The sequence below is a fragment of the Erythrolamprus reginae genome, chromosome 9 (genome assembly GCF_031021105.1).
Source record: "Erythrolamprus reginae isolate rEryReg1 chromosome 9, rEryReg1.hap1, whole genome shotgun sequence".
NCBI lineage: Eukaryota > Metazoa > Chordata > Lepidosauria > Squamata > Dipsadidae > Erythrolamprus > Erythrolamprus reginae.
Window position 1 is genome coordinate 40,340,122 of NC_091958.1, and position 124,496 is coordinate 40,464,617.

Here is a 124,496-nt window from a genome sequence, read left to right on the forward strand (position 1 = left end):
TACCTACCTACCTACCTATCTATCTATCTATCTATCATCTATCTATTTTCATCTATCTATCTATCTATCTATCTATCTATCCATCTATCTATCCATCCATCCATCCATCCACCCACCCACCCTTCTTTCTTTCTTTCTTTCTTTCTTTCTATCTGCCTGCCTACCTACCTACCTACCTACCTACCTGCCTGCCTACCTACCTACCTACCTACCTATCATCTATCTACCTATCTATCTATTTATCTATCCATCCATCCATCTATCATCTATCTATTTTCATCTATCTATCTATCTATCTATCTATCTATCTATCTATCTTTCTTTCTTTCTTTCTATCTATCTATCTACCTACCTACCTACCTACCTACCTACCATCTATCTATTTTCATCTATCTACCGATCTATCTATCTATCTATCTTTCTATCATCTATCTATGTTATACCATGGTTGGTAAATCCACAGTAACTGAATTTAAACATGCCTGGGATAAACATATATCCATCCTAAGATGAAATAGTATAAGAGCAGACTAGATGGACCATGAGATCTTTTTCTGCCGTCAATCTTCTACGTTTCTATGTTTCTCCTACTTCCTTGACCACTCCCACCTTACACAATATTTTTATATAATAGTCTTTGGCAGCCTTTCACGCTGTTTTGCAACTGGGAAAACACTAAGACATTAATCACTTTTATAACAACTTATTTCCCAATTTCATGTCTTTATGAGGTCACCACACGCTATCCCCACTTTCTAATTATATACACATCTAGAGACAGACACATCCTGTTTATGAAAACTAACAGCAGATTAGCACACTAAAATACACTTTTGATTACATGGTCATAAACTGATATTGCAACAGCCCTTCTTTCAGATTCATTTCTCACGGAAAGAGAAGACCAAGTTGGATAAATTCAGGAAACAATAGTAATGAGAGCACGCGTCTATGACGATTCTCCATCACCTAGGTCATAGTTGTATCAAAAGTGAGTTTTATTTTGAAAAGACTCGGTTAGAAACATAGAAGATTGACAACAGAAAAAGACCTCCTGGTCCATCTACTCTGCCCTTATACTATTTCCTGTATTTTATCTTAGGATGGATGGATGTTTATCCCAGGCATGTTTAAATTTGGTTACTGTGGATTTACCAACCACGTGTGCTGGAAGTTTGTTCCAAGCATCTACTACTTTTTCAGTAAAATAATATATTTCTGACTTTGCTTCTGATCTTTCCCCAACTAACCTCAGATTGTGCCCCTTGTTCTTGGGTTCACTTTCCTATTAAAAACAGTTCCCTCCTGAACCTTATTTAACATTTTCACATATTTAAATGTTTCGATCCTGTCCCCCCCCCCCCCCCCCTTCCCTTCTGTCCTCCAGAGTGTACAGATTGAGTTAAGTCTTTCCTGGACGATTTTATGCTTAAGACCTTCCACACGTCTTTGGACCTGTTCAATTTGATCCATATCTTTTTGTAGGTGAGGTCTCCAGAACTGAGTACAGTATTCCCAATGTGGTCTCACCAGCACTCTATACAGCGGGGTCACAATCTCCCTCTTCCTGCTTGTTAAACCCCTAACTATGCAGCCAGGCTTTTTTGAGGAAAAACAAGACATTTTGCTTCCTATCCCAGAGGTTTTACCAATTGTATTGGATGCAGTGAGAGATGGAAGGACAGTTCTTGACAGTTGATATTAGTTGGTGGGAGGGGGAATGATAGGTTCTGACAGGATGGTGTATTGGGTTGAGGGATGAAAATGGAAAGATTGTGTTTTACTTGCAGTCAGCTGGTCTTCATGCTCTCAAGGTGGACAGCTCAATGAAGATGTCAACCCAGTGCGCAGCAGCAGTAAAAAAAAAAAAAGCAAATTCCATGCTTGGCATTTATTTATTATTATTTATTAGTTGGACTTGTATGCCGCCCCTCTCCGAAGACTCGGGGCGGCTCACAACAAGTAAAACAGTCACAACAATGCAATTAATTAAAATATTTAACGATTTAAGAAAAACCCCATGTAATAGCAAACACACTCACAAGCATACCATGTATAAATTAACGTGCCCAGGGGAGATGTTTAGTTTCCCCATGCCTGACGGCAAAGGTGGGTCTTAAGGAGTTTTCGGAAGGCAGGAAGAGTAGGGGCAGTTCTAATCTCCGGGGGGAGTTGGTTCCAGAGAGCCGGTGCCGCCACAGAGAAGGCTCTTCCCCTGGGACCCGCCAACCGGCATTGTTTAGTTGACGGGACCCAGAGAAGGCCCACTCTGTGGGACCTAATCGGTCGCTGGGATTCGTGCGGCAGAAGGCGGTCTCGGAGATATTCTGGTCCGATGCCATGAAGGGCTTTAAAGGTCATAACCAACACTTTGAATTGTGACCGGAAATTGATCGGCAGCCAATGCAGACTGCGGAGTGATGGTGAGACATGGGCATACCTAGGTAAGCCCATGACTGCTCTCGCAGCTGCATTCTGCACGATCTGAAGTTTCCGAACACTTTTCAAAGGTAGCCCCATGTAGAGAGCATTACAGTAGTCGAACCTCGAGGTGATGAGGGCATGAGTGACTGTGAGCAATGAGTCCCGGTCCAGATAGGGCCGCAACTGGTGCATCAGGCGAATCTGGGCAAACGCCCCCCTCGCCACAGCTGAGAGATGGTTTTCTAATGTAAGCTGTGGGTCGAGGAGGACGCCCAAGTTGCGGACCCTCTCTGAGGGGGTCAATAATCCCCCCCCAGGGTGATGGACGGACAGATGGGATTGTCCTTGGGAGGCAGAACCCACAGCCACTCCGTCTTATCCGGGCATGATTAGGAAGGGAATCAAAAATAAGTCGGTAAGTGTTGTATTGCCTCTGTACAAATTGATGGTGAGACTACACTTGGAGTACTGTGTACAGTTTTGGTCACTGCACCTCAAGAAGATTATAATGGAACTGGAAAAGGTGCAAAAAAGGGCAACAAGAATGATCAAGGAAATGGGGACCGTCCCTTATGAAACCAGGTTGCAACGTTTTGGTCTCTTCAGCCTTGAAAGACGGCGTTTAAGGGGTGACTTGATCGAAGTGTATAAAATCATGCATGGGATAGAAAAGGTGGAGAGAGAAAATTTATTTATTTTATTTATTTTCTCTATCACACAATACTAGGAGGGGAGGGCCCCTCCCTAAAACTCATAGGTAAGAAAGGGAAATATTTCTTCACCCAGAGGGTCCTTGGTTGATGAAATTCACTTCCAGAAGAGGCCGTGAAAGCTGTCAGCCTTCATAGCTTCAAGCAGGATTAGACAGATTCATGGATGCCAAGTGTATCAGTGGTTATTGAAACATGTCCATGTGCCACCTCTACGTTGGATAAGGCAGGCAGGGTTCCCTTGAGTACCATTTGTTGGGGGTCAAGGGAAAGGGAAGGTTTTGCCTTCTTCTTCTGCTCAAGATCCCCATGGACAATTGGTGGGCCACTGTGGGACACAGAATGCTGGACTCCATGGGCTTTGGCCTGAATCAGCATGGCTGTTCTTAGGTTTTTATGTTATTATGTTCTCTCTGAGAACCACTGTGGTTACCTGGAGCTTTATCTGGGACCTCAGGGGTCACCTGAAATCAGAAGTGTGGAATCTTCTTGGAGTAGTCCAAAGCACTGCATTGTCAATTGGGGAGGGGCGCTGCCTTATACCCCCACCCCTCTGATTGAGAGAGGGCTGCTCAATTTATGGCCTCTTTTTCAGGAGAGCACATTTGGAAGGATCACCATGGAGGAAGTCTAAGAGTCAACCACAACTTGATGGCACATCATCAATTAATCAATCTACGAGACCGCCTTCTGCCGCACGAATCCCAGCGACCGGTTAGGTCACACAGAGTTGGTCTCCTCCGGGTCCCGTCAACTAAACAATGTCGTTTTGTGGGACCCAGGGGAAGAGCCTTCTCTGTGGTGGCTCCGACCCTCTGGAACCAGCTCCCTTGCCTTTCGTAAACTCCTTAAAACCCACCTCTGCCGTCAAGCGTGGGGGAACTGAAACATCTCTCCCTGCCTATGTAGTTTTTTGTGTATGATGACTGTATGTATCTTTTTATATATTGGGGTTTCTTGTTTTTTAGACTTTTTAAATGTATTATTGTTATTTGAGATTCCAACTATTAGATTTGTTATTATATATTGTTTTTATCATTGCGGTAAGCCGCCCCGAGGGGTGGCATACAAATCTAAGAAATAATAATAATAATAATAATAATAATAATAATAATAATAATAATAATAAATTTCTCCATAAACCCAAGGTGGCACAATTGCATTCCTTCTCCCAAAGGTCCTTTTCATGATGCCCTCCCTCTGAGGGCTTTCCAAGAAGCTCTTGGAGACTGCCGGACCAAGAGGTTTTCCTGGTTCTCCTTTGCGCCCTCGGGGAATCTCTGGGACTTCCCTCTAGATGTTGTTTGGAGGGTTCCCCCAGGGACCAACACAGGCTGATCTGCCAAAAGGAAAACCCCGGCTTCTGCCAAGCTGGAACGCTTCCTCTCCGCCAACTCTCCACTTGGGTCTCTGGCCTATTATTAGTCTTTGTCTTGCCTCCAGTGTTATGAAGGGCTTCTGTTGCTATGGCAATGCCGGGGTCATGAATATGAAAAAGTCAGGCTTTGTAATGTCTGAGAACTGTTGCCCCGTCCCCGGCACGTTGAGCCAAAATTCATCCAAACATAAGTAATAAGTGCTGAAAATGCAAATCTGCCATAGCTACATATTTATTTGTTTGTCTGTCTGTCTGTCTGTCTGTCTGTCTGTCTATCTATCTATCTATCTATCTATCTTTTTATTTATTTATTTATTTATTGGATTTATATGCTGCCCCTCCTCGCAGACTCGGGGCGGCTAACAACAGTGATTAAAAAACAGCATGTAACAATCCAATACTAAACAACTAAAAAAAACCTTATTATAAAACCAAACATACATATAAACATACCATGCGTAAATTGTAAAGGCCTAGGGGAAAGAATATCTCAGTTCCCCCATGTCTGACGGCAGAGGTGGGTTTTAAGAAGCTTACGAAAGGCAAGGAGGTATGATAATATGGTATGATAATATGTACCCAGAGCCTCTGTGCAAGCCAAAAATCAGCTGGCCGGCACACACAGGCATGTTGGAGCTGAGCTAGGGCAACAGCTCATGTGCCAGCAGATATGGCTCCGGGTGCCACCTGTGCCACCCATGCCATAGGTTTGCCATCACTGTCCTGGTGAAAGCCAGCATCTCCAATTTAGCCTGGAATCTTACAGACAACAAACCCTCCCACCAACACCAAGGAGTCCTCCTTCCAGATGTTTGCATCAGCTCAATTTCCAAATTGTCTCTCAGGACATCAGCTGAGCTCCTGCAATGGCCAGGTATCCAGTAGGCTCCAAGCTGCAGACCTGCTGATCAAGGGGCCTCTATCACCCACCCCAAACCCTCTTGGCTGTGAGGTTGCGCCAGGAAGCCCCCCTGGAAACAGCGGAGAGTTCACCTGCGTCTCTTTCGACCTTGCAGGCTTCAAAGGTCTAAATGTAATTCATAAAAGCATCTGCCACAATGTCCTACCTGTAAATAAAAGAATTTACTTCAGCTTCAGCCACAACAACACATGAGCTCACAATAGACTCAACCTCAATGTAAACCGCTTGGAACTTGACTGCAGAAAATATGACTTCAGCCTGGAATGCACTACCTGACTCTTATCGTTTCAGGTTAACAACTCTTGAAGCCTTTTTGGCGATGTTGTGGCAGTGGCTTTGGCACTTCGGTCATTGGATATGAGTATTCCAAGTTCTTTGACAGAGGGAGGGTCGTCTGCAAGGTCTTGTTTATTCAGCCTGTATTTGGTCTTCTGATTCTTTTTGCCAATGGAAAAATCAAAATTAAAAAAAAAGCAAAAATCAGAATGCAAAAAGAATCCGAATGCTTTCTTCCAGTGTCACCGGGAAAATCCATAAATCTCTAGGAACCGTACGGCCTTCTCTTCAAGCAACCCCTAAAAATCCAGAGTTCTTGTCTCAGGAGGCAAAGCAAAACCTCAGCAACAGCTCTGCCTTCTGTGGAGTCCAGATACAGTGGTACCTCTACCTAAGGGCACCTCTACTTACAAACATTTCTAGGTAAGAACCATGTTCGAGATTTTTTTGCATTTTCTCACGAACCATTTTCCACTTACAAACCCGAGACTCCGAAACTGTAACTGGAAAAGGCAGGGAGAAGCCTCCGTGGGGCCTCTCTAGGAATCTCCTGGGAGGAAACAGGACTGGAAAAGACAGGGAGAAGCCTCCATGGGGCCTCTCTAGGAATCTCTTGGGAGGAAAGAGGGCCAGAAAAGGTGGGGAGAAGCCTCCATGGGGCCTCTCTAGGAATCTCCTGGAAGGAAACAGGGCTGGAAAAGGCAGGGAGAAGCCTCCATGGGGCCTCTCTAGGAATCTCCTGGGGGGAAACAGGGCCACCCAACCTCCCTGTGGTTTCCCCAATCACACACATTATTTGCTTTTACATTGATTCCTATGGGAAAAATTGCTTCTTCTTACAAACGTTTCTACTTAAGAACCTGGTCATGGAACGAATGAAGTCCATAAGTAGAGGTACCACTGTATTTGATTCCTAGCCAGATGCACGTATGTTGCCATCCGTTGGAAAAGCCAGGAGAGATTCATTGCCCACACGGCTGGCTCATTAACACATCATCCCTTAGTAGCAGGAAATTTGCTGGCGAAAAGATTCCCTCATTATCCTGCGCCCGTCCAGATGCCGTCTCCATTAGACAAATTGGACTGGCACGCCCGTTGTGGGAGCACTAATGACTGCCGCCGATTACCATTTATATTAATCGCCACTCAATTTATTTTTAATCTCCAAAGTTTATCAAGATTTATATTGATAAGGAAGCCACACCGGTGCCCGTTTAACAGGCGAAGAGACAGAAGGGGAGCATTTGCAAGGCCAACGGAGAGGTGCGGCATACAAATCTAATAAATAATAATAATAATAATAATAATAATTATTATTATTATTATTATTATTATTATTATTATTATTATTATTATTATTATTATTATACTCTACTTGGTGCTTTTTTTAAAAAGAATTCTTTAATTTTTTCACCATCTTTACATAAAACATCCATACCTATACCGTAGTATCAAAACATACACAATGATACATTTCTATCCAAAATGCCATGGACAAATAACCTAAATTTGCACCTGTTGAACTTTTATCTCCCACCTGTTTTCCTTCTTTATTTCATACTACTCCCCTCCCTCTATCTCCCTCTCTTCACTCTGCTTTCTTTCTCATTCTTTCCTTCTTTCCTACTTCCCTCCTCCCTCTCTCTTTCTTCCTCTTCCTCCCTCTTGTCCTTCCCTGAGTATCTCTAATCCATTTTATAGTTACAGACGAGCAATTCTGCTGCACGAAGCCCAGCGACCGATTAGGTCTCACAGAGTGGGCCTTCTCCGGGTCCCATCAACTAAACAATGTCGGTTGGCGGGCCCCAGGGGAAGAGCCTTCTCTGTGGTGGCCCCAACTCTCTGGAACCAACTCCCCCCGGAGATTAGAACTGCCCCTACCCTCCTTGCCTTTCGTAAACTTCTCAAAACCCACCTTTGTCGTCAGGCATGGGGGAACTGAGATATTTCCCCTGGGCCTATATAATTTATGTATGGTATGTTTGTATGTATGTCTTTTTAATAATGGGGTTTTTAAATATTTTAAATTGTAAATTATTAGATTTGTCATGAACTGTTTTATTGTATTGTGAGCCGCCCCGAGTCTATGGAGAGGGGCGGCATACAAATCTAATAAATAAATAAATAAATAAAATAAATAAATAAATAAATAAATAATTCAAAACTCTAACTTCATACCAACATCAGTGCTACTCTTTTTCTCTTCTTCAACAATTATTTATTGAACACAATAAAACCCATACACAAGAAAGAATGATGTTTCTTCTACTCTCCCTATTTTTCCACCTAATCTCCCTCCCGTTCTATAGCCTTCCTCCAGTGAGACACAAGGGCGTGTATGCCGTCGGTACCCCTCCTTGTTCTGCTTAGGAACCCATTTCTGCACTGTGCAGAAATGTCACCCTCTGTGCCCAGCGACTAACCGTACTTCTGTTGATTGCAGATTCTCCATAAATGATACACAAACGTTTGTGAATGTTTCCAACAGTTTCTTTCTCTGCAGTGGGAAATTCAATGACGACAAGCTGATTGTAACATACATCACTTACAGACAACATTTCGAAACACGCTACAGCTATGCTAGCTTTCTGAAGAAACGCAAAATTTACACATGCACTCCTGACCATTCAAATAATGTACAGTGGTATCTCTACCTACAAACGCCTCTAATTACAAACTTTTCTAGATAAGAACCGGGTGTTCAAGATTTTTTTGCCTCTTTTCAAGAACCATTTTCCACTTACAAACCCAAGCCTCCGAAACTGTAACCAGAAAAGGCGGGGAGAAGCCTCTATGGGGTCTCTCTAAGAATCTCCTGGGAGGAAACAGGGCCGGAAAAAGCGGGGAGAAGCCTTCGTGGGACCTCTCTAAAAATCTCCTGGGAGGAAACAGGGCCGGAAAAGGCAGCCATTTATATATGAGCCAGCTGTGTGCAGCAGCTGCCAGAAAAGCCAACACAGTTCTAAGCTACATTAATAGAGGGAGAGAATCAAGATCATGTGAAGGGTTAATGTCACTTTATAAAGCCTTGGTAAGGCCACAATTGGAAGACTGCATTCAGTTTTGGTTGCCACAATGCAAACAGGATATAAAAAGGCAGAGAAGAGCAACAAAGAGGATCAGGGGACTGGAGGCTAAAACATACGAAGAACGGTTGCAGGAACTGGGCATGGCTAGTTTGATGAAAAGAAGGACCAGGGGAGACATGAGAGCAGTCTTCCAATATCTCAGGGGTTGCCACAAAGAAGAAGGAGTCAACTTATTCTCCAAAGCATCTGAGGGTAGATCAAGAAGCAATGGGTGGAAACTAAACAAGGAGAGAAGCAACTTAGAACTAAGGAGAAATTTCCTGACAGTCAGAACAGTTAATCAGCGGAACAGAAGTTGCCTCCAGAAGTTGTGAATGCTCTAATACTGGAAGTTTTGAAGCAGATGTTGGATAACCATCTGTTTGAAGTAGTGCAGGGTTTCCTGCCTAAGCAGGGGGTTGGACTAGAAGACCTCCAAGGCCACATCCATCCTATCCTGGGGTTCCCCAGTGGGGCTCTCACTGGGCCTTTTTCTCGACTCCTGTTCACACAATACCTGGACTCTGGGTCTTGAGTTCCAATCATGAAGGATCCAATGAAAACCCAGCCAGAATGCAGTTTTGGGGGCTTCCTGGGCAACCCAGATGCCCCGCCCAAAGGAGCCTAGGGGAAGGTGCCCCAAATGGAAAGTACCGAGGGACCCATTCCTGCAGAACCCCCACTTTGGCCTTCTCCGGGTTCCGTCAACAAAACAATGTTGTTTGGCGGGACCCAGGGGAAGAGCCTTCTTTGTGGCGGCCCCGACCCTCTGATATCAACTCCCCCTGGAGATCAGGACTGCCCCCACCCTCTTTGCCTTTCATAAACTCCTAAAAACCCACCTATGCCGCCAGGCATGGGGAAATTGATATACCCCTCGGCTGTTCCGCTTTATGTATGATTTTTTTGGATTGCTTGATTGTTTTTAATAAAGGTTTTCAATATTGTTTTTAATATTGGATTTATATACTTTATTGTTTATTATTGTTGTTGTTGTTGTTGTTGTTGATGATGTTGTTGTTATTGTTATAAAGCCCTTCATGGCATCGGACCAGAATACCTTCGGGACCGCCTTCTGCCGCACGAATCCCAGCGACCGATTAGGTCCCACAGAGTTGGCCTTCTCCACGTCCCGTCGATAAAACAATGCTGTCTGGCAGGACCCAGGGGAAGAGCCTTCTCTGTGGTGGCCCCGGCCCTCTGGAATCAACTCCCCCCAGAGATTAGGACTGCCCACACACTCCTCACCTTTCATAAACTCCTGATAACCCACCTATGTCACCAGGCATGGGAAAATTGATTCTCCTTGGCCGCTCCGTTTTATGTATGGTTTGTTTGGGCTGCATGAATGTTTTTAATCAAGGGTTATTTAACTGTTTTGCTTTTTTAATCATTGGATTTGTATTTTGTATTCCTGATGTGAGCCCCTCTGAGTCTTTGGAGAGGGGCAGTATACAAATCTAATAAATAGAATAGAATAGAATAGAATTTTATTGGCTTGGTGATTGGACACACAAGGAATTTGTCTTGGTGCAGATGCTCTCAGCGTACATAAAAGAAAAAGATACATTTGTCAAGAATCATATGGTACAACAGTTAATGATTGTCATAGGGGTCAATAAGCAATGAAGAAACAATCAATATTAATAAAAATCTTAGGATACAAGCAACAACTTGCAGTCATACTGTTAGAGTCATACAGTCATACAAATAAATAAATAAATAAATTGTGATTGTTGTCGTTATTGTTGTTTTGCTGTTTTGTTTGTTCTTTGTTCTATTATTATTATTATTATTATTATTATTATTATTATTATTATTATTATTATTATTATTATTATTATTATTATTATTATTATTATTATTATTATTATTATTATTTCCCTGACCCCTTCTGTCGATCCCTCGCCTCTTTTCAGCCTCCCATCTCCGCTGGGGGGGGGGGGGGGCTGAAGGGGGCGGGGTGGTCGGGGTAGGGGGTGAGGGCGCGCCGGCTTTCAGTGGCCCGGGGGCGGGCGGGGGCGGCTCGCCGGGCGGGGCGGGCGGAGGTGTCGCCGGACGCAGCTTCAGCATAAAACGGGCGGAGCGGCGGCGGCGGCATCCGTTGCAACGGCGGAAGTAGCGGCAGCATGCCCGAACCGGAGGCGGCGTCCGCGGAGCCCCAGGCAGCCCCCGGGCTGGAGGGCGAGGAGACCCTCGCCCGCAAAGGCGCTCTCCGGCAGAAGAACGTGCACGAGGTCAAGAGCCACCGGTTCTCCGCCCACCTCTTCAAGCAGCCCACCTTCTGCAGCCACTGCACGGACTTCATTTGGTGAGGAACCCCCCTCCCCCGTTCGCCCCCTCCGCTCCCCCCCCCCCCGTGGCTCTGAGTGCTAGCAGAGTCCAGCGAGCCCGAGTTTGCTACCTGGCCAGGTGCAGTAGCAGAATTGCGCTGGACTCTGCTAGCACTCAGAGCCACGGGGGGGGGGGGGCAGGCACACCGTTCCACCTTAGCAGCCCACCTCTGAGCCTCCCCACTAGCCCTACTGGGCTTTCCCCAGCCTGGAGCCCTGGAAAGAGGATGGACTACATGTTCCATGATCCACGGCCACCTCGCGCCTGATGGTCCAGCGGAAAATAGGGCTGATGATAATAATAATAATAATAGCAATAGTAATAATAATAACATCAACAACAAAACAACAATATAATAATAATAATAATAATAATAATAATAATAATAATAATAATAATAATAATAATTTATTAGATTTGCATGGCACCCCTCTCCGAAAACTCGGGGCGGCTCACAACATAACAGCAATACAAGATAAATATAAATCTAATGTTAAAAACTTTAAAAAACTAATTTAGAATAGAATAGAATAGACAAGACAGAAATAGAAGAGAAAAACAAAGAAAAAGAAAAGAAAAACATATAGAAACATGTAACAACACACACACGTCTATCTTGACCGCTAATCCATATATCTTTTGTATTATTTTACGATGCTTGTTACCAACGGTTTCGTTCGGCTTTATGTAAAACCTTTTTTTTAGTATTATTTATTAATTGGATTTAATTTATTAATTGGATTTATTAATTGTATGTGTGTGTATTCTTATACTTAATTTCTAGAATAGAATAGAATAGAATAGAATAGAATAGAATAGAATTCTTTATTGGCCAAGTGTGATTGGACACATAAGGAATTTGTCTGGTGCAGATGCTATCAGAGTACATAAAAGAAAAAGATACATTTGTCAAGAATCATGTGGTACAACACTTAATGATTGTCCTAGGGGTCAAATAAGCAATGCAGAAACAATCAATATTGATAAAAATCTTAGGATACAAGCAACAAGTGAAAGTCATACAATCCTAATTGGGAGGAAAAGGATGATAGGGATGATGAGAAAAACTAGTAGAAATAGAAGTGCAGATTTAGTAAAAAGTCTGACAGTGTTGAGGGAATTATTTGTTTAGTAGAGTGATGGCGTTCGGGAAAAAACTGTTCTTGTGTCTTGCTGTTGAAACAGTTTGTGTCCAGGATGCGAGGGGGGATGGAAAGCTGTTCCCGGGAGGCCCTGTCCCATTGACAGCCTGCCCCACTTTTTTGGGGGGCGGGTGCAATTTCCCCCCCCCCCATATAATAACAATAACAACAACAGAGTTGAAAGGGACCTTGGAGGTCTTCTAGTCCAGCCCCCTGCTTAGGCAAGAAATCCTACACTACTTCAGACAGATGATTATCCAACATCTGCTTAAAAACTTCCAGTGCTGGGGCATCCACAACTTCTGGAGGCAATTTGTATTCCACTGATTAATTGTTCTAACTGTCAGGAAATTTCTCTTTAGTTCTAAGTTGCTTCTCTCCTTGTTTAGTTTCCACCCGTTGCTTCTTGTTCTACCCTCAGGTGCTTTGGATAATAGCTTGACTCCCTCTTCCTTGTGACAACCCCTGAGATATTGGAAGACTGCTGTCATGTCTCCCCTGGTCCTTCTTTCCATTAAACTAGCCATGCCGGATTAACCGGATGGAGAAAACTTCTGGCGAGTAGAGGAGGGGCAAGGAAGACAGATGTTTCGGTCACCATGTATGAAAGAATATTTCTTCTTTAAGGCTGGGCCAAGTCTTCTTGGCTCACTGTGAGAAAATACACCAATGAAATCAACAGGAGTCGAAATGAACAATAAACAACATTTATTATGATTTTCCAAAAGCCCACACACACCCCGAATGGAGAATTTTGAGTTCTCCAAATCAAGAAAGACTACGACTCATGTGACTACAGTATATAAATACAAAACCATGCCTTTGGCAAATAACAACTTTACTCCTCCCATACCGGTGTTTACTCCCCTTACATAACACCTTGGCTTTCTATTCCCAGCTTGGAAACTCCCTAAAACTTGACTTTGATGATGACATCTCCCCGCTCTCTCAATCTAATGGTTAGCATGTCCATTTCTTACACTCTTGCAACACAAAACGATCCTCTCTAAGCATAAACATATCCTGTTTATGAGAACAGAGCAGCCGAAAGAAAGCTGACACGCAAAATTACATTTCGGTTATGCAATACGATATGTCATAAAGATGGTTGCATCATTGCTCCTATTACATTTCTTATTCTTACAAGAATAATGTTCCAATTCTCACCCTTACTATCATCTGCAATTTTTTTTTGGGGGGGGGGGGGAGGAGATGAAGTGAACATGACTCCCCAGTATGTGCTAAATATGTATGCTTCTCCCAGGAATTCTTGACCAGTGCAGGACCACTGATTCCCACAACCAAGTGTTGGTTCCATGCTGGACCACGCTGAAGTCTGCTAAGTTCTCCCTTCTATACAAGTATCATGGCACCGGACCAGAATATCTCCGGGACCGCCTTCTGCCGCACGAATCCCAGCGACCGGTTAGGTCCCACAGAGTTGGCCTTCTCCGGGTCCCGTCGACTAAACAATGTCGTTTGGTGGGACCCAGGAGAAGAGCCTTCTCTGTGGCGGCCCCAACCCTCTGGAACCAGCTCCCCCCAGATATCAGAGTTGCCCCCACCCTCCTTGCCTTTCGCAAGCTCCTTAAAACCCACCTCTGTCGTCAGGCATGGGGGAACTGAAATCTTTTTTTCCCTTCCCCCTAGGCTTATAGAATTTATACATGGTAGGCTTGTTGGTATGATTGGTCTCTTAAATTGGGGTTTTTAGATTACTTTTTAATATTAGATTTGTTACATTGTTTTCTTTATTGTTGTTAGCCGCCCCGAGTCTTCGGAGAGGGGCGGCATACAAATCTAATAAATAAATAAATTATGGGAAGGATCTAAAATGAAATGTGGGTTTGGGCTTTTTCTTCTTCTTTTGTTTTACTTGTTAAAGGCTCAGCTGGGAATTGCATTAAAGAGGAGCATGTGGGCACCTGGATTGATTGATTGATTATTTGTTTGTTTGTTTGTTTGTCTGTCTGTCTGTCTGTCTATCTATCTATCTATCTATCTATCTATCTATCTATCTATTTATTAGATTTGTATGCCGCCCCTCTCCGTAGACTCGGGGCGGCTCACAATAACAATGAAACAATATGCAACAAATCTAATAATTTAAAAATCACTAAAAAACCCTTATTAAAAAACAAAAACATACACACAAACATACCATGCATAAATTGTATAGGCCCGGGGAGGATGTCTCGATTCCCCCATGCCTGACGGCAGAGGTGGGTTTTAAGAAGTTTACGAAAGGCAAGAAGGGTGGGGGCAATTCTAATCTCGGGGGGAGTGGGCTGCCACAGAGAAGGCTCTTCCCCTGAGTCCCACCAGACAACATTGTTTAGTCGACGGGACCTGGAGAAGGCCAACTCTGTGGGACAAGCAGAAGGCGTTCTCAGAGATATTCTGGCCTGATGCCATGATTTATTTATTTATTTATTAGATTTGTATGCTCCCCCTCTCCATAGACTCACGCCGGCTCACAGCAATAATAAAAACAATGTACAATAACAAATCTAATAAATGAATTCTAACAAGGTTTGCCTATTTGCCGATGACTCTAAAGTGTGCAATAGGGTTGATATTCCTGGAGGCGTCTGTAATATGGTAAATGATTTAGCTTTACTAGATAAATGGTCTAAGCAATGGAAACTGCAGTTTACTGTTTCCAAATGTAAAATAATGCACTTGGGGAAAAGGAATCCTCAATCTGAGTATTGTATTGGCAGTTCAGTGTTGGCAAATACTTCAAAAGAAAAGGATTTAGGGGTAGTGATTTCTGACAGTCTCAAAATGGGTGAACAGTGCAGTCAGGCGGTAGGGAAAGCAAGTAGGATGCTTGGCTGCATAGCTAGAGGTATAACAAGCAGGAAGAGGGAGATTATGATCCCGCTATATAGAATGCTGGTGAGACCACATTTGGAATACTGTGTTCAGTTCTGGAGACCTCACCTACAAAAAGATATTGACAAAATTGAACGGGTCCAAAGACGGGCTACAAGAATGGTGGAAGGTCTTAAGCATAAAACGTATCAGGAAAGACTTAATGAACTCAATCTGTATAGTCTGGAGGACAGAAGGAAAAGGGGGGACATGATCGAAACATTTAAATATATTAAAGGGTTAAATAAGGTCCAGGAGGGAAGTGTTTTTAATAGGAAAGTGAACACAAGAACAAGGGGACACAATCTGAAGTTAGTTGGGGGAAAGATCAAAAGCAACATGAGAAAATATTATTTTACTGAAAGAGTAGTAGATCCTTGGAACAAACTTCCAGCAGATGTGGTAGATAAATCCACAGTAACTGAATTTAAACATGCCTGGGATAAACATATATCCATCCTAAGATAAAATACAGAAAATAGTATAAGGGCAGACTAGATGGACCATGAGGTCTTTTTCTGCCGTCACACTTCTATGTTTCTATGTTTCTAAGGTGTTGTATTTTTTTTCCTTTGCAGGGGAATTGGAAGGCAAGGTTTCCAGTGTCAGGGTGAGTTACAAGTTTAAGATTTTTATTTTTTGGTCTTGTGTGCAAATCCCACAGAGGGTTTAGAACAGGGATGGCGAACCTTTTTTGGTTCATGTGCCAAAAAGGGTGTTTGGGTGTATGTGCTTCCTTCCCCTCCCCCAACGCATGCACACCCCCAGCGGTGGGATACGAGCCAGAATGCTAAATTGCGCTCACCGCCGCAGCTCGTAAGTTCTTGTGGGACTAGCGCGATTTTGCTGCTGCACCTATGGAGGTGGCAAAATTGCGCCCGTGTCTCAGCGAGGTTATACCTGCAGCTCCACGTGTGGTTTTGCTACCTCCACAGGTGCAGCAGCAAAATTGCACTGGTCCCGCAAGAACATACAAGCCGCCGCAGTGAGCGCAATTTAGCATTCCAGCTTGTAGCCCACCGCCGCACACCCCTCTCATGCACAGGCCTTTCTGAAGCCTGGTTAAGTGAAAAAAAATTCCCAAACGGGCAAACCGGAAGTTCGGGAAACTGCATTTCCGGTTTGCCCATTGTGCTATTTTTGCACCCTGGAGCTTCAGGAAGCTTCCCTGAACCCTCCAGAGTGCAAAAAATAGCACAAGGGCAAAGTGGACGTGCGTTTTTCCAAACTTCTGGCTTGTCCATTAGGGGATTTTTTTTAAATCTCTGGACCTTCAGGGAAACTTCCTTGAAGCATCCAGAGGACGAAAGAAGCCTTTCACAAGGCCGAAAATCAGCCGCTGGAGCTGATGCAGGGCAAAATCTCATGTCTCTCCAATATTTTAATTGATTGATTGATTGATTGATTGATTTTGTCCATTACACAATGAGGGTTTTAGTGGGTATACACATATAGTAAAATACATAATGAAGGTTATAGAGGGTATACTCATAGTAAAATATATCTAAGAAAGAAGAGAAGAGAAGATATAGTAATAGAACATATCAATGAAAGAATAGAAGAAGAGATATAGGAATAGAAGAAAGGTATAGGAGATATAGGAGAGCAATAGGACTGGGGACGGAAGGCACTCTAGTGCACTTGTACTCACCCCTTACTGGCCACTTAGGAATCTGGAGAGGTCAACTGTGGGTAATAAGTTTAAATCTGTTGTGCGCTCTTGTGTTGCTGTGGTTGAAGCTGAAGTAATCGCTGACAGCCAGCATATAATCTTTTGGACAATACTTAGGTCATGTTTAAGGCGTCTTAGTTCTAAGCTTTCTAGGCCCAGGTTTGAAAGTCTAGTCTCGTAGGGTATTCTGTTTCGAGTGGATGAGCGAAGGGCTCTTCTGGTGAAGTATCTTTGGACATTTTCAAGAGTGTTAATGTCTGAGATGACATAGCTCTGTGTGCCACAGGTTTATCATCACGGGTTTAGAACCTATCTGTTCTCTGTACGTGGCCTAGCCACAAGGGCTGCCTCGTTTTTTTAAAGCCACGGGGGGGGGGGGTTGCTTGCTCATTTTCGACCACTTTTTCAGGCTTATGATCCCACCAGTTCTTTGCCACTGGTAGATGGTAGTTCCGGCATAGGTTCCAGTGCCACAGCATCATGTCTATGCTTGATTATTAATAATAAAATTATTATTACTAATATTAATATTTATTATTGGAGGAGAAATGGAGGGCTTGCTCCAATTGGAGAGGGGGAGCTCCAGAAAGAGGGGGGGCTACTTTGCACTTGTAAGCAAGGCTTTGGGGCCGGTGAATCGGTTGTGCCACCCCCCTACCCACCCATGGATTCCCCCTGAATCTCAGCACTTCTCTCTCCAGAAAAGGAGGCAACCTGAGGGGCCCATCTGGCACTCGGTCATCATTTAAATCGTGTTCATGTTTGAAATATGAGGTTGCAAAACTCCTCTTGTTTTATTCACATGTTGGACTGATTTGCAACTTTGTTTACTTCTTTTGAGGCTGGGGCTCTTTCCTTTTTTTGGCCGCATGCTCTGATTTGTTTGCGTATACAGTGATCCCTCGAGTTTCGCGATCTCGATCTTCGCGAAACGCTATATCGCAATTTTTTAAAAAATATTAATTAAAAAAAACCCCACTTCCGCGTTTGGCTTCGGGAGTCAGCTGGGAAGCGGCGCGGCTGTTTTAAAAGGTCGCAGCCGGCCTGGGGGGCTTCCCAGCACCCCCCCCCAAGCCCCCAACCCAGGTTCGGGGGGGTGCTGGGAAGCCCCCCAGGCCGGCTGCGACCTTTTAAAACAGCCGCTCCGCTTCCCAGCTGAGTCCTGAAGCCAAACGCGGAAGTTCGCCTTTGGCGTTTGGCTTCAGGACTCAGCTGGGAAGCGGCGCGGCTGTTTTAAAAGGTCGCAGCCGGCCTGGGGGGCTTCCCAGCACCCCCCGAACCCCCAACCTGGGTCTTCCCGGCCGCCCATGCAAAGGGGAAACCCCGGCTCCTCGCTGATGCCCGCCGCTCGCCCGCCCGCCAGCAAGAGGGGGAAGACCCAGGGAAGGTTCCTTCGGCCGCCCAGCAGCTGATCTGCTCGGTAGCGCAGCAGCAGCGAGGAGCCGAATCGGGGTTTCCCCTTTGCGTGGGCGGCGGGGAACGCAAACTCCACCATCTACGCATGCGCGGCCATAGAAAAAAAAGGGCACGCATGCGCAGATGCTGTTTTTATTTCCGCAACCCTACATCGCGAAAAATCGATTATCGCGAGGGGTCTTGGAACGGAACCCTCGCGATAATAGAGGGATCACTGTATTGTGGCTATTGTATTCCATGAGACGGTTCTGAAAGACGCCGTGAAGGGGGAAACGGGTTGGTGGTGTTTTTGGTGCTCTCTCTTGTGCAAAGAAGGCGAAAGGGGCGGAATTTCACGCAGGGGGGATTCTGGGTGCCACAGCCAGGAATGTCGTGGTTAATTCTTCCGGGGCCTGTAAACCTTCTTCCCTTGACTAAATAGTATTTACCCCCCTCCCAGGATGGATCGAATGCCGCAGGCAGGGGTGGGCTACTGCCCGGACAGGAGGGGGGACACAGTAGGGTAGTGAAAATAGAGCTCCACCCCAGAGCCCCCAATTTGCACTGAAAGATGTTGAAAGAAAATGCAGGGCGTCCTGCATAAGCCATGCGCACAGTATGGTAGTAAAAAGTTTGGTAGCCCTCCACTGGCCACGGGTCAAAGAAAAGTTAGCAGGGCCAGGATGAGAGCCTTTGAGGAGTTTGTGCTGTAGCCATTTTGCTGAGCTCCTTTGAAGGAAACATAGAGGTCATCCAGTCCAGCCCCTTGCTCAAGCAGAAGATGCCACACAAGTGTTTCTCCATCTTAGGAAGTTTAAGTGGACTTCAAGTGCCAGAATTCCCCAGCCAGCAGAACCTCAATTCTGGGAATTGAAGTCTACACACCTTCAAGCGGCCAAGACTTAGACATACTGCCCTACACTATTCCGGACCAATGGCCGTCCAGTCTTTTCTTTAAATCTCCAGGCATGGAGCACCCACAAAAACTCTGGGAGGGAAATTGATCCACTAGATCAGGCAAAGTTGGCTCCTCTATGACTTGTGGACTTCAACTCCCAGAATTCCTGAGCCAATCATACTAGTTCAGGAATTCTGGGAGTTGCCATAGAAAAGCCAATTTTGCCTACCCCTGCACTGGATCATCATAAATGCAGGATTTAGCTTAGAGAAAATCTTCATTTCTTGATAGGATTCCTCCTTGGCCAGGATCAGTTTGCTTGCAGGACGAAAGAATCCAGGATACTGTTGCAATTGGATAGTAAACATGGTGTAGCTCTTCTTTGGCTGCTTTTCCACCGAGGAGTCCAGATTGTATTACTCGAGCTCTGTTAACGCAGCCAAAGCGCCCAGGAGATGGTAGTTACAAAACCGAGTTTTATTTAAGATGCTCCACAGCTGGATTTCATGGGATCCTCAAGGACCTGAAAGGGTCATTGTGTGGGAGCAGCTCTTAATTCTGAGGCTGTTTGAGAAGCAAAGGGATATTTTGAGAAGGGAACGGATCTGACGGTTATTCTGACGTTAGAGGTGGCCCCTCTCGGTTCGCACGCAGGGGTGGGCAGCAGGCAGGACGAGGTGGAACGCAGTTCCACTGGCGGAAAGGAAGATGCGTGCGCAGCTACAGCTGATCGGCGGCCGTCACTTCCTGGATTAAAGGTCTCGGCTCAGATCTCCTTTTATTTATTTATTTATTTGATTTTTAGGCCACCCTTCTCCTTAGACTCAGGGCGGCTTATAACATGTTAGCAATAGCACTTTTAAACAGAGCCAGCCTATTGCCCCCACAATCCGGGTCCTCATTGTACCCACCTCGGACGGATGGAAGGCTGAGTCAACCTTGAGCCGGTGATGAGATTTGAACCGCTGACCTTCAGATCTATAGTCAGCTTCAGTGGCCTGCAGTACAACACTCTACCTGCTGCACCACCCCGACTCTCTTTTCCCCCTGCTGCTGTGTCTGCGCTCCTTGCTTTTTTCCTCTTTCCTCCTTCCTGGCCTCGGACGAGCTTCCCTCTCTCCTGCCCGGCTCCCCTCCAACCTCACGCGGCCACCTCCCACCCGAGGTGCAAGCAGAAGGCATGAGTGGAAGCGGCGGTGGCAGCATTTATGCTTCTGGCTACCCAGCCTGAGGCAGGGAGCGGACCCAGGAAGGAGAGCACAGGAAACGCGAAGCAAATTGTCACCCCGGCGAGCGACACTGGACTTAACAGTTCACTTGAACGATGATGATCATTCAAGCCACTCCCACCTGGTTACATAGCCGGCAAGCCATTCCTTTCCAGTCACATGACCATTTAGCCACACCCAGAAAATAAGCCACACCCAGAAAATAAGCCATACCCACAGTGTGGCAGTAAAAATTTTGGCTGCCCATTACGGGTCTACGGAAAGGGGCGGCATACAAATCTAAATAATAATAATAATAATAATAATAATAGTAATAATAATAATAATAATAATAATAATAATAATAATAATAATAATAATAATGTTCGCACGGCCTTGTTCCAAGCCTTTCTAGGGTTTCCTTGCTCTGGGTCGCTTCGATTATCCAGCCCCACCAGCAAGAGTGGAAGAGACGGGTGGAGGGTGACTTTGGAGGAGAGAGAATGAACAGGTGTCATTTCCTACTGTCTCTGGCGCGTGTGAGATTTCACCGATTTTGGGCATTTTCTGTGCGAGATCTGGCCTCCTGCAGGCACAACCACATCGGTTCTGGTGGTGATGAGGAACCCCTGCCTGATGGTGACCAAAATTGTTTGCCGTATTCCAGGTGTGGTCTTACTAGGGATTTATAAAGGGGTACTAATACTTCACGTCATCTTCATTCGATGCCTCTGTTTATACAGCCCAGGATTGTATTCACCTTTTTGGCTGCTGCCGCACATGGCTAGCTCATATTCAAGTGATCATCCGCTAGGAATCCAAGGTCCATCTCACCGTTACTGTTTTTGAGACAGGTCTCACCTAATCTGTTCTGATACCTTTGATTTTTCCTGCCTAAGTGTAAAACTTTGCCTTTCTCCACATTAAAATTCATTTTGTTGGATAGGGCCCATTGTTAGTAGTGCTTTTCAACCTCATCAGGTTGAAGATGAGAGGACTTCACTCCCAGAACTGAAGCCCACTCATTCATTCATTCATTCATTCATTCATTCATTCATTCATTCATTCATAAATAATAACAATGAAGGTAATAGAGGACACCTTCGAGGAAATAGAATCAAAGAAAGAATAGAAGAGAGAGTATAGGATAAAATAATCAATGGGAGAATAGAAGAAAGATATAGCGATAGAAGAGAAGATATTTGGGATATAGGAGATATAGGAGAGATATAGGTCTTCTCTGGGTCCCGTCAACTAAACAATGTCGCTTGGCGGGACCCAGGGGAAGAGCCTTCTCTATGGCGGCCCCGGCTCTCTGGAACCAATTCCCCCCAGAGATTAGAATTGCCCCCACCCTCCTTGCCTTTCGTAAGCTTCTTAAAACCCACCTCTGCCGCCAGGCATGGAGGAACTGAGATACTCTTTCCCCCTAGGCCTTTACAATTTTATGCATGGTATGTCTGTATGTATGTTTGGTTTTATAATAAAGGTTTTTAACTGTTTTAATATTGGATTGTTTATATGCTGTTTTTATTACTGTTGTTAGCCACCCCGAGTCTATGGAGAGGGGCGGCATACAAATCCAATAAGTAAGTAAGTAAGTAAGTAAGTAAGTAAGTAAGTAAGTAAGTAAGTAAGTAAGTAAGTAAGTAAGAAAGAAAGAAAGAAAGAAAGAAAGAAAGAAAGAAAGAAAGAAAGAAAGAAAGAAAGAAAGAAAGACGGGTCAGAAGGCACTCATTGATGTTGGCTGAGGAATTAGGGGGTTGAAGTCCACTCATCCTCACGTCGATGAGGTTTAGAAAGATGGGTGTACAGATTGTCCTTCATCCGATCTGAGTCTGATCTTTTAGCTCTTGCTCTGCTTCTGCCTGCCCTGGTCCCCAATTCAGGGGCAGCTGAGCATCTCTGGAGGAAGCCACAGCATTGAATCTTAGCATTGGTTCCAGTGGCTTTTCTCGGTCGCTTTGATGTCTCACTGCAATACATTCCCCAATTCATTCCTGAGATTAATCCTGACCAGGAGCCTCCTCGGCAGAAGGCAGAGTCCCCCTGCACAAATCTCTTTGGGCTCAGTCCCTTTAGCCATGTTCATCACTGCCAGGCTTAATTGTTGTGATCAATGGGTGGCTTTCAGAGAATTCGTTGACTAATGTTTTTATTCTGTTGACAGATAAGTGAATAATCAGCATCCGTAACTTGTAAAAATGGTTCAAAGGCCGTATTGATACAGCAGGTTTGAACTTGGTTAATGATTGAACTCATATTCTGGGTTTGTACACTATATTGAAGCATAAAGAGCCGGGGTGGCGCAGCAGGTAGAGTGCTGTACTGCAGGCCACTGAAGCTGACTGTAAATCTGAAGGTCAGTGGTTCAAATCTCATCACCGGCCCAAGGTTGACTCAGCCTTCCATCCTTCCGAGGTGGGTAAAATGAAGACCCAGATTGTGGGGGCAATAATGCTGGCTCTGTTAAAAAGTGCTACTGCTAACATGTTGTAAGCCGCCCTGAGTCTAAGGAGAAGGGCGGCATAAAAATTGAATGAATGAATGAATAAACAAACAAACAAACAAACAAACAAATAAATAAAGTACTCAAAGGAGGTAGATTTGAATAGTACCCAGTCATGTTTTGTTTACTGGTTTATTTATACAATAAATAAATTACCGACTTTCCGAGGTGGGTCGAATGAGGACCCAGATTGTTGGGGGCACTTTGCTGATTCTGTAAACCACTTAGAGAGGGCTGCAAAGCACTGTGAAGCGGTATATAAATCTAAATGCTATTGCTATTATATCCTGCCTTTGTTAATTTTTTACAAATAATTCAAGGCAGTGAAGGGTATTTCACCTTACCCAGGCTCCAAGGCTTCCCTGGAGCTGGGAGAAGGTTAAAAATGTCCTCCCCCTTCCTCCTGGAGGCTCTCTGGAAGCCAAAAACGCCCTCCCGGAGCCTCTGTGCAAGCCAAAAATCAGATGGCTGGCACAGACATGCATTCTGGAGTTGTGCTAGGGCAACGGCTCGTGTGCCAGCAGATATGGCTTCGAGTACCACCTGTGGCACCTGTGCCATAGGTTCGCCATCCCTGGTATAGACTCTTCTTTAAAACCTGCAGTGATGGAGCGCTCATGATTTCTGTTAATTATTCTAATGTGTCAGGAAGTTTCTGCTTAATTCCAGATTGCTTCTCTCCTTGGTTAGTTTCCATCCATTGCTTCTTGACCTGCCCTCGGGTGCTTTGGATAATAATAATAATAATAATAATAATAATAATAATAATAATAATAGGAAGAAGAAGTAGAAGTAGTAGTAGTAGTAGTAATAGTAATAGTAGTAGTAGTAGTTCCACTGGAACTTGTGCCAGAACTACCATTTCCCAGTGGCAAAGAACTGGTGGGATCATAAGCCCAAAAAAGTGGTCGAAAATGAGCAAGCAAAACTACTGTGGGACTTCCGACTTCAGACTGACCGAATTCTGAAGCATAACACACCGGACATCCTGATTGTTGAGAAAAAAGAAAGTATGGATCATCAACATCACAATCCCAGGAGACAGCAGAATTGAGGAGAAGCAGCTAGAGAAATTAGTGAAATACAAAGATCTAAAAATCGAGCTGCAACGACTCTGGCATAAGCCCGTGAAAGTGGTCCCAGTGGTACTTGGCACGCTGGGCACAGGGCCAAAGGATCTCAGCAGACATTTGAAAACCATTGGAATTGACAAAATCTCCATCTGTCAATTGCAAAAGGCCGCTTTACTGGGATCGGCAAACATAATTTGCCGCTACATCACGCAGTCCTAGGTGCTTGGGAAGCGCCCGACTGGTGATGAAATACGAAATCCAGCATAGTGATTTCGTTTGCTGTGTTGTATTGACATAATAATAATAATAATAATAATAATAATAATAATAATAATAATAATAATAGTAATAATAATAATAATAATAATAATAATAATAATAATAATAATAATAATTTATTAGACTTGTATGCCACCCCTCTCCGTAGACTCGGGGCAGCTCACAACAAAATAGTGAGAGTGTAACAAATTTAATATTAAAACATTCTAAAACCAACATTGGAACCATACAACACAATCGTACCATGCGTAAACTGTATAAGCCAGGGGGGTATCTCAGTTCCCCCATGCCTGGCGACATTAGTGGGTCTTTAGTAACTTATGAAAGGCAAGGAGGGTGGGGGAAGTTCTAATCTCCGGGGGAGCTGATTCCAGAGGGTGGGGGCTGCCACAGAGAAGGCTCTTCCCCTGGGGGCCCCCAGATGATATTGTTTAGTTGACGGGACCCAGAGAAGGCCAATTCTGCGGGACCTTATCGCTTGCTGGGATTCATGCAGCAGAAGACGGTCCCGGAGGTATTCTGGTCCGATGCCATGTAGGGCTTTATGTAGGGCATTACCAACACTTTGAATTGTGACCGGAAACTGATCGACAGCCAGTGCAGGCTGCGGAGAGACATGGCCGAATCTAGGTAGCCCCACGAAAGCTCTCGCGGCCGCATTCTGCACGATCTGGAGTTTCCAAACACTCTTCAAACGTAGCCCCATGTAGAGAGCATTGCAATTGTCGAACTGCAAGGTGATGAGGGCATGAGTGACTGTGAGCAGTGACTCCCTGTCCAAATAGGGCTGCAACTGGTGCACCAGGCGTATAGCTTGACTCCCTCTTCTTTGGGGCGGCCCCTGAGATATTGGAAGGCTGCTATCATGTCTTCCCAGGTTCTCTTGAAGTGGCAGAGGGTGGTTGGTTTCACATGGCACCCTAAACCCTAAAACGGAGATATTGCTCCTGTGATCACACAAGGTGCTAAGCTAAGCCAAGCCAAGCCTCTAATGGGATGGTTTCATGTGAAGGCTCTTCATACAAGATGCCAAGACTCACCTATGTGAGTTTGTACCTCCAGGGTGTGTGTGTGTAAGGAAATGTTCTCATTCTATTGACAGATAAGTGAATATCCAGCATTAGTACCTTGTAAAAATTGTTCAAAGTCCATATTTATTACAGCAGATTCAACTTGCTTGCTGATTGATCTGATATTCTGGGTTTGTACATTATACTGAACCCTGATATCATAATGATGAAAATATGATAACATGATAAAGCTGAGAGATACAGGAAGGATTGATGGCCAAGCCGTTCTCCCTCTCTTGCCCTTCTACTCATTTTTCCTCCTGGGTGGAACTCTTTAGCAACCCCCTCTTGAAAGAAACGATCATAGAGACGGTGTCTGTTTTACACCCACACTCCACATAAAGTTGAGGGATAATCTTGTTACATTTGCACAATTAAACAAATTCATCTGATTTTTTAAAAAGACAGGACAACAAATTACTTCTATCCAAATCACTACCCCTAAGTCCTTCTCTTCTGAAGTTTTTGCTAGCAGTTCTGTGCTAGCAAAAACTTCAGAAGAGAAGGATTTAGGGGTCGTGAACAGTGCGATCAGGCGGTAGGGAAAGCAAGTAGAATACTTGGCTGCATAGCTAGAGATATAACAAGCAGGAAGAGGGAGATTGTGATCCCGCTATATAGAGCGCTGGTGAGACCCCATTTGGAATAATACTGTGTTCAGTTCTGGAGACCTCACCTACAAAAAGATATGGATAAAATTGAATAGGTCCAAAGACGGGCTACAAAAAGGTGTGGAAGGTCTTAAGCATAGAACTGATTAGGAAAGACTTTGTGAACTCAATCTGTATAGTCTGGAGGACAGAAGGGAAAAGGGGGGACATGATCGAAACATTTAAATATGTGAAAGGGTTAAATAAGGTTCAGGAGGGAAGTGTTTTCAATAAGAAAATTAACACAAGAACAAGGGGGCACAATCTGAGGTTGGGGGAAAGATTAGAAGTAACGTGAGAAAATAATATTTGACTGAAAGAGTAGTAGATGCTTGGAACAAACTTCCAGCAGACGTGGTTGGTAAATCCACAGTAACTGAACTTAAACATGCCTGGGATAAACATCCATCCATCCTAAGATAAAATACAAGAAATAGTATAAGGGCAGACTAGATGGACCAGGAGGTCTTTTTCTGCTGTCAATCTTCTATGTTTCTATGCCTTACAAATCCACTCAGGATGGAGACTGCAAGAAATGCACTCTGCACTCTGGCAGGGATAACATGGGGTCCTCCAAGGATTGTCCCTCAGCCGGACTGAAGACACCTCGCCCCTTTCCACCAGCCCCCCATTAACCTGCATCCTCCCTTTTCTCCTTGCAGGTTGTTGCTTCGTTGTCCACAAGAGGTGCCATGAGTTTGTTACCTTCTCCTGCCCAGGGGCCGACAAGGGACCTGCCTCCGATGTGAGTAAACCCTGCAGAGCTGGCTGTAAGGGCGGAGGGGGATGTTGAGGGGCCGACACCAAGAAGGCTGGGTTGTGGTTGACACCGTGCAGTCCATTCCCAGGTGGGGATGCTCAGGGGATGCTTTGGGGGGGGGCCCTGGAGGGGATGCTTTGGGGGGGCCCTGGAGGGAAAGCGGGCAGGTGATTGACATGATCTAAAAGCAGAATGTACGTGGCCCCATTTGGAGACCTAAAAAAAGATCAAAATTACATGTTTTTTGTGGTTTGATTTGAGCAGGAAGAAAGTCCATTACAGACTTGAATGTTCAGTCCTTGAACAGCCTTTGCAGCTGTGTCCTTAATTCCATTAAATGCTCTGTGTGTGTGTGTATTATTTATTTATTTATTTATTAGATTTGTATGCCGCCCCTCTCCAGAGACTCGGAGCGGCTCACAACACAAAACACGGTACAAATCTAACGGCAAAAAACAATTTAAAACCCTTAATATAAAAACAATCATACATCTCTGACAAACCTTGCGTAAAACGGAAAGGGCCTGGGGGAATCAATTTCCCCATGCCTAACGGCAGAGGTGGGTTTTAAGGAGTTTGCGAAAGGCAAGGAGGGTCGGGGCGGTGCTAATCTCCTGGGGGAGTTGATTCCAGAGGATTGGGGCCACCACAGAGAAGGCTCTTCCCCTGGGTCCCGCCAGACAACATTGTTTCGTTGACGGGAGAAGACCAACTCTGTGGGACCTAACCGGTCGCTGGGATTCATGCGGCAGAAAGCGGTCCCGGAGATATTCTTGTCTGATGCCACGAAGGGCATTATAGGTCATAACCAACACTGTTTTACCATCTGCAAAAAAGAAGGGAAGGCTAAGCCTGGAGAATAGAATCGAGGCCTGTCCAGGATCAGGACAGCTGATAAATTTCAGCTCCTGCTTCCCCCAAATTAACTTAATTTACAGGGGTGTCTGCAAAGGGAGGGGCGTCCTGATGTTTAAAAGACAGGGTGTGTGTGTCTGATCACATGGTCCTGGGCAGCATTGCGATATTTTTGACCCTTTGGGCCCATTCGCAGCTTGTTGTCCCCAGATCTACTTTCAATATTCTGGATTTGGTTTTAAAAATACTGTTTGGAAAGAGCCCACCTTTCGGGCCAAAAGGAGCCGTTTTCCTGGCCCCTTCCTCCCTCTCCTGCGGAACCCACAGAGTGGGCCTTCTCCGGGTGCCGTCAACTAAACAATGTTGTTTGGTGGGGCCCAGGGGAAGAGCCTTCTCTGTGGCGGCTCTGGCCCTCTGGAGCCAACTCCCCCCGGAGATTAGAATGCCCCCACCCTCCTCGCCTTTCGTAAGCTCCTTAAAACCCACCTCTGCCGTCAGGCATGGGGGAACTGAGATTCTCTTTCCCCCTAGGCATTTACAATTTATGCATGGTATGTTTGTTTGTATGTATGATTGGTTTTAAAATAATAGTTTTTTAGTTTTTTTAGTATTGGATTTACATGCTGTTTTTTATTGTTGTTGTTAGCCGCCCCGAGTCTACGGAGAGGGGCGGCATACAAATCCAATAAGTAAGTAAGTAAGTAAGTAAGTAAGTAAGTAAGTAAGTAAGTAAGTAAGTAAATAAAAAAATAAAATAAAATAAAATAAAATAAATAAAATAAACAAATAAACAAATAAACAAACAAACAAACCCGCCATGCTTGGGAGGCGTCTGCAGAATATGGCCAAACAACTCAAGATTTATTTATGTATTATTAGAGTTGGAAGGGACCTTGCAGGTCATCTAGTCCAATCCCCTGCTCAGGCAAGAGTCCCTGTATCATTTCAGACAAATGACACTGTAATTTCCTTTTGAAAGTCTCAAGTGTTGGAGCAATCACAACCTCTATAGGCAAGCTGTTCCACTGGTTGATCACTTTCACCGTTAGAAAGTTCCTCCTTGTTTCCAGGTTGAATATCCCCCCGGTCACTTCCATCCGTTGTTCCTTGTCTGATCCTCTGGTGCTTTGGAAAACAGCCGGACCTCAAGTATTGGAAGATGCTCTCATGTCTCCCCTGGTCCTTCTCTTTGCCAGACTGGCCAGGCCCAGTTCCTGCAACCGCTCTTCATATGTGATAGTCTCCTGTCCCCTGACCCTCCTGGTTGCTCTCTTCTGCGTGATTTGCAACGGATGGTGTGATTCAGGAAATGCTCGGGGCAACCCCTCCCTGGCAGAGCAACAAAAGAGAAATCTTCAAGCTGCCAGTTGCAAACAAAACCTGTCAAAAAGGCAAATTAGACATTCCGAGTTTTGAACGTTTAGGAGGAAATGCGAAATAAGTTTGGGGCCAAACGCTCCCGTTTTCCTCCTGCCTAGTACTCCAAGCGTTGATACATATCTATAAGTGGCACCTGGAGGCCCTTTGAGCTAGAAACCCAGCAATTAATCTCACCATAAAAACACAGATTCTGCTTTCAGCAGCCTTTAGGAAACCTGGAGAGGATCCACGAACACCCCCCTCCCTCTTTGAAGGGATGTGCTGTCAGTGGGGGGGGGAGCTAATTTCAGAGGCCGCCACCGTGATTGATGGGGAGGTGCTGATGAGCCTCTGTTCTCCCTCTATTTTTAGTCTCTTTGGGGATGAGCAGATCAGAAGATTGTCCTTGCAAGCCAGCTGCCAGGCAGGTGTGGAGAAGGTCCTTAGAATGTTGACCGAGGGGCTGACTGGTCATCTGAGTGTGCCCTCGAGCCTCCACCGCTCTCTCCACCATTCTGTCGCTTTCCCACCTGGAAGTGGGGAGTTGTGGGGGGGGGGAGGAGAAACCCCCCCCCCCTGCAGTTCTCTTCCTCCCACTCCTGCTTCCTTGAACCTCCATCTTGAGCAGGTTCGGGCTCAGGAGCTCCGTGATGGATGGAGAGATGGTCCTTGAAGGAGGCATCTTGGGAATGAAGGTCCTGGCATGTTGGACTCCAGCTGAATCTGGCCTTGTACACACACACACACACACACAGTGATGGGCTGCTGCCCCCAAGGGGATGGGGGTCACAGTGGGGGTAGTAAGTTTATGCACTATTTATTCAATACTTAATAGTTTTTTTTAATTGTTCTTCCTTCTCTAGTATCTTAGTATGATCCTTAATTACTTTTAAAATAGGAAACAATTAAAGAGTATGTTTTTACCCATAAACGCTTTAATCATTTGAATTGTGACCAGAAACTGATCGGCAGCCATTTAACAGGGATGAAAAGAAAGGAGGAGACAGAGATAATGAGACAAACGTAAGTCCAGCAATGGGCTGCTTTAATCGTTTCAATCATTATCTAGAATGGAACTTTTAGAGCAATGAAAGAAAAATTGAGCTACTTGCCTCATCTGTTATCCTGCTGAACCTTGTGGGTTCAGTGCAAAACCTTCAAATGTGACTGTGCTCCTCAGCAAATGATGCTGTCTCTCATGGGTCCTTTTTGTGGCTATTCAAATGATGGGACTTCATCAACTGAAAAAGAGTCCAAGCACCTTATTGAAAACTTGTCTTGGTCGGTGAGCCACTCCCACCTGGTCACATGACCTTTAAGCCACCCCCTGGACACAAGATTGTCAAGCCACTCCCACCTGGTCCCATGGCCATCAAGCCACACCCACACAATAAGCCACGCCCACAATGTGGTAGTAAAAAAATTTGCAGCCCTTCACTGCACACACCTCCCTGCTTTCTCTTGCTCCCTCCCTCCCAGCCCAGAGACAGATGTGGCCACTCTCCCAATGTCCAGATGCTTCTGGGTCGTGAGATGATGGGTCCTCCACTGACCCGCCTCAGGCCACCTTCCATCAGAGTGCGGCATCTCTGATTCTCCATGAGACGGCTGAGCTCAGCTCCTCTGGCGAAACCGCTTCTGCTGACTCGAAGGGCTCCCTTCCCCCTGCGAGTGGGTGGACTGCAGTCCTCATTCCCAGCAGAAGAGCTTCACTCCAAAGCACCTGAGTCCGAAGCTCTTCTCCAAAGCACCCGAGGGCAGGACAAGAAGCAATGGGTGGAAACTAAACAAGGAGAGAAGCAACTTAGAACTAAGGAGGAATTTCCTGACAGTTAGAACAATTAATCCGTGGAACAGCTTGCCTCCAGAAGTTGTGAATGCTCCAACACTGGAAGATTTTAAGAAGATGCTGGATAACCATTTGTCTGAAGTAGTGTAGGTTTCCCTGCCTAAGCAGGGGGTTGGACTAAAAGACCTCCAAGGTCCCTTCCAGCTTTGTTATTCTATTCCATTCCATTCTTGTATAGTGCTATATTGCTATTGCTATATTTAGATTTGAAGAAAATGAAAGAAGAAAAAAACCATGTCATATTTATAAGTTGCACATCATGAAATAGCAGTTTCATACATATGTGAATATTTATATTTTGAATATTTCCTTGAAGGCAATATCACAGGCAAATTAAATTAAGGAAGTTACATCTGATCTAGTCAGTGGTCATCTTGGGGGTTAATGATAAATGGGTTGTTAATGTCTATTTTTTCCAGCATCAGTTGAAGAAAATACTCCTTTCAGTTTGATATGAGTTCATACAGAAATCATATCTCACGTATTCGTTTCACCATATTTCTCCTGTAATTCAGTTAATGTTACAAAAATAATTTAATATTTCTCTTGTCAGCTTGCTTTGTCCATAAACAAAGTTTTCAAATTGTTACTTCCACTTTTTTGATGAACTTTAATAACACTAATTTCATCACCTTGTGAATCCAGTTTTCACTGATTTAAAAGTCAAAACATGTCAAGGGAAGCTATCATTGTTAACCAGTCAAATTCAAGAAATCTATCTTTACTTTCAAATAGAACATCTTCCGCTGACGACGGATGTCACTCTAAGAACAAACAGCTTCAACTTTCCTTTGAAAGAGTTATTTTTAGATGTTTCCTTTTGATAGTCATCAAACCTCAGAGCTCGTGGTTCCTCCCTAATTACAGTGATACCTTGTCTTACAAACTTAATTGGTTCCGGGACGAGGTTCTTAAGGTGAAAAGTTTGTAAGACGAAACAATGTTTCCCATAGGAATCAATGGAAAAGCGATTAACGCGTGCAAGCCCAAAATTCAACCCTTTTGCCAGCCGAAGCGCCCGTTTTTGCGCTGCTGGGATTCCTTTGAGGCTCCCCTCCATGGGAAACCCCACCTCCGGACTTCCGTGTTTTTGTGATACTGCAGGGGAATCCCAGCAGGGGAATCCCAGCATCACAAAAACGAGTGCTTCGCTGGCAGCGGAAGTCCGAAGATGGGGTTTCCCATGGAGGGGAGCCTCAGGGGAATCCCAGCAGCGCAAAAATGGATGCTTCACTGGTAACAGAAGTCCGGAAGTGGGGCATCCCAGCGACGGCGGTGGGTTTGTAAGGTGAAAATAGTTTGTAAGAAGAGGCAAAATAATCTTAAACCCCGGGTTTGTATCTCGAAAAGTTTGTATGACGAGGTATCACTGTATTTGTACGAAGCAGTACAATTCCTGCCATGTAAAGATGAGATTTTGTGCAAGTCAAAACAATCGCACATTCCCGAGGAGTGGCATTGAAATGTGAGACCATATTTTTCACCACTTCCTGTAGTCACAATGTCACAAACTTCCAATAAAAGCTTCCTTTTGAAATGGCTTTCGTTTCAAGAGTTCTGCTTTCTTGAGGAGGCTGGCGAGGCAGGACCTGAGCAGGTCTTCTAATCCGATCCCCTTCTCAAGCAGGAGACCCCAGTCTAGAGTCCTCAAACTTTTTAAAGTGGGGCCAATTCACGGTCCCTCAGACTGTTGGGGGGCTGGACCCGGCTGGGTGGGTAGGTCACGTGACTAGGTGGGCATGACCAATGCACAGAAATTTATTTTTAAAAAAATATTTTTTTATTATTTTTCATACAAAGACAGACAACATTCAACATTGCTCCGCTTAGCATAGAAGTCTAACTAATACACACAAAAAATGCCTAACTATAATCAGATCGATTCAGAAATATAACACATGCACTCTATGTTCTTGTTGAATTTAACTCTGTTGTTTATAGGTTATAGTTTATATAACTTTAATTAATGCACAGAAATTAAAGTTTAGTTTGTTTTGCTCCTGGGGGTGTTTTATTTCCTTTTGTTTGCATGCTGCTCTTTTGTTTTTACCAGTTTTTAAGTTGAGTAGGAATCTTGTGGTCCATTTCAGAAAACTAAATTTTGCAGCAATTCTTCTCAGCCCCACGGAGCTTGAGAAGTCTCTCTTCTCTCTCTCTTCTCTCCCTCTTTCCCTCTTTCCCTTTCTTTCTTTCTTTCTCTCTGCCTCTGTATTTTACATAGAAAAATAGAACATTGACGGCAGAAAAAGACCTCCTGGTCCATCTAGTCTGCCCTTATACTATTTCCTGTATTTTATCTTAGGATGGATATACCCCCGGCCATGTACAATTTATGTATGGTATGTTTGTGTGTGTGCTTGTTAATATAGTGGGGTTCTTTTTAAAACTATTTTAAATACTTAAATTTATTGAATCTATTTGGATTTGTACGATTGTTTACATTTTTGTTGTGAGCCGCCCCGAGTTCGCAGAGAGGGGCGGCATACAAATCTAAATAATAAATAAATAAATAAAATAATAAATATACGTTTATCCCAGGCATGTTTAAATTCTGTTCCTGTGAATTTACCAGCCATGTCTGCTGGAAGTTTCTATCTATCTATCTATCTATCTATCTATCTATCTATCTATCTATCTATCTATCTATCTATCTATCTATCTATCTATCTATCTATCTATCTACCTACCTTCCGATGTGGGGGAGGTGAAAAACAGGCCATTTTTGCCCATTGTTTGACCACCTGGGGCATCTAGGTGCCCTCTTTTTCACCTCCCCTGCCTCCAGAAAGTTTTTTACAAGCCAAAATTCTTGGCCTTGTCATTCAGTTCCAGTCCGCGGGGGTCAAAAGCCAAATCCTGCGCTCTGCTGAAGGGTGGGTGGGGCGATATGGGCGGGGCAGCCCCATGGTCCTGCGTGGGCTGATTTAATGGGTTAGCATTAGACCAGTGCTTCTCAAATATTGGCATGGGACCCCCTGGGGGGCACAGAGCAATGCCAGGGGGGGCATTTGACTCTGGGGAACGTGCTTGTTTTTGTCACAGGGCATAGGGGTTTTTTGCACCGAACAATAGCACACCGCAGGAGATATGAAATGAAGATAACAAACCCTTAAGAGACACTATAGAAAAATATTTAGCAGGGATGAAAAGAAAGGAGGAGAGAGACAGAGATCATGAGACAAACGTAAGTCTCCCAAAAGCTAAGATGAGTAAATATGACGACGAAGCATATGTAGCTCTTGACTTCACTGTGACTACGGTGGGAGACGAGGAAAGACCGGGATGTTCACTGGGTTTAAAAATGTTGGCAGCAGACAGCATGAAGCCAAATAAATGAAGGCGTCACTTAAACACATTATAACCCAATCTTGCTGAGGGGGCCCTCACTCGACTGACCGTTCTCTCTCCCTCCAGGACCTTCGGAGCAGACACAGGTTCAAAATGCACACGTACTTCAGACCAACCTTCTGCGATCACTGCGGCTCTTTGTTGTACGGACTTATCCGCCAGGGGATGAAATGCAAAAGTAAGTCCCAGTCCTAGGGAAATACCCTGCTCTTCCCAATTCCCGATCCCGCTCACTACGGTGCGCTCGGCGTGCAGCGTTGCTTCTTCTGCGGGCGCGCAGGCACGTCCCAGTGAGATTTTGCAAAACCTTGCGAGGGGATGCGGCATGCCTGAGATTTTCAAGTCTCAAAATGGGTGAGCAGGACAGTCAGGCGGTAGAGAAAGCAAGTAGAATGCTTGGCTGCATAGCTAGAGGTATAACAAGCAGGAAGAGGGAGATTGTGATCCTGCTGGTGAGACCCCATTTGGAATACTGTGCTCAGTTCTGGAGACCTCACCTATAAAAAGAGATGGATCAAGTTGAACGGGTCCAAAGACGGGGGACAAAAATGGTGGGAGGTCTTAACGATAAAACTTATCAGGAAAGACTTAATGAACTCAATCTTTATAATCTGGAGGACAGAAGGGAAAGAGGGGACATGATCGAAACATTTAAATATGTTGAAGTGTTAAATAAGGTCCAGGAGGGAAGTGTTTTTAATAGGAAAGTGAATATAAGAACAAGGGGGCACAATCAAAGGTGAGTTGGGGGAAGGATCAGAAGCAATGTGAGAAAATATTATTTGACTGAAAGAGTAGTAGAGGCTTGGAGCAAACTTCCAGCAGACGTGGTTGGTAAATCCACAGGAACTGAATGTAAACATGCCTGGGATAAACATAGATCCATCCTAAGATAAAATACAGGATATAGTATAAGGGCAAACTACATGGACCATGAGGTCTTTTTCTGCCATCAATATTCTATGTTTCTATGTCTCCCGAGTCATGGGGGCTCCAACGCTGGAGGTCCTCAAGAAAAGATTGGACAGCCGTTTGTACAGGATGGTACAAAGACTCCTGCCTTGGAAAGAGGTCGGACTAGAAGACCTCCAACCAAGGTCCCCTTTCAATTCTCTGACTCCAAGTTAAAAACTCCCAATGTAGACAAGGTAGCAGTCACAAAGTACAGTATGAGCTTAGGGAGCCCCCTAGTGTCCACCTTATGAATCGCAGCCACCTACCTGATGCGTTGATATGCCAGAGACCAAGGAAAGAATCCAAAGTTTCCTCGAAGCTTGTTTCCTGGTAGTCTTCCTCTTCCCATTGGAGCTGAAGTTCCCGGGGAACAGGCTGGGGGGAGAGAAAGGCTGCAGCCCTGGAATCCCCCAGGCTTTGAGGAGGTCCCAGGGGCTTTAAGGGAGAAGAACAACCTTGGTGAATGTTGGCTCTGTGGAGGCTCTCAGATATCAGCCGAGTAGGGCGCAGACTACATGGGGGGGGGGGGCATGGCCTCCTATGCCCCCCCCCCCCGGTATTACTAGATGTGAATGTGATATCTAATCACATCCGAAGTGTAACTGATTCTGCACGTACGTGTTTTTGATTGGATAGTTCATTACGGGTTTTTTTTAAAATGGATCTTACTGTTCTTATTAAATAATATTTGACTTTCTTTATTGTAGGTACTATTTACTGTTGTGAGCTGCCCTGAGTCCCATTGGGATTGGGTGGCATAGAAGTCAAATTAAATTAAATTTATTATTAATAATAATAATAATAATAATAATAATAATAATAATAATAATTGCTTTGAGCCGCCTCAGGTCTGCAGAGAGGGGCGGCATACAAATCTAATAAATTATTTATTATTATTATTATTATTATTATTATTATTATTATTATTATTATTATTATTTAGATTTGTATGCCGCCCCTCTCTGAAGACTTGGATTAAATTAAATGCCTTCTTAGATCTCCCTGGGAGGGGAAACATTTTGGGAAAACAGACAGAAGGAAGTCCAAGGACAAGAAGCGCCTATTAGCCCTATGAGTGTTTTCCCAGCCTGCCAAGATAGCCTGGCAGAATCCTAGACCCCTCGTATGTCTCCTAGACAACCTAGTTGAGCCCCTGGTCTGTCCAGGACAGAAATCCTCTGACCATCCCAGTTACTCGGCTGTCCACTCTGGTCTGGAGTGGAGGGAGCCCCAGTGGCTCCAGGAGGGTTTCAGACTGCTTGCCAGCCCTTGAGAGTCGGAAAACCTTCCTTCCTTCTTTCGGATTGGGGTGGGGGCTCTTGCCAGTCTCCTCCCTGTTGGTGTCTGTCCTGCCCTCCTTATTTATTTATTCATTCATTCATTCATTCAATTTGTATGCCGCCCTTCTCCTTAGACTCAGGGCGGCTTCCAACATGTTAGCAATAGCACTTTTGAACAGAGCCAGCCTATTGCCCCCACAATCTGGGTCCTCATTTTACCCACCACAGAAGGATGGAAGGATGAGTCAATCTTGAGCCGGTGATGAGATTTGAACCGCTGACCTTCAGATCTACAGTCAGCTTCAGTGGCCTGCAGTACAGCACTCTACCTGCTGCGCCACCCCGGCTCTTCCCTGGGAGAGCCCTCCAGAGATTGGGGGAATTGCCCCCTGGCCTCTCCACCCCTGCCTTGTCTTTTCAGGAAGGAGCCGAGGGCGGCTGGTCTCCCATGTGGGGCTGACCCCCTTTCTCTCTCGCTCTCTCTCTCTCTGTGCCTCAGCCTGCATGATGAATGTGCACAAGCGCTGCGTGATGAACGTGCCCAGCCTTTGCGGGACGGACCACACCGAGCGCCGAGGCCGCATCCACATCAAGGCGGAGATTGAGAACGAGGTCCTGACGGTGATCGGTAAGTCTGGCATTGGGGGGATCCCAGGAAGGAGGGTGGATCCCGTCCTGTTGCAAGGAAGGATCTACTGCTCCTCTTGCACAGCGGCTGCACAGCCCCACAAAGGACGGCGGGTAGAAAAGGGACGACCAGGGGGTCTCAACTTATGGCCAGGGCTGAGCTGAAGCTTTCATCATTTGCTAAGTGAGTGTTGCCCCATTTCACGATTGTTGAGATTGTTCACCGGAGTTGTTCAGCTAGGAACACGGTCGTTGAGTAAATCTGGCTTCCCCATTGACTTTGCTTTCCGCAAGATCGCGAAAGGGGATCATGTGACCCTGGAACACTCCAAGCATCGCAACTATGAGTCAGTTGCTAATGTTAGCATTCTACACTGGGCTTACAGCCAGTGATGGAATATAATAATTAATAAGAATAATTTATTAGATTTGTATGCCGTCCCTCTCCGCAGACTCTGCAGTTTGAATATCAAAGCTTCAAACAGAGTACAGTCGGGTACCTCTACTTACGAACTTAATTCATTCCGTGACCAGGTTTTTAAGTAGAAAAGTTTGTAAGAAGAAGCAATTTTCCCCATAGGAATCAATGTAAAAGCAAATAATGTGTGCGATTGGGGAAACCATAGGGAAGGTGGAGGCCCTGTTTCCTCCCAGGAGATTCCTAGACAGGCCCCACAGAGGCTTCTCCCTGCCTTTTCCGGCCCTGTTCTCTCCCAGGAGATTCCTAGAGAGGCCCCACGGAGGCTTCTCCCCACCTTTTCTGGCCCTGTTTCCTCCCAGGAGATTCCTAGAGAGGCCCCACGGAGGCTTCTCCCCACCGTTTCCGGTTACAGTTCCGGAGGCTCGGGTTTGTAAGTGGAATGGTTCTTGAGAAGAGGCAAAAAAAATCTTGAACACCCCGTTCTTATCTAGAAAAGTTCATAAGTAGATGTGTTCTTAGGTAAAGGTATATGTGACGGTGGTGATTGTTCAGTCAGTAACACAGACCAGTAAAGGTATAATATTCTTTAAAGGTCCAATCTGGGTCTAAACTCTCCTGTTGTCAAATAAATGGGGGGGGGGGAGTGTTTTCCTTCCAGGCCAGTACAAGATACTGGTTTCTCTTCCCATGTATCCTGGTTGATTCAGTACCATTGCTTTGGGTGGGGCCATGGGGAGACCCGAATTACATCAGTTGGAATTCTGAAGAAACCCTCTGTTATGGTTCCAGAAAGTGGGGTGGGGTGGGAGAACTTCATGGGAAGTTTTTGAAACTGCAGATTGCTCTGTTTTGCACCAAATCCATTCTTGCCCACTTAAAATTAAACCAGGGCTGGACATCCTTTGAGATGCCATTTCGCCTTCTGCCCTTTGAAGAGGAGGCATCTGGTGGCATTATTGCCTGTGGTTGGGGAACCTTTGAAGGCTCTCAGGTTGGGCTTAAGAACAAGAATGTGGCCAGAGTCACTTCTACCTTTAACCTCCCCAAACCTTCAATGATGGCCTGTGAGACTCCCATTTTCCAACACTTATTTGGGGAAAAATAAAGAGGCACCACAAACCATAACATGCCATTTGCAAGGGACCTCTCTGTAGGGAAACTGTTTTCAGTACCTTGGAGAGCAGCCTCCCTTCTGGTGCCCACACACACAAGGAATTTTGATGTTCAGTGCAATGTGTCTCAATGCACTAAGGTGGACTTCAACTCCCAAAATTCTTGCTGTGTACAATCTGTTCTGTCGGGCTCTCTGGTAGACTCCTCCCAAAAATGCACAGATACAATTTCAGACACACACACATTTGAAAATTCAAAACAATGTTCTTTATAATGAAAATTCACTTAAACTAAGCCCTCTTTTTGTATAGCAAAGAGCACTTCTCTCCAAACAAACTGGTAATTTGTACAAGTCCCTTATCAGTTCTGAGATACTTAGCTTGCAGCTGTGAGGCAATTCACAGCCCTTCTTCTTTCACAAAGTGACACACACTTTGCTCTGGTTTAGCTTCAAAGCGGGGAAAAATCAGCACACAAAAAGTCAAAGTCAGGAAAGCAGTCACGAAACACAACGATCAGATAATCCTCCACAATGGCCAAACCCCCAGGCTGCTCTTTATAGCAGCCTCACTAATGACCACAGCCCCACCCAACCACAGGTGGCCTCATTTTCTTTGATAATCATCTCTCAGTTGTTGTTGCCTATGCATCGCTCTCCGCATGCGTGGCTGTATCATTAACTCTTGTTCCGAATCCAAGGAGGAGCTAGATAATTGATCTCCTTCTGAGCTGTCTGCCACACTCCTCCTCTCTGTAACTCATGTCTTCTTGGTCAGAGGAGCCTTCATCAGCAGATTCCACCGGGGGGCAAAACAGGCCTGCAGCATGTGGATGTCTCCCCCACATCCACAGTCCTTGGGACAGGACCTGGGCCACAGCTAACCACAACACAGTCCATTCAGATAAAGCTTTATTAAATGTAAAAAAAAATTGGTTTTGGTTTGAAGGAGAAATAAGTGGAAAAGTGGTCCATTTATTGGAAAAATATGGAAAAATATGAGGAAATTCTTTGAAGCAACAGGCAATTGAATGCTGGTGATCTCTAGGCGTTCATAAGGAGAACAAAGCTTGCTCTCCAGATGGAATCATTTTTTGAGGCTCTTTCTCTCATCCTGGTCTCTACCTCAACTGTGGTTAGTTCCCCCCTGTCTATGGTCCCTGTCCTACTCTCTCCATTTATTCGTAGCCATTTACTATGTTCATATTTATGCCGTGCAGGCTAATTGGAGAGTAGATTAACATGGTACTGAATACCCACAAACACAGCACAGAAAGTAATGACTCTCCAGTCCGTGGGTATTTATTTCTTCTGCAAATAAGCCATTTACTTTTTACTTTTGGAGGACTTAAATGGACTTCACCTGTGGCAGGAGATGCCACCACGTATTGAGTTTTCCTGCATGCAGATACATGAGAGAATGGACATTGTTTATTTATTTATTTATTCATTGATTGATTGATTGATTGATTGATTGATTGATTAGATTAGATTTGTATGCCGCCCCTCTCCGAAGACTCGGGCCAGCTAACAACAATATAAAAAGACAATGTAAACAAATCTAATATTAAAAACTATCTAAAAAACCCCAATTTAAAAAACCACTCATACATACAAACATACCATGTATAAATTCTATAAGCCTAGGGGGAAGAGAAATTTCAATTCCCCCATGCCTGACGACAGAGGTGGGTTTTAAGGAGCTTCCGAAAGGCAAGGAGAGTGGGGGCAACTCTGATATCTGGGGGGAGCTGGTTCCAGAGGGTCGGGGTCACCACAGAGAAGGCTCTTCTCCTGGGTCCTGCCAAACGACATCGCTTAGTCGACGGGACCCGGAGAAGGCCAACTCTGTGGGACCTAACCGGTCGCTGGGATTCGTGCGGCAGAATTGTTGCCCTTTTCATCAATGAGGGCCTTTTTTTCCTTTCTGTTTTAGTACGGGAGGCTAAAAATCTTGTTCCGATGGATCTCAACGGCCTGTCAGACCCATATGTGAAACTCAAACTCATGCCTGACCCCAAAAGTGAGAGCAAACAGAAGACTAAAATCATCAGAAGTTCTTTGAACCCTGAGTGGAATGAGACCTTCACCTTGTGAGTATTGATAGATGCAACATTTGAAGGTTGGGTGATTTCTGGGGCAGGGGTCTCCAACCATGGCAACTTTAAGCCTTAGCAGACTTCAACTTCCAAAATTCCCCAAGCATCAACACTTAAAACTTTGCTGGCTGGGGTATTCTGGGAGTTGAAGTCCACAAGTCTTTTTATGTGGGTATATTTTTTTTTCTCCAACATAAAAAACATACATAAAAACACATATATCACCAATGCCTAACATATAATCTTCTTATATAGATAATTTAATAAAAACATCCTAAATCCTATTTTCATCTCAGCAATATTTACTCCATCTATCTAACATGCAAACTAATAAGTATTATTATTATTATTATTATTATTATTATTATTATTATTATTATTATTATTTTAATTGGATTCGTATGACGCCCCTCTCCGTAGATGCGGGGCGGCTAACAACAGTAGTACAAAACAGCATGTAAATCCAAGACTAAAACAGTTAAAAAACCCTTATTTGTAAAACCAAACATACATAAAAACAAACATACCATGCATAAATTGTAAAGGCCTAGGGGGAAGGAATATCTCAGTTCCCCCATGCCTGACGGCAGAGGTGGGTTTTAAGGAGCTTACAAAAGGCGAGGAGGGTGGGGGCAATTCTAATCTCCGGGGGGAGTTGGTTCCAGAGGGCCGGGGCCACCCCAGAGAAGGCTCTTCCCCTAGGGCCCGCCAAACGACATTGTTTTGTTGACGGGACCCGGAAAAGGCCCACTCTGTGGGACCTAACCGGTCGCTGGGATTCGTGCGGCAGAAGGCGGTCTCGTAGATACCTTGGTCCGGTGCCATGAAGGGCTTTATAGGTGATGACCAACACTTTGAATTAAAATTTTATATTGAAAAAATAAAGATTTTACAAATCTTAAAAAATTAAGATTTTAAATTAAGATTTTACTTCAACAACTAGTTTTAATCTAATAAGAAAAAAAGGGAAAAAACCTACCAGTTATGCAAATGTTTCTTCATTTTTAATTCTAGCCTTCACGAGAATAAATCAATGAAGTGTTGGAAGTCCACAAGTCTTCAGGTTGCCAAGTTTGGAGACCCCTAGTTTAGAATGTCAGGCAGCATTAAGGGCAGAGGCTACTCTTGAAGACCACCACTTCTCAATGATGGATGATGATGGGTGAAATGCATGGGAGATTGCTGAGAGCAGCCCCTTCCTCTGAAAGAAGCATCCTAACATCTCTCCTCTCCCCTCCCCCCCTGTTTCTTCCAGCCAGTTGAAAGAGTCCGACAAGGGCAGGCGACTGTCGGTGGAGATCTGGGACTGGGATCTGACCAGCAGGAATGACTTCATGGGATCTCTCTCCTTTGGCATTTCAGAGCTGCAGAAAGCCGGAGTGGATGGCTGGTATGGTGCCTTTGTCTCTTGGGCCTTCGGTGGCTCTCTGGTTCAATAAAAATGGGGGTGGAGAAAAGAAATGGGGGGCGGAAGCTGCCTGGGGGTGTTTGGAGCTCTTTGGGGAACCCCGCTGCTGTTGGGTAGCCAATCAATAAAAGACATTTGTGAAATAGGTTAGGAATTGCCACCATTAGGGTGGAAAACTCTAAGTCTACTTAGGCTGCACATCTTGCAAGAGCCTTTCTGACCCAAGGAGGAGTTTGGGATATTCTGCTTCTGTCCTGACACGCATCAATGTCGTCTGGCGGGACCCAGGGAAAGAGCCTTCTTTGTGGCGGCCCCCACCCTCTGGAATCAGCTCCTCCCAGAGATTAGGATTGCTCCCACCCTCCTTGCCTTTCACAAACTCCTTAAAACCCACCTCTGCCATCAGGCATGGGGGGATTGAGACATCTCCCCTTGCCTTTGCAGTTTTATGTCTGGTATGTTGTATGTATGATTTTTAAACAATGGGGTTTTTTAGACTTTTAATATTAGATTTGTCATTGTATACTGTTTTTATCTCTGTTGTGAGCCACCCCGAGTCTGCGGAGAGGGGCGGCATACAAATCTAATTAATAATAATAATAATAATAATAATAATAGTAATAATAATAGTAATAATAATAATAATGTCCCCCAGGCCTATATAGTTTTATGCTTGGTATGCTTGTGTTGCATGTTCTTTTAAATAATGGGTTTTAGATATTTTTAAATATTAGAATTGTTCTCTGTACATTGTTTTATTATTGTTGTGAGCTGCCCCGAGTCTGCGGAGAGGGGCGGCATACAAATCTAATAAATAATAATAATAATCCATCACCAAGCGACATTCCCTGGCCACGGCTGGGCTTGCAAATCTAAGCTCTAAATGCCACCAAGCTCCTCATGAAGATCTGTCCTCTCCCTGATATATCCTACTCTGTAACCATTAGGAATCACTGTCCTCTGAATGCTTAGTACAACTACAGGAAGCATGTGTTGGTTTTTTTAAACCGGTGTCAGAAAACACACTATACAGTATTATCATTTGGATGAAGAAGAGCCATAAATATCTTTTCTGGAAAATTTGAAAGCACAGCAATACTTTTGATTTACCTTTCAATCTGTACAATCTGTGTAAGATTTATAAATCTTTTAGGTCAGGGTAGGTGATAGTTCGTCTGGATGATTTGTTCGTTGGTTCTGAGGATCCAACTCCACCCCTGGAACAGAATTGATCTATGCTTGATCGGTTCCACCCACGCAGCCTTTTAGGCTAAGCTGGATAAATTGGTCTCGGATCTGCCTTGCACCTCCCCAGTTTAATTACACTGGGGGGAAAAAAACATTTATTCCTCTCCTGATAAAGCTCAATGTTCAAGGATGTCCGAAAGAACAAAAAATCATTAAAAGGGGGAAAAATAATCTACGGTTCTACATTTCCATGAAGAAAATGAAAAGTAAAGATTTTGGGGGGACAGAACTCAGAGGCGGAGGAGCAATCCGTAAGGGTCATAGGAAGGTTTTACAAGATGACGAAGTTAAAGAAATTGTTCCTCCCTCTTTTCTAAAATTCTGGCTGAGTTGGGGGGGAAATGTAATTAATGAACGTCCAGAAATAATTTCATAAGTACAAGAAGACATTCCCTAAGTTGTCTTTTACGGAATAACAGAGTTGGAAGGGACCTTGGAGGTCTTCTAGTCTAACACCCTTATTAAAAGAATATTTCCAGGCAAAAAGGAAACACAGACAAACCACAAATGACCGGTCTCACTTTGAGATTCAGAGTTTTATTCATGAATAATAGAGAGCATGGAAAGAAGTTGTAACAACTTACAAGCAACACATTGCAATGTGGTCCAGAGATGATAGCTAGGTCCGGTAAGGAACAGCTAAGATCAGTGGCCCTGATGGGGGATTGGGGGACATTATTTACACCCTTTTTTTGTACAGTCCTCAGCGAGACCTATTTTTTTTACTTCACTTCCCCATTCCCACCATTCAGACTGTTAACTCTGCATCCAGACTGTCCATTCAGCATATATTTGCGTGCACATATGACGATCGCCTTTCAATTCCTCATCTCTCGGATATGTCATGTTCCTTAATTAAAAATAACTGTTAAAAGTATCTACTTGCCAATACAGTGTTCCCTCGATTTTCGCGGGGGTTGCGTTCCGAGACCGCCCGCGAAAGTCGAATTTCCGTGAAGTAGAGATGCGGAAGTAAATACACCATTTTTGGCTATGGACAGTATCACAAACCATCCCGTAACACTTTAAACCCCTAAATTACCATTTCACATTCCCTTAACAACCATTTACTCACCATTATTACTGGTACTCACCATTGAATAAGACACTTAGTGATCCTGATATTTATAAACATAATTATTTATTAACAATAATTATTTATTTTGTCATTTATTTGCAAAAATTATTAGTTTGGCGATGACATATGACGTCATCGGGTGGGAAAAACAGTGGTATAGGAAGAAGTATTTTTTAATTACTATTTTTTGAAAAACTGTGGTATAGGCTATTCGCGAAGTTCAAACCCGCGAAAATCGAGGGAACACTGTATATGTATGAAGTATTTTGCGAAAGCACAGCGGATTACAAATAGAGCTCTATTCTTGCACAACCATTTCCACTCAAATGGCTTATACACAGAGGTTTCGTACAGGGCCCATCGCCTCCTCTCAAACTTGTTGGGTATTTTGATGATTATTAATATTATTTGTATTAGCAGAGTTCAGCTGGCTTAATTTGCAGCGGAGTTAACATGGCAAGAAATAACACGTGGTTCAGAATCCCATTTGTTCGCAATGAATGACCACTCCTTCATAAAGATGAAAAAAATACAATCTTTACTTACAATTATGTTGATTCATGCAATTGATAGATTGCAGGCAGATACGTTTATATTCCAGTCCATGTTAATAACTTCTGGATGGTCCCATGTGTGAGGATGGCTTTGGATTTCATCTCATACATGTGTCCTCAGCTGAGGACAATGGAGCACACACAGAAGAAGGTAGAAGAGGTAGAAGAGAAAGAAGAAGGGGGGAGCATCTACTCTGCAGAGGTTTATATAGCCTGCAGAGCATCTGCCCCTTTTGGTCATCAAGAGGTGACACACTGGTCAGTTAATTGCGACCTGACCATAGAGATGTGTTTACAAGACAGCGCAAGCATGTAGTAGAGTAGTTAAATCCAACAAAACTGATATTCTGGGACCCTTATCGGGTGGTCTTATCACACCCTGCTCAAGCAGGAGACCGTATCCCATTCTGGACAAATGTCTATCCAGTCTCTTATTAAAATCCTCCAGTGATGGAGCACCCACAACTTCTGGGGATTGAAATCCATGAGTCTTAAACTTCGGAAACTTCAGATCGTGCAGAATGCTGCCGCGAGAGCTATTGTGGGGTTACCTAGGTTCACCCATGTCTTTCCAACACTCTGTGGCTTGCATTGGCTGCCGACCAGTTTCCGGTCACAATTCAAAGTGTTGGTAATGACCTATAAAGCCCTACATGGCATCGGACGAGAATACCTCCGGGACTGTCTTCGGCTGCACGAATCCCAGTGGCTGAGAAGGTCCCACAGAGTTGGTCTTCTCCAGATCCCGTCGGCTAAACCAGTGTTTTTCAACCAGTGTGCCGTGGCACACTAGTGTGCCGCGAGACATGGTCAGGTGTGCCGCGAAGCTCAGAGAGAGAAAGAAAGGAAGAGAGAGAGAAAGAGAGGGAGAAAGAAAGAGAGAGAGAAAGCAAGAGAAAGAGCGAGAGAGAGAGAAAGAGAACAAGAGAGAGAGAAAGCAAGAGAGAGAGAAAGAGAACAAGAAAAAGAAAAAGAAAGCAAGAGAGAAAGAAAGAGAGAGCTAGAGAGAGAGAGAAAGCGAGAGAGAGAGAAAGAGAGGGAGGGAAGGAAAGAGAGAGAGAAAGACATAGAGGGAGGTAGGGACGGAGAGAGAAAGAGAGCAAAAAAAGAACGGAAGGAAGGAAGAGAAAGAAAGAGGGATGAGAGAGAGAGAAAGAGGGAGGGACAGAGAAATAGAGCGAAAGGGAGGAAGAGAGAGAGAGAATTCTTTTGTCCAAACTTTTTTTAGCCCCCCCCCCCCCGCTCAATGTGCCCCAGGGTTTCGTAAATGTAAAAAATGTGCCGCGGCTCAAAAAAGGTTGAAAATCACTGGACTAAACAATGTCATCTGGCGGAACCCAGGGGAAGAGCCTTCTCTGTGGCAGCCCCGGCCCTCTGGAATCAACTCCCCCCGGAAATCAGAACTGCCCCCACCCTCCTTGTCTTTCGTAAATTGCTTAAGACCCACCTATGTCGCCAAGCATGGGGGAATTGAGACATCTCCCCCCAGGGCTTATATAGTTTTATATATGGTATGCTTGTGTTGTATGTTTTTTTTTTTAATTGATGGGGTTTTAGATGATTTCTTTTAAATATAAGATTTGTTACTTTATCACATTGTTATTATTATTGTTGTCTGCGGAGAGGGGCGGCATACAAATCTAATAAATTATTATTAATTATTATCATTATTAAAGTTGCCAAATTGGAGGACCCCTGACTTAAAAGGAAGAAGAGGACCCACCTCCTTTGACCACTGCTCTTTCCTCTCCCCAGGTTTAAGCTCTTGAGCCAGGAAGAGGGAGAATACTTCAACGTTCCTGTCCCCGCTGAAGGCGAAGAAGGCAATGAAGAGTTCCGGCAGAGGTTTGAGGTGAGATGCCATCCCTTGGCTCTCGGGAAGCTGACCCTTGAAGCCTCCTCTTGGGGCCCTCGCCAAGCAGCGGATACAAGAGGTTAACTCAGGTTAGCCCTGGGCTCTGGGAGATGCCCGGCCACACCAGGAGGAGCACATCAGGGACTATGTGGCCGTTGAGTCCTTGGCACTAAGAGGGCAAACATCTGAATAGTTCAGAGTGTCTATTGCCCTGGTCAGAAGGAGGGCTGGGAAAATATCTAGGGACCTCAGAAAATGGACCTCAACTATCTCTACTCCTCCCCACAGGAGGATGCTACAGGGCATTGCGGGCCAAGATAACCAGGCAGAGAGACAGCTTTTTCCCTCCTGCCCTCACTCTGGGAAACAGCTAATTCCCATAGCATTGCCTTATGTCTGGGTACCCAGCATGGCTGTAGTACAGTGGTACCTCTACTTGAGAACATAATTTGTTCTGTGACCAGGTTCTTAAGTAGAAAAGTTTGTTAGTAGAAGCATTTTTTCCCATAGGAATCAATGTAAAAGCAAATAATGTGTGCAAAACCATTAGGGAAGAAATAAAAGTTCGGAATTTGGGTGGGAGGAGGAGGAGGAAGAAGAGGAGGAGGACAGTCACTGCAGAAGGAAGAAGGGGAGGGGAACCAAAAAAAGAAGGAAGAAGGGGAGGGGAACCAAAAAAATCCAAAACTTTGAGGCTTAAAAAAAGGGACTAATCCTAACAACCCATTAAAATAAAAAATAAAACCAATACAATAATACAATAAAAGGAAGTTGAATAACAATAATAGGTAAAACCTCGTAATCCTAGCAACCCATTTAAAAAAAGCCCAAATCAATCTTACAAACATCCATACCAAACAAACATTATTTGGGCACGTCTGGTGTTAACTTCACGGCCCCCAGGCCTGTCGGCAAAGCCAGGTTTTAACAGTTTCTCGAAAAGCCAGTAGAGTGGGAGCAATGCGAACATCAGCGGGGAGTTGGCTCCATAGAGCCGGGGCGGCAACAGAAAAGGCCCTGCACTGCGGCTCCGCCAACCTACATTGTTTAGGGGCTTGGAGGAGGCCGATTCTGTGCAATCTAATAGGCCTCTGGGAGGCATGTGGCAGGAGGTGGTCTGGTAAATAGTCAGGCCCTGAGCCATGTAGGGCTTTATAGATAATAACCAGTGATGGGCTCCTACGGGAACGGCCAGGAACGCAGTTCCGCTAGCAAAATTTGGAGCTCCACCCCACAGCACCCAATTTGCACTGAAAGATGTTGAAACAAAATGCATAAGCCACGGCCACAGTGTGGTAGTAAAAATTTTGGTAGCCCATCATTGGTAATAACAAACACCTTGAATTGTGACCGGGGACTAATTTGTAGCCAATGCAGCTCGTGGATCATAGATGTTATATGAGTGTACCGAGGCACACCCATAATAACTCACGTGGCTGCATTCTGGACTATCTGCAGTCGAATAGAATAGGAATAGAATAGAATAGAATAGAATTCTTTATTAGCCAAGTGTGATTGGACACACAAGGAATTTGTCTTGGTGCAGATGCTCTCAGCGTACATAAAAGAAAAAGATACATTTGTCAAGAATCATGTGGTACAACACTTAACGATTGTCATAGGGATCAAATAAGCAATGAAGAAACCATCAATATTAATAAAAATCTTAAGATACAAGCAACAAGTTACAATCATACAGTCCTAAGCGGGAGGAAAAGGATGATAAGAATGATGAGAAAAACTAGTAGAAATAGAAGTGCAGATTTAGTAAAAAGTCTGACAGTGTTGAGGGAATTATTTGTTTAGTAGAGTCATGGCGTTCGGGGAAAAGATGTTCTTGTGTCTAGTTGTCTTGGTGGGCAGTGCTAGGGTGGGAGTTGAAACAGTTTGTGTCCAGGATGCGAGGGGTCAGTCAATATTTTCCCCGCCCTCTTTTTGACTCGTGCAGTCTACAAGTCCTCAATGGAAGGCAGGTTGGCAGCCATGTTTTTTTCTGCAGTTCTGATTCTGCTCTGAAGCCTGTGTCGGTCCTGTTGGGTTGCAGCACCAAACCAGACAGTTATAGAGGTGCAGATGACAGACTCATCAAGGGCAGCCCCATGTAGAACGCATTGCAATAATCAAGACGGGAGGTGATGAGGGCCTGAGTGATAGTGCAAGGCCTCCTGGTCCAAATAGGGCCGTAACTGATACACCAGGCAAAGATCCCCCTAGCCACAGCCAAGAGATGGTTATTTATTTATTGTTAGAGTTGAAAGGGACCATGAAGGCCATCGAGTTCAACCCCCTACCCAAACAGGAACCCTATAGTACGCCAGTCAAGTGGCAGTTCAATCTTCTCTTAAAAATGTCCAGAGCGTTGGAGCTCACAACGTCCGCTGGTAGGTTGTTCCATTGGTTGATCGCTCTGACCGTCAGGAAGTTCCTCCTTATCTCCATGTTGAATCTCTCCTTGGTCAGCTTCCAGCCGTTGTTCCTCATTCGGCCCTCTGAAGAATAAAGTGATCCCCTCCTCTCTGTGACATCCCCTCGTATACCTGTAGACTGCTATCATGCCCGCTCTGGCCCTCCTTTTCTCTAGGCTATCCATGCCCAGTTCCCTCAGTCTCTCTTCGTAAGTCTTGGTTTCCAAGATTCAGCTGTAATAATAAAAGTAATAATGTGTATGTATGTTTATTATTATTTCAGATGTGTTCAACATGTCAAAACTGACCTGCATTTTCACCTACACTTTACTTCGCTCGCAGCTTGACAATAACGGGGGGGGAGGGGGGGCGTTGGATGAAATGCAAGGGAGGGAGAAATGGCATTCAAGCCTCCGTCAGCTTCCGTGAGACATTGCTTCCACCTCAAAGACTCACCAGGCAGATGTCCCGAGGCGGCTGGCTGTTTCCCATAACAAAATGGACAGAAGTGATTGGTGGACATATTGGACTGCAGGGGGCCCGTAGGGAAAAGATGGAATTAACTACGCTTTCTTTTGCAAAGGAAACCCAGGACTGGTTTCACTTCTTTTCTACCAATATGGTTTATCCAATAAAATTTTACACTCTTGTTAAAATAATGTCCCAGGAATTTCTTTTTCTGGATTCACCGACTGGGCAGTTAACAGTGAGCTCAAGAAGGTCATTCGAAGTAACAGCAAAGGATTGATTGATTGGTTGGTTGATTGATTGATTGATTGATTGATTGATTGATTGATTGACGGACGGACGGACGGACGGATTGGGATTGGGATTTGTATGCCATCCCTCTCCAAGGACTTGGAGCAGCTCACGGCATATACAGAAAAACAAGAAGAATAGCAATCCAATTAATACGTTAAAAAACAGTCTTTAAAATTCTTATTAAAATATCATTAATATCATTCATTCAACAATCAAACTAAAGCATTCATTGGTCAGGGGGGAAGATCTAAGGAACCCCAGGCCTGGTGGCAAAGATGAGTTTTTAAAGCCTTCCGGAAGGCGAGGAGGGTGGGGGCAGTGCGAATCTCCGGAGGGCCGGGGCCCCCACAGAAAAGGCTCTTCCCCTAGATCCCACCAGCCGACATTGTTTGGTCGACAGGATTTGCTAAATTTATAAGGCAGGAGATAAATTGAAATGGCTGGAGTGAGAGCAAATCCACAGGCAACGAGAGCAACAGGCTCACTCAATGCAGACACCACTGGCAGGTGGGGGGGGATCTTTGGGTTCTCCCTATCATCCAACTTGTGGATGAAATTTGGCCAAGGCGACCCTGGGCTTCTCGGCTACGGTGTGACAACCAGCCTGTGGGCGCCCCTGCATGTCCGTGCGCGATTTTGCTACCTGCCCAGGTGCAGTAGCGTAATTGTGCTGGACTCCACTAGCACTCAGAGCCATGGGGGCAAACACAGGTCACCGTTCCAACTTAGCAGCCCACCTCTGATAGATATATTTATTTTATTTATTTTATTTGTCAAACAAGTACTATAGTATTATAGTACATATTAACATAACATAAGTGTTCTGTCTGGGTGCCCCCAGACTTCAACACCAACTGGAAAAAGCAGCCAGACACGCTGGTAAAAGCAAAAGCACTTTATAGTTTGAAAAATAAACACAGAGAAAAACCTGTTCTTCCCAACAGGCAGGCTATGAGACTTCACAGCAGAGTCCTGATGGCCAGACAATACAGCAGACTTCTTGCTGGCACACCCACCACTGTAGAGAATAAGACCCACACCTTTTTCCCCCAAGGTTTCAGTATTCAAAGTCACAAACCAGAATTCCAAGACGCCAAAGATCACAGCCAGGTCCCAGGACTCCCAAAGATAATACTCCACAAGCCAGGAAGGGTGGGTCTGCCTTTTCAGCCTTTCCAGAGAGCACCACACCCAAACCCAGCTGTTGCCTCTTTAATGCTGAAAGTACCTGGCTAATTGTCCCCTTCGTTGTGTTGCTCTTCTCTGCCGGAGATCGATGATTGCTTGTGCATTTTCATCTAAGGAATCCAGGCTGCTTGCTGGGGAGAGCTCCCCCTCGGGGGACTCTGGCTGTCCTCCCTCTCCCTCAGCCTGAGATTCCTCCTCCCCGTCTGCCTGAACCTCCTGTTCCTCATCCTCCCCCTCTGAGCAGGAAGCCGGCAGAGGATCAGCTGTTCCCTGAGGGGCCTCAGACGGAATCACAACAATAAGTAGAACGTAGAAAGGATAATAAGACAGTAGGACAGGGACATTAGGCACATAAGTGCACTCATGCACTTACAGACCTCTTAGAAAAGGGGAGATGTCAATTGTAGATAATGTAAGGTTGAAGATTTTGAGGTTGGGGGAAGCAACAACAGAGTCAGGTAATGAGTTCCAGGCGGTGACCACTCTATTGCTGAAATCGTATTTTCTGCAGTCAAGTTTAGAGCTATTTACATTCAGTTTGTATCTATTACGTGCTCTTGTGTTGTTGTTAAAGGTGAAGTAGTCATTGACGGAGTACATTATGATGTATGATTTTATGAACAACAGTTAAATCAGTTCGGAGACGACGTAGCTGTAAATTTTCTAGATTTAGTATTTGAAGTCTGGAGGAGTAGGGTAATTTGTTACGTGAGGAGGAGTGAAGGATTCTTCCTGTGAAGTATTTCTGGACTCCTTCGATTGTATTAATATCTGATACGTGATGTACTGCTCAGACGACATTGACACAAATATTTTTTTTAAAAACCTCATAACAAGGAGGCAGAAATAAAAATCCATTAAATTCTTTTTCCAAATGCATTCAATCAATAAGGTAATTCTGTAAAAAGGACAAGACAAAAATGCATAAAACTACGTAGCTGTTGGAGCAGTTGAAGTCCTCCCTCCTTTTTAAAAGTCTTCACACCCGGCACAAACCAGGGGCCTTGTTGGAGCACCTTCCAAATGAGATAATTATAGAGTTACAGTATTTAGAGTCAGACATTTATTTAACAGACAAAGTATACACCTCCAGCAAGGGGTGGGCAGCAGGCAGGACAGGGTGGAACACAGTTCCACAGGCGGAAATGAAGATACATGCACAGCTCCAGTTGATCGGCAGCTGTCACTTCCTGGATTACTGGTCTCGGCTCGGCTCTTCTTTTTTCCCCGGCTGCAGCTGCTGCGTCTGTGCTCCTTGCTTTTTTCCTCTTTCCTCCTTCCTGGCCTCGGACGAGCTTCCCTCTCTCCTGCCCGGCTCCCCTCCAGCCTCACGCGGCCACCTCCCACCTGATGTGCAAGCAGAAAGTGTGGGTGGAAGCAGCACTGGCAGCATTTATGCTTCTGGCAGCACCCGTTCACCTAGCTACCCAGCCTTAGGCAGGGGGAGCAACCCAGGGAGGAGAGCGCGGGAAACATGAAGCAAATTGTCACGCCAGCGAGCGACACTGGGAAGGTTGTAAGACGAGGACTTAACAGTTCACTTGAACGATGATGATCATTGAAGCCACTCCCACCTGATCACATGGCCGGCAAACCACTCCTACCCAGTCACATGACCATTAAGCCACACCCACAAAATAAGCCACGCCCACAGTGTGGCAGTAAAAATGTTGTCTGCCCATTACTGCATCCAGCCCACCTTTCTCTTCTCCACTGTTGCTTCTTTGTTTTCATCTCTTTCTTATATATATTTGACCCCTTTGGTTTGTTGTAAAGCATCTCTTTGCAACATGTTCTACTTTTAAATTGCTTTAGAAGGGAATTCAGTGGAGATAAACAGCTAGCTCAAACTGGCAGATTGAAGGTCAAGCAAGATATACTATTTTACATCAAGACTACATTGGATTAGTTTATGTTGTTTGTATAAAAATGTCTCTCTTGATTTGAAAGAAAGAGGGAAGCTATTCACTTAGATTCATCATTGGAATTCTGTGGTTTGTCAGTTGAGAAGCGACAGTTGGAATTCCCAGTGACAGTTGAAGACAAACGTTTTGGAGAAGAATAGAAGAAATCCTGGCCATTTGGCATTGGAGACCATGAGAGACAACTGCAACTATCTGTCCGTGATCACCTATTGAGGGGATATCATTTTTTACTTCAAATATAATTCCAGTGCTATTGTGTAAGCTACCTGTTCCATGTTACAGTGATATCAGTTCATCCCAACTACACTGCACTTAAAATTGCTATTCTAAACTGTACCACTTTAGAATAATTATTTGTGAGAACCATCATAAACATTTATGCAAAAGGAAATTGTTCCTACTATGTCATAATCTTGCTTGGGTGTCCTCAGGGATCACACACACAAAAAAACCCCTATATAAATGAAAGTTAAACTATTCTGTTTTGTTTTATTTCAGTAAACTTACAGTCACCAATTTGAAAATGAGGCGTAATGAATACCTTCAGGTTGCGAAGTAGGTGGCTTCCATTTATATGAACTTTTATTGTTATTCTAAATGGGATTTGTATTTAATAGTTAAATAATATATCCTGTTCAATTTGTAGTATGTAGGAAGAATAATTAAACTACGGTATGTTAATGGGGGCAGGATTTCTTCTGTTTTGATATTCATAACATATCTGACATTTGTATATACTGTATCTCACAAAGTTCTGTAACTGTTAAGGTCACACCTTATTTATTTTGTGACAATTAATGCCAACATGTTGGATTTAAACCTTTTAAAGGCACTGTTTTTTTTTATAAGCAATATTTTCAGAGATTTGAATGGGAAAAACAATATTTATTCTTTGTATTTATTTATTTATTTATTTATTTACAAACCACATATCATGCATAAATTTTATAAGCCATGGGGAAAGGGAATATCTCAATTCCCCCATGCCTGACGACAGAGGTGGGTTTTAAGAAGCTTACGAAAGGCAAGGAGTGTGGGGGCAACTCTGATATCCGGAGGGAGTTGGTTCCAGAGGGTCGGGGCCGCCACAGAGAAGGCTCTTCCCCTGGGTCCCGCCAAACGGCATTGTTTAGTCGAAGGGACCCGGAGAAGGCCAACTCTGTGGGACCTAACTGGTTGCTGGGATTCGTGTGGCAGAAGACGGTCCCGGAGATATTCTGGTCCGATACCATGAAGGGCTTTATAGGTCATAACCAACACTTTGAATTGTGACCGGAATCCGATCGGTAACCAAAATAGACTGCGGAGCATTGGTGTGACATGGGCATATTTGTAAACCACTGAGAGTCACTTATGGGTGGCATAAACATTTGATTAATAAATAAATTTATAATGCTAAGAAATCAATTGGAGAAATTTACTTCCAATAGAATCAATAATGAATGCCCTTTACACCTCTAAATTATAGAAACATAGAAACATAGAAGTCTGACGGCAGAAAAAGACCTCATGGTCCATCTAGTCTGCCCTTATACTATTTTCTGTATTTTATCTTAGGATGGATATACAGTATGTTTATCCCAGGCATGTTTAAATTCAGTTACTGTGGATTTATCTACCACATCTGCTGGAAGTTTGTTCCAAGGATCTACTACTCTTTCAGTAAAATAATATTTTCTCATGTTGCTTTTGATCTTTCCCCCAACTAACTTCAGATTGTGTCCCCTTGTTCTTGTGTTCACTTTCCTATTAAAAACACTTCCCTCCTGGACCTTATTTAACCCTTTAATATATTTAAATGTTTCGATCATGTCCCCCCTTTTCCTTCTGTCCTCCATCATGAATTTAGGTCCAAGTGTCAGAATAACCGCATACATAAACTGGATGTTGAGCTATTTTGTTTTGATTTTATTTCAACAGTTCAAAATTCTCATACCTGGCTAATGAATCAGTTATTGAACAAGCACCAAGGAAAAAGGAATCCATAATAACAAGATGGTCCATCTGGATTAATAGGGCCCAGTTTGGTGGCTATTTGCTTAGCATTTTAGGATGGATCCTGTGTATAACCTCAACAACCACTGATCGTTGGAGAATATGGCTTGTTAAAGGAACGGATGACTTGTATCCCGGCTTGATACAGATCGGAATCTGGAGAGCCTGTTATCTTCACAGCACGCATCCAGAAAAAAGATACGTCCACTGCCAGGAATTCACTTATGAGCTGATTATGCTGCCTGATGAAATTTTTCTGGCTCAGGATCTGTTGTGCTTGGGTTGCATTATGGGAGCCATGGGGCTGACTCTCATGAGCTTTGCCTTGTGGAATGTTGTCAAAACCACAACACACAAAACTTTTTTGCTCGCTCTTTTTAATTTTGGAGGCCTTCTGAATTTCCTAACAGGAATCACCATCTTAATTCCCATTTCCTTGAACACTTATTCCATCATGATTAATGCAGACATTAAGTTTCCTGATTCCTTCGAGATGCCAACTTCTCCAGTGAAGCAGGAGATTGGAGGTGGTATTTATATTGGCTATCTTGCTGCAATTTTATTATTGGTGAATGGTGTTATGGTCATCTGTAATAAACGGTTCTTTTTAAAACCGGGGAGAAAATTACATTTTCCCACAGTTGATCTGATCCCTTGCACCTGATGCCACGCCAAAAGCATCACCCTCCCAAGGACCAAGGTCTTGAGATGCTCAAATAGATGCAGCCCCTCTGTCTTTCTCTCTGACTCACAGCCATTAAACTCTTCCCATCGGTCTATCTCACCCCAGATAAACCAAATGAGAAAAAAATGTTATTGAACAATATTGTAAACAATATTTTTCAACAATTGTAATATATTGTAAACAGCATATTTAAATGTTGTAACGTTTAAATAAGTTATCTATCTTTAAATGGTATATTGTCATAATGCTATACATTGTAGAACATTGTTTTTTATATTCTAGTCACAAGTACTACTGTATTTATTTTGAACATTCTCTATTTTATTATTGTTTATGTACTGTATTGTATTTTGGTTCCGCTATTCAATGTACAATTGCAAAATAATTCCTTTCCTGCGGAAAATAAATAATAGTAGTAGTATTGAATGTGTTCTCAATCTGGGGGACAGAAGGGAAGGGGGGGGCATGATCGAAACATTTAAATATGGTTAAAGGGTTAAATAATGTTCAGGAGAGAAGTGTTTTTAATAGGAAAGTGAACACAAGAACAAGGGGCCACAATCTGAGGTGAGTTGGGGGGAAGATCAGAAGCAACGTGAGAAAATATTATTTGACTGAAAGAGCAGTAGATGCTTGGAACAAACTTCCAGCAGACGTGGCTGGTAAATCCACAGGAACTGAATTGAAACATGCCTGGGATAAACATTTATTTATTTATTTATTTATTCATTCATTCATTCATTCATTCATTTATTTTGTGCAGTACACAATGAGGGTTTTAGTGGGTATATATCTATATACACATAGTAAAATACATGATGAAGGTTATAGAGGAGATACTCATAGTAAAATATATTTAAGAAATAATAGAAAAGAAGATATAGTAATAGAACATATCAATGAAAGAATAGAAAAGGAGATATAGGAATAGAAGAAAGATATAGGAGATATAGGAGAGCAATAGGACAGGAGACGGAAGGTACTTTAGTGCACTTGTACTCGCCCCTTACTGACCTCTTAGGAATCTGGATAGGTCAACCGTAGATAATCTAAGGGTAAAGTGTTGGGGGTTTGGGGATGACACTATGGAGTCCAGTAATGAGTTCCATGCTTCGACAACTCGGTTACTAAAGTCATATTTTTTACAGTCAAGTTTGGAGCGGTTAATATTAAGTTTAAATCTGTTATGTGCTCTTGTGTTGTTGTGCTTGAAGCTGAAGTAGTCGCCGACAGGCAGGACGTTGCAGCATATGATCTTGTGGGCAATACTTAGATCTTGTTTAAGGCGTCTTAGTTCTAGACTTTCTAGGTCCAGGATTGAAAGTCTAGTCTCGTAGGGTATTCTGTTTCGAGTGGAGGAATGCAGGGCTCTTCTGGTGAAGTATCTTTGGACATTTTCCAGAGTATTAATGTCTGAGATGCGATATGGGTTCCAAACAGATGAGCTGTATTCGAGGATGGGTCTGGCAAAAGTTTTGTAAGCTCTGGTAAGTGGTATGAGATTGCCAGAGCAGAAGCTACGTAGGATTAGGTTTATAACTCTTGAAGCCTTCTTGGCTATATTGTTATTATCTTATCCATCCTAAGATAAAATACAGAAAATAGTATAAGGGCAGACTAGATGGACCATGAGGTCTTTTTCTGCCGTCAATCTGTTTGCTTGGCAAGAGGTCCTGTGGTTTTCAATCTTGATTAGCCTTATCTATGCTATAATTGAGGACTATTTGGGCATATTGTGGTCTGCAATAGCCAGTAGCGAGTTGCCACCCTCTTTTCAGCCAGGTCCATCTGAATGCTTCCAATCGGTCAGTGGGGGCTTAGCTGGCCGGCCTTGCCTTCAGGAGTGTTTCCTGACTAATCCTTCCTCTGGAGCTGTTGTCCTTCTCCGGAACTGCCACTGGTTAGTCACTCATTTTTTACAGATGTCATAGAAGACGTCATCAACACAGTGACAGTCCCCTGTCACTTTCTGCTGCTTCCTCCTCCCTATCCCACCAATTTTCTATTGCTTGTGTTTCTCTTGAGAAGAGCAGAGAGTGGGAGGCACTTCTGAGCTGCAACTAGAGCCAATCTAACATGAACAGACTCAGGGTGAAGCCTTCTCAAGGCCAGAGATGGAGAGAGGGGAAATGGATGGAAGGGGTTGGGGAATGGATAGCTAAGAGGAATCTCGAGGAAACGGGCAGGTCAATCAACAGGAGGAGATAGATAACAGGAGCTAGACCCTTGGGAAAAAGTGGGGCAGGGCAAACTCAAAAACGTCCAGAAACGTGATGTGTTCACCCAGCATGCTTTCAATTGGTTATCTGTTTTCTGGAAATCTGGACAATACACCCAATTACAAAGCAGGTTACATAAAATCCAATCGTGGTTAACACAAACCAAGCATAACATGTTGGGCAAATACATTCTACCTCAATATTTTAAGTGTGCTATGTGTAAACCTAGCACTGACAATTTTATTAAAAATATATATCACTAAAACATAGTCACCCAATCTATTTGCTACATTCAAACCAAATCTCCACCACACACACACACACACACACACACACACATATATGTGTGTGTGTGTGTGTGTGTGTGTGTGTAGATTGTTCTGAGTTCGGGTTTTGCCCTGTGTAATATTTTGCATGTCTATGCGACGTTTCGGTGAAATCACATTCACCATCATCAGGCTGAAGTTCCAAGCTTCGTGTTGTTGTAAAAGCTTGGAACTTCAGCCTGATGATGGTGAATGTGATTTCACCGAAACGTCGCATAATTTTGAGTGTCTATGCGACGTTTCAGTGAAATCACATTCACCATCATCAGGCTGAAGTTTTAAGTTTCGTGATGTTGTAAATATGGGATGTTTGCAACTGCCATTTGTTCCTTATATATAGTGTTGGGGGTGGAGATTTGGTTTGAATGTAGCAAATAGATTGGGTGACTATGTTTTAGTGATTTGATTGGTTGGTGGAATCACAATTACTTGAAGGATTGACATGGTGATGATTATGATATATTTTTTTTGTTTAAGACTGGTTTCCAAATCTCTGGTAGGCGGGACGTGTCATCATGTTTGTTCATGCTGAAGGGGTGTTTCTCTATCTCTATTGCTTTCATAGTAACTCTTCTGTATAAATTTTCTGTTTTGGAAAGTAATTTAGTTTTTTCAAAGTCAATTTCGTGCCCTGTTTTTTTTAATGTGCTGGACAAGGGAGGAAGTCTTTTCTTCTTTTTTAACTGCATTCTCATGTTCTGCAATGCGTGCGCTCACTCTTCGGTTGGTTTGTCCAATGTATGTGGCTGCACATGTTTTGCAAGGGATTTCATAGATTCCTTGGTGTTCTAGTTGGATTTTATATATATACTTTATTGATTTTTCATAAAAATTGACAAACATACATACAAACATTTAACATAAAGTTGGGGATACAATTTCCCCTCTTGTCCTAGAAGTCATTTTTTTAACAGAAAAAGAACACTTTATTAATGCATTAAATCAACATACTAATTTGAGTGAAAAGAAGAGTTTTGTTCAAACCTTGCAATTAAAAAAAAAACCATACAAGGAAAAGAAAAAAAGGAAAAAATAAATCATTTTAGTAGTATTTATAATTCTCACATGGCTTTTACATTTTATTTTTCCTCTTATTTATCCATGTGTACACCTTGTTCCAAATAATATAAAATTCTGATTCCTCTTGATTACTTAACCGTCTTGTCATCATATCCATCTCTGCGCAATCCAATATTTTCTTAATTACCTCGTCTTCCTTGGGAGTATTTTCTCCTTTCCAATTTTGCGCATAAACTATCCTGTCCGCGGTCAAAATATGAATAGCTAAATAGAGGATATCTTCCTATATTTTTGCTTTGTTATTCCCAATAAATAAAATTACGGGGGGGTTTCTATCTCTTGCGATATTATTTCTTTCATCAATTTTTCTATCATTTTCCAATATAGCTTAGCTTTACTACAAGTTTTATTAATTATAATAGGGGAGACCAGGCCACATCTTAGAATCTTAAGAGTTGGAAGAGGACATTGAGGGCACCTAGTCCAACTCGCTGCTCAAGGCAGAGATCTGGGTTAAAGTGGGGGGATTTACAATAGCAATGCTATTTAGACTTATATACCACTTCACAGTGCTTTACACCTCCCTCTAAGCAGTTTACAGAGTCAGCCTTTTGCCCCCAACAATCTGGGTCCTCATTTGACCCACCTGGGATGGATGGAAAGCTGAGTCAACCTTGAGCCTACTGAGATTCGAACTGCCAAACTTCTGGTAGCCGGTGATCAGCATGTGCACCACAATGGGAGGCGCATGCATGCACGCACGCACGACATGCGAAGCTGCAGGTGCAGCTCAACTTTTGCTACCAGTGCGGCATCCTTTACCATTCCAGTAGCAACTCACTACTGCAATGCTCCCCTTTGCAGCTACAGCTCTTCGCGTCTCCCGGATGATGGATGATCATAGTTTGGGAAAGATGAAAAGAGCATTTAAGAGCGCTGGCAGGTGTTCCAGCCTCCCAGGGGAGATTGAGTTGCAGATTTATTTATTTATTTATTTATTTATTTTGTCCAATACACAATGAGGGTTTTAGTGAGTATATATCAATATACACATAGTAAAATACATGATGAAGTTTATAGAGGAGATACTCATAGTAAAATATATCTTGTTCAGTGGGCTGTGGAACCCTTGATGCCTCCCACGGCTTCCTTGTTTTTATGTAATGATTTGCAAGGGCAATTCTAATTTGGAACTCTTTCCAAGAAAGCCAAAATCGTCGGAGACACACAGAGAGGAAAACGGGACAGCCCTCCCTAGTCATGAGGACGGGCTGTAGGAAGATGCTGGCAAGATGGGTTGCCATGGCAATGCTTTGAAGATGCAGATCCAAAAGAATCTCAAGTGAAGCTCCCCCCTGTGGGCTCTGCCGCAACTCTGGTGTGTAAACAGACAAGACTGAAGAAGTGAGAACCTGCCTCGTGTCCAGGGCTACTCCTAGACCGGAGTTAGGGTCTCGACTAAGGGTGTGGGCTGCGATGTGGGAGAACTTATTTATTCATTTTATGTATATATTTGACAAACAATTATAGGATGGTAATTTGTATAAACAAGAGCCGGAGTGGCACAGTGGTAGAGTGCTCTACTGCAGGCCACTGAAGCTGACTGTAGATCTGCAGGTCAGCGGTTCAAATCTCACCACCGGCTCAAGGTTGACTCAGCCTTCCATCCTTCCGAGGTGGGTAAAATGAGGACCCGGATTGTGGGGGCAATAGGCTGGCTCCGTTAAAAAGTGCTATTGCTAACCTGTTGTAAGCCGCCCTGAGTCTAAGGAGAAGAGCGGCATAAAAAATTGAATGAATAAATAAATAAATAAATAAATAAATGATTGAATGATTGAATGAATGAATGAACGAACAAACGAACGAACGAATGAATGTATAAACAAATAAACAAACAAATAAATAAATAAACAAATAAACAAATAAACATAACATTAGCAAAGTAATGATAGAAGAAAGTAGGACAGGGATGGTAGGCACAATGGTACGCTTATGTCCACCCCTTACAGACCTCTTAGGGGGAGAGGTCAATTGTAAATAATCTAAAGTTAAAGGTTTTGGGTTTAGGAGTAGAAACCACAGAGTCAGGTAGGGCATTCCAAGCGTTGATCATTCAATTGCTGAAGTTGTATTTTCTGCAGTCTAGTTTGGAGTGGTTGACATTTAGTTTGAATCTATTACATGCTTGCGTGTTGTTACAGTTGAAGTGTGAAGTAGTCACTAACAGGAAGGACATTTTGGCATATGATTTTGTGAACTATAGTTAAGTCAGAATGGAGGCAATGGAGTTGTAATTTTGGAAGCCCATCACTGCCAAGGGGTAGTGTGGAGGCTCAGTGGAAAGCCGGCAGCCTAGGTTTGAGACCCAAGCACCACTCGACGCGTGAAACATTGTGATGCAAAACAGTGGCAAAGGTAAGTGGAACCCACCCCCGACTTCCAGAAGATAAAAATGAAGCATCTTTTACAAAACGGTTTGGTCCTCTTCTTGGAGGCCTCTTGGAAGTAGCTCTCGTCTCCCACCCTTGTCAAAATAACAAAGGGCCTCCCCCGTCCGTTCTGGACCCTTCTGTCCATCACAGCCCCCTCTCCTTCCTACAGTCCGCTGCAAGAAACAACTGTAGAAGCCCCATCGCTTGTCCCACCCACCCACCCACCCCACGCAGGCAAATTGTCTTCTGTGGTTACACACCAGCAGCCTCAATCCAGCAATGGACATTTTAACACCACTTATTAAAGAAACACCTGTATTAGCCAGCAGAGGTAAACAATTTATTGCCTCACACCGCAGCTAAAGAAACACTTCCCTTAGGTGATTGTAGGTCAATGATGGAGAACCATTTTTCCCCCTCGGGTTCCAAAAGAGCATGTGTGTGCTCTATTGCACATGTGTGAGTGCCCACACCCATAATTCAATGCCTGGGGAGAGTGAAAATAGCTTCCCTGTCCCCCGGAGGTCCTCTTGAGGCCGGAAATGACACGTTTCCCAACTTCTGATGGGCCCAATAGGCTCGGGTTTCGCCCTCCCCAGGCTCCAAAGGCTTCCCTGGAGCTGGGGGAGGATAAAAACACCCTTCCCCATTTCCCCCGGAGGCTCTCTGGAAGCCAAAAACGCCCTCACAGAGCCTTTGTGCAAGCCAAAAATCAGCTGGCCGGCACACACTTGCATGTTGGAGCTGACCTAGGGCAACAGCTCGCATGCCAGCAGATATGGCTCCACGTGCCACCTGTGGCACCCGTACCATAGGCTCACCATCGCTGTTCTAGGCCATGTTACAGATAAGGGCAGGTCTTAAGGTAAGAATATTGCCTTAATAAGGGGGCTCCTCCTGCTTTGTTGAATGATTGAAAAGCTCAGAGGACAAACCATCAGCTGCAGCTCAGTCAGGTCCTCCAACTGCAGATGACACCATGTGGACTTGGAAGATGCTGGGAAGCCTCTCTGTGCTAGGGACTGAAGGGCTCCCATCCATCACTAGTGCTGTCCTCTGTTCCTTGGGAGCGCTGGGATGCTTCAACTTATCTGCAGCCCACCCCAGACAACGGCTGCTAAGGTGGAACAGTGACGTGTGTTGGCCCCCCTGAGCAAGTGCTAGCATGCTAGCGGAGTCCAGTGCAATTCTGCTACTGCACCTGGGCCATGGGCTGGGAACCCCATTGGGGCTGATGAGTGTGGTGGGATGTCTTTGAGCCCAGCCAAGATGCCCCGTGTTACGTACTGACATATGGAGTAAATTTGCATAGCCGCTGCTGATTGGCCAATGTAGTGGCAGCAGAAATTTATTTATTCTTATTGGCCGGCCGGTTTCAGGGAAGCCCTTAAAAGCAGCTTCCCTGCAGCTTGCCGGCAGTCCGTTTTGACTACGCGCGGATTCTCAATAAAGGTGCTGAACTGTTCTACATCTTGATTCTTCATTCCTGCGCAAACCTAACACTCCAAGACTCCACAGTGTTGCCGCAAGAGCCCAGTTCTTCCTCCTGCCCAGCTGGACAAAGCAGCTTTTTGGTAGATGGGATGCTGTTGAAGGAAGCACTGCACATGTCTGAACCCCGATGGATGCGGGGCTGCATGGAGGCGGCACAACTAGAAGGTCCCTGCTTCCTTGGCTGGCCAGGGTCTCTTTGCACGACGCTCCTCCGACCTCCCAACTTTTGGCCCGTGAATCTGCCGGGGCCGCTGCGTCTTCGCTCTTTTCTGTCTTCTTCGAGGCAGGGCTTCCAAAAAGGGGGAGGCAGAAGTTCCTAGATGTGCAACCATTAAAAAAAGAAAAAGAAAAAATGCATCGCCCCATTTTTAAGGGGCAAAAATGAGTGCTCGACGGAGCCCCACTTCCGCCAGTCTCTTCCCTGGGTCAGGATGGCTTGCAGCTGCCTGGGGTCCTGCGGGGAAGGGGAGGCGGTGGTCCTTGCCTCACTTAAGGAAGAAGCGGGTCTTGTTGTCCCCGATCAAGGACCTGTTAGGAAAAAGGAGTGAGGGGTGAGACCGGTTCACACCGCAGGAGGCAGCCAAACACTTCCCCACTCTTCTTCTCGATGAATCAGGGATCCTTTAACATCTTGGAATAATAATAATAATAATAATAATAATAATAATAATAATAATAATAATGATTATGATGATTATGATGATTATGATAATTATGATAATTATGATAATTATGATAATTATGATAATTATGATAATTATGATAATTATCATAATCATCATAATCATAATCATAATCATAATCATAATCATAATCATAATCATAATCATAATCATAATCATAATCATAATCATAATCATAATCATAATCATAATCATAATCATAATCATAATCATAATCATAATCATAATCATAATCATAATCATAATCATAATCATAATCATAAATTAGATTTGTATGCTGCACCTCTCCAAAGACTCAGGATGGCTCACAACATAGCAACAGTACAATACAAATCTAATATCTATGTTTCTATGTTTCTATATTAAAAATTTTTTAAAGTTAATTTAAAAAACGTTAACATAACATAATCCATATCGTAAAATCATCAACTATGCAATCATAGACACACAATCCAATTAATCGTAATACAGAGCTCAGAAAAACAAAGGGGGGGCTTAATCACCCCCACGCCTTGCGACAGAGGTGAGTCTTCAACATTTTACGCCCAAGTCTCTCCAACACTCCGCAGTCTGCATTGGCTGCTGATCGGTTTCCGGACTCAATTCAAAGTGTTGGTTATGACCTATAAAGTCCTACATGGTGATGGCATCGGACCAGAATACCTCCGGGACCGCCTACTGCCCCATGAATCTCAGCGACCAGTCAGGTCCCACAGAGTCAGCCTTCTCCAGATCTCGTCAACTAAACAATGTTGTCTGGCGGGACCCAGGGGAAGAGCCTTCTCTGTGGGGGGGCCCAACCTCTGGAGCACTCCCTCGGAAATTCATACTGCCCCCACCCTCCTTGCCTTCTGTAAGAGTCTTACGCCACCAGGCTTGGGGCGATTAGATCTCAGCCCCTAACCAACGAACAATTGTATGGTTGCTGTACGAATGGGTGTGATTGATTTTAATATAACTAGGGATTTTAGATACCGGTAGCTATGTAATTTTAATTTAATTGGATCTAAACTTATTGTAACCTATTGTTTTATATGTTGTAAGCCACCCTGAGTCTTCGAAGAGGCAGGGTATGGAAATCCAATAGATAGATAGATAGATAGATAGATAGATAGATAGATAGATAGATAGATAGATAGATAGATAGATAGATAGATAGATAGATAAGGGCAGGTGGGTGGGTGGGTGGAATGGATGGACAGACAGACAGACAGATACTGTAGATAGATAGATAGATAGATAGATAGATAGATAGATAGATAGATAGATAGATAGATAGATAGATAGATGATAGACAGAAAGACAGGCAGACAGACTGATAGATGATAGACACATAGATGATAGATAGATAATAGATAGGTAGGCAGACAGGCAGGCAGGCAGGCAGGCAGCCAGCCAGACATACAGACAGACAGACAGATCTAAGATGTTCCATTGACTGATATTGAGGAATCGCTGCTGATAGACTCAATTATTCCTAGTCCCACTCCAAAATCAGGCCAAGGATCCAACTAGCCCAGCCAGGCAACCGTGTGAATTGCCATTTGCCCTCTGGAATGAGATCCCCCTCTAAACCCATACAGCTCCCCCTACCAGCGCATTCCGGGAGTCCTTGAAACCCTGCCACGTACCTGATCAACGCACCCACCAGAAGCGCAGCCCCCATGGGGCTCACCCAGTACACCCAGTGATAGTCCCAGTGGTTGGCAGCCACGGCGGGGCCAAAAGCTCTAGCCGGATTCATGCAGGCTCCAGAAACGGCTCCCCTGAAGAGAGAAGAAAGATTGACAGAATGAAACCGCCACTCCAAAGAATTCCCCCAGAGACGCCTTCTTGGCTGCCCCTTTTATCCCCACTGACACAGAGTTAATTGGTAACACTAACAATTTTATTTTATTTATTTGTTTGTTTGTTTGTTTGTTTGTTTGTTTGTTTGTTTGTTTGTTTATTATTTATTTATTTATTTATTTATTTATTTATTTATTTATTTATTTATTTATTTATTTATTTATTTATTTATTTATTTATTTATTTATTTATTTATTTATTTATTTATTTATTTATTTATTTATTTATTTATTTATTTGTATGCCACCCCTCTCCGTAGACTCGGGGTGGCTCATAACAATAACAAGAACAATGTAAAAAACAAATCTAATAATTTTAAAAACACTAAAAAACCCATTATTAAGAGCAAACACACACACAAACATTCCATGTATAAACTGTATAGGCCCGGGGGAGATGTGTCAATTCCCCCATGCCTGACGGCAGAGATGGGTCTTAAGAACTTTACGAAAGGCAAGGAGGGTGAGGGCAGTTCTAATCTCCAGGGGGGGAGCTGGTTCCAGAGTGGTTCCACAATGCCACCCATTCCGAGACATTGACCGAGACAAGGCCAATTCCGCATTCATGTCTCTTCAGTGTATCCTCTAGGACAGTTTTTCCCAATCTTGGCAACTTGAAGATATCTGGACTTCAACTCCCAGAATTCCCCAGCCAGCATTCACTGGCTGGGGAATTCTGGGAGTTGAAGTCCAAATATCTTCAAGTTACCAAGGTTGGGAAACACTGGCTTAAACTATAGAAACAAGTTTACATTTCCCTCAAAGGAAGAGAAAAATCAAAAGGGAAAAGAAACCCCACTGAGTGAGCATCTATTCCAGATGAAACAATCCAAGCAAATGGAATTAGCAATGCTGTAGAGAAGCAACTACCGGTAGCAAGGAACAAAGGAAAGCAATTTTATGATCAGCCTAGGAGAAGACAACCTGCACATTTCCCCAACCCCTTCCATCCATTTCCCCTCTCTCCATCTCTGGCCTTGAGATGGCTTCACCCTGAGTCTGTTCACGCTACATTGGCTCTTGCTACAGCTCAGAAGTGCCTCCCACTCTCTGCTCTTCTCAAGAGAAACACAAGCAATAGAAAATTGGTGGGATAGGGAGGAGGAAGCAGCAGAAAGTGACAGGGGGCTGTCACCGTGTTGATGACGTCTTCTATGACATCTGGAAAAAGGCCAATTCCGCATTCATGTCTCTTCAGTGTATCCTCTAGGACAGTTTTTCCCAACCTTGGCAACTTGAAGATATCTGGACTTCAACTCCCAGAATTCCCCAGCCAGCATTCGCTGGCTGGGGAATTCTGGGAGTTGAAGTCCAAATATCTACAAATTGCCAAGGTTGGGAAACACTGCTCTAGGAAACATTTCATGCCCCCCTCCCAACTCTCCGCCGGGATGATTAATTAGGCACCTTTTTCCTGAAAAATCTCAAGCAGTTTATCAGCGTAATTGGGCTGTAATGTGTTTAAGTGACACCTTCATTTTTCCATGGTGTCTCTTAAGGGTTTGTTATCTGAACTTTTATTTATTTATTTGTTTGTTTGTTTGTTTATTTATTTATTATTTCATTTATTTTATTTATTTATTCATTTATTTATTCATTCATTCATTCATTCATTCATTTATTAGATTTGTATGCCGCCCATCTCTGGAGACTCGGGGCGGCTCACAACAATAAAACAGTACAAATCCAATAGTTAAAAAAACAATTTAGAACCCTTAATATAAAAAACTATCATACATCTCATACAGACCATATGTAAAGCGAAGACAGCCCAGGGGAATCAGTTCCCCCATGCCTGATGGCAGAGCTGGGTTTTGAGGAGTTTGCGAAAGGTAAGGAGGGTGGGGGCAGTCCTAATCTCCGGGGGGAGTTGGTTCCAGAGGGTCGGGGTCACCACAGAAAAGGCTCTTCCCCTGGGTCCCACCAGACAACATTGTCTCGTCGATGGAACCCGGAGAAGGCCAACTCTGTGGGACCTAACCGGTCCCCTGCGTGTCTGCGTGTGATTTTGCTTCCTGCCCAGGTGCAGTAGCAGAATTGCGCTGGACTCTGCTAGCACTTAGAGCCATGGGGGTGAGCACATATCACCGTTACACCTTAGCAGCCCACCTCTATTGTTGTACCAGCCAAATGAAGTACAGTGGTACCTCTACCTAAGAACGCCTCGACTTAAGAACGTTTCTAGATAAGAACCGGGTGCTCAAGATTTTTTTGCCTCTTCTTAAGAACCATTTTCTACCTAAGAACCCGAGCCTGGAAAAATTTCCCAGGAAATTTGAGAGCGGCATGAAGGCCCAACCAGTTTCCTGCCATTCCCCCTTTAATTCTGGCCATGTCGAGCTTTTCTGGGCTGCCAGAGGAGCCTTTCGGTGGCACTTAAGGAGGTTTTGGCAGTCCAGAGCAAACGAAGCATTTTCCTTTCTCTGGGCGCTTGGAGAGGGAATAAACCACTTCACTGTGGTAACTCCCTTGTGCTGCCTCCCATACACTGGACGCGAGGTTGCCTTCTGGAGCGTCTGGGCGTGGAAAGGCAAAAGGGGGCGCTCACCTCACTTTCTTCCTTCAGCAGCGACTGTCCTCCTCCTCCTCTTCCTCCTCCTCCTCCCACCCAAATTCCGAGCTTTTATTTCTTTCCTAATGGGTTTGCAGGCATTATTTGCTTTTACATTGATTCCTATGGGGAAAATTGCTTCTACTTAAGAACGTTTCTACTTAAGAACCTGGTCAATTCAGTTCTTAAGTAGAGGTACCACTGTAGTACAAGTGCACTAGAGTGCCTTCCGTCCCCTGTACTATTGCTCTCCTATATCTCCTATACCTTTCTTCTATTCGTATATCTCTTCTTCTATTCTTTCATTGATATGTTCTATCACTATACCTTCTTTTCTATTATTTCTTAGATATATTTTACTATGAGTCTCTCCTCTATAACCTTCATCATGTATTTTACTATGTGTATGTAGATATATACCCACTAAAACCCTCATTGTGTATTGGACAAAATAAATAAATAAATAAATAAATAAACAAATAAACAAATAAACAAACAAACAAATAAATAAATAAATAAAAAATATTTTGATCGAGTGGATCTTTCCAGGGCTGGCTCTCTGCTCCCCCTTTTAAGGACATTTGTAGTTGTTTTTTAATAGTTTTTATTGATTGTATAAATTTAAAAAAACACAAGACAAACAGAGCATACATAACAAGAAAGAAGACAGTTTTAAGAACCAACTCAAGAGCAGAGAATGTCGACCCAAGAGGTAGGGCTTGCTGTTGAAGGCATGAGTGGAGAAAGAACTTCCTACCAGACTTGGGCAAACTCTGCCAGAACTTCTGGCCAACTCACCCAGCCAAGATATCCACAGTGACGGTGAAGCCAATGCAGAAGGGCGCCAGTGGACTTTTGGTTTTCTCATTAATGGTCCCCATGCAGACCGCCATCACCAGGAACATGGTCATCACAATCTCCCCCACCACAGCCGCTGGGAGCTGGCGATCGGAGGTGATGGCTGTGAAAGCTGCTCCCGTGGCGTTTTCATACCTCTCCCACTCTGTGGTCACCTGAGAAAAGCATCAAAGAGGGGTTGTCCCAGGCTGACAAATCCAGATTAACCAAGTGTACAGAAATTTGGTTCAGTAGCAGCAACTGTGAGAGAGATCTGGAAATCCTAGTGGACAATGACTTAAATACAAGTCAGCAGTGTGGGGCAGCAGCCCCAAAAGCCAACACAATCCAAGGCTGCATTAACAGAAGGAAAGAATCAAAGTAACATGAAGTATTAGTACCACTCTACACAGCCTTAATAAGACCACACTTTGAAAACGTATCTTAGAATTCCTCCACCAGTTATGCTACCTTAGGAATGGGAGTTGAAGTCCACAAGCTTTAAACTTGCCAGGTTTGAAGACCCTTGCGCTCCTAACCCTTAACTCAGGGGTCTTCAAACTTGACAGCTTCAAGACTTGTCTTAAAGCTCTCAAGTTTGAAGACCCCTGGGTTAGAGGTTAGGATTTCAAGGGTCTTCAAACCTGGCAAGTTTAAGGCTTGTGGACTTCAATTCCTATTTCTGAGCATGACTGGTGGAGGGATTCTGGGAGTTGAAGTCCACAAGTCTTGAAGCTGTCAAGTTTGAAGTTTGTAAAAAGTGTACATGGACTTAAAAAGTATACATGGTTGTAAAAAGTATTCTGCTGCACTGGTATTTTATTAAATAATATAATACTACACCATTTGGTTCAGAATATTTTTTCCCCTTGTTTTCCTCCTCTAAAGTCTAGGGCCGTCTTATACACCGGTGCGTCTTATACACTGAAAAATACGGTAATTGTTGAAGAAAAAATGTGGTGCATTACTTTCTGGGCGACCCTCGAATTTTGTAAACAGTAAAGTGTTGGTTTTCCTTTAAATTCACCGTGTCTTTGTGCATTTCAGAGAACGGATTGTGCCTCAATGTCCATTGAAAGTGATTTGTGTGCGTCCTTAATTATTTCCTGGCTGCTGACCAGGGTTTTGTGCCTTGTCTGTTCCAACCACACCTCTCTGCAATGCCCAGGTAGAAAGCAAGGTGTGGGGGGCAGGTGACAAGATCTGCTGCCTGCATGCCTCAACAGGCTGCGAGTGAGTGACCGACCATAAAGTGAGTCTTGGAGTGCATGGAGCACCATCCAACCTCTGCCATAGCCTCTGCTCTCCTTCTGCAACGGTATATGTGAGAAAGGCCTTGGGAGACAGGGCAACAACAACCAAGGGAACATTGTTTTTAATATTGTATTTAATATTTAATAAATATTGTTTTTAATATTGGATTTGTATATTGTATTGGAAGACACATTTGGAATACTGTGTTCAGTTCTGGAGACCTCACCTACAAAAAGATATTGACAAAATTGAACGGGTCCAAAGACGGGCTACAAGAATGGTGGAAGGTCTTAAGCATAAAACGTATCAGGAAAGACTTCATGAACTCCATCTGTATAGTCTGGAGGACAGAAGGAAAAGGGGGGACATGATCGAAACATTTAAATATCTTAAAGGGTTAAATAAGGTCTAGGAGGGAAGTGTTTTTAATAGGAAAGTGAACCCAAGAACAAGGGGACACAATCTGAAGTTAGTTGGGGGAAAGATCAAAAGCAATGTGAGAAAATATTATTTCACTGAAAGAGTAGTAGATCCTTGGAACAAACTTCCAGCAGACGTGGTTGGTAAATCCACAGTAACTGAATTTAAAGATGCCTGGGATAAACATGTATCAATTGTAAGATAAAATACAGGAAATAGTATAAGGGCAGACTAGATGGACCATGAGGTCTTTTTCTGCCGTCAGTCTTCTATGTTTCTATGTATTGTTTATTGTGAGCCGCTCAGAGTCCTTGGAGAGGGGTTGCATACAAATCTAATAAATTATTATTATTATTATTATTATTATTATTATTATTAATTATTATTATTATTATTCGAATAAAAGACAACTAAGCCCGGAGCAGGAAAGTGGGTATGGAAAACATCTCAGAAGGGACCCTCTGCAGTTTCTTAGGCTTTAAAAGCATCCAGGGAAAAGATGTAGAGAATGTTGTGAGTGCTCCTTGTCCACCTCAGGTCATGTTGTTGTTGTTGTTGTTGTTGTTGTTGTTGTCGGGGCAGATTCTGAGGAGGATGAGCCAGGCCCCTCTGGGTATCCTGGACCAGGGGGGTTGCCAGCTGATACAGAGAGTGAGAGTGAGGGAGAAACTGACTTGAGTGAGCCCAAGGAACCACTAGAGGGGGCTGATGTGACAATGGAGGAGTGGTCCCAGTCAGAGGATGAAGAAGACATGAGAGTGGAAAGTCAGTGGATAGACCCTCGCTATAGGAGATTGCTCAGAAGGCGAGAGGAGTTACAGAGTAAAAGGTATTAGCTTACAGCCTTAGCCTCTTTGAGGTGTGATGTCACTTCCAGGCAGTATAAAGGAAAAGGATTGTGGGAAATGGGGCGTGGAGAATCAACATTGTTCAATAGAAAAGATGTGAGGCTGGGAGTTGTGGTTGAACAAGGCTTAAAAATCATGGTTTCTGCTTCAATAAGGGACGTTCTTTGTCGGATGCTCTGCTGGGCAGCTTTTGGTGAGCAAAAGCATATGTTTAAGTAATGAATTTGCTAAATCTACACTTCTATTTCTACTAGTTTTTCTCATCATTCCTATCATCCTTTTCCTCCCACTTAGGACTGTATGACTGTCACTTGTTGCTTGTATCCTAAGAATTTTATTAATATTGATTGTTTCTTCATTGCTTATTTGACCCCTATGACAATCGTTAAGTGTTGTACCTCCTGATTCTTGACAAAATCTATATTTTCTTCTATGTACACTGAGAGCATCTGCACCAAGACAAATTCCATGTGTGTCCAATCACACTTGGCCAATAAAATTCTATTCTATTGTATTCTATTCTGAATGGACTTTATCTAAGGAATGCAGATAAGACCAAGTTTCCGGTGCTCTTCCTAGACATAGATTTCAGCTAGCTCTAAAGAGAAAATAACGCCTTCTGTGCTGTTTTAAAACCCCGCATTTCATTATATACGCTTGTGTTCAAATAAAGAGTGGGATTTTATCATAAAATAAGTGATTTCTGAGTTGGGGTTTGCTCCAAGGGCCTCTGCTCAGAACAGAGAACATTTAGACTTGCCAGATTCCATGAATGTAAATCTTACAACGTGTTGTGGTTAGCTCTGGCCCAGCTCCTGCCCCAAGGACTGTGGATGTGGGGGAGACATCCACATGCCGCAGGCCTGTTTTGCTCCCGGTGGAATCTGCTGATGAAGGCTCCTCTGATCAAGAAGACTTGAGTGACAGGGAGGAGGAGAGTGTGGCAGACAGCTCAGAAGGAGATCAATTCTCTAGCTCCTCCTTGGATTCGGAACAAGAATTAATGATACAGCCACGTATGCAGAGAGCGATGCATAGGCAGCAACAACTGAGAGATTATTATCAAAGAAAATGAGGCCACCTGTGGTTGGGTGGGGCTGTGGCAATTAGTGAGGCTGCTATAAAGAGCAGCCTGTGGGTTTGGCCATTGTGGAGGATTATCTGATCTTTGTGTTTCGTGCCTGCCTTGCTGACTTCGACCTTTGTGTGCTGATTTTTCCCCGCTTTGAAACTAAACCAGAGCAAAGTGTGTTTCACTTTGTGAAAGAAGAAGGACTGTGAATTGCCTCACAGCTGCAAGCTAAGTATCTCAGAACTGATAAGGGACGTGTACCAATTACCAGTTTGTTTGGAGACAAGTGCTCTTTGCAATACCAAAAGAGTGCTTAGTTTATTTGAATTTTCGTTATAAAGAACATTGTTTTGAATTTTCAAACGTCTGTGTGTCTGAAATTTGTACCTGTGAATTTTTGGGAGGATTCTACCAGAGAGCCCAACAGAACACAACGAAAGTAGGGTTAGCCCATCTGGTCATACTTCCTGTCTGGTATACCTTGTAAGGCTGGTGTCAACCTCACTGCAATTCTACATTTCTACTATGCTTCGGTTGCCATGAGAAATGGGGAGGGGTTTTTGTCATGGGGTGGGGGAAGAGTGCAAGAAGCCCTGTGAAATTTTGTTTCCTATGTAGAGTGGGATACATTTCGTTTTTCTAGAAACAAGGTGAACAGGAGGAGACCGTTAGAAGCTGCATCCCATCAAGGTGACGTGGGATTGAAGATGCGTCCACCTGACGGTTATGGACACTAGGGATTGGCCAAGCTCCAAAAGGGGGGTCAATTGGGGTTTTGATATACTCATGTATCGCGCCTTTTTCCTCAGTCGTTGCTTTACTTTGATTACTTTCAGTTCTGATTTTTGATAAATTCATTTTTGAACCTAAAATGGACTCTGAGGTTTTTTTTTCTTAAATACTGACTGTAGAAATATAGAAACATAGAAGATTGCAGAAAAAGACCTCATGGTCCATCTAGTCCAGTGTTTCCCAACCTTGGCAACTTGAAGATATTTAGACTTCAATTCCCAGAATTCCCCAGCCAGCGTATGCTGGCTGCGGAATTCTGGGATTTGAAGTCCAGATATCTTCAAGTTGCCAAGGTTGGAAAAGAATGATCTAGTCTGCCCTTATACTATTTCCTGTATTTTATTTTGGATGGATCTATGTTTATCCCAGGCATGTTTAAATTCAGTTACTGTGGATTTACCAACCACGCCTGCTGGAAGTTTGTTCCAAGGATTTACTACTCTTTCAGTAAAATAATATTTTCTCATGTTGCTTTTGATCTTTCCCCAACTAACTGCAGATTGTGTCTCCTTGTTCTTGGGTTCACTTTCCTATTAAAAACACTTCCCTCCTGAACCTTATTTAACCCTTTAACATATTTAAATGTTTCGATCATGTCCCCCCTTTTCCTTCTGTCCTCCAGACTTTACAGATTGAGTTCATTAAGTCTTTCCTGATATGTTTTATGCTTAAGACTTTCCACCATTCTTGTAGCCCATCTTTGGACCTGTTCAATTTTTGTCAATCTCTTTTGGTAGGTGAGGTCTCCAGAACTGGACACAGTATTCCACATGTGGTCTTACCAACGCTCTATACAGCAGGATCACAACCTCCCTCTTCCTGCTTGTTATACCTCTAGCTATGCAGCCAAGCATCCTACTTGCTTTTCCTACCGCCTGACCACACTGCGTAGCAGTTGGCAGCTGGCATTTTAGACCCCAACTGCCCTCCCCTCTGCCACCATCCCCTTCCCAATCCTCCGTCGTACCTTAGCCAGGCCAGCTCCAATCATTCCCCCACAGAACTGGGCAATCCAGTATGGAATGACCATCACCATGTTCAGCCCACCAACGAGCCAGGCCCCCAATGAAACGGCAGGGTTGTAGTGGCCTCCGCTGCAGGTAGAGAGTGGGAAAAAGACATCTTCGGTCAGATGGAAACCTGGCAGAAAAGGGGTGTTGGATCACCCCATTGCCTGCTGGCAGGAAGCAAAACTCACAAAAATAAAATCAAGGCTCAAGGGTGACATGAACCAGTTTAAGTTGGTAAACTCTGTTTTTAGAGTCAGCCTAGTACTGATGATCTGAAGGGGGCAGCTGAAGCTCCCCATTTAGTTCCATGTAATTCCCAGAGAACGGGGTATAAAAGTACAGTGGTACCACTACCTATAAACGCCCATACTTACAAACCTTTCCAGATAAGAACCGGGCCGGAAAAGGCGGAGAGAAGACTCTGCGGGGCCTCTCTAGGAATCTCCTGGGAGGAAACAGGCCAGGAAAAGGCAGGGAGAAGCCTCTGTGGGGCCTCTCTAGGAATCTCCTGGGAGGAAACAGGGCCGGAAAAGGCGGGAGAAGCCTCTGTGGGGCCTCTCTAGGAATCTCCTGGGAGGAAACAGGGCCGGAAAAGGCAGGGAGAAGCCTCTGTGGGGCCTCTCTAGGAATCTCCTGGGAGGAAACAAGGCCAGAAAAGGCAGGGAGAAGCCTCCGCGGGGCCTCTCTAGGAATCTCCTGGGAGGAAACAGGGCCGGAAAAGGCAGGGAGAAGCCTCTGTGGGGCCTCTCTAGGAATCTCCTGGGAGGAAACAGGGCCGGAAAAGGTGGAGAGAAGCCTCCACGGGGCCTCTCTAGGAATCTCCTGGGGGGAAACAAAGCCAGAAAAGGCAGGGAGAAGCCTCTGGGGCCTCTCTAGGAATCTCCTGAGAGGAAACAGGGCCTCCATCCTCCCTGTGGTTTCCCCAATCGCATGCACATGCATGTTGGAGCTGAGCTAGGACAAAGGCTCATGTACTGTACCAGCAGAGGTTGGACTAGAAGACTCACAGGGTCCCTTCCAACACAAACTATTTTTTAAAAATCCTTCTTGAAAAATCAAGCAGACTCGGAATTTTACAAACTCTCCGATAGGGTTTATATTTGGTTGAATAGAAGAAATTCTCAATGAATTAATGATAGTACAAATTTACTATTTTGAATTGTATATAAATAGAGATACGAAGTAGGTGTTTTCTTTCCTCTGAAATGATCTAATTAACAAAAGTTTTTCTTTTTTACTATGGAGACTTCTATTCTGAGCAGAGTGATTGTAGCTCCTTTTTGTGTTGTGTGTTTTGTTTTGTATTTTTATGTCTGTCTGTAGTGTTTTGTTTTTGAAAACAATAAAAATAAAAATAAAAAAATCCACAGCCAGGAAAGTTGAGAGTTGAGGTCCAGCCTTTGGCAACTTGCCATGGTTGATAAACGTTGGTCTGAAGCAAGGGTCTCCAACCTTGGCAACTTTAAGCCTGGTGGACTTCAACTCCCAGAATTCCCCAGCCAGCTTTGCTGGCTGGGGAATTGTGGGAGTTGAAGTCCTCCAGGCTTAAATTTGCCAAGGTTGGAGACCCCTAGTCTTGAATCTAGCGGACCCATCTTCCTCCTCCTGTTGTGCACTCTCGCTCCCTCCATCATGGCTAAGTTCCTGACCACAATCCCCCCGGGTCAAACCGCTTGCCCCTTCCTTCACCTGATATTCCCCAAGATGGCAATGGTGAGTCCCAACGCCAACCCATGAGCCAAGGCTGGCTGCAGCCTCCCGGTTGCGTCGGAGTTCTCGATGACCGAAACGCAGCCGATGTAGATGAAGAAGGCCGAGCCCACCAGCTCCCCGATGCACGGCTGCAGGTAGCGCTCGTACCAATGGGGCTGAGCCGGGCTGTGCTTGACTTCTGGCTCAGGCTCTTTGAAAGACATGCGTCCAAACTCCACCTCGGACATGGCTGGCTGGTTCTGGAAGACAGAAAGATTATGCCTTGGTATGCAAACCCTTCCCTGCCAGCCCCAGAGAAGTGGGTGGAAGTTGACCCTGGAATGTGACAATGGGGCCTTAAATCTGGCTCGGTTGTCACTCCTCACAAGGCCACCTTGTTCTGGGGAGGGTGAGGCTTTGGCAGACCTGTGTGCCCATTGTCCTCTTTGCCACCTCTGGTAACAGGCAGAGAAATGACACCCATAGCCACGCCACACTGCAGCCAGCCAGACTGGTCAGGTGTAGAACTGACCTCATCTTCTCTCTCTCTCTCTCTCTTTCTTCCCTCCTTCATCTCTTTCTCTCCTCTCTGTCTCTCTTTTCTCTGTCTCCTTCTCCCTCTTCTCTCTCTCTCTTTTTTTCCTCCTATCTCTTCCCTTTCTCTCTTTCTCTTTTCCTCACCTTCTTTCTCTCTTCTTCTCATACCCTATGTCTTTCTCTCGTCTCTTTCTCACCTCCTCTTCTCTCCCCCCAATTCTCTCATCTCTTCTCTCTCTTTCCCTCACCTTCTCTCTCTCTCTCTTCCCCCACCCCATTTCTTTCTCTCTTCTCTCTCTCTCCTCTGTCTCCTCCTCTCCCCCCTTTCTCTCTCCTCTCTCTTTTTTTCCCCTCTTTTCTCTCTCTCTCCCTTTCTCTCTCCTCTTTCTTCACTTTATTCTCTCTTTCTCTCTTCCTCACCTTCTCTCACTCTTCCTCTTCCTGCACCCCATCTCTTTCTCTCCTCTCTCTCTCTTCTCTGTCTCCTTCTCCCTCTTCTCTCTTTTTCTCTCCTCTCTTCCCTTTCTCTCTCTCTCTTTTCCCCATCTTCTTTCTCTCTTCTTCTTCCCACACCCCACCTCTTTCTCTCCTCTCTCCCTCACCTCCTCTCTCTCTCTCCCTCCCTTTCTCTCTCCCCTCTCTTCTCTTTCTCTCTCTCTCTCTTTTCCTCTTCTCTCCCTTTCTCTCTCTTCTTTCTTCTCTCTCTCTTTCTCTTCCCACACCCCATCTCTTTCTCTCTCCTCTCTTTGTCTCCTTCTCTCTCCTCCCTCTCTTCTTTCTCTCCCTCACCTTCTCTCTCTCTTTCTCTCCCCCTTCTCTCTTTTCTCTGTCTCCTACTTTCTCTCTCCCTTTCTCCTCTTTCTTCTCTCTCTCTTCCTCTTTTTCTCTCTCCCTCCCTTCCTCAGAACAGAGCAGAGAAGTCCAAGGTAGAACCAATTGGCCAAGTGAAAAATTACAAAATTGGGCCAGGCGGCTGAGTTCACCCCAAGGTTGCCCCAAATTGGCTTTCCCTTTTAACTCAAACCCCATATTCAGAACAGCTTTGAGGGCCTCCAGAGAGGTGGCATTTCCCTGGGAGAAAGACTCCAATGGCTCCTGGTTCTCCCTGAGGTCTCTGTTAGCCATCGCACCGAACCAGGAAGGGAGCTGCCTCGTTTTAGTTTAGGGTGCTGAATGCAGGCAGCTCAACTGAGGGTTGAATGGGTCCCTTGAAGGTTGGGTCAATTGGCGCATCCAGGCAAGAGGAGGGTGGCTATCAAATGATAGCCAGGCAATGACCATTCTCTTCGTTCATACATTTAGTTCAGTGATGGCGAACCTTTTTTCCTTCAGGTGCCCAAAGAGTGTGCACACATGCTATCGCACATGGACGAGTGCCCACACCCATAATTCAATGCCTGGGGAAGACGGAAGCAGCTTCCCCCACCTCCTGGAGACCCTCTGGAGGCCGGAAATGGCCTGTTTCCCAACTTCTGATGGGCCCAGTAGGCTCATGTTTCACCCTCCCCAGGCTCCAAGGATTCCCTGGAAGCCAAAAACGCCCTCCCAGAGCCTCTGTGCAAGCCAAAAATCAGCTGGCCAGCACACACATGCACGTTGGAGCAGAGCTAGGGCAACAGCTCATGTGCCAGCAGATATGGCTCCATGTGCCACCTGTGGCACCCACGCCATAGATTCGCCATCTACTGGTTTAGTTGGTACCCTGGGCAGTTTTACAATGTCATAACAAAACCATCCAAACACACAAAAGCATGGGTTAAAAGCAGAATTAGGAACAAGTTAAAACATGCAATAAAAATAAATATCAAAGTTAAAAATTCAAAAAGCTGCAGCGTTCAGAAGCTGCCAACATCGTACTTTTGGACCCCACGCTAATTGGGTGGGAGCTTGCCCCACTTCTGATGGGGGTGAGATGTTCCGAAAAGCCACAGCAGAGAAGACCTCCCCTCTTTTATCCTGCAGCCAAAATTCCTTGACTGACAGGATCCAGAGATGTCCTTCCTGCTTGAGTAGGTGGGAGGGGTCGGCGTAATTGGGGTGAGAGAGTCTGATGAGAGTTTGATGAGCTGCTGCTTAAAATGGGATCCCAAGTAACTTCGCAAGAGACGTTACCTCAGTGTTTCTCCATCTTGGCAACGGAAGATGTACAAACTCCAAAAGGCCAAGGTTGAGAAAAACTGAATTAACTAATCATTCGTTGAGATCTTCTGCCACACGAATCCCAGCGACCGATTAGGTGCCACAGAGTTGGCCTTCTCCAGGTCCCGTCGACGAAATAATGTCGTCTGGCGAGACCCAGGGGAAGAGCCTTCTCTGTGGTGGCCCAGACCCTCTGAAATCAACTCCCAGCGGAGATCAGGACTGCCCCCGCCCTCACTGCCTTTTGCAAACTCCTAAAAACCCACCTCTGCCACCAGGCATGGGGAAATTGATTCCCCCGGGCCATTCCATTTTATATATGGTTTGTTTGGGGTGTATGACTGTTTTTATATTAAGGGTTTAAACTGTTTTTTAATCATTGGATTTGTACTGTGCTTTGCTGTTGTGAGCCGCTCCAAGTTGTCAGAGAGGGGCGACATACAAATCTAATTAATATTAATAACAATAATAATAATGATGATGATGATGATGATGATGATGATGATGATGATGGTTGCCTTCCAGAGATGGGCTGCTAAGTTGGAAGGGTGACGTGTGTTCGCCCCTGTGGCTCTGAGAGCTAGCGGAGTCCAGTGCAATTCTGCCGCTGCACCTGGGCAGGTAGCAAAATTGCACACCGACACGCAGGGGTGCCCATATTTCGGCATGGAAACCGCACCGAATTTAAGAACTTGAAAACTATCCTTCAGCAATTATTGTATAAGAAATGGACTTTGGAATGAAGATCTGACTGAGAAGAATGTTATCTGCAAACTTCTCTCCTGTCCGAGGAAGACTGGAGCTCCAGTCCATCCTCAAAGCTGGAGGCATTTCCTAAAGGATTATTAGGGGCCTTGTATGAGAAAATATTATTTTACTGAAAGAGTAGTAGATACTTGGAACAAACTTCCAGCAGACGTGGTTGGTAAATCCACAGTAACTGAATTTAAACATGTCTGGGATAAACATAGATCCATCCTAAGAAAATAGCATAAGGGCAGACTAGATGGATCATGAGGTCTTTTTCTGCCGTCAATTTTCTATGTTTCTATGTTTCTATGTAGTCCATCTCTGTCCATCGCAGGCCAAGGAGAAACAGATGCATTCCTGCAAAATTCCTAATGAAAAACTATTCCAATAAAAGAATGAAGCAGCTTCTTGCTTTTCAATTTTATTTTTATTTTTATATTTGTTGTTGTTGTTGTTATTATTATTATTATTATTTTGTAATTCTCTGCTTTAAAGCTTTGGTGTTTTTTTTAAAAATGAATTTTTTGAAACATAAAACTACACATACAAAAAGTAGACACATCATAAAATACATACAAGCAATTTACGGAAACTTGTGCCTTTTGAGATATTTTACATTGCCTTTTCTACATTGTCCTGTTTTATTTTGTCTGGTTTTTTAAAAAAAAAATCTGTTTTTTTCTCTATGCAATTGTATAATTTTTCCCATATGGTATAATAATCATTTCCCTGTTTATTCTGCAATTCCATCGTCATTTTACTCATTTTTATGCATTCTAGTATCGTTCTGATTATCATGTGTTCTGTTGGTATATTTTCTTCTTTCCAATTTTCTGCAAAGCTCAATCTTGCCGCTGGATTAATGCTTTCAAAGGTATCCTATGCAGACCAAGGGTCTCCAATCTTGGCAACTTTAAGCCTGGCGGACTTCAACTCCTAGAATTCCCCAGCTGGGAGTTGAAACATAGAAACATAGAAGACTGACGGCAGAAAAAGACCTCATGATCCATCTAGTCTGCCCTTGTACTACTTTTTGTATTTTATCTTAGGATGGATCTATGTTTATCCCAGGCATGTTTAAATTCAGTTCCTGTGGATTTACCAACCACGTCTGCTGGAAGTTTGTTCCAAGCATCTACTACTCTTTCAGTCAAATAATATTTTCTCACGTTGCTTCTGATCTTTCCCCCAACTAACTTCAGATTGTGTCCCCTTGTTCTTGGGTTCAGTTTCCTATTAAAAATACTTCTCTCTGGAATCTTATTTAACCCTTTAACATATTGAAATGTTTCGATCATGTCCCCCCTTTCCCTTCTGTTCTCCAGACTCTCCAGATGGAGTTCATGAAGTCTTTCCTGATAAGTTTTATGCTTAGGTCTGCTAGGCTTAAAGTTGCCAAGGTTGGAGACCCCTGCTATAGATAGACCACAGAATTTTTCATTTGTGGTCAGGCCAATTGCTTCTTAGCTACTTCAAACCAGGGGGAGCTTTGAGGAATGATGGCTTGCTTGTCCCCTTCTGGATGGAACCCTCCTTCTATGGAGACCCCCACCCCTAACCCCCCAACTGTTGCAGTACTCACCCAAGCTCTCTCGGCTCCTGGCTGCAGCTGCACAAAGGCTTCGCCCTGGAAAAGCAGCGGCTCCTGCCTGACCGGGCTGCCCAAGGCTCCTCTGGCTGACCGGCCCCTTTGGCAGAAGCAGCCCTTTTCTTATCTCCTAGGAATATTGGCACCCTCCCCATCAATCAGGGGGCGTGGGAGAAGGGTGACAAGAGGGGAGGGGCCACTCCAGCTGGCTGGGGAAGAAGAGCTGTTTGCTCTTCGGGGCACCGAGTTCAAGCTTTCATTTCGGGAGACTCTGCCAGGTTTAGTTGCCAGCCTGGGCAAAGCAAAGGGCGCAGAGCCATTCAGAGCCAGTGGAGGAACGCTCCTTCCTCGATGCAGAGGCAGTTTGGGGAAAGGCCGTCCCTCCTGCATAAGCGAGGAAGTGGTGGGCATCTCCTAAAAGATGTGTCACCACTGGTGCCCTCAAAGACTTCGCCTGTGTCCTTCTTGAATGCGACAGAGGCAGTCACCGCATCTGATGGGTGGACTTTAACTCCCAGAATTCCTCAGGCGTGAATTCTGGGAACTGTCGTCCTATCCTTTGGGAATGTGCTGGCATATAAAGCACTGAGGACAAAAGGGGGCCTTGAGTATACATAGAAAGATTGACAGTGGGAAAAAGACCTCCTGGTCCATCTAGTCTGCCCTTGCACTATTTCCTGTATTTTATCTTAGGATGGATCTATGTTTATCCCAGGCATGCTTCAATTCATTTACTGTGGATTTACCAACCACGTCTGCTGGAAGTTTGTTCCAAGCATCTACAACTCTTTCAGTCAAATAATATTTTATCACGTTACTTCTGATCTTTTCCCCAACTCACCTCAGATTGTGCCCCCTTGTTCTTGGGTTCACTTCCCTCCTGAACTTTATTTAACTCTTTACCATATGTAAATGTTTCAATCGTGTCCCCCCTTTCCCTTCTGTCCTCCAGATTATACAGATGGAGTTCATGAAATCTTTCCTGATACGTTTTATGCTTAAGACCTTCCACCCTTTTTGTAGCCCGTCTTTGGACCCGTTCAATTTGATCCATCTCTTTTTGTAGGTGAGGTCTCCAGAACTGAACACAGTATTCCCAATGGGGTCTCACCAGCGCTCTATACAGCGGGATCACAATCTCCCTCTTCCTGCTTGTTATACCTCTAACTATGCAGCCAGGCATTCTACTTGCTTTCCCTACTGCCTGACCGCACTGTTCACCCCTGTACAGAGGGATCTGCATGGAGTCTGTCTGGGAGCAGAGGTGGGATTCAAGATCGGCTGCCTCGTAAAGGCAGGCAAAGCCAGTCCATTATTATTATTATTATTATTATTATTATTATTATTATTATTATTATTAATGCCTTTCTTTCTTTCTCTCTCTCTCTCTCTCTCTCTTTGATAAGAACCTAAGAAGAGCCCTGCGGAATTGGACCAAAGCCCAACTGCAACTCGATGGGCTTTGGCCTGATTCAGCATGGCTCTTCTTATGTTCTTATGAGCAGATGAAGCTGTCCCACCCCCAGCTTCCAAGTACCCAGGCAGAGATCCAAAACCTGGGCAGATTTTTCGGGGGGGGGGGGGGATTGAATCCTGGATCTTTTCAATGCAGTGTGGAGCATCTCCCGCCACTGGGAATGTCCTGGCAATTTTTCTCCATATCTTTTCTAATCAACGCACTAGGCAGGTTTCGCCTCTTTCAGCACTTATGTCCTGTTCATAGGACGCACAACGCTGACTGGGGGAGCAAAGGTGAGAAAGCTGATAAAGTGTCACCACGGATGGCCCCTAAAGTCTGAGTTGGAATAAAAAAGGTGGGGAGCAATTGTCATAAAAACAAAATACATTCACCTTTTGATAAAGTAAGATAAGTAAATCTATCCCCAGTTAAACTTCCAAATATCAATTGCTTGTATGGAATAAATAGATAGATAGATAGATAGGTAGGTAGGTAGATAGATAGATAATGATAGGTAGGTAGGTAGGTAGGTACCATAGGTTGATTGATTGGTTGATTGATTGATAGAGATGATAGATAGATAGATAGATAGATAGATAGATAGATAGATAGATAGATAGATAGATAGATAGATAGATAAATGGTTGGATGGATGGATAGATAGATAAATAGAAAAAAAGAAAAAGGAGGGAAGAAAGAAAGAAAGAAAGAAAGACAGACAGACCTCAGGTATAGTCAATGTGGTGCCCTCAGCACTGTAAGTGAAACTCCACCTATGTGATCAAGCTCACCTCTGCAACACATTAAAAATGGACAGAGCTTTATCACACCGTTGTATCTGTCATCTTGACTTTTTTAAAACATACCATCTTGGTGTAGGCCCTTGGGATCTCAATTTAGAAAGGAGAGGAGAGGAGAGGAAAGGAAAGGAAAGGAAAGGAAAGGAGAGGAGAGGAGAGGAGAGGAAAAGAGAGGAGAGGAGAGGAGAGGAGAGGAAAGGAGAGGAGAGGAGAGGAGAGGAAAGGAGAGGAGAGGAAAGGAAAGGAAAGGAAAGGAAAGGAAAGGAGAGGAGAGGAGAGGAAAGGAAAGGAGAGGAGAGGAGAGGAAAGGAGAGGAGAGGAAAGGAAAGGAAAGGAAAGGAGAGGAGAGGAGAGGAAAGGAAAGGAGAGGAGAGGAAAGGAGAGGAGAGGAGAGGAAAGGAAAGGAGAGGAGAGGAGAGGAGAGGAAAGGAAAGGAGAGGAGAGGAGAGGAGAGGAAAGGAAAGGAGGAAAGATCCCATTTGATTCCTGGAAAATGGAGAGAGGAGAGCAGGATCCGAGGAGAAGGAATGTGCCGCTGCCCTTGCCACACAGCCGAGGCAAGTCCCTCACCTGCGGTACGTAATCCCCTTTGGGATGGGACAAGAACACGACAAGGTGTTCCAAGCATGGCACCTTTGCGCTTCAGGGGTTGTGTAATCTCTTCTTGCCTTTATCAATGTGTTGGGTAATTAAGAGGCCTTGTTTATAGCCCTTGTTTTTCTGTTGGCTGAAGGTAGTGAATCCCACAGATGCTTTTATGACAACGTTTTGCAAGGCTCAAGGGACGGGGAGGAAATTTCCACTTGCTCGCTTCAGCATGAGGCGCCCCTCTGGTTCCCGGCAGCAGCAAATGGGGGGCCTGGGGGACTGGAGGGGTGGAGAGAAGGAAGGGGGAGATGTTTTTAGTGCTTCTGCCTCCACAGCTGATGGGAAACTCTGTGGCATCAAGTCACGGAGAGCCGGTCTCGCTGTTGGGCAGCAGGAAGCAGGAGCTCAAAGGGCAGCCACTTTAGGGAAGGGGGGGCAGAGTATAGGCATTGTTGCTGGTCCCCCTTGGCAGACCCAGCGATGCCCTGACAAGAACAGAGTGCCCGGCAGCCCTTGGACACAGGCAGGAATGAAAAAGAAGGATTACGAAAGGACAGCCACCCTTGTACCCTAAACAGCATTGCTGCACCTGGTGTCTTCTGAATGCCCCAGAGTCCGTGGACCTCTTTGTTCCTCCCTCTGGAAGATGGATGGAACCTGCAGTCCACTAATTCAAGCATGGTTCATCAATCTTGGCAACTTTAAGATGTGTGGACTTCAACTCCCAGAATCCTTTAGGGCACAGGTCACCAACCTGTGGTCTGTGGACCACTGATGCTCCATGAGAAAATGTTGATTTATTTATTTATTCATTCATTAATCAGATTTGTATGCCGCCCCTCTCTGCAGAGCCGGGGCGGCTCACAGCAATAATAATACAATGTAAACAAATCTAATATTTAAGTTAATTTAAAACCCTAATTTAAGAAACCAATCATACATACTGACATACCATGCATAAATTTTATAAGCCTAGGGGGAAGGGAAAGTTTCAATTCCCCCACGCCTGACGACAGAGGTGGGTTTTAAGGAGCTTACGAAAGGCAAGGAGGGTGGGGGCAACTCTGATATCTGGGGGAAGTTGGTTCCAAAGGGTTGGGGCCGCCACAGAGAAGGCTCTTCCCCTGGGTCCCGCCAAACGACATTGTTTAGTTGACGGGACCCGGAGAAGGCCAACTCTGTGGGGCCTAACTGGTCGCTGGGATTTGTGATGGTTTGTGGAGAAATCTTGGCCCCTGGGCCAGATATGACCAAGAGTAATTAATCCTTTTTTAATCCTCTAACCACTGATAAAATACTTCCCATATCTTATAATATCCGGTTTGTTCTTTTCCCTTGATTTCTAATGTTAATCTGTTCATTTCTGCACATTCTACTATTTTTCTAATGACCTTCTCATCAATGGGAATTCCTTCACTTTTCCAATGTTGAGCAAATACAATTCTAGCTGCAGTCAATACATGAACAATTAAATATACATTCTCTTTATTGTAAATGTCAAATCCTTTTTTTTTAAGACTTCCAGAAGCTTTACCACTGAGGAGAGGACTCTGTGGACAACCAGTTTTTATGCTTTCTCTCTCAATTTGCCTGCTCTCCTTCCATACAGGAGTCATTTTCTGGTAAAAATCATCCCAACTTCCTAAGGGCAATATAGAGCAGACTTTCAATTGCCTTAGCTTTGCATGGTCCAAGGAGGTTGTCGGATGGAGCCAGGTGTGATGTTTGCCAGGCAATTATTTTGGGAGGCCTTCAAGATTAATATTAAATCTTACAAGCTCGGAAAACAAGAAGCACTTGGATTTCCAGAAAATGATTTTTTTATTACTAGAAGATAACCTAACAGAACCAGTTGGAAGCCTACCAAAGTAATCCTCCAGCTCAACTTAAACCTAGTGTAATTATAACAGGGCCTCTTTCCCACTTCCGTCATCTCCCAGAACCTCTTCATTAACAACTACCTCTCCACTCCGTGTTCCCAAGGGCTGTTAAATCCTCTATCCCAATATGTGACCCTGACTTATGGACAAGGCAAAATGCTTGTCTCGGACAAAATGGCAATGAGATTCTGGAAACAAAGATGACCAACTCCTGCCTCTTGACGTTAGCATGAGAATGCAACATCTGGGTAAACCAACCCTTCCCTTAAACAAACCGTGAGAAGTCAGCCTTATGCTCTGGGGTGTTTGGGGACTTCAAAAGCCCCAATGAGCTGAAATTGACAGGTGCCACTTCTCCCAGGCAGACTGAAGCTCCTAGTCAATACCCTGACGGTGAGGAACATCTTAAGCCTTTTCTGTCATAACCTCTGAGGAGCAACAGGCAACACCAGTCGGTTGAGAAGGGCAGCATAGGAATCTAATTAAATAAAGTACCAAAACCCACTGCAACAACATCGCCAAAAAGGCTTCAAGAGTTGTTAACCTAAATCCTACGTAGCTTCTGCTCTGGTAATCTCACACTACTAACCAGAGCATACAAAACTTTCGCCAGACCAATCCTTCAATACAGCTCATCTGTCTGGAGCCCGCACCGCATATCAGACATGAATACATTACAAAGTGTCCAGAGATACTTTACTGGAAGAGCCCTCCACTCCTCCACTCGTAACAGAATACTGTACATAACTAGACTGACAATCCTAGGTTTAGAAAGCTTAGAACTACGTCGCCTTAAACACGACCTAAGCATAGTCCATAAAAATCATCTGCTACAAAAGTCCTTTCTGTCAATGACTACTTCAGCTTCAAGCACAACAACTCACAAGCACACAAAAGATACAAACTTAATATAAACCGCTTTAAACTCGACTGCAGGAAATACGACTTTAGTAACCGAGTAGTTGATGCATGGAACTCACTACCAGACTCTGTAGTATCATCACCTAACCCCCAAAACTTTACCCTGAGATTATCCACTGTTGACCTCTCCCGATTCCTAAGAGGTCAGTAAGGAGCGTGCATAAGTGCACCAGCATGCCTTCCGTCCCCTGTCCTAAGGTTTCTCAAGCTGCATCTCGGCTCCTCTGAGGACCTCTGGCTTTGCTGGACTCTCCTGTGTCCACCTCCCACCCTTGACCGTTTTCCTCCAGTCAACCTTTGGGTTGCCAGCATCCCTGCCCACCCACCCCCTCAGGAATTCACAGCCAATCTCTTCTCTTTGGAGACCCACTAAGCAATTAAAACCACCCCTTTCTCTAAGAATTGGAAGAAATTATAGTGTGTTGGAAATGCTACTCACAAACAGCTACTAAGGGAAGCAAAGACTCTTCTCTCCAGCCTTGAAGCAGCTAACAAAAGTCATCCCAGCTAATGGGAACTGCTTAATTAGGACTTGCCGTTGTCCCTCCCAGCATCACAACAGCCACCAAACCTACTTGGGAATTGGTGTCCAGCTGTGCTTTTGTATCATTTTGGCTTCCAGAGGGGAAGGGATTTTTTAAAAAAAATAATTGTTCTTCGACATGGGAGTTCATGGAGCATCCAGGCGCTCACCAGGGACTTCCAAACTGGTGGCAGTCCCTCACCGTCTGTCTCACATCTTCCTCTGGGGCATCCTGCAGGGGCTCATTAACTAACTCAAAAGAGATCAGAGGCTCCTGGGAGTTTTCACACCTGATCGCCAGGTGCTTGGAAGAGCACAGTGTTACTTGTACGTACAAATGTAACAGGAAAGAAAAGACGATGTAGCAAGTTTTAAATAAAATATACTGCTCAAAAAAAAAAGAGGGGACACTTAAATCAGTGTTTCCCAACCTTGGCAACTTGAAGCTATTTGGACTTCAACTCCCAGAATTCTCCAGCCAGCAAATGAATGAATGAAATATTCTCATTGAATATTTCATTTGCACAACTATTCCATTTGCACAACAGCATGTGAAGTTGATTGTCAATCAGGGTTGCTTCCTAAGTGGACAGGTTGATTTCACAGAAGTTTGATTTACTTGAAGTTATATTCTGTTTTTTAAGTGTTCCCTTTATTTTTTTGAGCAGTGTATATAATAATAATAATTATAATAATAATAATAATAATTATTATTATTATTATTATTATTATTATTATTATTATTATTTAGATTTGTATGCCGCCCCTCTCCGAAGACTCGGGGCGGCTCACAACAATGATAAAAACAATATTATAGTGACACAAATCTAATATTAAAAGAAATAACTAAAACCCTATCATGTTAAAACCAGACAACACATACATACCAAACATAAATTATAAGAAGCCTGGAGAAACGATGTCTCAAATCCCCCATGCCTGGCGGTATAGGTGGGTCTTGAGTAGTTTACGAAAGACAAGGAGGGTGGGAGCAGTTCTAATCTCCAGGGTGAGTTGATTCCAGAGGGCCGGGGCCGCCACAGAGAAGGCTCTTCCCCTGGGGCCCGCCAGATGACATTGTTTAGTCAACAGGACCCGGAGAAGGCCAACTCTGTGCGACCTTATCGGTCACTGGGATTCGTGCGGTAACAAGCGGTTCCGGAGGTACTCTGGTCCAATACCATGTAGAGCTTTAAAGGTCATAACCAACACAATAATTTTCTGATCATTACGATAATATCAATTCAGTGGTGAAAATGTGTGTTGGGATATCTATGGAGATTCTCGGTCATCCAGGCCATGGTTCTCCCAAAGGTGCTTTTGCAAGAGGCAACTGGACCTTCTGGGGTTTTTTTTCCTTGAAGACATTTCGCTTCTCATCCAAAGAGCTTCTTCAGCTTCAATGAAGAAGCTCCTTGGATGAGAAGCAAATGTCTTACAAGAAAAACCAGAAGTTCCATTTGCGTCATGAAAAAGCACCTTTGGGATATGCATTGTGATATTGTTCAAAATATCACTTATAAAACAACCTGATTGCAGGTCTATGATGTTTATCTTATCTTACCGGGAACATACTCATTTCATCATAGCTAAGTTGACGTCCTCTCCACCCACCCTTTGGGCATGCTCTGGATATAGTATATGTAGACTTCAGTAAGGCATTTGATAAAGTAGACCACAGCTTACTTCTTGGTAATATGTAGGGTAGACTGTACCACCTCCTGATGCAGAGGTCTTCAAACTTGGCAACTTTAAGACATGCAATGGGGTAACCCAAGGTTCTGTCTTAGACCCATTATTCTTCCATGTCTTAATAAACAATTTAGATGAGGGAACAGAATTTACAGATGACACCAAGATAGGGGAATAATCAACACTTTAGAAGATAGACTCAAGAAGAATGTGCACTAATTTGGCACCCAAGGAAAAAAAGGTTCTCCATCATTAGTCTATATCAGTGATAGTGAACCTTTTTTTTCTTCAGGTGCCGAAAGAGTGTGAATGTGTGCTATTGTGCATGCGCGAGTGCCCACACTCATAATTCAATGCCCGGGAGGGTGAAAGCAGCTTCCCCCATCCCCCAGAGGCCCTTCTGGAGGTCGGAAACAGTCTGTTTCCCAACTTCTGGTGGGCCCAGTAGGCTTGTGTTTCGCCCTCCCCAGGCTGCAAAGGCTTCCCTGGAGCCAGGGGAGGATAAAAATTTATTTATTTTATTTTATTTATTTTATTTATTGGATTTGTATGCCACCCCTCTCCGGAGACTCGGGGCGGCTAACAGCAATAATAAGACAGCATATAACAATAATCCAATACTAAAAACAATTAAAAACCCATTATAATAAAAACCAAACATACATACAGACATACCATGCATAAAATTGTAAAGGCCTAAGGGGAAAGGGTATCTCAATTCCCCCATGCCTGGCGGCAGAGGTGGGTTTTAAGTAGCTTACAAAAGGCAAGGAGGGGGGGGCAATTCTAATCTCTGGGGGGAGTTGGTTCCAGAGGGCCGGGGCTGCCACAGAGAAGGCTCTTCCCCTGGGTCCTGCCAAGCGGCATTGTTTAGTTGACGGGACCCGGAGAAGACCCACTCTGTGGGACCTAACTGGTCGCTGGGATGCGTGCAGCAGAAGGCGGTCCCTGAGATAATGTTCTCCCCCATCCCCCCGGAGGCTCTCTGGAAGGCAAAAATGCCCTCCCAGAGCCTCTGGGTGAGCCAAAAAGCAGCTGGCCGGCACACACATGCACATTGGAGCTGAGCTAGGGCAATGGCTCGCGTGCCAGTAGATATGGCTCTGCGTGCCATCTGTGGTACCCGTGCTATAGGTTCCCCATCACTGGTCTAGATGGTCCTTAGAAGAAAAACTTGGCTGCCCTGATGACCCGAAGAGGAACCCCTCCCTCCCTCCGTGTCCTTTTGTCCCTTGAGTGACATCTTTCCTTCTTCAAACATGCCCATTAAGATTTGAAAACTAGCATAATAGTTGACACATTCCAATTTTCAAAGCTATAAAGAATGCAAGGCTCACCTGACCGCATCCTTATCTTTCTGCACTGTGATCTCCAGCGATTATTGGCTGCGCAGCACCCACAATTCAAAAGTTGCATAATCTCTACCAAGTGAGCACGTTCAGAAATATCTCAAGTAGCTAGCCTGCACAATTTTATACGGTGCCTATGAACATTTATATGCCATATTATAAAACCAACTGATTTTATGGCAGAGGCCAATGGAAATTTCCAAGCCCAAGCTCTGAGTCTGCTATTTCTTAGGAAGCCCAGAGGGAGGGAAGTGCTAAGAGGGGGGGGGGTTTGATTGGTCCCCCATCTGATGGGAAATACAGCTGCTTTTGACAAGACATCAGGGAACTGGTCCTTGAAGTGGCATTAATAGAAGGATAGAATCAATCAATCAATAATCACAACAGAGCTGGAAGCAGGTATGGGTCACTATTTCTCGGTGCTACCGGAACACCTTGGGAGCACACCTGTCCATGCGCAAAGCGAGTGTGCTCCCGGCACGAGATTTGGCTCCTATGCATACGCAGAAGCTGAATTTCGTGCAAGAATTTCGTGCATGCATGGAAGCAAAAAAAATATCCAAAAATCGGGGGAAATTGCTGCTTTCCGCCCCGTTTAATTTGCTTAAAAAACAAAGAAGACTCCTATTATTATAAAACATGGAACACATTTTATGATTGGTTTAAGAGGAGAAATAGAAGTTTAAATTGAATTACGATAATAGCAATGCGTTAAGACATGTATTTATCGACAGAAAGATGAGATATGATGCAAATACAACTGTTTTGGTGAAAACAAAATTTTTATGTAACTAAATGAATTAACAAAGAGTGTACAGAAGGCGGTTAAAAAACAATAACAATAGAGAAGACATTGACAACCAAAAAGAATAATAGTGAATGCCAATAATTTCTATTCACCAGAAAATAATTTGATATTCGACAAGACTGTAACTTTCCTCCTCCCAAGAGGATATTGATGACATATCTTTTTTATGTTATTTGTAATTTTGTAATTGTCCATGGTGTTTTTTGTTTTGGTATGTATGTTTTTTTGTTATTGCAAATATTGCAAATATACCAATGTATATACTTCTTTGATTATACTTTTTAAAACAATTTAATAAAAATTACTTTAAAAAATAATAATAATAATAATTTGTTTATTTATTTACTTATTTATTTATTGGACTTATATGCCATCCCTCTCCGTGGACTTGGGGTGGCTCACAACATTGCAGTAAAAATACCATATATAAAACACTTTTGAATCCAATTCAAGGTGCAAAAAAGGGCAACAAGAATGATCAAGGGAATGGAGCCCCTCCCTTACGACACCAGGTTGCAACGCCTTGGTCTCTTCAGCCTTGAAAGACGGCATTTAAGGGGCGACTTGATCAAAGGGTATAAAATCATGCATGGGATAGAAAAGGTGGATAGAGAAAAATTCTTTTCTCTATCACACAATACCAGGACGAGGGGCCCCTCCCTAAAGCTCATAGGTAAGAAAGTGAGGACAAATCAAGGCAAATATTTCTTCACCCAGAGGGTCCTTGGTTGATGGAATTCACTTCCAGAAGAGGTCATGACAGCTGTCAGCCTTGGTAGCTTCAAGGCAGGATTAGACAGATTCATGGATGCCAAGTGGTGGTTATTGAAACGGATGTCCATGTGCCGCCTCTATGCTGGTTGAGGCAGGCAGGATTTCCTTGAAAGTTCAGCAGTTCAAGTCTCACTACCGGCTCAAAGTTGACTAAGCCTTCCATCCTTCCGAGGTGGGTAAAATGAGGACCCAGATAGTTGGGGGCAGGAGGCTGATTCTGGAAACCACTTAGAGAGGGCTGCAAAAGCACTAAGAAGCGGTACATGCAGTAAGTCTAAATGCTAATGCTATTCATTTATTTTCTCACCATAATAAACCTCCTGCCAAGATACAGAACAATCGCCTATTTAACAACCTGTGTACCAAAAATACATACATACAGAGCAGATTCTAAATTTCACAAGCAACCACCCCATTGCACACAAGATAAGCTGCATCCAGACCTTTTTCAAAAATGTGAGGACAAATCAAGGGAAATATTTCTTCACCCAGAGGGTCGTTGATTTATGGAATTCACTTCCAGAAGAGGTCGTGACAGCTGTCAGCCTTGATAGCTTCAAGGCAGGATTAGACAGATTCATGGATACCAAGCATATAGATGGTTATTGAAATGGATGTCCAAGTGCTGCCTCTATGTTTGTTGAGGCAGGCAGGATTCCCTTGAGTACCACTTATTGGGGGTCAAGGGAAAGGGAAGGTCTTGCCTTCTCTTTCTGCTCAAGATCCCCATGGACAATTGGTGGGCCACTGGGTGACACAGAATGCTGGACTCAATGGGCTTTGGCCTGATTCAGCATGGCTCTTATGTTTTTATGTTCAATTAATAGAAATAATTAATTTAAAATATATTTTTTAAAGCTAAACATTTAAAAATTCAAATACATCCTAACATTCACGGGCCAGAGGCTAGGGTCTAGTGACCCCAAGCCTAGTGGTATAAATATGTTTTCAAATTCTTACGAAAGGCAAGGAGGGTAAGATTTAAGATCATCACTGCACCTACAATTGGTATCAGCAAAAAACTGTGATTTTATCTAGTTGGGTAAATTAAACCTCTGCCAAAAAAAAACCCCAACCAAACTCATACAGCACCAAACACCAGAAGGCAAGACTACAAACAATGGATGGAAACTAATGGAGGAGAAAAGCTAGCTGGTTGAGGAGAAATTTCTTAACGGTGAGAATCTGGGGGAGGAGAATTTAAGAACAGATCGGACAGCCACTTGCTTGGAATGATATAGGGCAGTGGTGGCAAACCTATGGCAAGGGTGCCACAGGTGGCACGCAGAGCCATATATGCTGGCACACGAGCTGTTGCCCTAGCTCAGCTCCAATGTGCATGTGTGTGCCGGCCAACTGATTTTTGGCTCGCACAGAGGCTCTGGGAGGGTGTTTTTGGCTTTGTGACAATTGTTAGCCTGGAGAGCTTCAAGGCAGGATTAGACAGATTCATGGATGCCAAGTGTATCTGTGGTTATTGAAACAGATGTCCAAGTGCCGCCTCTATGTTGGTTGAGGCAGGCAGGATTCCCTTGAGTACCATTTGTTGGGGGTCCAGGGAAAGGGAGGGTCTTGCCTTCTCTTTCTGCTCAAGATCCCCATGGACAATTGGTGGGTCACTGTGTAACACAGAATGCTGGACTCGATGGGCTTTGGCCTGATTCAGCATGGCTCTTCTTAGGTTCTCTCTCTCTCTTTTGTTCTTTATCTTTCTTTCTTTCTTTCCTTCCTTCCCTTTCTCTTTCTCTCTCTCTCCTTCCTTGCTTCTTTCTCTCTCTCTATGTCCAAGTGCTGCCTCTATGTTGGTTGAGACAGGCAGGGTTCCCTTGGGTCCCATTTGTTGTGGATCAAGGGGTTTTGCCTTCTCTTTCTACTCAAGAGCCCCATGGAAAATTGATGGGCCACTGTGGGACACAGAATGCTGGACTCGATGGGCTTTGGCCTGATCCAGCACGGCTCTTCTTAGGTTCTTATGTTAGATCAGATCGAAGTTCAAAAAAATGGACTTCCGCTTTGCCCACTGTGCTGTTTTTTGCACTCTAGGGCAGTGTTTCCCAACCTTGGCAACTTGAAGATATTTGGACTTAAACTCCCAGAATTCCCCAGCCAGCATTCGCTGGCTGGGGAATTCTGGGAGTTGAAGTCCAAATATCTTCAAGTTGCCAAGGTTGGGAAACACTGCTCTATGGCTTCAGGAAGCTTCCCTGAAGACTCTACAATGTGAGAAACAGCACAAGCAAAACAGGAGTCCATTTTTCCGATTTTTCAGTTTGCCCGTTTTTTTCACCGTTCCAGGCTTCAGTGAGGTCTGTGCGCATGTGCAGTGATGGTGGGGGGATTATGCACATCCACAGGGGTAGCGCAAGGGTGCACATACATGGGGGGGGGCAGGAGGGAATGGGTGTGAAACACCTTTGGCAACTTCTTCCCCATTAATGCTCCTAGCCAGGACCTTCCAGTGTGGCCAGAACAGGTGTGACATCACTGAGCACAGGTGAGGGCTTCTATCTCCCCGGAGAGGCCAAGGTTAGAAAGTAAACAACTCAGCAGAAAATATGCAGTATCAACTGTTCCAATAAACGTCGGAAGAATTTGGCAGCTGCCGAACCATCCCAATAAAAATAATTTATCAGCTTCCTAACCCTTCCCAAATATTTCTTTAAAGCAAAGGTGAGAGCAGATCAGGGAGGGAGCAAAGGGCACCGCCCAGGAGAGGAAGAGGCCAAGCAGCCAAGGGTCAGAAGCAGCAAACGCCCCGGGCCAAGCGTGGCCATTGCTGGCAGCAGCTGAGCTGTGAGCTGGAGGACAGCAAAGACCTCCAAGAGAGCTGGAAGCCACCTCTTGGCCTGCTGCCGCTCCACTCTGGCCTTTGGCGACCCTTTTGACGCCCAGCTAGAGCCGATTAGCGGTTGGCAGCAGCTCCTCTGCCCCCATGCGGTCCCTGGGGAGCTGCTAATTTACAGGGTGTGTTCCAAAAGTAATGCAATTATTATTATTTTTAAGTAATTTATTGAACAGATTTGCACAAACACTTCAAATTCTTCAAAGTACAGTGGTACCTCGGTTTTCGAACGTTTCTCAGTTCGAACAAATTGGTATTTGACCAGGAAATTCAAGAAACTTTTGCCCTGAAATCCGAACAAATATTTGGAACTCAAACACTCGAGAGAGCTGAAGACCGAAGCCAGCAAGCTACACACACAGAGAGAGAGCCGGGGACAGAAGCGGGTGAGCGAGAGAGCTGAAGACGGAAGCCAGCAAGCTACAGAGAGAGAGAGAGGGAGACACGGGGACAGAAGCAGGCAAGCTAGAGGGAGAGACAACTGAAGAGGGGAATTTATCTTAAATTGTTTTGGTTCTCAACCAAATCAGTTCTTGAGCACACTTCCAGAACAAATTGTGGTCGAGAACCGAGGTACCACTGTACTGTCCTTGGGCCTCCACACATTTTTTCCAGCGATTCTGCCATGACCGGTACGCTCCTTCGGGGACCTCTCGCATGGTCTTCGACACGGCTGATTGGATCTTAATCCGAGGGAATAAAAAGAGGTCTGCTGGGGTGACGTTAGGACTATGGGGGGGGGCAGCATTGGCACCTGGTGTTTGGCCAGGAACTCGCGGACTCGTAGTGTGTTGTTGCAAGGCGTGTTTTTCATCCATAGAAGAGATCCAATCAGCCGTGACGAAGACCTTGCGAGAAGTCCCCAAAGACCCCTTCCAGGGTGCGTACCGGTCATGGCAGAGTCACTGGAAAAAAATGTGTAGAGGCCCAAGGACAGTACTTTGAAGAATTTTAAGTGTTTGTGCAAATCTGTTCAATAAATTACTTTAAAAAAAAATTATTGCATTACTTTTGAAATGCACGCTGTAGATCAGGCGAAAGAGAGCCAAGGGGGAGGGCCCGGCACCCTTTCTTTCTTTTTTTTTCAATAAATTTTATTAGTTTTCATAAAATGAACAAACAGACACACCAACATTTAACATAAAAAAAATGGGGTTGTAATTTCCCCGCTTATCTCAAAAGTATAAATTTGAATATAGAAAAAAGAATACATATTTGAATACAATTCATTATTATAGGTATTAAAAAAAATTAATTTGTTAATTTTGTTAATTTGTTAAATTTCACATTAATTTTTTTTTTCACATTTAAACTAATACTAATATAAATTCAAAATTCTTCTCATAATAATTCTTCATATATAAACTAATTTGGATATACTTCTAAAAACAAACGTATTCTATCTTATACTATTATTATAACTCATAAGTCATGTTTTTACCAAAATAATTTACATATTCATTTATTTGTTTATCATAACCTTCTACTGTTTCTTCTTATTTATCCATATATAAACTTTGCTCCATGTTTCATAAAATTTCGTATCTTCTTGATCATTTAAGCGTCTTGTCATATCCATTTCAGCGCAATCTAATATTTTTATAATAACTTCTTCTTCTTTGGGGATATCCTCCCCTTTCCAGTTTTGCGCATACCCTTTCTAAAGGAGGTCTGTGAACATGTTTTCATTGCTCCAACTTCCTCCGCTTCCCATCATCAGTTCCCATATAGGCCCTGCACTGGGTGCCACTGGGCCATTTGCTCTGTTCTGATGCAGGGAACTCTCCGCCCGAGAAAACACCTACCTTACTGCCTCTCTGTGTGAGGCATTGCAGCTCCCGGTCCATCGGAGTTAACTGGAACTTGGAAAATGTGAAATGTTTCCAAAGAGGCTTGAAATCGGAATGTCTGAGGAGTTGAAAGAGCCCTCAAGAGCCACAGAGCTGGGCAGTCACATTCCTCTTGCACTTCTGCTCCCAGACCCACTGCAGACTGCTGGTTACCTATCACTTAATTAATAATCAGAAGGGTGAGCAGAATCCCTGGACTCTACAGACTGCAGAGTAGCCCCCTGCTTACAGTGTCAGAAGGCAACCCATCCACACATTCCCAGAAAGCAAACTGGAGAGGCTGCCTATTTTGTCTGTCATCCCAGCCTACCTTAGAAACATACAAGATTGACGGCAGAAAAAGACCTCCTGGTCCATCTAGTCTGCCCTTATGCTATTTCCTGTATTTTATCTTAGGATGGATCCCAGGCATGTTTAAATTCAGTTACTGTGGATTTACCAACCTCTGCTGGAAGTTTGTTTCAAGCATCTACTACTCTTTCAGTCAAATATTTTTTTCTCACGTGGCTTCTGATCTTTCCCCCAACTAACCTCAGATTGTGCCCCCTTGTTCTCGTGTTCCCTTTTGTATTAAAAACACTTCCCTCTTGAACCTTATTTAAATGTTTCCTTTCACATATTTAAATGTTTGGATCACGCCCCTGCTTTCCCTTCTGTCCTCCGGACTATACAGATTGAATTCATGAAATCTTTCCTGATAAGTTTTATGCTTAAGACCTTCCGCCATTTTTGTAGCCCATATTTGGACCCGTTCAATTTGATCAATATCTTTTTGTAGGTGAGGTCTCCAGAACTGAACACAGTACAGTATCCCAAATTCCAAATCCAAAAAACCTTGCCTGAAGGAAGTACTTAAGGAAAAATAGAGGAGCCATTGAGAGAGGAAAAACGCTCCTTTATTTTCTGATTCTTATAAATAAAAGGGAAGCAGGAGGTTTCCCACCAAAATAAAAGGACAGGTGGGACTTGGAGTCCAGGTATCAATAGAAACGTTTGCAAGAGGTTGGTGTTTACAGATCTCAGGTTGGGAACCAGGGGCTCTGGTGTCTGGCAGAAGAATCCCCGTTGCTGCCCTCCAAAAGTCTGGCCCAACTAGCAGAAGGAAAACCCTTCCAGGTGAAAATGGTGAGGGTCTGCAGTGCTGGTTAACTGAGACGCTTTAGAAGGTCACTAAACAGGGGATGAAAGCACTGTTGGGAAGAGAACGTTTCTTTGAACCGTCTCTCTGAAGTCAGGAAGAAGAAAACGGGTCTAGGGATCAAGCACGGGACATAGAAACATAGATGTCTGACGGCCGAAAAGGACCTCATGGTCCATCTAGTCTGCCATTATACTATTTTATGTATTTTATCTTAGGATGGATATATGTTTATCCCAGGCATGTTTAAATTCAGTTACTGTGGATTTATCTACGTCTGCTGGGTTTGTTCCAAGGATCTACTACTCTTTTAGTAAAATAATATTTTCTCATGTTGCTTTTGATCTTTCCCCCAAGTAACTTCAGATTGTGTCCCCTTGTTCTTGTGTTCACTTTCCTATTAAAAACACTTCCCTCCTGGACCTTATTTAACCATTTAATATATTTCAATGTTTCGATCATGTCCCCCCTTTTCCTTCTGTCCTCCAGACTATACAGATTGAGTTCATGAAGTCTTTCCTGATATGTTTTATGCTTAAGACCTTCCACCATTCTTGTAGCTCCTCTTTGGACCCGTTCAATTTTGGATCTGACAAAGTCAGGGAGGAAAATTCCAGGGGTGGGGTGGGATTCTGCTTCCAAGGAGGGGAGAGGCCCTTCCTTGGGTTAAAACGAAGGGAAATTTTCTCCCTTTCCCAGGGAGGGAGAAAATAGCCATCAGGCATTTTGGGCATAAGCTGTACTGGAGTCTTCATCAATCAAATTACTGTTTGAGTGATCAGAAAAAGGCACGACACGGCTTTACAAAACTTCACCATTTATTGATCTTCTCAGAGTCAGGAGCGAGTCTCAATACAGCCACCAGAAGCTGCTGCCCCCACCCCAAAGCCAACATGATTCCCTCCCACCCACCCATCAACAATGAGAGAACTTCTCAGGACGAAGCCACCTCTCTTTTGAAGGAAAAGAAGAAAGAAGAGTCCTGCAGAAGACACCAAGAAACGTGAGGCAGAAGAGGGTGAAAATGCACCGGGAACATTTCAGAAAGGAAGAAAAACGCAAGAGGACGGGGAGAAAGAGGAAGAGGGGGGTCTCTAAGGTTTGCTGGTAGCCAACAGCCCCCCCACCCCTTCCCTGCCCCAGTCGAAATCTCAGCCCAGTTCTGAGGCAGCCAGAAGAATCTAGGGCATCTTGGAGGAATCCGAATCCCCTTCTTTTCATAATAATTTGTTTTACAAAAAATCCCTACAAAAGGGAGACTCGCTCGTTTTTCGGCTGCTCACAAAAAGAGTGATTTATTCAAAAGGTTGTCACGTGCCACGAAAGGGGAGAGAGGAGGGTGCTTGCCACGGCTCCAAGACTCATGATCTCCTGCGAGCACCTTCACGGGAGCAGGGGGCGCTGGACTGCATGCAGAGGCCCACCGGAAGGAGGAAGCAAGTTCGCCTGGAGCTCCACTGGACCACATGCGTCACAGGGTGACATCTGCAAGGCCTGTAGAAAGATGGGAGATATGGGGCTTCCACACTTTCTGAAGCAGAAAAATCTGTTTCCCAAAACCTCCGATCAAGAAGCAAAGTTTTAGAAACAGGAAACTGTGTCTGGATGAGCTTTTTTGCACTTAGATTCTCTTTGAAGCCCATCAAACTCACACAGAACCTTCCAGTTCCTCCCAGTTCCTTCCAGTTCCTCCTTCACCTAGGCCACTGATGGCAAACTTTTTTTCCCCCAGGTGCCGAAAAAACATGCATGCGCACTATCGCGCATGCATGAGTGCCCACACCCATAATTCAATGCCTGGAGAGGGCAAAAACAGCTCCCCCCAGATGCCCTCTGGAGGCCAGAAATGTCCTGTTTCCCAACTTCTGGTGGGCCCAGTAGGCTCATGTTTCACCCTCACCAAGCTCCAAAAGCTTCCCTGGAACCGGGGACAGTAAAACTGCCTCCCACATCTCCCCGGAAGCTCTCTGGAGGCCAGAAATGCCCTCCCAGAGCCTCTGTGCAAGTCAAAAATCAGCTGGCCGGCACACACATGCACGTTGGAGCTGAGCTAGGACAAAGGCTCGTGTGCCATCACCCATCTAGGCAGTACACTTGTAGGGAAAACCATGTGAGCAGACATCTTACTTGCTTCTGCTGGCTAGAGGGCAGCTTTTGTAAAGAGAATCTCAGGCAGATGCTGGATCTGAGGGGAGATGGTTTAAAACATCCATATGACTCTCCAGACAGCTGCTCCTCATAAGCAGACTGCAAAAATTGCCGTTTTTAAGGTTGACTTATGACTGGTGTGGCTGGGAGTTGGGATAACCTCAACCTCAACATTTGCAGGGCAGTCTATATGGACATTAAGCTCAACCAAGCCTCATATCTCAATCACCTTTTTGCATTATTTTATTTGGAGCAATTATTGAAGCGATTAAAACACATCAGACTAGCAAGGTTTTACTAGACTCACTGGTAAGTTTCTGTGTCCCTAAAAGAGATGGTATAAATTTGATTTTAAATGTTTTACAAATGTATGATTTTTGGACTATCAAGCAAAAGGATGCGGATTAGTATATGGATTTTGAAAATTTAACAACAGATTAAGAGGTCAGAGGGATTTGGAATTATAGCTTTGAATTACTTAGGAGGTATTTTTTCACAGCAAGTGGAGATTGCTTTTTTTTTAAAAAAAATTATGGAGTACCTTAGTGCATGGCTGTCAAACTCACCCCCCAAAAGCCAGGTACATCATGTGCTAGCTTGGTTTAGCAAAATCACAATACATCGTGTGACACTACCATGATGACACAAGTTTGACACAGGGCCTTAGTGTACATTTTTGAACAGTGGTAGCTTCTGGACAGAATGAATCAAACACATGATGAAACTGATAGAGTGTGTCCTTAAGGAAGTTGTAAAACAAAAATGAGCTGCTACAGATGGCAATGAAATTAAATTGAAGGGGGATTTAAATGTAATACAAATGAATTTGATGGACGACTTGTTCCCTAAAGGAGTTATTAAACCAGAAAGCTGATTTAGATTTTTTTTTTCCTGTTGGATATACAAAAGAGCTCTGCTAAGATTTGGAAGGTCCTTTTTAAAAATGATAACAAAAGGATAAATTGTATTTGTTCATACAAAAGAAATCTGTTCTGAGGAATTATTGCTTTGCAACAGATGATCAGCAAATTACCTCTGGGCCTCTTTTTGAATGGTTTGAAGAATATTTTCTTAAATATTTAAATAAGATTTATAAGATTGGCTTGTTTGAGCAGAGTTAAAAGAAGTAAATAGTTACATTTGCCCTTATTGGACTTTTGCTGACAAACATTAATTGACATACCATTTGACTTTGTTTTCTTTGCCTAAGAGATGAGCTCTTGGGAGAAGAGAGATTAGAGACAGTCACAGCTCATAAAATTTCTTTTACTTGCTGGGATGAAGGGGAAAGCTGATTTTTTTCTTTATGTCTTTCTTTTTGCCTTTTATTTGTACTTTTCTATACAGTGGTACCTCTATTTATGTACTTAATTCATTCCATGACCAGGTTCTTAAGTAGAAAAGTTTGTAAGAAGAAATTTTTCCCATGGGAATCAATGTAAAAGCAAATAATGCGTGCAATTGGGGAAATCACAGGGAGGGTGGAGGCCCTGTTTCCTCTCAGGAGATTCCTAGAGAAGCCCCACGGGGGCTTCTCCCCACCTTTTCTAGCCCTGATTCCTCCCAGGAGATTCCTAGAGAGGCCCCACAGAGGCTTCTCCCTGCCTTTTCTGGTTACAGTTTCGGAGGCTCGGATTTGTAAGTGGAAAATGGTTCTTGAGAATGGTTCTTGAGAAGCAAAAAAATCTTGAACACTCAGTTCTTATCTAGAAAAGTTCGTAAGTAGAGACGTTCTTAGATAGACCTATCACTGTATTTGTAATAGCTTCCCCCCCCCCCCCTTATATTTCTAAATAAAAATTATTTGGGGAAAAATAGTGACATGCCAAGACACACGTAAACCAACTGCCTCCAGGCACAGGAACCAGCAACGAATGTGTATTCCAAATGCCACTAGTCCGGAAAAGTCCAAGATCAGACAGCCTGTACTAGTCCTTCAAGCTCTGAAGCAAGAGACAAGGGGACTGTACCTAAATTCTCGGAATCCTTGACAGCCCAGCACAGGCAGTAATGTTGCATGAGCTGCTCGAATGGTTCCTTTTCATCCAGGAACTCAAGGGCCTCTATCCTGGAAGGAAGGAAGAAGACAAGACAGACGGTAGCAGACACAAGCTGTACTGAGAGAGAAAGGCATATTAGAGCCAGGGTCAAATTCCTAGCTAGGTCCAAAGCTCACAGGGACTTGCACATATCAGCCCAACCTAAAATGCACGACTCTGATGGGGGCCAGTCCAAGGAGCGCAATATGAGTCTGGGGGTGTCTCTCTGAATGGCTATATCACAATCTTAATTAATAGCCAAACAAGCCAAACATTCTGAAATTTAGTTTCCACTCAAAACCTATTCTTAGGCTTTATACTACAATATTTTCTTCCATCAGTTTTTGAAAAATTACTAAGAGGGGATAATTGACATCCGAGGGCTACAGAGTACCATAAAACCAACATAGCCAAAGTTTTGCTCAACAGAGCCCAGACTGTGTCCCCATGGTTGAGACATTTGAAATTGGGGTTCAAAGGAACCCCTTAAGACCAGAGGTGGGCTGCTAAGGTGGAACATGTGCTTGCCCCCATAGTTCTGAGTGCTAGCGGAGTCCAGCACAATTATGCTACTGCACCTGGGCAGGTAGAGAAATTGTGCACCGAGATGTAGGTGCACATGTGCGCAAAAAACCCACACCAAAACACGGGAGCACCTTCGTCTCTGCTGGCGATTTTGCTACCTGCACAGGTGGAGTAGCATTATTGCGCTGGACTCCGCTAGCACTTAGAGCCACAGGGGCAAGCACACGTCACTGTTCCACCTTAGCAATCCACTTCTGCTTAAGATATACCCCAACATTGCTGTATTTGCCAAATACCTAGGTCAAAGTTTTATACTGCCATTGTTCCTTTTTCTTCCAGCATTTTCAGGTTTCATTTCCTCACCAAAGTGGGTAGCTGACATGATCTGAGTGTTATGCTACAGAGCACCCCAAAATCAATCTGACCCCACTGGCCATTTTCATTATTTTAAAATATCAAGCTTGCACGGTATGCAGGCTTTTAGCTATAAAATCTCACTATTAAAAAAAGGATCATGTGATCAGACTCAAAGTCATTAAATGTATTTCAAAAGCTTTGGACTGATTTAGTTAAAATACATAATAATATTTTCAGTTATTCTATCTTAAGTGTTAACTTAATGAACTGATTACAAAGTAATGTAGTTCAGTTTACGAATCCCCCATTATTCTTTTTCTCTTTTATATTAGTAGGCACAGAGTGAGTTTTCAGATGCTTATTATCTTTTCATAGCATTGCACTACTACTGAGGGACCATGAAACTGTTCCAAGAGTCAGTAGCCACTCCATAAAAGCAGGATTTTAATTCCTCAGGGCTCTTTGTTTTGAGGAAGAGGGAGGCTTCCCAATCCCAGGGGCATTTCAAGTCTCATCATTATGGTGAGACCAAGGAAAAGACCTGGAACTGACCATTCTCACATATTGAGCATATCCTTTTGAAAAAAATCTACTAGGATAATTTTCTGATCTAAGCCTGTCTGGAGTAAACCAAACATAACCTTGCAAATTGTTACGTTATAAGTGTAAATATAAACAAAACTAAGTCATTTATAAAATAGTTTGTATCATACAAAACCACAAATTTTCTGTTAAATATAACAGAAATATAAATATGTACCTTTGTTCTGCTCTATTTAATGGACATTTGTGAATTGCAGACATCTCTGCAAATTATCCTGTTAAAAACAAGGTTTTATTGCATCCCTTTCTACACCAATGAGCCAACATTTATTTATTGACAACTAATTGTAATCCCACTATCAGATTTCTCCAAATAGAACAATTGTTGTCTTTCTGCCTGGCAATAAGACTAAAATTTATTTCTAGATCACGCAGTATTCATTTTTCCAACATTTTCTATTAATGTAAGAAGCATCAGTAAGACGCATTCGTGTCAAGTACAGCATGTATAACTTAAATTATATCCTGTCCATTATCCTTCTTTCATCGAAATGTGCTCTCCAACTCACTGACTATCTTACCTAAGGAAACCCATCCAATGTTTTCAGTCCATTAAGAAAAATACAAGTTCTGGGTTCCCCAAGTATATCAGTTACCCACTTTTAGAGGCGGGAAAAGATGGGAAACCTGGGATTAAAGGAACAAACTGCAAAAAACTTTGGCAAAGGTTTTGGTTGTGGATGTGCAAACTCACCAATTCAGGAACAGAACGTTCCGTTGAACCCTGGAATGTTCCGTTCCCCCTCCAGACCTTGTCGTCCCGGGGGCAGTTTCCTGAAGTTATCAGTGAGTTCTGCACATTCCTAGTTTGGGGCGAATATAACAATATTGAGTTTTTAGATGCTGCATCTAGATCCTGATTTGACATTTTGGTACCTTTAAGTATTAAGATAACCAATTAAGGCTTACTGGAACAAAAAGTATAGAACTATTATTACGCTTTGGTAGCAGCCGAGGTCATGTTGGTTCTCAAGCGCTCTGCAGTTTTTGTATTCCCTGTTAGGCAAGTGCAAAACCTTGGCTTGCTGGAGCCAAATGCTATACAGTGTTCCCTCGATTTTCGCGGGGGATGCGTTCCGAGACTGCCCGCGAAAGTCGAATTTCCGCGAAGTAGAGATGCGGAAGTAAATACACTATTTTTGGCTATGGACAGTATCACAAGCCTTCCCTTAACACTTTAAACCCCTAAATTACCATTTCCCATTCCCTTAACAACCATTTACTCACCATTATTACTGGTACTCACCATTGAATAAGACACTTAGTGATCCTGATATTTATAAACATAATTATTTATTAACAATAATTATTTTTTTTGTTATTTTTTTGCAAAAATTATTAGTTTGGCGATGACATATGACATCATCGGGTGGGAAAAACCGTGGTACTGTATAGGAAAAAAACCGCAAAGTATTTTTAAATTAATATTAATTGGTATAGGCTATTCGCAAAGTTCGAACCCACGAAAATCGAGGGAACACTGTAAAACCAAAGAGTATTTCACAATTACTTTCCACTCCACAACTCTACGTATGGACTTCCTTGCTTTTTAACATCTACGTGGATCCTCTGAGATGTCCCCTCTAAGATCGAAGAATCAGCAGCATTCAGAAGAATTGGACATGCATTGGAGACCCCTCTGGAGCCAGAATGTTTTTTTCTGGAGACTAAGCTGAGCTCCACAGGAATCCTTTTGCTTACTCAGTTGGGTAAACCAATCAACCTCACCCGGCAAAAGCAGATGGAACCTCTCTTACACACACTCGTTAAGACCACACTGCAGCATCCTTGTTTTCTTGTGCTCCAGGTTTGGCAATTTTAGAAAACAGGGTAGGATTGGGGTTTAGGCAATTTAAAAATACAGTGGTACCTCATCATACGAACTTAATTGGTTCCAGGAGGAGGTTCGTAAGGTGAAAAGTTCGTAAGACAAAACAATGTTTCCCATAGGAATCAATGTAAAAGCAAATAATGCTGGCAAATCCTTCAGGAAAATCCCAAACTTTAGAAGGGAGGCGAACAGAGGGCAGGGAGGAGCAGCTAAAGGGGGCGGGTGGAAGAAACAAGGCTAGGCTAAAGGGTGAGTGGGAAGGAAGAAAGGCAAGGGGGGCGCCCCTCCCTTTTCTTTCTTCAAAAGACACCATTTCAGTGCCTTTGCAAGCATGCAAAATCTTTACTCCTCCAAGCTGCCCCTCCCTTTTCTTTCTTCAAAAGACACCGTTTCAGTGCCTTTGCAAGCATGCAAAATCTTTACTCCTCCAAGCTGCCCCTCCCTTTTCTTTCTTCAATAAAGGGGGGGGGGAACCCTTCATCCCAGCAGCAGCTGCTTGGGTTCGTAAGGTGAAAATAGTTCGGAAGAAGAGGCAAAAAAAATCTTAAACACCGGGTTCCTATCTTGAAAAGTACGTTAGAAGAGGCGTTCGTAAGATGAGGTACCACTGTATATCAATTTTGCAACAAATAGATCATGATTTACAAATTTGGTTTCAAATGAGAGCTCCTCAGAGGTGGGCTGCTAAGGTGGAATGGTGACGCGTGCTCGCCCCCCGTGGCTCTGAGTTAGCGGAGTCCAGCGCAATTACGCTACTGCACCTGGGTGGGTAGCAAAATCGCGCACGGGCACACCTGCGTATCCGCATGCAATTTTGCTCCCCCCCAGATGCAGTAGTGTAATGGCGCTGGATTTTGCTACCTGCACAGGTGCAGTAGCATAATTGTGCTGGATTCCGTTAGCACTCAGAGCCACGGGGGCGAGCGCACAACACCGTTCCACCGTAGCAGCCCACCTCTGAGGAGCTCCTGCTTTGGAACAAGGCTAGTTCAAGTACCGAAATCCCTCATTCCAGTCCAATCTTGGGACCTTCAGATCAGCATCAGGTGCCTCCCGCTGTGGCCTGTCCTTTTGTATGCTCAGGCAGGGAGGGCTTAAAGGCACCTCCACTATCTCCACCAAGCACGTGGCTCATTTGGTATTATCTGCCATCTGTTTCTACCGCGAACAAACATGGCATCGGACCAGAATATCTCCGGGACCACCTTCTGTCGCACGAAGCCCAGCGACCGGTTAGGTCCCAGAGTTGGCCTTCTCCGGGTCCCATCGACTAAATAATGTCGTTTGGCGGGACCCAGGAGAAGAGCCTTCTCTGTGGCGGCCCCGACCCTCTGGAACCAGCTCCCCCCAGATATCAGAGTTGCCCCCACCCTCCTTGCCTTTTGCAAGCTCCTTAAAACCCACCTCTGTCGTCAGGCATGGGGGAACTGAGATATTGGGCTGAGAGTCACCGGCTCAAAACCACCTACCCAGCTGGCTTTCAGGTCCAAGGCAGGACTAGAACACACTGTCTTCTCACTTCTAGGCCAACACCTTCACTCCTCCTCCAAATGGGCTCTCCCACGCTTCATATGAACACATATGCAAACATGTACCTGTGTGTGCTCTCTCTTTCTCTCTCTGAATAAAAACAGCAAGAAGAGACGCTTACCTTTTGATCTCATCTGGCGGCAAACGCCGATAGACCTCTAGCATATCAAGACCATTTACTATTTCCCAGCCATGTCGCAGGAACCGTTCCTTCTGTGAATGAAATTCAGGAGAAAAAATCTATTAAAGGCAAATTTACCAGGACTCAAAAAGAAGGTAAATCACTCAAAAGGTTACCCGCCATTCACCTTAATATCTGAGTTGGACAAGTTACTACTAGTACAGGCTGCCAATCAGCAGGTATGGAAGTTCTTAGGAAAGACTGTCACCACCCAAAGAATTAACATCGGAAAGGTCTGGGAAAGGTTTAGCCTTGAAAATTCCTTTTTAATTTTCAAAACATTCTCTCTTTTTTTTTACTTTTAAACATCTGAAAGGATGTCACAAAGGAAACTGTCAGGACCTGCTCTCTATCTTTCCAGATAATGGATACATAATGGGTAAAATAATGGATAAAACATCAAGGGAATATAACCTGGTTGAACATCATGAAAAATCTTCCAACAGAAGAAAGAGTTCAACAGGAAGCAGCATTTAAGGAAGGGCTGAACCAGCACCTCTGAGGGACAGGGTCACTTTACATTCCTGCCCTACCTCTTTGCATGCAGGGAATTAGACTCAGCGGCCTAGATGGTCCTGAGGACCAAAACGGTGCAGCTCTCAGACTAAGAGGGCCACAAGGCAGTCAGTTGGCTTCTATACACTGCTCAAAAAAATAAAGGGAGCACTCAAAGAACACATCCTAGATCTGAATGAATGAAATATTCTTATTGAATACTTTGTTCTGTACAAAGTTGAATGTGCACAACAGCAGGTGAAACGTTGTCAATCAGTGTTGCTTCCTAAGTGGACATTTTGATTTCACAAAAGTTTGATTTAGTGGAATTATTGTACATTATGCTTTACTTGGGAGTTATATTCTATTGTTTAAGTGTTCCCTTTATTGTTTTAAGCAGTATGTCATGGCAGCAGGAGCAATCCCCTTTTCTCAAGCCTGGCACCTGTCCAAAACAAGGCCTGTTATGGCAACGGCACACAACCTTTTGGGTGTCAGGAATCAATTCTGTGGAAGGCATTGTTTTCTGTGGCCTAGGAGGGTGATGGTTTTGTGTACGGTTTGGATCTCGCGTACCCGTGGATGGGGCTTCGCTCACTTGTGAGACACAGTTCCTGGCGGGCCACAGACTGACCCTGGGGTTGTGGGACTCCTGTGCTATGGGACGGAAAATGTAGAGCAAAGTACAGGGACCTGAATGCAAGCACAAAGCCCTCCTCCTTTACTGGAGGTTTACCAAGCTGAGTCCCACCGTCCAGGAAATCTGACCTGGGTCTCCAGAGATCTGCAGGGGTCGGCACCAACCAGCTCGCACTGCTTGCTCTGCAAGTTCTCAATCATGACCTGTCCAAAGCGATCCAGCATATTCACCTGGAAAGGACACAGGAAGGGTACCTGCTGTTGAAGCGTTTGGAGCACAAGGGCACAAACGAGCGTCTAAAGAGGCTGTGCCAGCTCCAGCAACAGTCCGGAAGACTGATGGGCTTGGGGTTCATTTCTCTAAAATTCATTACAACTGCTCAAGCTTTTCGGGGTTCAGTGTAAATCCCAAAAGGCATTCCTCTCTACATGGGGCTACCTCTGAAAAGTGTTCGGAAACTTCAGATCGTGCAGAACGCAGCCGCGAGAGCCATCGTGGGGCTTCCAACATTCACCCACGTTTCTTCAACACTCCGTGGCTTGCACTGGCGGGCCGATCAGTTTCCGGTCACAATTCAAAGTGTTGGTCATGACCTTTAAAGCCCTACATGGCATTGGACCAGATTACCTCCGGAACCGCCTGCTACCGCCCGAATCCCAGCGACCGATAAGGTCCCACAGAGTTGGCCTTCTCTGGGTCCTGTTGACTAAACAATGTCATTTGGCGGGCCCCAGGGGAAGAGGCTTCTCTGTGGTGGCCCCGGCCCTCTGGAACCAACTCCCCCCAGAGATTAGAACTCCCTCCACCCTCCCTGTCTTTCGTAAACTACTCAAGACTCATTTATACCACCAGGCATGGGGGAGTTGAGATAGCTCTTCCCCCTAGGCCATTACAAGTTATGCATGGTATGTTTGTGTGTATGTTTGGTTTTATAATAGGGGTTTTTAGTTGTTTTTTATTATTGGATTGTACATGTTGTGTTTATTATTGTTGTTAGCCGCCCCGAGTCTGCGGAGAGGGGCGGCATACAAATCCAATAAATTATTAATTATTACAGCGATCCCTCGATTTTCGCGATCTCGTTCTTCGCGAAACGCTATATCGCGATTTTTCCACCCGATGACGTCACTCTCTTCCTTCCTTTCTCATCTTTTTTTCTCTGTCTCTTTCTCTATCTTGCTTCTTCCTCTCTCACACTCTCTTCCTCTCTCATCTCTTTCTTTCCTTCTCTCTCTTTCTCTATCTCTCCCCCTCTTGCTGGCGGGCGGCGGGCAGGCGGGCGAGCGGGGGCGTCAGCGAGGAGCCGGGGTTTCCCCTTTGCGTGGGCAGCGGGGAAACCCCGATCTTCGTCTGCTCGCTGCTGCTGCAGCAGCGAGCAGACGAAGATCCGGGTTTCCCCGCCGCCCACGCAAAGGGGAAAGCCCGATTCGGCTCCTCGCTGCTGCCGCCGAGCAGATCAGCTGCTGGGCGGCTGCAGCGGCAGCGAGCAGACGAAGATCCGGGTTTCCCCGCCGCCCACGCAAAGGGGAAAGCACGATTCGGCTCCTCGCTGCTGCCGCCGAGCAGATCAGCTGCTGGGCGGCTGCAGCGGCAGCGAGCAGACAAAGATCTGGGTTTCCCCGCCGCCCACGCAAACTCCACCATCTGCGCATGCGCGGCCATGGAAAAAAGGGCGCGCATGCGCAGATGGTGTTTTTACTTCCGCAACCCTACATCGCGAAAAATCGATTATCGCGAGGGGTCTTGGAACGGAACCCTCACGATAATCGAGGGATCACTGTATGATTCTTATTATTATTCCAGAGCCGACTTGCTAAATTGAAGACAGCTCTTAAAAGAGCAGCATCTTTCAGGTCCATGTGGAACCCCGGAACTCCTGCCTGCTCCAGTAGGTGGTAGAACGGTGCAGTCATCATGCAACATTCAAAGGGTGCACAATCCTGTTATCCCCGTTTCTTTAGGATCTCTTCCCAGAATCTCCCTTTCATTCTTAGATGCACCTGTAGAAACCACATTCTCACAACTCAAGCCGCTCAGAGTCCGTTTTGGAGTGAGCGGCATATAAATACAATAAATAAATAAGCTCCTGGCTGGAATAGCAAACACACTGGGCATTGTGACATCAGTAGCTACAGTTCTCCTGGACTTGTGAGTTAAAGCAAATACCCAGTGGGGGCTTATGTGCCAGAGCTTCCCACTAGGGGGAATGTCCGGAAAGCTCAATAAATGCAAACAAATGTCCAAATCTGGTTTTTCAGTTCCTGATGAGACTGAAAATTTTTATCCCATTGCAGAACACACAGCAGTGGGATCCCAATACTTGGAGGAAATCATTAGTTATTGCTTGACATTGCACAATTGTTGGATGCTGTACAGATTTAAAAAATAATAAAAATAATGTTCACAGAGCAACTCAGTACGACCCCAACTAATTGTCACCACACTCCGATTTGTAAAGGGTGAGTCTAATAACATTTTTGGGGGGGTTTGGGGGGGAAGCAAACAGTGCTTTTATTTCCAGTAGTAACTGCTTTCATACCCAAAATTGCAGTATCAAATCTGTCACTTGCAACTTTCCTGAAAGCCGTTTATCCTTTTCGTAAGGATGCAGCTTGCACCACTGTTAGAATGCCATCATGTTAAAGACTCAATGGATTAATATTTAATTTAAAAAGTAAGGTTGTTTCCAGGGCTGTATCTCTGAGTTCAACCACCTCTGACTCAGAAGCTCTTCTTCTCAAGAAATAATTAATCCAGTTTGAGAAGGTCTCTGCTCTTGTATTGTGGGAAGCCATGCGGAAATAGCAAAACTCAAACACAGACCACAATAAGGTCCTGCTAGAGAACCTCACCAAGTCCTAACCCTGAAGCAGCCATGCCCCAAAAGGAGAGCCTGTCTTTCTCCCTTTCTCTAGTGCAGCCTTGGTTTGGGTACTGAACAGGGCAGCAGAAGAGCCTCGCTTACCTGCTCATAGTTGATAAACATGGCAGACCGGAAGGTGGTGGCCACCCACTTGATGAGGTCATCCGAATGCTCTTTGGTCATGTAGATCAGCACACATTCCGTCATCAGGAGCGTTGGCAAACTTTCAAAGAAGGAAAGAAGAAAGGGCAAGGGATTGAAAGAATGCAGGGGTCCTCCCCCCACCACCACAGGGTGTCTAGGAGGAAAGCATTTTGAAATTCCCTGATATAGATACAGAGCTGGGGTGGCGCAGCAGGCAGAGTGCTGTACTGCAGGCCACTGAAGCTGACTGTAGATCTGTAGGTCAGCGGTTCAAATCTCATCCCCGGCTCAAGGTTGACTCAGCCTTCCATCCTTCCGAGGTGGGTAAAATGAAGACCCAGATTGTGGGGGCAATAGGCTGGCTCTGTTAAAAAGTGCTATTGCTAACATGATGTAAGCCACCCTGAGTCTAAGGAGAAGGGCAACATAAAAATAGAATAAATAAATAAATAAATATTTCCTTGTAACTTGCAATCTAGTTAAAGCGCAGTCGTAGATGACATTATACCAAACAGCTAAGCCGTGGAGAAATATTGGTAGCTGAGGAAGCAAGTTGTTGCCATAGTTATGCATATTTTTGCTTGACTCTGCCAGGCAGTGTGGTCCTTTTTTTTTCCACATGATTTTTCTCTGACTTTTAAACATTTTAATACAGTTTGTTTTTCCCCCTGATTTATTCCATTTTTTTCACAAATTCCCTGATATTTCCCGAATGGTCGATTTCCCTGATAATTCCCTGATTTCCAGGTTTGCTGGACACCCTGCCCCCCATCTTCGATTCTAGGTACTGCAAGTAGTCCTGAAAAGATTGTCTTGTGTGTTCAGAAATGGCCTTTATATAATTTTTATTTATTTGAATTAGCCGCCACAAAGCCAAAAATACAGAGCCAGAATGTATGAAAGTAAAATAATAAAAAAGTAAAGAACCAAAACTGAGGGCAGCTCAAGATAACTACACCCACACGCAATCTACCGGGGTCCCCAACCCCCCCGAGCCAGGCCAGGTCATTAAAGGTTCTCTGAATGCCATCAGAGTGGGAGCCACGCAGAGATCTATCTATCTATGTATGTATCTATGTATGTATCTATGTATGTATCTACGTATCTATCTACGTATCTATCTACGTATCTATCTACTTATCTATCTACTTATCTATCTACGTATCTATCTACGTATCTATCTACGTATCTATGTATCTATCTATCTATATCTATCTATCTATCTCCATCCATCATCTATCCGTCTGTCTATCATATATCTCTCTCTCCCCCCTATCTATCTATCTATCTATCTATCTATCTATCTATCTATCTATCTATCTATCTATCTTCTATGCCACCCAATCCCGGAGGACTCAGGGCGGGTTACAAAATAATAATAGAAATACAAAAGATACAAGCAATAAAAGAAGTCGAATATAAAATCTAAAACTAGCCCCATGATAAAACCTGTTTATATAAAAACAGTCATAATCACAAGCATACACACCATTCATACAGTTTGGCCATGAAGGATGTACAATTCATGGCCCCCAGGCCTGCCAGCAGAGCCAGGTCTTTGTGGCCTTACAGGAGGCCAGCAGGGTGGGAGCAGTATGGACATCGGGGGTTAATTGGTTCCATAGAGCTGGGGCAGCCACAGAGAAGGCCCTCCCCCACGGTCCCGCCAACCTGCATTGCTTAGTCGCAGACACCTGGAGCAGGCCAACTCTCTGAGCTCTTATTGGTCTCTGGGAGGTATATTGCAAGAGCCGGTCCCATAGATAGTCTGGCCCTGAGCCATGTAGGGCTTTATAATGTATAACCAACACCTTGAATTCCAATGCCCATCTTACTCTGGATCCATATGGCATTTCTTCAGCTTTTCTTCCAGTTTGGCCAGGTCTCGAAGATCACCTCCAACAATGGCATATCGGCTGGTATCCAAACTATGTGCATCTGCAGAGGGATCAAGAGGGACAGCTATTTTTAAATGCTCCCAACTAAGGACAATGACAACCACATCCCAAAAAGCAAGTAAGGAACCTTGCAGGTCTTGGGGTTTATTTATTAATTTATTTATTAATTAGATTTGTATGCTGCCCCTCTCCGCAGACTTGGGGCGGCTAACAACAGTGAAAAAGACAAAAGAAACAAATCTATTATTAAAAGTAATTTAAAAACCCCAATTTAAGAAAAACCCACCATACATACAGATATACCATGCATAAATTTTATAAGCCTAGGGGGAAGGGAATATCTCAATTCCCCCATGCCTGATGACAGAGGTGGGTTTTTAGGAGCTTACGAAAGGCAAGGAGGGTGGGGGCAACTCTGATATCTGGGGGAAGTTGGTTCCAGAGGGTCGGGGCCGCCACAGAGAAGGCCCCTTTTTCTCCATCTGTGGTGGTGGAGGGGGGAGCAAAGAGGCTGGCAAACCCTTTTAACAGCTAATTCCTTCCGAAAGACTACCTGAGCAGCAGCCTCACATTTTTCACAGAAAGAAAACTCTAGATTAGATTAGATTATATTGGATTTATATGCCGCCCCTCTCCGCAAACTCGGGGCGGCTCACAACAATGGTAAAAACAATACATAATAACAAATCCAATACACCTAAAACCACCAATGGATCCTCTGCTTTCAGAGGCAGGGAGATAACATAAAATAAATTACCGTATTTTTCGGTGTATAAGATGCACCTTTTTCCTCCCTAAAAGAGGCTGATAATTTGGGTGTTCTTATATTCTGAATGTAGCTCTCCCTCCCCCCAGCCAACTAGCTGCTAACGATCTTCCCAGCTCTAACCTTGCAGGGTCTTTCATTGTTTCTCTCTGTGAAGAATGTTTTCCAAGACCTAAGTCTTTGCAGGGTTTTTTCATTGCTGTAACTTGCTCTGAGTAAGTTTCTTTCTAGCCCTAACCTGGTGTTAATGATGTTCCCAGCTCTTACCAGCTCTTTCATTGTTACTCTCTGCAAGGAATGTTTTCCAAGCCCTAAGTCAATATAGAGTGGTTTTTCATTGCTTTACTTGCTCCAGATGTTTCTTTCCAGCCCTACCCAGGTGCTAACAATGTTCCCAGCTCTTACCAGCTTGCAGGCTCTTTCATTGTTTCTCTCTGCGAAGAATGTTTTCCAAGCCCTAAGTCTTTGCAGGTTTTTTTTCCATTGCTCTATTGCTCAGACTGTTTCTTTCCAGATGCTAATGATATTCCCAGCTCTTACTGGGTTGCAAACTCTTTCAATGTTACTCTCTCAGAATAAAAAAAAAAATTCAGCCCTTAACCAGAAGATACAATAATGTGCTGAAGCTGACCAGACTAAGGACGCTAGCCAGATGAATACCTGGTGAGCAGATTCTTTTCCCTATTTTTCTCCCCCAAAACTCAAGTGCGTCTTATATTCCGGTGCGTATTATACTCCAAAGATACAGTATTTTAGGGAAACATTGCATTTCACCATTTTCAGAAAGTTCATGTTGATGGTAGCTGAGAATGTTTACAGGCTTGAGCTTTATAAAGGAGTTGAAGAATTTTAATCTCAAGTCCAAACGATTTGGAACCATGTCCTCTCATAAACTATCTCTGTCTCCTCCACAAAACAACTGCTAGACTTTTCCCTATGTTCTGTAGCCCATCCCACAGTGATACATGCTACTATCAATGAAAGTAGGGATTTTATGGAGTACCCAGAAAATCTAGAGAATGCCAAAAATGGGACATCAAAGAATTTAACATTTCACACCTTTCCTAGGCATTCTATGCAACGCCAGTGTTGTGGTTCAGCCTGAGCCAGATCAAAGACCAGCTGCATCTCTGCTGGCTCCATGCCCGGGGGAGGCTGAGAGCGGAGAGGAGAGTTCTTGGCAGTTGGACAGTGCAGACAGCAGTCACGAAAGTGAAGAGATTGCAAGGCCTGGGAGCCCTGGGGAGGGGCTCTCTCAAGCAAGTAGCTGTGAGTCTCTGGAGTCCCTGGATGACGATGCACAAGCTATCATTAGTATGTGGCAGAGACGCATAGCTCAAAGGAGATCTCAACTACCTAGATATTATCAGCGGTGAATGAGGAACACCAGGGGGTTGGATGTGGTCCTCATTAGCAGGGAAGGGTTTATAAGGCATGAGAACCATTCTGGCAGCGTGGAGTGTTATTAAAGGGGAGTTGGTGTTATCTGCATTTTCTCTCAGCGTTTTTGTTCCTGGCTCGTGGCCCAGCAGCCTTGAAGACTGGTGGGAGGTGTGTGTCTGTTAGCTCAACAGCCTCGTCTAGCATTAAGGATCCCGTGTTTCTGTATGAACAATTGCCTTCGTGTATCTATTTGGAGTTCCAGTGTTTTCCTGATCTGTAAGGACATTTTCTGTTGGCTTCTTTTCTCTTTGCTATTATAAAACTGTGTTTGGATTCAACCGGTGTGTCTGGCTTATCTTTTTGGGTTGGTCGTAGTGACCCAGACAGAACAGCCAGAAAGCAAACCATATAAAATACTCACACTAAAATGCCATTCTAACCTTGCTTATTGCATAAAGGTTTGTCAATAATGGCAATGGTAAATAATGGAAGAGGGTCATCAAGCAGCAAGCACATTCCTAAACCCCTTTATACTCAGGGAAGAGAAGCCTAGCTCAGACCCTGCTGGGTCCTTTCAACAGCTGCAGGTACAAGCAGAACTTGCTGATTTTGTGGGAAAGGCACCGAGCCCTGGAACCCAAAGTGCCACAGAAGGACCAGAAGGCAAAGAGGACCTCCAAGGGGATTTGATCCCAGTCCTAATCTTGGTTAGACCCTGGAAAAGAAGAGACTGCCCCCTAGAAATTCCCCCGCCTCGCTATCTCTAGTCATGATGGGAGGCCTCCCAGGTCTTAAGGATTAGTTCAGAATTTTACAAATCCGTAGCTTTTTATTTTTCCTTTTGTAGCCCTGAATTCCAATTGTAGTGTTGATGGGGCAGATGCAGCCACTGGCTGGTCTAAGGAAACAAGGGAAGGACAAAGTCTAGAAAAGCTGCCCTGCTCCCCCAGAGACTCACCTATGAGAACAGTTTCCTCTGAATGGCTTTCCATGATCGGTTTGGAGAGAGGAGGTTTTGATCTGTGAAGGAGGAACAGAAAGAGAGCCCATGAGTCACCAGGGAAAGTGTCGTATGAATCAGTTACCAAGCATCCAGACTTTGATCACGTGACCATGGGGATGCTCCAATGGTCATAAATGTGAGAAACGGTCATGTCATTTTTTTCAGTGCTGTTGTATAACTTTGAACAGTCACTAAATTAACTGCTGTAAGTCAAGGACTACCTGTAATTTGAAGAATTCTTTAAAAGTACTTTTACTTTTGAGTTTGTTTTGAAAACCCAAGATCATATATTTAAGGACATCTACTCATTTTTTACCAACACAGAGAACATTCATGCAATGTTGTCTCGCCATCTTGCCCGACAGACTCTAAGCAACTTTTATTTATTTATTATGGAATTTATTAAGGAATAGATTTCTTGGACCCAGGACTTGGCTATAAATCGCTCTTCACTAACCAAAAATTGCTTAACCAGGATTCAACCTGTCAGAAATCTGAAACTTAAGCTAGATAATTACCAGTAGTTTACAGAAATATTAGAAATAAAATTATTTCCACTCGTCTTTTGTTTTACATTTTATTTAAGAGATCTGTATTATATAGTTTTAAGAATGCTTGTTTTTAAATACATTTCTAATTATTACAGCAATACTTCAGTCTGTGCTAATCCTTAAATCCAATAATATATGAAAGTAGTTTTTTATAGATATAATTATTTGACTGACTACATTTATAAGCTAAGGCTATTCTTTTTAGACATCTTACCATAATTAGGGTACGCATTCAGGACATTATTATAAGCTTCTGCATAATTATTTGTGATCATTTTTGCATGTCTCTGTTGTTTAATTGCCTTCTTTAGCAGCGTGATGCAAAAGATTACAATTATTTCCTTTGTGTGGGAAAGAAAGCTCTGTTAACAAACGGAACCGATTGCTTTTAATCGGCTGAGAACCAGCTCTCACAATTATTTGATGAAGGGAACATTCCTGCATCACAACTGTTTAAAACAATACTCTGCAAAATAATCATAGCAGCTTTGACAGCCACCATTATAAAATTATAACTAAACCCCACCTTCCTATTTTCAGGTTAATGCAAAAAAAGGGGGGGAGACCTATCCTCTTCATTATGTGATAGCAGCTACAAGTCTATGAACTGTCACTTGTCCAATAAACTGACCAAAATAATGGTACCCTTTCTTGTATTTTGGCAAAGCTGCAACTACTATGCAGAGCTCTTGCTTTGGAGCAAACAAGAGATGTGAAAAGGCAGAAACATACAAAAATTCCATCAAACTTTCATAGTAGCACAGTCACATCTAATCAGGCAACACTCTAAAAGCGCAATTTGCAGGATAGCAGATAAGATTTTACATATACAGTGGTCCCCCGATTATTGCGAGGGTTCCGTTCCAGGACCCCTCGCAATGATCGGTTTTTCGCGAAGTAGCGGTGCGGAAGTAAAAACACCATCTGCGCATGCGCAGATGGTGTTTTTACTTCCGCCGCAGCAGCGAGGAGCCGAAGATTGGGGTTTCCCCGCCGCCCACGCAAACTCCTCGCTGCTGCCGCGCCCGCCGCTTGTCCACCCGCCGCTTGTCCGCCGCCTGCCTGCCCGCGCGCCCGCCCTTCGCCCGCCCACGCCGTTCGCTCGCGCCGCTTCCCAGCTGAGTCCTGAAGCGAACTTCCGTGTTTGGCTTCAGGACTCAGCTGGGAAGCGGCGCTGGGGTTTCCCCGCCGCCCACGCAAACTCCTCACTGCTGCCGCGCCCGCCGCTTGTCCGCCCGCCGCTTGTCCGCCGCCTGCCTGCCCACGCGCCCGCCCTTCGCCCGCCCACGCCGTTCACTCGCACCGCTTCCCAGCTGAGTCCTGAAGCGAACTTCCGCGTTTGGCTTCAGGACTCAGCTGGGAAGCGGCGCTGGGGTTTCCCCGCCGCCCACGCAAACTCCTCGCTGATGCCCGCCGCTCACCCTCCCGCCAGCAAGAGGGGGAAGACCCAGGGAAGCCGCCCAGCAGCTGATCTGCCCGGCGCCATCTACGCATGCGTGGCCATAGAAAAAAGGGCGCGCATGCGCAGATGGTGTTTTTACTTCCGGGTTGAAAAATCGCGATATAGCGTTTCGCAATGATCGAGATCGCGAAACTCGGGGGACCACTGTACTCCCTTATGGTACATCATATTTTCACAACAAAGTAATTAAAATATAACTAGTTCAGTATCAGCTCTAGTCATTGTTCTAAAATTCCTCTCCAAAGACAAATGCATTCATTTGATTGTTCGAACATAACACAGATTCCAGCACTTACTTGATGTAGTGAATTTTTCTTGATGCTATAGATGGAAAATCAACTTCAAAGTATTTCAAAGGAAGAAGATTCTCATCCTGAAAAGTGGGGGAGGGGGGGTACACATAAATTCCAATATTTTCACTGACAGCAAAAGAAATATCCCATTGCTTTGCTTTAGATCCTGTTTTTATGACTTTAAGGTTGCTAGACCAGGATTCTGCAGGAATGTCTTTGTCCTGCTCATACTAAACCTAATCCCCCACCTATTCTAAGCAAAATACTGGAAAAAGGATGGAAGCAATGATCCAGCCCTAATAATCTGCTTGAGAGATGTCAGATGGGCTGATTTACTATCTTCCTGGCAATCGTATTCAAGGACACTGATTTACTAGTAAGATACAAAGTAGAGACCTCTAGCAGCAGAATTTTTTACTATCATGTGCACTCTACAGATCATGAAATGCTCAGTCACGGCCAAGCTTAGTGGCTGCAATGTTATTTTCTAGAAATCATTTTCAATGATGTACAACACCAACGAAATGCTTTGTAAGTTACAGAGTGTCCTGTGAATGAGAACGAATAGCTGAATTCCCGGGAACATAAACCAGATTTACATTGTTTTGTTGTAAGAATCTGGTATCCTTAAGATATCCTTAAGATAACAAGGCCCTATAATCCTTTGACTTTATTTATATTGAATGGACAATTAGCATTCCAATTATCTAGAGCAGTGTTTCCCAACCTTGGCAACTTAAAGAGATATGGACTTCAACTCCTAGAATTCCCCAGCCAGCAAATGCTGGCTGGGGAATTCTAGGAGTTGAAGTCCAGATCTCTTTAAGTTGCCAAGGTTGGGAAACACTGATCTAGAGGATATCAGTTTGCCTACTGCTTCATTATATAATCAATAAAAGGTGGGGAGAGAAACAAAGTCTTTTAGAAATTATAATCAGAGAGTACACTTGAGATAACATGAGCTATTTTACCTTTAATTTCCAAAACAGAGTATCCATGCCGGCACCAAGATTTATAATTTGGCAATTGCATTTTGTCTTTTCTAAGAAACCCTTGAGTAAACGACCAACTCCTTGGACCCGGGCATAATACCCTTAAAAAAACAAAGCAAACCAAAAAAACAACAACAATTAGGTGACAAATTTTAGGTTTGGAAACATTTGAAAATGATTGTTAGTTAGCTCCCATCCACCACCCACCTCTTCTGTTCTTCCCTTTGACTTTTGTTCATGAAGCAATACAAATTTCCACACACACATTTGTTTATAACCTACCACGACTGATTTCAGGTGCCTTCCTTTCTTTTGGATGGCTTACAAAATATTCAATGTAAGGGTCTTGCCAGTAGCCAACACTTACGGCATACCTGATCACAAAAAGAAAAAGTGTTTAACAAATAATTCCCTCAACACTGTCAAACTATTTAAGTCTGCACTATTACTACTAATTTTTTGTCATCATTCCTATCACCATTTCCTCCCATTTATGATTGAATGACTGTAACTTGTTGCTGGTATCCTTAAGATTTTTATTAATATTGATTGTTTCTTCATTGCTTATTTGACCTCTATGACAATCATTAAGTGTTGTACCTTGTGATTCTTGACAAATCTATATTTTCTTTTATGTGCATTGAGAGCAAATGCACTAAAGATCAATTCCTTGCGTGTCCAATCACAGTTGGCCAATAAAATAATTCTATTCTGTAAGTTGGGACAGCAGCAAGGATTATGAATGTGCAACGATAAAGACACTCAAATACCTCTGAAGAAGGAAATTATAAAGAAAATTTATGATTGTGCTGAAATGGAGAGTTGGGGTTAAATGGACAAAAAGACTCCGCATATCATTATTTACTGCTAAAAAAATAAAGGGAACCCTCAAATAACACTCCCTAGATCTGAATGAATGAAATATTCTCATTGAACACTTTGTTCAAGTTGAATGTGCACGACAGCAGGTGAAATTGATTATCAATCAGTGTTGCTGCCAAAGTGGAGTTTGATTTCACAGAAGTTTGATTTATTTGGAGTTATATTGTGTTGTTTAAGTGTTTCCTTTATTTTTTTTGAGCAGTGTATATAGATTAAATGGTATGAATGGACAAAAAAAGAGACAAGTAACCACACAATGTGGAATGGAAATGACAATGTGATAAGTTACTACAAACAAACTGGATGTTGACTCAGCCTTCCATCCTTCCAAGATTGGTCAAATGAGGACCCGGATTGTGGGGGCAATATGCTGGCTCTGTTAAGAAGTGCTATTGCCAACATGTTGTAAGCCACCCTAAGTCTAAGGAGAAGGGCGGCATAAAACAAAGCAATAAACAAAATAAATAAATATTGTAAAAATAATCTCATATAATCACTTCACTTTTATTATATGTACCATGTATAATTCACACTATGGAAATTTCCATTTAATGCTTTGTCTTTTTTGGTTTTTTCCTCCCTCCCTTTCTTGTCATGTATGTTCTGTTTGTCTTATTTTTTTAAATTTATATAATCAATAAAGACTTTTTTTTTTAAAGTATCGACAATGTACAATGTGTAAATTGTATAAGTATTGATATTAATGTATTAATGTAGGGGATATTAAGATGTGGAAAATATGAAAAACCATAAAAATAAAATATTTTTTTAAAAAATATCCTCTGGCCCAGTTGGAGACTCCGGGAGTCGCCCTCGAGAGGGAGGGGGGCTTCGGGCCCGCCCTCGCCAGCCTTTGCTCCGGAGATCTCCTAGTGGCCTCCCATCCCGGCCTGCGGGTTCCAAGCCTCTTCGGCTTCCCAGACTAGGCAAGGGCGGCGCTACCCCCCGCTGACTGGCCAGCCGCCGCCCGCCCACCCGATCCAGCGGGCCTCGTCCTCCTCCCTGCCCGCCTCCGCGCCCTTCTTCACCGCTTGCAATGGGAGGCGACGTCGCAGGTGCTCCGCACGGCTTCGTCGAAGACGTCGGCGCCCAGGTCTCGGGAGGGGCCGGCCATGGCCGGGCGCTGGTGTTCAGCGGGAGGACGCCGGAGAGGAGCGCGGGCCGCCCATGCCGGGCCGACGCCGCCGTGGTCCGCTCAGAGAGCGACGTCGCCCGCACCGGCCAGCAACGCGCTCCCCCATTGGCCCAGCTAGGAAGCGGCTCTTGGGAGGCTGGGCGACGGCCTTCTCCCCGCCCGCTTCTCTTTCTATTGGCCAGGCTCCTTGCCGATAGCCAATGAAGGACGGCACGTGCCGTATCGCGTGTGGTGTGTACCGCCGAGAATTGTAGTGGTCTGCTTGGAAAGGGGGCGTGGTTTTCTGACAGGACGGAAACGACCCCTCGGCATTATGGGAATTGCAGTCTTACACGCGAGGATCGCGGCCTATCGAGAAAGGGACCCAATAGCTCTCCAAGTATGTTGTACCACATGATTCTTGGCAAATCTATATTTTCTTTTATGTACACTGAGAGCCAAGACAAATTCCTTGTGCGTCCAATCACACTTCTAATTCTAATTTTAGTTCGCCTCCTTGTGGTGCACCCTGAATAGCACAGTAGTGTGAACCAAAGGAATAGCAACAAGTAGCAGCCAGACTACATTGAAGAATTGGCAGTTAATGAGTTAATCTTTACAGAACTCTTGGCTCTCTAAATACATGATAAACAACTAGCAACAAGTGGCAGTCAGTCTATATTTCCTAGCTCTCTAGGGATCAACAACTATAAGTCCATGTATTTATTTATTTATTTTGTCAAAAAGTATAGGATAGTTTGTATAAGCATTACATAAGTAATAAGCAATGATAAAAGAAGACAATAGGACAGTAAGACAGCGATGGTAGGCACGATGGTGCACTTATGCACACCCCTTACAAACCTCTTAGAAAACGGGAGAGGTCAACTGTAGATAATCTGAGGTTAAAGATTTTGGGGTTTGGAGAAGAAACCACAGAGTCAGGTAATGCGTTGATCACTATTGCTGAAGTTGTATTTTCTGCAATCTAGTTTGGAGCGGTTTACATTAAGTTTGAATCTATTACATGCTTGTGTGTTGTTGCAGTTGAAGATGAAGTAGTCACTAACAGGAAGGACATTTTCGTATTTGATTTTATGAACTACTAGATCAGATCGGAGGCGACGTAGTTGTAAATTGTCTGATCGCAGTATTTCAAGTCTGGTGGAGTAAGGTGTTTTGTTGTGAGAGGAGGAGTGAAGGACTCTTCTTGTGAAATATTTCTGGACTCTCTCTATTGTATTTATGTCTGATATGCAAGGCGGGTTCCCTACAGGTGAACTGTATTCTAGAATTGGTCTAAGAAAAGTTTTATAAGCTCTGGTTAGCAGTTCAATGTTATTGGAGAAGAAGCTACATAAGATTAGATTAACAACTCTTTATGCTTTTTTTGGCAATGTTGTTACAGTGGGCTATGGCACTTAGGTATGTATTTGCCATACACTAAATAAATAAATAAATATGTTTTTATTCATATTCCAGAGTTTTAAAGATTATACTGTTTTAAATCTTACTGTGGTTACACATGGAGAAGGGTTTGTTAAATAAACATTTGCTATGCTGAAGGTCCCATGCAACTGCCTTTGCAAAACCAGCCTATCTCCCCCCCCCTCCCAATTTTTTTTTGAAGATTGGTTAACTAGCTAATAATGGGGGTCAGGGAGAAGAAGAGGCAGGACAGGGGAGAACTTTCTCCACGTGAGCCGCTCCCCCATATGCTATCTGCGATGCCTGAAGGGCGAGCGACCCTCGCTCAGTACATGTGGTACCTTGCTCAACAGTAGTAACTATGATAGGGATCTTGGAATCCTAGTGGACAACCATTTCAACAGGAACCAGTCGTGTGCAGGAGCTGCCAAAAAAGCCAACACAGTTCTAGGCTGCATTAACAGAGGGATAGAATCAAGATCATAGACTTTCAATCCTGGGCCTAGAAAGTCTAGAACTAAGACGCCTTAAACAAGAACTAAGTATTGCCCACAAGATCATATGCTGCAACGTCCTGCCTGTCGGTGACTACTTCAGCTTCAACCACAACACAAGAGCACACAACAGATTTAAACTTAATATTAACCGCTCCAAACTTGACTGTAAAAAATAGGACTTCAGTAACCGAGTTGTCAAAGCGTGGAACTCATTACCGGACTCCATAGTGTCATCCCCAAACCCCCAACACTTTACCCTTAGATTATCTATGGTTGACCTATCAAGATTCCTAAGAGGTCAGTAAGGGGCGAGTACAAGTGCACTAGAGTGCCTTCCGTCCCCTGTCCTATTGCTCTGCTATATCTCTTATACCTTTCTTCTATTCCTACATCTCTTCTTCTATTCTTTCATTGATATGTTCTATTACTATATCTTCTTTTCTATTATTTCTTAGATATATTTTACTATGAGTATCTCCTCTATAACCTTCATCATGTATTTTACTATGTGTATATAGATATATACCCACTAAAACCCTCATTGTGTATTGGACAAAATAAATAAATAAATAATTTTTAAAAAGTGTTAATACCACTTTATAAGGCTTTGGTAAAGCCACACTTGGAATACTACATTCAGTTTTGGTCGCCACGATGCAAAAAGGATGTGGAGATTCTAGAAAAAGTGCAGAAAAAACCGACAAAGATGATTAGGGGACTGGAAGCTAAAACATCTGAAGAATGGTGGCAGGAACTGGGCATGGCTAGTTTAATGGAAAGAAGGACCAGGAAAGGCACGATAGCAGTGTTTCAATATCTCAGGGGTTGCCACAGAGAAGAGAGAGGCAACCTATTCTCCAAAGCACCTGAGGGTAGAACCAGAAGCAATAGGTGGAAACTAGAATAGAATAGAATTTTATTGGCCAAGTGTGATTGGACACACAGGGAATTTGTCTTGGTGCAGATGCTCTCAGGGTACATAAAAGAAAAGATACATTTGTCAAGAATCATGAGGTACAACACTTAATGATTGTCCTAGGGATCAAATAAGCAATGAAGAAACCATCAATATTACTAAAAATCTT

The 124,496-nt window shown here is 44.0% G+C and overlaps 3 protein-coding genes across 7 annotated transcripts; 1 reads left to right on the top strand and 2 right to left on the bottom strand.

Annotated features, from left to right (window-relative positions):
* The first annotated feature begins 10,809 nt into the window (after positions 1-10,809).
* Positions 10,810-55,932, top strand: LOC139172124 (protein kinase C beta type-like). 2 transcript variants are annotated; one of them, XM_070760904.1, is made up of 10 exons: positions 10,856-11,089; positions 15,710-15,741; positions 26,548-26,630; positions 34,123-34,234; positions 36,790-36,918; positions 40,386-40,542; positions 41,804-41,938; positions 46,592-46,688; positions 53,470-53,526; positions 54,892-55,932. In XM_070760904.1, the coding sequence occupies exons 1-9, from the start codon at positions 10,908-10,910 to the stop codon at positions 53,470-53,472; spliced, it is 930 nt and encodes a 309-aa protein (XP_070617005.1). In that variant the 5' UTR covers positions 10,856-10,907; the 3' UTR covers positions 53,473-53,526; positions 54,892-55,932. The 2 variants fall into 2 exon arrangements, with proteins under 2 accessions (XP_070617004.1, XP_070617005.1); XM_070760903.1 differs by lacking the exons at positions 53,470-53,526; positions 54,892-55,932 and adding an exon at positions 49,380-49,752 and having other exon boundaries at positions 10,810-11,089.
* Positions 55,933-62,967: 7,035 nt separating this feature from the next.
* AQP8 (aquaporin 8) lies at positions 62,968-96,728 on the bottom strand. Of its 3 annotated transcripts, none has more exons than XM_070760905.1 (6): positions 96,604-96,728; positions 76,146-76,408; positions 74,414-74,540; positions 69,022-69,236; positions 65,457-65,591; positions 62,968-63,670 (listed from the first exon to the last, which is right to left on the bottom strand). In XM_070760905.1, the coding sequence occupies exons 1-6, from the start codon at positions 96,643-96,645 to the stop codon at positions 63,628-63,630; spliced, it is 825 nt and encodes a 274-aa protein (XP_070617006.1). In that variant the 5' UTR covers positions 96,646-96,728; the 3' UTR covers positions 62,968-63,627. The 3 variants fall into 3 exon arrangements, with proteins under 3 accessions (XP_070617006.1, XP_070617008.1, XP_070617007.1); XM_070760907.1 differs by lacking the exon at positions 96,604-96,728 and adding an exon at positions 89,020-89,097; XM_070760906.1 differs by lacking the exon at positions 96,604-96,728 and adding an exon at positions 81,157-81,248.
* A 2,325-nt stretch (positions 96,729-99,053) lies between these two features.
* Positions 99,054-121,652, bottom strand: LCMT1 (leucine carboxyl methyltransferase 1). 2 transcript variants are annotated; one of them, XR_011559839.1, is made up of 12 exons: positions 121,401-121,620; positions 119,773-119,864; positions 119,470-119,591; positions 118,502-118,578; positions 116,148-116,209; positions 112,978-113,080; positions 111,101-111,221; positions 108,264-108,365; positions 106,941-107,032; positions 104,153-104,261; positions 101,905-102,002; positions 99,054-99,280 (listed from the first exon to the last, which is right to left on the bottom strand). XR_011559839.1 is itself a non-coding variant. In XM_070760902.1 (11 exons), exons 1-11 carry the CDS (start codon positions 121,484-121,486, stop codon positions 99,258-99,260), a joined length of 978 nt encoding a protein of 325 aa, XP_070617003.1. In that variant the 5' UTR covers positions 121,487-121,652; the 3' UTR covers positions 99,054-99,257. The 2 variants fall into 2 exon arrangements, 1 of the variants encoding a protein (XP_070617003.1); XM_070760902.1 differs by lacking the exon at positions 104,153-104,261 and having other exon boundaries at positions 121,401-121,652.
* Positions 121,653-124,496: the final 2,844 nt, after the last annotated feature.

Excerpts from the sequence above, each read along its gene's own strand:
- LOC139172124 (XM_070760903.1), top strand. The coding sequence starts at position 10,908 with ATGCCCGAACCGGAGGCGGCGTCCGCGGAGCCCCAGGCAGCCCCCGGG. Across the intron at positions 15,742-26,547 it reads GCAAGGTTTCCAGTGTCAGG|GTTGTTGCTTCGTTGTCCAC; the intron begins GTGAGTTACAAG and ends TTCTCCTTGCAG. Across the intron at positions 36,919-40,385 it reads CGAGGTCCTGACGGTGATCG|TACGGGAGGCTAAAAATCTT; the intron begins GTAAGTCTGGCA and ends TTTCTGTTTTAG.
- AQP8 (XM_070760905.1), bottom strand. The coding sequence starts at position 96,645 with ATGGACCGGGAGCTGCAATGCCTCACACAGAGAGGCAGTAAG. Across the intron at positions 74,541-76,145 it reads GCCATCTTGGGGAATATCAG|CGGAGGCCACTACAACCCTG; the intron begins GTGAAGGAAGGG and ends CTCTACCTGCAG. Across the intron at positions 69,237-74,413 it reads TTGGAGCTGGCCTGGCTAAG|GTGACCACAGAGTGGGAGAG; the intron begins GTACGACGGAGG and ends TGCTTTTCTCAG.
- LCMT1 (XM_070760902.1), bottom strand. The coding sequence starts at position 121,486 with ATGGCCGGCCCCTCCCGAGACCTGGGCGCCGACGTCTTCGACGAAGCC. Across the intron at positions 119,865-121,400 it reads GTCGCCTCCCATTGCAAGCG|GTATGCCGTAAGTGTTGGCT; the intron begins GTGAAGAAGGGC and ends TTTTGTGATCAG. Across the intron at positions 111,222-112,977 it reads AAATGCCATATGGATCCAGA|TTTGCCAACGCTCCTGATGA; the intron begins GTAAGATGGGCA and ends CTTCTTTGAAAG.